The following is a 144,179-nucleotide window of genomic DNA, read 5'->3' on the forward strand; positions in this document are numbered from 1 at the left end:
TCCAGTTTCTGGCTACAGCTTGCCTGCCATGGGGGATTTTATCCTAAGTTCTAATGAAATTGTACGCAAACCTCAAGAGCAATCAGTACTATACGATACATGGATTTTAGAAATTTCTATCCACATGTCACTAGCCTCCACAGAATAGAAGCTACAATCTAGAAATACACTCTGCAGACTTTTCAGCAAACTTAAGCAGATCTTGTTCACTGGACTTGGGATCTGAGGACCTAAAAGAATAGGACAGACTGTGACCTACTGCTGTAGACGACATCGTTACTTCAATTTCAGTGTGCTTTTATACATGAATGTAGCAAAGAAAGCAGTGACCTTAGAAAGGTTGAGTTCAGAAAAACACAATCAGAAAAAAAAAACAAGTAAATAAATGTCAGTAAGCACATACTAAAGATTAACAGAGCAGCCCTTGCCCAGAACTTTCTCAGAACAGATCAATTTAAACACAATTGCCTGGCATGTACTATCGATTATATCTGGGAAAACACAAAAGCAAGGCATAAGGCCATATCTAGATTCAAGGTACACTGACGAGATTGGGTTCTATAGCTATGTTCTGATGTCCAACCAGAACAAACGTATCTTGTAAAGTAAATGTAAATGTGCGTCACAGGAGGCATTAAATCACGTCCAAGAACAATCCAGGAAACACATGCACCTGAGGAGAAAGGTCCTCTTCCTTGTTTCCTGGAGCCTCTCTCACCAATCCCCAAGGCATTGCTCACCATGCACCATTCTTTTGACTGTGTTCTGGTAACACTCAGCCACAAAAGACCCCCCAATAGCCAAAGCAGATCTGAAGAAGGAAAACCAAGTTGGAGACATCGCACTTCCTAATGTAATATTATATTGCAAAGCTGGAGTCATCATTGATTTTGTACCAGTTTAAAACACAGATACAGAGATTAATATGAGACAGAGAGCCAAGCAAGAAAGCCAAACATGTACAGTCAACCTAAACAGACCTGTAACAAGCAAGGAGATTGAAACAGCAGTAAAAAAAAAAAAAACCTGATGATCTAAGTTTAATTCCCCAGAAAGCCAACTTCTCAAAATTGCCTCCAGACCTCCACATATGTACAGTGGTATATACAGACAGACAGACATATACACATGTAAATTAAATAGTACATATTTTAATGTAAAAAAATGTGAAGAATATGTTCTGTTTCTTAAAAAAAAAAAGTTTCCACCTGGAAACTAAGAATAGTCTACAAGAAAAAAAGAATGCTATTAGGACATTTAAAATAATTAAATACAAATTTCCAAACACTATGTAGAGCCATTTTTAAAAGCACACAGATCTTGTATCTGATTCTACTTCCACACCTTGTGCAGGTTTGCATTACACAAACAAACTGTCTATCTTCTTGTGTCTCACACTTCCCTATCAATAATATGATAGAGACATGCTTATTTAGCAACACTTTGTAAAGATTAAATGAAAACTTCACACAACACCATCATTGAAACACATAATTATTTGATAAATACATTAGCACAATTAAATAGACTAGAGATATGAAATGTTCTATCCAATTAGGAAGGGATGCTCTTCAACAACATTGCTACTAAACCAGAGGGAAAGAAATTAGCAAACCATTCTGAAAGCTAAACATTTTATGGGTCACTTATCAATACTAACTACATGTCTCCTTGAAGTTGTAGGAAGGTTGTTCAACTCTGCAAACAAGAGGCATAATGGCAGTACTTAAAGAGCCTTGAGTGAGGAGTGCAATCAGTGGGAATTTTCGTTTGTTATATCCTACTTCCATTTCATGGCGTTGGTCCATCATCACATCACTTCCTTCTCAACACTGTGTACAATTCCCATCGTTACGCCAGCCTGTGTGTGCAAGTGTACCTCATTCTAAAGTGCATCAACCTTTCTCTGTCTGGTGCGTAAATATTTGACCACCCATTTCTTTGTTGTTGTTGTTATTGTTGTTGTTGTTGGCTGTTGAGATTACTGCATCATTTCCCCTTCCCTTTCTTTCCTCCAATCCTCCCCAAACATGTCCCACACCACTCTCTTTCAAATTCTCTTTCTTTAATTATTGTTACAAATATATATATATGTGTGTGTGTGTGTGTGTGTGTGTGTGTGTGTGAGTTATATATACATATGCAACATATGCATACGTGGTTCCTAAATACATAAATAGAACCTGCACGGCCCATATAATGTCATTTGTATATATGCCTTCAGGGCTAAACTTATGCTTCCATATCATGGTCCATCATTACTATTGAATAATCGATCGGTATTTGATATTGAATAATCAATTGTTGTGTTCTTTACCAGAAAAAGAAAAACAAAACTATTTTATTTCTCCCACTCTCAGTTTTACTTGGTTGCCTCTAGCTTTTTGTCTAGTATTGAGGCTCCAGAGCTTCCCCGCTTCCAGGTTAGCATGTCTATTGGTGTGATCTTTGTGTCTTGTTTAGGCAGTCATGTTGGTGAAATTTTATGAGTGTAGTTTCTGACATTACTAGGAGACACAATCTCATAGCAAACTCCTGTCCCTCTGACCCTTACAATCTTTCTGTCCCCTGTTCCCCCAATAATCTCAAGGTACAGGAGTTATGCTGTAGATGTATCAGTGAATAGTGGACTCCACAGCTGACTCTGTCAGTCATAATTTTTGTAATGGTCTCTGTTGCAAAGAGCAGTTTCTTTGATAAGGGATATGCTGTCTGGTTTTATGTCAAGTTGACACCAGCATTTTGGAAGGAGTAACCACAATTAAAAAATTGTCCCCTCTAGCTTAGTCTGTCGGCAAGCTTGTGGTATAGTTTCTTGGTTAATGGTTGATATGGGAGGGTCCAGTTTACTGTGGAGATGCCACCCCTTAGCTGGTGATCCTGGGTGCTATAAGAAAATCAGACTGCGTAAATGATGAGGAGAAAGCTAGTAAGCACACTCCTCCATGGTCTCCACATCAACTCCGGCCTCCACGTTCTTGCCTTGCTTGCATTCCTATCCTGATTTTCTTTAACGATGAACTTCAATGATGTGGAAACATAATTCAAATAAACCCATTCTTCCCCAAGTGGTTTATGGCCATGGTGTTTTATCACAGTAATAGAAACTCTAACTAAAACAAGAAATGATAACAAAAATTGTCTACGGGTATGAGGACAAATGTTTAAGATGTAGTTATGGCTTATGTTGGTTTATTAATGTGGCAGTTGTAGACTCTTCTCCAACATTCATGACTTCACTAGCCCTAGGTAGTTGACTGAGTTCCAGTACCAGGCATGATTTCCTTCTGTTTAAGCAAGTATTAAGTTCAATTAGAGAGCCGTTGGTTGTCACCGAGGTATTCATGCTGCATGGTTGGGGCCATTGTGCCACTATAGCTGTTACAGTTCATTGGTGTCCCAGCTGGGTGAGACTGTTGGTTGCTTACCTCCTTCAGAAGTTTGCATGGCACCTTCTGATTCCATAAAAGCTAGTCCACAGGGAGGAGGCTTTCAAGTCAGATCTATCTCAGGGCCTGTGGAACTTATGTCCAAAGTTCACGGTGTCTTCAACAATAGGACTTATTTTTCAACTATGGGAGTATCCAAAGGTAGTATCTATAGCCTTTGTGGAATCTCTTGGACAACCCTGACCAACTACTCGAAAGAGGGTTTCTCATGCCTAGTGTTGGGCTTTTGTTAAATGGAGGACCTATATGGGAAATTTCATTTAAACAATGCATACATGCTAATATGCTGATTTATATCTATTATAGGTATTTTAGGTAGATAGTTAATAAGATGATTCTTTATGACTTGTTCAGACATCCTTACTGCTATTTTAGCCTCTTCTTTTTTGTGTGTTTACCTCCCTTCACTCTCCCTAATTAATCCACAAACACAGTTTCCCATTTCCCTCTTCAGATCATTTGTGCTCATAAATTACAATAGCAGTAAGAAAATGTCTGTATTATTCCACGGTTGATTACCAAATTAAAATATCCCAATATACAAATGATTTTCCCATAACTGAGAATAAAACTTTAAACACTTTTTGGTATCTTAATGTCATTCATAGAACTTTAATACTGTTCATAATGAAGGATCAGAGAACTTGCTGTAGAAAAGATTCACATTCCAAATTTTATTTTAGCTGCTACATAAAACACCAAATGATATGCCACATAAACGACCAAATAATATGACACCTATGACATGATGTCTCAGTGTTCAAGTCAGGTTAACATACCTAACTGTGCATAAGTTATCATTTGTAGGGGACAAACATGCATAATTCAGAATCCTTTCCTCCAGTTTATTTTTAAATATATGGTACCTAATTTCTATCTATAATTACCCAACACCAGAGCTTCTTACTTCAAACTATAACTTATGCTCTCTAATCAACCTCTCCTAACCCTACCTCCCTCTTACTACCTCCTGCCTTCTACAAACCACTATTCTCTCAACATCTGTAACATCAATGTTTTTAGTACTTGGTTCTGGTTCTATGCCTGGCTTGTTTTATTTAACATAATGATTTCCAATTTCATCCGTATAGTCACAAATAAAAGAATTTCATCCTTTTCACGGTGGACTAGTATTCTATTGAATATATGTATATACATTTTCTTTATCCATTTATCAGTGGACAGACACCTAAATTGTTTTCTTTTCTTTTTAATTTGTACTGAAATAAACACAGAAATGCAGATGTTTTGCTGACATGTTGATTTTATTTCCTTTGACTGTGAATAACCTGGGGTGGTATTTCTGGATCATATAAGTAGTTCTGTTTTTAAATTTTTGAGAAACTGCTTTGCACAATGGCTGTACTAATTTGCATTCCCACCAACAGTATATGCAAGGCTTCCATTTTCATGCATTAAATGCTCCTTTTTAACATGTTACCTTAGTCACTGATCTATTGCTGTGAAGAGACACCACAACCAAGGCAACTCTTAGAAGAGAAAGCCTTTAATTTTGATGGGTTGTACATTTTCACCATGGTGGGGAGCATGTTGACAGAAAAACTGTTGCTAAAGCAGTAGCTGAGAGACTATATCCTAATCCACAGGCATGGGCTTTTGAAATCTCAAAGCCCACCCCTAGTGACGCACTTCCTCCAACACGGCCACACCTCCTAATCCTTCTAACCCTATTAGAGTTTTACTTGGTGACTAACCGGCTAAATGTATGAGCCTATTGGGGTCATTCTTATTCAAACCACTACAGATGTGATCATTCTGATAGTTTAGCTTTTATCAATTACAGTGTAAACTTGTCATTCATGGAGCAAGCTAACAGTGTGGACAAACGTTCATTGACATTCTCAGGTGAGACCGTGTGAGCCCAAATTAACAGCACAAATAAGAGCCAATGTAGTATGAAGTTCGTACATGTGCAAATAATGCCAACTAAACTGTACTAATCGATGTAGGCCAAATAACAGCGTTATAAAGAAAATATTGTCACTCTCTCCACTGTGTAACATAGAAACTGAGACGGAAAGGTTCGAGTCTCCCTGGAGCTTGAATCACTCAGCTGTGATTAATTACAAGAATTAGGATAAAAACTCTACGTTGTAGAAACTTCTCTCCTAATTTTGTGGGGCTGCTAGACAAATAATTTATCACTGACCTACACACTCATCCCAGAATTTTTTTCTCTTAACAATGATTCTCTATCCTAGTCATATTTAGGGATCTATATCATAATTACTATATAAGCTTTTCATTTATTTATAAAATAGTAAAGCTACAAGTCCCCATCTGTGAAAGTCCTATCTCAACATCTAAAAGTGCATCTGTGAATACTTGCAGTTTAGAGCCTGGTATACCCAGTGGTTTTTTATTTATTTTTTTAAAAAGAAAACAATCTTTTTTCATTTCACATATCATTCCCAGTTCCCACTGCCTCTCCTCCTCCCATTCCTCCACCTTTCCCCCAACCCCACCCCCCATCCACTTCTCAGAGAGAGTAAAACACATTGCTTTGGGGAAGGTCCAAGTCACTCCCTACTGTATCTAGGCTGAACAAGATGTACATCCAAAGAGAATGAGTTGCCAAAAAGTCAATACAAGTAGTAGGGATAAATCCTGGGGCCACTGTCAGTGGCCCCTCAGTCTGCCCCAGTCATACAAATGTCACCCACATTCAGAGGGTCTGCCTTGGTCCTATGCTTGTTCCTTCCCTGTCCACCTAGAGTTGGTGGCCTCCCATTAGCTCAGGTAAGCTATTTCAGTGGGTGTCCCCATCACGGTCTTGACCTCTTTGCTTATATTCTCACTCCTCCCACTCTTCAGTTGGACTTTGGGAGCTCAGCCCAGTGCTCCACTGCCTCTGTTTCCATCAGTTAATGGATGAGTTTCTATGGTAACATTTAAGAAATTCATCAATCTGACTACAGGGCAAAGCCAGTTTGGGAACCCTCTTCTCTTTTGCTTAGGGTCTTAGCTGGGGTCATCCTTGTGGCTTACCCAGTGTTTGATAAATACTTAATTTAATTGATATATCCCTCATCTTGCACACACACACACATACGTACACACACAAATACTCAAAATGAGACAAAGACTTCAGTTAAGACCTGAAAGAAAATTGTAAAGGAAAATACAGAAGGAATACTTTAAAATATAGCATAGGAAAGGATTTTCTGAATTTAGCTTTAATAGCACAATAAATAATAGCAAGAATTGACAATTGGGATAATATGAAGTTAAGAATTATTTCCCCAACAAAGGAAACAATCATCAGAGTTGTGGTGGTTTGAATAAAAATGGTCTATGTAGGCTCATATATTTGAATACTTAGGGAGTGACACTATTTGAAAGGATTAGGAGGTATAGCCACATTGGATTACGTGTAGCCTTGCTAGAAGAAGTGTGTCACTAGGAGTAGGCTTTGAGGTTCCAAAGGCCCAACCCAGGCCCAGTGGCTCTCTCTTTCTGCTGCTTGTGGATCTGAATGTAGAACTCTCAGCTACCAATGGGACTAAATCTCTGAACTTTAAGCAAGTCCCAATTAAATGATTTCCTTATAAAGGTTGGTGTGGTCGTGGTGTCTCTTCACAACAATAGAGCACTGACAAAGACAAGAGTTAATCAGGGCGGTGGTGGCACACGCCTTTAATCCCAGCACTCTGGAGGCAGAAGCAGGTGGATCTCTGTGATTTCAAAGCCAGCCTGGTTTACAGAGCAAGTTCAAGGACAGTCAAGGTTAGACAAAGAAATGCTGTCTCAAAAAGCCAAAAAATAAAAAGACAAGCATGAGGAGACAACCTACAGATTGAAGAAAATGTTTTACTAGCTGTATATAGATAAGTGATTGATATCCAGGATATTAAAAAAACTTTGATAATCAAGCATTAAAATTCCAAATCATTCAATGATCAAGTGGGCAAATTAGCTAAAATAATAGTTCTCAAAAGGAAAATGGGAGCTGTAGAGATGGCTCAGTTGTTACTGGCACTCACTGCTCTTATAGAAGAGCTGGGTTTTGTTTTCAAAACCTACATTATGGTGCACAACCATCTGTAACTGCAGTTTTAAAGGATTCAAAACCCACTTCTGGTTTCTGCAGGTGCCAGGCATACACATGGTATATATGCAGGCAAACATACACACACATAAAATAAAAATAAATGTTTTTATAAAATAAGAAATTAAAACTTGAGAATGTTTCAATATCTTTAGCCATCAGGGACATGTAAATTGCTTTGAGATACCATCCCACCCCAGTTAAAATAGTTATCATCAAGTAAAAAATAATAACAAATGCCAACAAGGTGAATGAGGACCCCTTAGTAACTGTGATGGAATACAAACTTGTGTAGCCACTACGGAAATCACTACAGTGGATCATCAAAAAACTGAAATTAGAACTACCGCATGTTCCAGCTACACAATTCTTAGGTATATACACAAAGGACTCTAGGTCAACACACTACAGAGATAATTGTATTTCCATGTTTATAGTAGTACTAGTCATAACAGCCAGAAAAATGCACCAGCCTGGATATCAATGAGCAGGTGAATGAATAAATAAAATACAAAACTGGCTTTGTCAACAGTTAGCCATGGATCTGTGTGGGACCTAAAGAACCCCAATCATTACTGCTGAAGTGACGTACTCTAGGAGAGAGGGAGTCATTACCTTCAAATGTGTACCCACAGGGAGTCCACCAAGTTCCAATGGACAGTTCCAAATCCGTGGGCATACAAATAGTCATGGTTAAACTCAGTTGGTCAAGGCAAAAGACATGTATGTGAAAAAGAGCTTTGTAGAGCAGGAGAGTTAACAGGAGTTTAGGGTGGGGGACAACGGGGGATGGTGAAGACAGCAATCCAAATACCTTATACACACACACAAAATTTTCAAAGAATAATGTCTGTGTCTTACAAAAAATATATGGCATATATACACAATGGAATTTTATGCAACTGCAATAAAAAAAAATAAATCATAGCATCTGTAGGAAGATGGAGGCAACTGGAACTCATTATGTTAAGTGAAATAAGCCAGACTCAGAAAAATAAATACCTCACGTTCTCTCCCGTTCTGGAACCTTAATTACATATAGGTGCATGTGTATTTGTGCATCGGTGTGCTTGAATGTGTGGGTTTGTTTATATAGGTGTGTGTTTGGAATTTACAAAATTAGAAAAGGAATTATGAGAAGAGAGGGAAAGATCCTAAGGGAAATGGGAAAGAAAGAGGGAAACGGAAAACATGTAATACGATAATATTAGGAGGAAGGACTAATTAGAGAAAGGAAGAGCATACAGTGGAAGTGGAGAGGGCACAAGAAGAGCAATGGATGATGGGAAAAGATGAGCATATACTGACACATATGCTTGAAGGTGCCGTTTGCTCCTCTTCCCGTGGATTCCTAGTGAAACTCTAATTCTATATAAATGCAGCTTCCCACATATCCTGTACAGAGCCTAGGTAGTTCATTTTGGATAGAGAAAAGTAAGGCACCTTGCAACAAATCTCATTTCACACTTATTTTTAATAATCTTTTCTTTAAAACCTCTTTATACCATATAGTAAGTCTTATTTTAGCTACTCCATTCACTAAACAATGCTTTTAGAACAATTCTCGCTTTGGAAACACTTCCTTGGGTGAGGTAAGGGGAATGCTCCTCCATTGCTGGTGGAAGTGCAAACTTGTACAGTCATTTTGGAAATCAGTATGATGATTTCTCAGAAAATTAGAAAAAAATCTACCTCAAGACCCAGCAATATCACTGTTGGGTTTATACCCAAAGGATGCTCAATCATACCACAAGGACATGTGTTTAACTATGTTCATAGCAGCATTATTTGTAATAGCCAGAACCTGAAACAACTTAGATGCCCCTCAACTGAAGAATGGATAAAGAAAATGTGGTACATTTACACAATGGAGTACTACACAGCGGTAAAAAAATAAATAAACAAAAAATGACATATTGAGATTTGCATGCAAATAAATAGATCTAGAAAAAGCATATTGAGTAAGGCAACCCAGACTCAGAAACACAAATATCATATGTACTCACTCATAAGTGACTTTTAGCATAAAGCAAAGTAAAAACCAGCAGCCTACAATTCACAATCCCAAAGAACCTAGACAACAAAGAGAACCCTAAGAGAGACATACATGGATCTATATAGGAAAAAAAGGACAAGAGCTCTGAGTAAATTAGAGGTGTGAGGGTCATGGGAAAGGGCAGAAAGGGATGGGGAGAGAGCAAGGGGAGAAAAGAAAAATGTATAGCTCAGTAAAAACAATAATAAAAACCTCCTCTGCCCCCTTCCTCTCACCAAGAACAGAATCTATCACAACAGTAATGTCTATATGTTCCCCACACCACTTCTACCACTCTGTATTCTGCCTTTTTGCCTACTATAAATGATGACATAACCATGGTCCTATGCACGGTCAACTCCTCCACATGGCTGGTATGTACTGTCATGTGATCAAGACCATGACCTCTACAGTTGTTACTACTATTTTCTATACTGCCAACTTCCCTCTCTTCTGAGTCAACAGTATTTTTTCACTTGAGATGCTTTCTTCCCTTTTCTTAAGAAGTGCTCTTCTTTCTTGGTTCTCTTTCTATACTGGGAGATTGTTTTATTCCACCTCCCTCACTGTTTTTTCTTTATTCTCCACCACTTTAAATGGAAGCGCAAAGAGACCCTGCTGCTCTATCTATACTCTCCCTGAGTGAGCTCAAGGCTCTTGAGTTCCGTTTATAGTTTCGCGATCTCCAGTCCCAATTTTTCTTCTGGGTTATGTCTCTTGTACCAAACATTGGAAGTTAAAGATTTATGGAGGAGGATGAGGTAAAAGAGCATCCACAGAGAAAGACAACCCAAGATAAGAATCACAGTCCAAGCATAGATAAAAGGAGATCTAATGTGAGAGAGAATTCAACATGAGGAGTGAAAACCAAGACATGCCAATGAAGGATATCTATTCAGTGAATGGTCTGTGCAAGGTAAGTAAAGCATTGTGTGAGTGTGTGTATGTGTGTGCGTGTATGTGGTAAATGGATCATGAAACATAAGAAGTCAGAAAGGTAGAAGATTCCTCAAAAGAGTATAGCCAAGCACACAGATCACAGCCTAGCACAACTGAAGTAAAAACATGTCTGTATTTCCATTACTACCTAGACACTACAGTCTATCCATTCAGCAAGAGGCCAAGTGCAGAGATGAGAACCAAGCGCAAAAGTAACACAAACTAGTATATAAAGGATTCCAAGACACCTTCCATCCAGTGAATCTTCGCTGTGCAATCTGTGCATGTTAAAGTGCTGGAATGAGACCAGGTAGGCATGTAAGCATGACCACATCTAGGTCATAAATGGTGGAATACTGCTGTTCAGATGATAAAGATCATTAACTCGTGTCCCATATACAGAAAAGGGGAGCAAAGAGGGAAGGAATTTGTTACACAAACACAATTTAGGGAACGAAAATACTTAAATGAGTCTAACAGGATACTTTCAAGAGAAGAACATCATGAGACAGAAATTTAGGACAAACATTTGTAGTCGTGGTGAACTTGACTTACAGTATGACATCCAATTCTGTGGTTAGATTTTCACTATTCTATCTGGTTCAGAAATCTCTATTCACACTGCTCTGAGCAAACACTTACTATTGTAAGCCTCCATTTCACCATCCCTAAAAGAAGAAGTAGGTGATCTGATATATTTCAAAAGTCATTATGAGAATTAAATTAGATCACATTATTTGATCAATGGTTTATAATCAAAGGTAATTGCATCCTTCAAGGAGATTTAATAATGTTGGGAAATATTTCTCATTGTCTTGACTATAGAGACAGGAAGGTCACTGTTGATTTGGTAGGTAAAAATTAGGGGAGGTTTCATATACTATTATGCTCAGGACAACTTTCTAAACCAAAAAATTATATGGACCAAAATATGAAGAGTCTTGAGGCTGTGAAGCCCTAACTTAATCTCTGTTCTAGAGCATGAAGTTGAAAATTTCTGTCTGAGAAGAAGGTGGGGGGAGGAAAGAAGAAGAAAAAAGTGAGAGAAGTAGAAAGAGAAGAAAGATGCTACACATACAGAAGTCATGAGCTTCCCTTAGCTGCTTTTGCTCCTGTGGATGCTGAGATGCCACACCAGGCAGTACCCTCACTTGCAGACACTTCTTGTCCTTCGACATACAAATGAGTTGCTAAGTGACTAGAAAATAATTACAAACTAGGAGACTCCAGATGGGAAGTTGAACACCCGACCAAACTGAAGTCTTATAAAGACAGGAGGGGTGAGTCACCAAACTGTCTTGTAACCGCAGTGCGTGTCCACTCTGTCCTATTCCACAACTATCTTAGATGTGGTGGTAATAACACATGGAGAAATACAATATCTATGCATGAAGACTGGGAGTTCATATATCTTGGGTTTAATGAACCAGGTATGTGTTATAAATGGGCCATCATTTTTTAAAAGGGGGGGGGAGTTGGAGAGATGGTTCCTAAATTAAGAGCACTAACTGCTCTCCCAGAGGTCCTGAGTTCAATTTCCAGCAACCACATGGTGGCTCACAACCATCTGTAATGTGTTCCAGGGACCTCTTCTGGCATGCCGTGCAGGCATACATGTAGGCAGAACATTGTGTACAGAATGAATGAAGAGAGAGAGAGAGAAAGAGAGAGAGACAGAGAGAGAGAGAGAGAGAGAGAGAGAGAGAGAGAGATGATAGATAGATAGATAGATAGATAGATAGATAGATAGATAGATAGATAGATAGATAGATAGATCTTTTTTAAAGAGGGGAGCATCATATACCTGTAATCTCAGCAATTAGGAAGCTGGGATTTCACAAGTCAAAAGCAGTCTGAGCAATATAGAAAGAAGACCTTGTTTCAAAAGGGAGAAAAGGAGGAGGTTGGAGGGAGAAAGGAAAGGGAGAGAGTGGGGAGGGGAAATAAAAAAAGGGAGGAAGGACGGAAGACCAGAGGGAGAGAAGAAAGAAGGGAGGAAAGGGGAAGTGAAGATAAAAGAAAGGATGGAGGAAGGGATGAAAGAAGTGAAGGGAGAGAAGAAGAAAGGATGCAGGGAAAGAGGAGAAAGAAAGGTAAGGGAGGAAGAAGGGAAGAAGGGAAGGCCGCAGTACACTAAGAATTTGAAAGTAGTGGGGAGAGCCCCTGAAGAGCCTGTAATCCAGAAGACAGTCTGACAAAGTCAAGAATTGTTGTGGACAAGAACCCAGGGCACCTCGGTGTGTCTATAGAATCACTGGTAGCTCAACCTTCTTCAAAGGAAGCTTCAGTCGACCACACTTTGGCAGAACAAAACACAGAAGCAGGACTCTGCCAACAGAAGTTTGCGCCACTGACCAGAGAGCAATCGGCATGCATACACAATGTGGAAAGAGCCATTTGTCAGACGTTGGTTTTTCCCAGCCACAGGCTCATATGTGGTGGTATCATCTTTAAATATGAAGGAGAGTTTGATTCTATAACTACCCAGGCATGTAGAACACCAAAAAAGGTAATAACCTATGTTGACAAGTTAATGTCTCAATAATACAAGCCAGTTATGAAATGTGTCATTTAGGATGCTACCTATATTTCCAGAATCAACTCAATTTTCATGCTCGAACTGGCATCTCAGAAAAATATATAAATGCTGGAGTGAGACAAAATTGTGATTCAACACTAGTTTTACCATGCATGGGCTCTTCAGTCTAGGAAAAGCTTTTGAATTTCTCTAAACCCCAATTTCTGTATTTTGACAATGGTGTGTTAAATGTCACTTTGTTAAGTTGTGTAAGAATTGTCATTGGTGCTCAGAAAAGAAATAATTTAGTTTATTTTCATATATCATCCTCTCTTATTTGAAAGCAAGAGACCATAGGTCCTGTCAATCATATCATATGATAACAGGAAGGTGGGGTGCAAGGGCTCATTCTAAGCAAAAACTGTGGTACACGAATTACTTGTTCATATGGGAGGTCCTTCTGTATGTGTGTTTCTTTTATTGGTTAGTGAATAAAGAAACTGCTTTGAGCCTATAGCAGGGCAAAACAGATCTAGGTGGGGAAAACTAAACTGAATGCTGGGAGGAAAAAAGATAGAGTCAGGGAGAAGCCATGTAGCCCTGACAGAGACAGACACAGGACAGAACCTTGCTGGTAGGTCACAGTCACGTAGCAATACGAAGATTAATAGAAATGGGTTAAATTAAGTTGTAAGAGCTAGCCAATAAGAAGCTAGAGCTAATAGGCCAAGCAATGATTTAATTAATACAGTTTCTGTGTGATTATTTTGGGGCTGAGCTGCCCCAAAACAAGCAGCCTTTTACAACGACTTGTGATCCTTAGAAATGGTCCTAAGAATCCTTTAGTTTGATAAATCTGTTGAAATGCTGCTTTTTTCTCACATGCTTCTTACCACCATTGTGGGAAGACTTTTCTAGCAGGAAGAATCTCACTCTGCAACCCAGGCTAGCAACAAACTAGCAGCAATCCTCCTGCCTCAGCCTCCGAGATATTTTCTTTTGAATAATTTGCCCCTTGTTCACTTCTCTTTTCTTCTCTGATAGATACTGGCCAGCCATTGACAGCAATCCATCAACAATAGCAACCCCCTGGCAGAGGTTTCTTGTCAATCAGCAGTAGTTTCATTCAATAACTACAACGTAAAAATAAACCCATTCCTTTCAACTTAGAAATTAAGTCATTCCTAAATCTACTATTAGACCATAACTGCTTTAATAAAAACAGACTTTAGTAAAAGGCAAGTAAGCTTTATATAAGTAGGGAGAGCAGTCATAGTTTCAAATCCTAAAGAGAGGGCAAATCAATGTGAGGTCAAGGGGCAGCTTGCTACTATTGATTTATGTCTTGGGCTGTGCCAGTGTCCCTTAGAAAGTGAAACAATAAGATACGTCATTACCATTAATATTTTGAGTGCTTACCATGTACGAGGCATTGTTCTAAGGCATCCGCATACATTACCTTCTAGTGATTGTGTGAGGCAGAAACCAATGACACCTTCATTTTGCAGAGAAGAAAAGGAAAACATACATAGGCCAAGTACCAACTCTTCACAGTGAGTTGACACAGAGATTCAGAAACAGGTCTGGGGTTTAAACTCAAGCGCTGTGGGTTCAGAAACTTCCTCTACTATTTGGGGACCCTGGATACAAGAGAAAACACGCTGCATATCAGACAGCGTGAAAAATCTGGACAACAACCCATTTCACGAACCATCTTAGGTAATGGGTCGCTCTCTGGTAGTAACTATTTAAACGTTTTTGGTTCCAGTGAATATTAATGCTGTATATAAGGAGAGAAAAGAGCAAAGAAATCTTTTAATTCACTGGGTTAGGCAGCCACATCCAGAATCTGACGATAGCAATTGTCTTAATGAGCAATTTCTTTCTTCCAAGAGCTTGACATTTGTACCGGGAAAGACAATAAGGTTCTGTCCAAGTAGTTGAACTTAACTATAAAGGGTTCTCTTAAATTGTCCTAATTTTCATTGCCTTGTTTTATTTAATTCACAAATTTATCATTTCCTCTTCAGTGAACTAAACTTAAATTTTTCTTGTCTTAGCCCACAACCACCATCTAGTGGCGAAACGGGTTAACTGCAGGACAGTTCGGGGCTCTGGTCTTGTGTTAACAAAGCTTAAAGCAGGACCATTTTACCATCCCTGGTAGACCAGTCTGAAGGCAAAAGTACTATATGTTTTGGATTTTCCTTGTTTTAAGGCTGTGGAACTGGTATCAGTCTGAAAATAATCATTACTGGTCTTTCTAGTCTCCATGACTACAGATGCTCAGAGACTGTACAGTGCCAACATCTCGGGATGGTTTCTGACTATCCATTTGGTTCTATTGTCGGCCCACATTCTACTCCCCGCCTTTTTCCTCGTTTATCACACTGTGATATTTTTACCAGCTCTTTTAGAATTCCATACAGTGTGCTTCGCTGGTGTTCACCCCCCTCTGCTGTCTCCTCTTAGGCCCTGTACACTCAACTCCTCATTTACTGAAGATAACATCTCCCTCGAGTCTCCTTGACGGAGACTTTGGGGAAACAGATTACATCACGTGAAATGCTAGGTTTTAGGTCGAATTCATCATTTGTGGTTGGGAGGCACAAATGGAATGGGATGCTATTTTGTAGCTTCGACAAAAGATGATGAAGACGTCTCATCCTAGAGTAGACATCTTCTTAGCTAACTCTCTGCTATCCACCTTGTCACATTCACTGATGATGTCCACTGTATCTGTAAAATACATTGATTTGTGCCGACTGCCTACTGAGTGCGCAGGGCCAGTGGGCTGATCTGAATACCCAAGAATCACCGTCCCTACTTCCTGACATAAACACCTAACAAGAGACTGCTGAGGAGTGGGGATAGAGGTATCTGCTTCCATGGTAAAGCACATTCATAGTATGTGTACGGCTCTGTGTCCAACCATCAGCATTGCAAAGGCCAAAATAAGAGAGAGGAGTCGTTTGGATTTTCTTTCTAAATATAATCATGCCATATCTATATTTGTATAATATTAATTGCACAATAGAAGTAACTAAGACATCAACCAAAAATGTGTAAGGATTGATGTTAAGTCGAGCAGAAATTAAACAACTGTAAAAAAAAAAAAAAGAAAGGAAAATATCAAAGATAATTCTCCATTCAAACTAAGTTAAGGAACCTTTTAGGTTTTGCTATAATTTACAAATTTGCCTGAAAACTTTGCTAATACTTACAAATATATTTTATGCAAAAGAGACTACAACATTTCTAAGACCTCAAACTTTAAAGCAACATGATATTTTTAAAGTGATATGGAGCCATATAAACTGTATTTTTTAAGCAAAAATATAAAATGAGCTCAACATAATGGAAAAATAAAAACAATAAACTTGGTTCTTTAATTTGTATTTAGAAAAAAATGAGAGTGTGTGAGATATACATCTTTGGAGACAAGGCCATAAAAATAAGAATAAAGTAGAAAAGTGTTCCCAAATTCCATAGTCCTTTGTTTATTTAAAATATCATTTTAAAAGCTACTCTAAAATAGAAGACTTTGGATGGAAAAAAATAAAACATGGGATTTTGCAAAAGACCTGCTCACCTCCAAAATGTGCTCAGGACATTCTGAGTCTGTAATCAGTCGCTGCTGGGGCACCAGGAAGAACAAGGGGATTGCCACAGCAATGGAGGTGGGAAAACACATTCCTCACCAAAAATACCGAAGAAGAGATGCACAATGCTGGTCATGCTCAGCTCCATTTCTGAGCAGATTATTAAAAGCTCAGACTATGAAATATGAAAGGGAGAAGCCTGCTTAGTGTGGATCACATTTGGTTCATAAAAAAAAAAGAGACTACCAGAACTAAGTCACTTAGGTTTGGTATGGCTATAGTGTGAGTTATTTGTCTATATCTGTATACTTAGAAGATGTTCGGCGGGATTCTAAAGGTATCTACCTGGAGACTAGTTGGGGAGAGGAGGACCAGTGGGTAAGGGTCTTGAATATGATCAAAATGCACACATATATGTGTGTAAAAGGTCATAATGCAATCCATTTTTATTTACAGTCAATACGTACTAATTTTTGAAAGTGTCTTTTTAAAAATGTATCTACTTGGAAAAAGTAAAGAAATGAGAGTTCAGTATACTCCATTTATTGCTGTTTCTACTGCATTGTCTCAACACATCGAAGTCATGTTAGGAAACAGCTTCTGTAGATGCTGTTCACTTTTGCTCCAATCGCTACACAATGATGTTGTCTTTTTGGCCTCAGCGAATGCAACAAGATGACTGACCTTACACCTGTTGTGGACATAAAACTAAAAGGAACCATCAACTCAGTGGATGTCAAACTCAAGGACCTGATCTCAAAAAAATAAGAAATTGGCCCAAACATTCAAAATTTTGAAAATGACAGAACTATAAATAAAAGCAAAATAGATTGCCAGCAACACCCGTGGAAAGTGGTTTATGGTTTAACTTCAAAATGAGAAAAAAATATCAAAAGAGTTAACAAGCCTACAGACCATATCTATAAAGAAGAATTCCTAATTAGGAGCTGGTTTCCACAGTGTTTGGTCACTGGTAGTTCTTACAGGAATGTCCAAGAAGAAATCATTCTTACATTCACATTTAAGAAAAAGGGGGTCATGATGGCCTTTAATAGAGATTTCCTTTAAATGATTAAGGTGAAAGTCAACAGTGAAAGTGTTCGAAGGCTTAAGATAACATATGAAAAAGCAAATCAACCCTTCGTAGTTTTGATTCATAAACAAAATAGGGAGCCGAAAAGATGGTTCAGCAGTTATGAGCACTTGTTGACCTTCATTCTGATCCCGCCATTCAGGCTGGGTAATGCACAGCCACCTGTAACTCTAGTTCCAGGGGATCCGAGGTCCTCTTCTGGCTTCCTCCACAGGTGCGCGCACACACACACACACACACACACACACACACACACACAACCAGGTGCATGCACATAAATTAAAAATCACTCTTTTAAAAAGTAAAATAATTTTAAAAATTACTTTAAAATGTGCTGAATGTGAACTAGAATTAGATTGATGTTATAGTCTCCTGGTGTAAGAACTGAGAATACCATCATTTATAGGAAAATCTATAATTAAACTCAAGCACTGTATGCCTACTACCCCCAGATTATCATCCAGGTTCCACTCTGCTTCTAACAGTCAATAATATTTGGAACTTTTTCAGGTTTTACACGTATGTTACGTAAAAAACCCATGAGACAATGTTTTGCGGAAAATCTTTACCATTTCTGCATTAAAGAGACATCCTGTGTAGGGAGCATGGAACAGCGTGAAGCAGAGAAGATCAAAGAACAATGAAATATATAGAGACTAAAAGAGGAAGAGCTGGGCAGAGAAGAAAGAGTTCGTAGCCAAGCCAGGTAATATTATAGGCTCTTCGATTTCCTAGTAAGCTCAGAAGTTAACTCAAAAACTACAAAGTGCTTGTAGCTGAAGCATTTGTGACTCGTTGCAGCACTGTACATACTAATTATATAATAAGGTGAAGAGTTAGCATAAAAGGAAAGGGAGAGAAGGATCAAAGAGGCAAGAGAGACTCAAGAACCCAAGGGCCACCTGCATTTCAAAATGAGTAGCTCAGATAGATCCCAGAAATGAAGCGTGCGGACCTTCTGACAAGGATAGACTGTATTTCTCTGAGTTATGAAGAATCTTTGGGGATGTCGGTTCAGCCACGGGCATGCTTGAAGTTAAGCAAGCGTCAAATGGTCTGTCCTTTGTTTCTTTGTTTAGTATCCTAGAGACTTCACACATTACAAGTAGCTGCCATCTTCGCAAGAAACTGTTTCCATAGAGAACCCGTTCTGACACCATAGGGCTGTGGTTTCAAAGGCAGCCAGATGGCCCGGGTTCAAATCCTGATTCCATCATCCGCTTAATTTACTGGACTCATATCTGAAAATGGGACACCCACAGAAGGATGTGTGATGCTGTGGTTAATGAGCTGTAACGTGGAAACTCTCCCAAACCATGGCCAGTGCTTAAGTGAATGCCCCAAAATTGTTCGCTGCTGTGCTCATCGGCATCCGGGCTGGAAGGCAGAAGGTGAGTGAGATCATAGGTGTGAACAGAAATAGCACATCCCTGGGGATCAGATCACACACACACACACACACACACACACACACACACACACACACACACACACACACACCTCTATGTGAATAAGAGGAAACTCCTCTAAGTTACTTCAAAACCATTTGAACGCCAAAGGACTCTCTAAACCAAATCAAAATAGTAAAAAAGGAAAAAGAAGAAAGAAACGACATGATTAACTTCAAAGTCCCATGATGAGATGAGAACAGGAAACTCAGGTCAACATGTATTTTCTTCTTGGTGACTCACAGTCTGATCATCAACCAAGTGACTGTAAAAAAAAAAAAAAGCAGACCACTTAAATCCAACATTTTCAAAACTTAAGTTACTCATAGAGGCTGTTCTTTTCTCTTACCTGTCATTAATATCACATTGTGTGTGGGGGGGGGGGGTTCTTCTTTAGATTAGTCACTTCCCAGATGTTCTGAACTGAAGAACAAACAGAAACCATCCCTAGGCAAGTAAAAGCAGAGGGTTTTGATTCACACTGCTCAGGAAATTATAGAAATATTCACAATTTGAATATTGGTTAAGCCACGGTTGTCATTCGTTCTTACTCAATCCATTCAAAGTCAGAATAGCGAAGTTAAAATAAAATCTAAAGCTCCATCGCTTCCTTTTTCCAGCTTATATTAGTAAACCCACTATAAATAATTTTGCATTTAAGCAAATTAGTACTGACTTTAATGAAGATTAATTTGAGAGCTGCAGAATGTATTAAAGCACTTTAGCTCTTCCCTAACAAAGCTGAAATTATTTAATTGTAAAAGAAAGGGAAGCTTTTAACTATTATTGCATGGAAAATGGGGGTAATATTTATGGTATCCCAGTGATGTTTTTACAATGCATGCCAGTACAATGCAGGCTAACTCTTGTTACTTCTGCTTCTGGGAAGAACTGCTCATGGGCTAGAATCTCAGCAGAAGAGACATTGTAGGAATGCCCTCATGATTCCAACAAGCCTTCATGTTGGTACTTTTAGCTGCTTTTAGCTGCAATTTCACTTCTTAAACATCATAGGACTTTAGAATAGCAAGTTTTCTTACCCCCAGTGAAACAGCAGGTTCAATGTGAGAATTTCTGAAATGTTTGTGTTTATGTATGAAATTGGGGGAAAAAACAAAATTTACTAATATAAAATGATTTCTAAACTAGGAAGGCAAAGGGCGGATTTAGTTGTTCATAACTTTTGCTCAAGCCTTCACTTACTCCTTTTACTAATTCTGAACAAGCCCATGGTCAGTGTACCCAACCTAAAGGAGTAGCCCCCCACGCTTAGCACTTCATTCTCCATGGTTTCAGTTACACAGAGCTAGGCACAGTCCGAAGTTATTAGTATATGTCCTAATGTGTCTACTTCTTCTGTTGTTATTAATTAGGGATTGTTTGGTTTCATGTGGGACGGTGTCCTATAACCTAAATTTGTCTCAAACTTGCTAAGAAGCCTATGGTAGCCTTGAATTTTTCATCTTCTCACCCATGCTACCCAGGGGATGCAGAAACAGGTGTACACTACCAAATCAGGCTTGTCTTGACTCTGTCAGTAGAGGGATCATGAACACATAACTTTTAATACAACATATCATTTTAATTATTGCATTTTATTATTAGCTTTTGTTAATATCTTACCATACCTAATATATAAATTTAATTTTATCATACATATATGTGTATATATATTTATATATGTGTATATATATATATATGGTAAAGGACAAGGAAAATGTGTGTGTTTGTGTGTGTGTGTGTGTGTATGTGTGTGGTTTGGTTTCAGACATTTGCTGGGGTCTTGGAATGTATTCTCTACAGATAGAGGTGATTTACAAAGCGCAGTGAACTAAGCATGCAAGAGCTCAGTCCCCTTGGATCATACATAAACACATACAAAGATGGCCGATCTAGAGTTCTGAAGGTGAGATATTTTGTATTATGAGTATCTATAATGTAAAATTGACTCAGACATCATGAAGGTCAGGGACCATTTCTCTAAGGAAATGTTAATGGGTCGATGGGTCAAAAAAGCCAAACATGGTAATGCACATGTGTAGTTCTAGCTACTTGGGAAGCTGAAGAAGGAGCATTTGAGTGCAGAAGTTCAACATCAGCCTAGGCAAGCAATATACCAATCCTGCCCTCCCTCAGTTTCTATCTCTCTGTGTATGTATGTGTGTGTGTGTGTTTGTGTCTATCTGTCTGTCTCCCTTACACACTGTTACTAAAATTACATATGGACTATTGCTCAGCTGTTAAAAAAATAACTTCATGAAATTTGAGGCAAATGGATGAAACTAGAAAAAAAAACATCTTAGGCAAGGTAATCCAGACCCAGAAAGACAAACACAGCATGTACTCACTTGTAAGTGGATATTAGATGTAAAGCAAAGGATAACCAGGCTACAATCCATAGACCCAGAGAGACTAGAGAATAAGAAGGGTTCAAAGGAGGATTTATGAATCTCCCTGGGAAGGGGAAATAGAATAGATATCACAGGTAGAGGGATGGGTAGTATGGGACAGTTATGCATTCTGTCAATTATGTTTTAAATAAATGCTGATTGGCCAGTAGCCAGGTAAGAAGTATAGGCGAGACAAGCAGATAGGAAGTAGAGGTGAGGCAATGAGAACAGGAGTATTCTGGGAAGAAGGAAGCCCATTCCTCCTCAGTCCTGTCCAGACAACCAACAAGGAAGATGTGACCTGCCCTGCTGAAAAAGGTACTGAGCCATGTGGCTAACATATACTAGTATAATGGGCTAATATATTATATGCTATAAGAGTTAACAAGAAGCCTGAGCTAATGGGCCAATCAGTTTATAACTTATGGAGACCTCTGTGTGATTTTCTTGGGAGTATACTGGCTGTGGAAACTGGGCAGGACAGAAACACCAACAAGCAGGCCTTCATGTTACAGATGGAAGGATAGGATCAAAAGCAATAGGTGGGGTAAGAATGGAGGGAGAGAGTACTGAGAGAGACAATTGGAGTTGAGAGGCATCTCAAGAATGAAATAGAAACCTAGGGCAGTAGAAATTCCCAGGAATCTACAAGGGTGACCCTTGCTAAGACTACCAGCATTGTGGGATATGGAACCTGAACTGGCCATCTACTGTGACCAAGCAAGACTCCCAGTGGAGGAGTTGGCACACCAACCCAGTCACATAATTAGACCTACAATTTGTCCTGCCTATAAGATGTACTGGGGTAAATGTGGCATACAAATTATGGGAGTGGCCAACCAAGTGGTCCAGCTTGCGATCTACATACCATGAGAGGGAGCTCACCCCTGACCCTGCCTGGAGGGCCAGGACCCAAAGGCTGGATGGCCCAGAGACCTAGGAGAGAACAAAACATGACTAGAAAAAAAGAACAAAAAGTCAATGAAGTTATTTCTAATAATATTCCGCTATACTCATAGATTGGTGCCTTGTTCAGTTGTCATCAGAGAGGCTTCATCCAGCAACTGATGGAAACAGATGTAGACCCACAGTCAAACATTAGGTTGGCCTCAGGGAATCCTGTGGAAGAGGGGAAGAAAGGATTGTAGGAGCCAGAGCGGTCAAGGACACTAAAATAAAATCCATAGATTCAACTAAGTATGGCTCCTAAGGATTCACAGAAACTGAACTGACAACCAGGGAGTCTACATGATACATGCCACATGCCACTTTTGGGATCATTTCCTCCTTCTGAGTTGCTTCATCCAGTCTTAACAGGTGAGAAGGTGTCTATTCTCACTGCAGCTTGATATAAATGGTTGACAGATATACATGGAAGGTCTGCCCTTTCTGAAGAGAAACGGGAGAAGGAATTGATGGAGGGAGTGGTCAGAAGGGAGGTGGGGTGAGGGACTAGGAGGAAAAAAAGGAGGGAAAACTGCAGTTGGGATGTAAAAAAAAATAATAATATGAATTTTTAAAAATTAGTATTTAAAAAAAATGAAAGAAAAGCTAAAAGTAACTGTATAAAAACAAAACAAAAGAAAGAAGAGCCCGGCAGTGAGAAGTCAATAAACAGACAACACACTTCATGTCAATGGGGTCCTGGGTAGGTGGCTACTCTCAGTCGTTTTCTGGGAAAATAGAGTGACTAATTGTGACTCAAAAATGCCTGACAAAGAGTGGTGTTCTGCATTTCCTTACAGCCATTTGAGATTCATCTGTTGAGAGTTCTCTGTTTAAGTCTGTACCCTATTTTTTATTTGATTATTTGTTCTTTTAATGTCATGTTTCTTGAATTCTTTGCATATTTTGGACATCGGTTCTCTGTCTGATGTGGGGTTGGTAAAGATCTTTTCCCATTCTGTAGGCTTCCATTTTGTCTTGTTGACCGTGTCCTTTGCTTTATAGATGCTTCTCAGTTTCAGGAGATCCCATTTATTAATTGTTGCTCTCCGTGTCTGTGCTACTAGGGTTATATTTAGGAAGTGGTCTAGCCATCAGAGAAATGCAAATCAAGATAATTCTGAGATTCCATCCTACACCTTTAAGAATGGCCAAGACCAAAAACACTTGACATAATGACAACTTATGCTGGAGAGGTTGTAGGGTAAAAAGAACACTTCTGTATTGCTGGTGGGAGTGCAAACTGGTACAGCCTCTTTGGATATCAGTATGGCGATTTCTCAGAAAATTAGGAAACAATCGCTGCTCCCAAGAAGGGACTTTCCTAAAATCCTAGTCTCAATACACAAACACTAATCAAATTTCTTTTTTTTTTTTGTCAATACTTCATAGGCCAACATAAGCCATACAGACAAGTCCAGAATCAGAAATGAGGGATCATCATTTGTAGAAACAAGTGTTCTTAAAATATATACACTGTCACCAAAGTGATGTTAAAAACATGCATTCTTCTTTTCTCATATCTATAAACACACACTCCTGTGCTCTGCCAAAGAGAGAGCGAGAAGGTGCTATAAGTGTTGAAGTGCCCCTTGGTGTTGAATTGTTCTTTGAGAAGATCCAATTACTTCATTAGAAGTGGTTAAGATTAGTAAATGTGGTATTTTGATTATCTGTAATGTCAATGAATGACCTGTGCCATCTCAATGGCTTATCATATGAATAACTATAAATTAGCTGGATTCCCACTCTTAATCTGTTCTAATCAAAATAAGGCCTGAGCCAAGAATTGTAAGTAATGGGAATGAAGATATTTACTAAGAATGAGAATGAACACAGTTGTGAGTATTGGTATAAGTATCTCTGAAGAGTTCTCAGCTGTTCCTGGTGGTGGCTCTGAAGTGTCTGCCGTAGGGCAAGACCGTCAGATGGACATTAATTAAGAGAAGCAAGGACAAACTGGAACTCTTGTCTGTCTCTCTGCCTTCCTGGGACAGACACAGGGAACCCTCAGAGGCTGCTTGCCTTCCATGGGCAGCTGTCAATAGCCTTTGTCATAGAAAAGAGAGCTAAACAAAGCTATACATCAGGGACTTGGGAAACTATGGCCCCAGGGGCTACAGCAGGCAAGCCCATAAGCCTTGAGATGAGTCACCCTGTCCAGAGCTCTAGGCATGCCCAGATAGAACTTGAGAAAACCTTCGCGACAAATTGGGAACTGCTTTACCTCACGCTCAGATCGCAAACAATTTCTGTTGGAATTCAGCTAAAATAGAACAAGGAAGGAAAATTCTGACCAACCCAACCCCAAACTGCATAACGAGGCCCACTGGCAATCAGAAATGAGGCTGCTTGTTGCCCAAAAGTCTGATCTTCTGAGCTCAAAGCAAGCAGGCAAACAAGACCCCAGAAGACACACAAGCTGGTACCACTGAATTACTGATGCCTGGTTTCAATTGACTCAGTGTTTTCTTGGTAAATCGAACAGTCTGGAAGGCAAGGAACATGATGTTCTTCCTTCACTCATGCCCTGACAAAGGTTGAGTAAAGAAGAGATTTCGAGAAATCCTGGGATTTTTTTTAAAAAATTTTGCCTGAAAACAGAGTTTTAAAACAGGAGGTCAGTCAGTGTCAAAACAACAAACAGAGGCATGTAAGACACCTGAGCAGGTAAAGGCACTTGGCCAACGAGCCTGACAACCTGAGATTTATACCTGGAACCTCTGGGTGAAAGGAAAGAACCAGCTCCCATGGGTTGTTCTTCTGTCCTCCACACAAGCACTCCAGCATACACGAGGTTGCATACACACTCACACATGCATGCATGCACACACACTCACACATGCATGCACACACACTAAAAAAATAGCCAAACAAGTAAGTAAAAAAAATGAAAAGATTTTAATAAGCCTTAAGGGCATCTACTAGTTTAAGAACTAATTTTTAAAATATAAAATACTGGGTACTGGAACAAAAGTTCAGCAGTTATAAGTGAAAACAGATCTTGTTCTTGAAAAAGACCCAAAGTTGGTACCCAGCACCTGTCTCAAGTGACTCACAGCCACCTGTAACTACAGTTCCTGGATTTCCAATGTTCTATTTTGGACTCCAAGAGTCCTACACTCCCACATAAACATACACACACATAGAGTTTGATCATGGTACCTTGCATGGGTGGGCAATATTACTCCCAGAGGACATTATTTAAAGAAAACCTAATTGCCAGACACAGAATGCCTCCCTTTAAGTTATTGCTCAAGGAGGTCCCAAAACAACACAGCTATTGCCATTTCTCTTGGTTGGTCCCTGTAACTAAATGGTAAGACCCTATTACCGAACACACCACACACTTTGTTTGCAGGACACCAAAAATCAATCACAAACTGATCCAAGAATCTCTTGCTCTGCTGGGAGGTACTATGCAGCCTGTTGGGGAGAAAAGACACCAGTGGTCTTACTTAGCACTGTATGCATCCATGCTAGGTAATCATTCTATTAACCAACCCATATCCCCAGCCCCAGCTTCTAGTTTGAATAGCGGCCTGCTACATCTCTTCCAAAAATGACACCCCCTTTGACATCCTCCATCCCCATCTTTAATTCAGAAGAACTATGATGGTTTATGTTCTACTCCATCTCACAAATGTTCCCTTAGTTTATCCTCTTATTTTCCTCCCTAACTCATCATGTAGAAAAGGTCCTTTATGTTTATCAATGGCCACTTCACTCTCCCAACCGAGGTTCAAGAATAAGGTCTCCTCACATGCAGAATACCTAACCACGTTACTTCCCTGTATCCTTCCCTGTATCTTCCTGTCTTCTAAGGCCATGCTCACATGGTATAAAAAGATTAAATCATGTCAACTGTAAATATGTCTGTCTTTGTTTTATTTTACTCAACTCCCTCATTTCTGGTGAGAGGGCTGGTATTATGCCAGGGGATCAAAAGGCTTGTGCATAATATTGGAACCTTGACATTTACAGAAATGACCAGTCACTTACAATTGAAGGGAAGGATGTGAGTTCTGCTTTTCTATCTGCCACAGAGTAATTACAGGATGTTTGTGGCATGTTTTGCTCCCCAAAATTTTCTCTTGTGAAAACTGTAACTAGTAACATACAGAGAAATAGCTTTTCTAAAACTATCTCATGAGTAATACATCAGTACAGAAAAGTTGGATGGCCTAGAAATGCTAACTTGTGTTCTTAAAACAAGAATAATTACCAGTAGAGCTGCATTTTGACCTTCCTGTCTTTGTTTCATGTGTGCTCCAACTACAAATTAATGATTCTTCTCAAATTTTGGCTGTAGATGCAATACCAAAGCATTGCTGATAAATGACTTGAAATTAGATGATGAGGCACTTTTTAATCCTCAGAGGACGAAGGAAAAACCCTTCCCAAACCAGTTCAACATCTCACTACAGTTCCTAAAATATGAACTTCTGAAGCAATTCTGTTCATCTCAGCCGATGAATTAAATGGGTCTTCATTAAAATCCCTTTGCTTAAAACAACTGGATGAATTTCAGGCCAAATTATTTAAAAAGCGCCTAGTATTTTCCTCGTGGGAATAGCGCTGGTAACAGTCTCATATGAAAGCCATTAAATGTTTTGCCCTAAATATAAACTGAATATGAAAAAAATCAGAATATTTTGAATTTACCATGCCCTCTGCCTTGTGTAGTCTCTCTACCCCAACCCAAACTTATTTCAGTATCATATAATTTCTTTATTTAAATCCAAGACAAATAGAGGGAAGAGGTCATAACAGGAGAAATGACGGAATACATCTCAAGCTGGACAGATGAAGACCTCTCCCACTCCACCTGAACAGTGGCAATATGTCACTGGCTTTTCCATCCTACTGTGCCTCTAATGTGCACCCAGAAGACGTGCGACACGGACAAGGAAAGACCCTCGCTTAAAGTCAATTTCTATCTCTATGGAAAATTCGCGACTCAAAAGAGGAATTAAGTTCAGGTGTAGGAGAATAAAAGCATATTTTGTTGCATCTGAGTTTATGGACTGTGAGGGTCAAACATCTTCAGCAAACATCTGGGCTGGAATAGTTGATCCAGAAAACTACCCAGGTCAAGTCAAGCCAGAAGGTGTCATGGGTGACAGAGGTGGGGGGTCATGTGACAGGAAACCCGGAGAGGATGAGGTTCTGCTCTTAAAGATGAAGTGTTCTCAGGGTTCAGGCTTTGGAGTATGAGGCAAAATGGTAGCAACTGGGGAGGTGTGACGGATCAGTGAGTGAAGGCACATGTCACGAACCCTGACATCTTGAGTTTCCCTGGCACCTCCAGAAAGTTGTCCTATGACCTGTATACACATTTGCATGTGTGAGCATGCACGCACACACACACACACACACACACACACACACAGACACACACACTCAATTAATTAATTTCATTTAAAAAGAAGAAAAAACTCTATATTTTGTCTTTGGCTTTTTTGGTTTTGGTTTTGGCTTCGTTTTTCAAGACAGGATCACTCTATAGAGCTCCAGCTTTCCTGGAATTCAGTCTGTAGACCAGGCTGGTCTGGAACTCACAGAGATCAGTCTGCCTCTGCCTCACAAGTTCTGGGATTAAAAGTGTGCACCACTATGCCTTTAAAAGGGTTTTCTTAAGTTTTGAAGTAATAGTAGTATATTCTTGGAAGAATGGATGAAAGCACAAACAATGACTTTATTACCAATAACCTTCCTCACGTGACAGAAAAGAGCAGGAACTCTGGAAAGCAACATTTTCTAATCACTTTGAGGGCAAATGACGTCTTTCGCCGAAAACATGACTTGGGTTTAAAATATATTTTTTAAATAGTTTTGTGCGCATGATTCTTCCCTTTCACAAACATCATCCTGTATTTTGGTTTCACAGAAGTCAACAGAAGGGCTAAATAGACTTTACTGCGAGCCAGCTCTGGCATCCTGTGACCATGTTCAGTGATCGATGCTCTGAAACCCAGAGGAGAAAGGAACCCAAACGATGCTGGCCAGCACTGAGTAATTATTCATTAGCCAGCAGCAGCTATCCTTCCTTGATGAGAAGATGAACAGAGTCTTTCTATCCAGAATCAAAAAGAGCAATAAGACGAGCCTTCAGCTCGTGGGCGCTCGACGGAAGTGAATGGGAAACAGGAGTCCCTGTATCATCCTTCTGCTTTGGCTTCCTTCCTGATGCTGAGAGTAAGACACTAACCTAAAGCAACTTAGGGGAAGAAAGGGTCTCTTTGGCTTATACATCTAGGTCATCATCCATTACTGAGGAAAGTTGGGCAAGAAGTAAGGTAGGAATCTGGAGACAGTAGCCGTGAAGGAGCTTGCTGACTGACTCTGGCTTACTCACAGGTTCTTGTTCAGCTAGTGTTCTTTTTTTTTTTTTTGTAAATTTTATTAAATTATAAAAGTTTCCATTTCCGCCCCCCCTCCCAACACCCTCCCACTCCCCCCACTCCCCCCCTCCTTCCCCTCCGTCCCCCAGGGCAGTCAGGGTTTCCTGCCCTGTGGGAAGCTCCAGCTCCCTCCCCCTCCCTCCAGGTCCAGGAAGGCGAGCGTCCAAACAGACTGGATCCCCAAAATCCAGCATATGCAGAGGAAACAGGTCCCAGTGTCATAGTCAATGGCTTTTCAGAAAGACCCCGGGCCAGCCACAGTCAGAGAATCCGGCCAAATTCCGGGAATCTGGCTAGATCACGTCCTCGTTCAGTCCCAGTCCGACTGTTCTTATACAGCCCTGTGCCACCTGCCGATGGATGGTACTGCCTAGAGTGGGCTAGCCCTGATTCTTAATTAAGAACCAAGACAATCCCCCGGAGCCATGCTCACAGGCCAATTGGATCTAGACAGCTCCTCAAGTGAGGTGTTCCTCTCAGAGGACATTAGGCTGCATCAGGTTACAACTAAAACTAAGATAGCTTTTTTCTTCCTTATGTGGTTTTAGATACACACGTGCTGATATTTATATAAACTTAGATATAAATGCTCTCGTGCTGACTTCATCAAGAGGCTGACAGTCTAGAAATGCAAACATGGCCTGAAGTGGTTCATTACGTAGAAAATATGCAACTCTGCCACTGCCCCATTGCTTCAGAACCCAGCTTCCTCGGTCTTTCATTTGGGCTGAAGGCCTGTGGCTTTTTAGGAAATTCTCGAGGCTTTCAGCACTGGGCTGGAACCACTGAGTCACCCAGACTGAGCAACTACAGAGTTCTCAGCCTCTCCAACGTGCAGACAGCCATTTTGTACTCCCCAGTCCGACTGACATAAGCTAAACCCCTTTCAAATAGATATTCACTCTGACAGCTCTGTTCTTCTAAGCAACCTTACTACTCCATGCTTATTTTCCTACCTCTACCATAATCATTTTATTCGATACCTATCCTATCTATTTTCTTCAACCATCTTATATTTGAAAACTTCAAATATTAGTTATTTCAATTACTGTCTCACACATCACTATGTTGCCAGTATAAATAGCTAAGCTGGTTTAGTGAAGAGAGACATGATTTCCTAAAGAGCAAGTTAAAGAACAAAAATTTTGAGGGCCTTGAAAGTCACTTGAGACCGTTCTTGCTGCCTAGTTGATCTAGTATTTTGAAAAGCTTTGCCTTGGAAAGTTTTTGTTTTCTCCTTGCCAATTAGCTGATTCCTCTTTTGAGAATCCAATGAGCAGCTGGGTTGTGCAAGCTGCTACCACCGGAGTGAAGGACTTTGGTTTGGGATTATTGTATGTGGAGGAGGCACATGTGTTTCTTACCATTTCTTATATTCTGACACAATATTTGCTGGCAAACACTCAAGAATTGGCAAGAGCTCTAAACTAGGCACTTGAATACTCTCCCTAAAAAACTATGCTAAAAAACTACCCAGCTTTCCAACATTAAATGCTTTAATTCATACAGCTTATGCCTTGGGGAACGACAAAATTTGCCTCTCACTTAGATGAATATATGAGTTATGAATTACTAATTACAAGATAAAGCTATGAGATCAGAGAAACTGAACAAACCCTAAAGCCGACTGATACATAATATATTCCACATTTGTGCTGGCTGGGAGAATACACTGAGATATGAAACGCAGGGTCGTGACTTGGGTGGAATCAGAACACTGAAGACTCCTTTTCTAGTCAGTATCAAATGCTTGCTGATATCCCCTGGCTGTGTGATGCTCTGACACCTGCGACATAGAGGACTTAGTGTGACTTGTCCTCTCTATTCTAATGCCCAGAAGAGAAGTCTATGGAATGGTAAAGAGTGTCTACATGTAGAAACTGTCTACATGTACAAAGACATAAACACGTACATATGTAAAGGCTTATACAACTTTTACCTAGAAAAATAATTTTAAAACAAATGCCCAAATAAAAACAGATGAGAAAAAAACAATGACCAATAAGACAAACAAATCAATCGTAGTATTTCAGTTATTTGGAGAGTAGAACAGATGGTTGGATACAATGGGCAATACATTATTACACACACACACACACACACACACACACACACACACACCACACACACACAATTGGTTAGTGTGACTTGGGATGTGATTTATCTTCCAAAGGCTCAGTCTCAAGGTACACTAAGTCCTTTTAGGATAGATACCTAGCGAAGGTGATTAATTAAGTCCACTCTAAAAACTGAATTTTTGCTGTCCTAGGGAGTGTATCAAGTCTTCTAAGATTAGATCATTTACTCAAGAACAGGGTCTTATAAAACTGTAAGCCTGACTTTTCCCCAGTCCCTAGCTTCCTACCTCCCATTTGGGCTCCGGCCTAAGGTCAGTCATTGTGCTTCTTGGCTATTGAATGCCAGTCAAATTGTTTCAACTTTCTGGCCACCAGTATCATGAGCCAAATAACCTTTGTTCTTTATAAAGCATTCATTCATAGGTATCTTGCTAATGCTCACAAAATAGATCTCAGAGAGTTGAATAAAAGTTATGCAAAAGTATAATACAAACTGAGTCATAACTATCAGATGTATGACTTATCAGGAATGGAGAAATGAAGCAAGGTTTTATAAAAGGTCACTTTTGTGGCTTTTAGATTTCGCCACAAATCATAATCCAAGACCATCAACTTTTTGGAGGTATTTTTGTTATTTGGGAGTTGTTTTAGTTTAGTTTTTGAGATAGAGTCTTACATAGTATGGGCTCATTTCAAACTTGCTAGACAACTGAGCCTGACCTTCAACTCCTGATCCTCTTGCCTCTCCCCGCCACCCCCAGCACTCAAGTTGCAGGCATGACTTAAGGAGTTAAATATTTGAAAGTCTTTCAAATGAATCTTTGAAATATCTTGTGCAATAAAGTTAAGTAAAACCAACTGGATCATGAACTAGATGGGCAGGCGTGTGTGTGTGTGTGTGTGTGTGTGTGTGTGGTGTGTGTGTGTGTTTACTATAAATAACAAAAGTAAATAAATCTTAGTGTGTTTGTTTATTTGGTGTTTTTTCACGCTTTGAGACTGGTGACTAGGTATCTCAGGATGCCCTAGAGCTTGCAGTCCTACTGCGCAGTCTCCTGATTGCTGCTATTACGGGCACGAGCAAACACGCAGCCTGCTACTGTTTTGCTGTCACTTGTTTTCCTCCTTGGAAGGGTTCCTAGGAGCCGCTGCAGCAACCAAGTGTAGTCTCAGGGCCCAGTGCTTGGCTTTAGGATGAATGCCAGATGCTGCCTTCAGGGTTAGCTCCTTTGACTATGCCTCCCTTTCCCCGCTCTACAACTAAAGGGGCTTTGCCCAAAGGAAACCAGGCCTAGCATCCCCTTCGCTCCGGTGATTCACCCCTCCCTCCCGAACATCAAGAGCCAGCAATAGTAACTCAGGAGTCTATACCATGAGTCAGTTTCGCTTTCCTGACTCATGGGTCTCGGAAGGATTCTGCGTTATCTACAGTAGCAAAGCCCTGTCCTGTGTCTCAAATAGTCCCTCAGGGGACCTCTGTTTTCCCTGAAGAGGTCCACTAACCAATGACTGATTCAGGTGAAAATCAAGGGATCACTCCTCATTTGCCCCAGCTTCCGAAAAACAAAAGTCTCAGCCTTAAATTAGGCAAATATTCCCCCTTTTTTCTCATATAAATACTATTTGCCATAAACTAAAACTGCCATGCTTCAGGTATTGGAAGTGGTACTTAAAGCACCAAGAAAGACAACAGAGCAGAGCAAACCTGGGTTTCTCAATCCTGGCACTATTGACATTTGGGGAGCAAACACACCGTGTAGTACCCAGTGCGGAAGGGGTCCTGTGCATTTAGGGTGGTCATTCTGCAGCATCCCTGGCCTTTTCCCCGTTGAATGACAGTAGGATCTACCAGTACTGATAACCAAAAATGTCTCTGGATAGATACCATCAAGAGGCACCGGGGGAAAGAAGACCCTCCCCCCTCAATCATTTTTAAATTTAAATTGGATCTGGGAACTGCTTTTCACAAACTAACTTGCTACTTTCTAGAAACACCTACAGCTACTTTAAAAGAAGGAAGGAGGCATGAATAAAGATACTGTTTAATTTCGTCTGGTAGAACTTTTATGATAGACCCCAACCCTGAAGTTACTAGTGATCTCAGATCCATCAGTAAATTGAATTTATTTCTTAGACATTTAAAAGGAATCGTTGCTGTTCTAAGATCGTCCCCCTCCCTTCCTCCCCTACTCATCCTTTATCTCAGGCCCAGCAAAACAACTTGCTCAACAGATCGTGTGCTTGATTAACTTGATAAAGATGAGAAAAGTTTGCACCTGTAATCTTCAGATTTAGAGATGGTTTGTATGAGTCAATAATATTTTTTTGCTTGTTTTGTTTTTCCAATCCTAGGAATGTGCTGAGGACCTCAGACACGCAAGGCAAGCACTCAACCAACTAATTCATATCCCTGGGCCTTGTATGGGTTAATGATTGCTTTGAGAGACTTGGTACCAAATGGAGTGCACAGAGAGACAGAATCCCAATAATGTTCCACATTTGTCTCTACTTAAGAACTTTTGAAATAAAGATAAATTCACAAAGAAAAGCCACAAAGACTTCTATAAAAGACATGATTTTTACAGGTTCTTCAAGATAATGCCTAAAGATACTGCTGCCACTTTTGAGTACAACCACATGCTATATGAGCTCAAAAGTCACTATGGTTTTGAGAACCATTCAGTCTTCCAAACAATGAAGAGAGATTAATTCTACCTATTAGGCCTTCCTTCCGTGTTTATCACGAGTAGAACCATCCACTTTCTGCTCTTTGTCCCCAGAGAGAAGTCTACAACACTTGGAAAACATGATGTATTTATTAGTCAAATGGCTGCATTCCATTCAAGAGCACTCAATACAGCATCACACATTATAAACTGATTGAACTGGGAGCATTATAAACTGGGAGCAATCTCCAGTTGACAATTCGGTTTTGTAAAAATACAACTAATTTTAAGTTATCTTTTACTGAACACATCAAGCGGATTGTTTCCAGCATCTCTGAAAAGCTATATAGTCCTTTTACATATTAAAATAGAAGTGAGAAAATAGATCTTTGGAGTCTAGAATCTAAAGTACAGCCTGATAGCCTGAAGTAGATTTGGTGTGACTGTTTAGACTGTGGATAAAACGCAAAAGGACAGGCCAGGAGTTGATTTAAAAAAAAAAAAAAAAAAGTTTCAAATTAGTCACATTTGGTGAAAGAAAAAAAAACTAAACACAGGTGGCTGCGACGTTCACACTGTCTAATATTTTTCAGACCAAAATACATCCTGAAATCCTCAACATCCAACTTCTGAACTCATTTCCAGCGACTGAAAGGGAATTTTAAAACCCAAAGAGGTTGCAGTAAACGAGGTTGTTCTTTCACTCCTTACAAAGTACTTTTGCCTTTTAGCAATGGAAACTAGAAAAAGATAGAGGTTGAGGATTCTCAATGCTTTTTGAGGATCAGGGTTGCTGATCTTGAAAACCTGTTGGTTTGCGGGGCTTCTTTGGGGCCTTGAGCACTTTGCCATCCATGTGTGCTTTATTTATCTGTTCCTGCAACAAAAGACAGCAGCGTGGTCGTTAACATTCACTTCTGATAGGATTCTCGGACTTTGGCCTGCAGAGCATCGCATGTCTTCTTGGCATCACCCAGAAGCATAGCTGTGTTGGGTTTGTAGAAGATCGGATTGTCTACTGCAGCATAGCCAACACCCAGGGACCTCTTCATGACAATGACCTACGAACCAAAGAGAGAAGAGAGTCTATTCAACAGGACATGATTGGTACAAAGTATTGCCTTTCCCTGGTTTTGTTGTTGTACTTAAGTGTACGTTACTTTTTTACTTTTATTTATTTATGTGCATAAATGCATAGTTATAGGGTCCAGGAGGTAGCTCAATGCATGTGGGTGTTACTCAATACTTAAGTCAGGTAAAACATGTCTACCTCCTCTGACGTCTGTCATGTATTTATTTATGGTGGGAACAGTCAAAGTACTCCATTCCAGCTGTGAAATATACATTCCTCATAGAAACCCAGTTGTGCAATAGCACACAAGATTTCTTTCCCAGGTGTAAAAAAGACCTGTCCCACTATTAATTGTTCAGTACTGATTATTTTTAAACGGATGTTTATGTTACATTAATGCTCATTTTTAATCACACTCTTCTGCCCATTAGAAGAAAGTTCTTATTTAAAGTTTATAAGTGATAAGATTACAGTGATTAGTCATCCTTGTGCTTTTCTCTACAAAGTCTACGAATAACATTTTCTAATCAGAAAAATAACACAGTGAGGTCATTCATTTTTCTATGGATCAGCTAAGAAAACAGGCTTAGTGCATAGGCTTCCACATGAGAATTCTAACACAAATATAACTGAGTGGGGGAAATGGCATGATCTGTGTCTTTCACTTTAGACTAAATCAGAAAGTTCTTGGACAAAGGCTTGTCAAAGTCATTTCTCTCGAGGATGGAGCTAACAGAACAGAGTACATCAACCAAGCACCATGATGGAGCTTGGTTGACCAAGAAACACTGACATAGCATAGATCTACACACTGACATTTACTACAGATTTTGATATCTTGCAAATGTCAAATTGGTTCTTAATAAATTAAAAGCCTCTGAATGGTCTTCTGGAACATACAATCTACTCAAAACTGGAAGCAGTGAAAATGTGCTCACACATTATATGACATTAGTACAATAATGCAATTTTGAAGTCTTTCAAATATTGACTACTATGCAATATTATATAGAGAGATATATATGCCATACATACATAAGCAAGGACATCTTGAATCTACTCACTCATCTCAAACAGTACATTTTCAACTCATGTATTTGGAACAAAAGAAACAAAATTAATGGGTAATATACATTGTTACTATAGTTTCTTTTTAAGTTATATTTTATTTTATTTTAATTATATGTATGTGGTGGAGTGCGCAAATGCAAACTTTAGGGTCTGGAAGGTGCTGGACCCCTAGTCACAGGTGGTGGTGAGCCTCCCAGTGTGGGTACTGGGAGCTGAACTCTGGTCCTCTACAAGAGCAGTAAACACTCTTAACTGCCAAGCACCCCTCTGGCCCCAGCCTTGCTATAATTCTTACAATATAAGCATGGTTTCAGAACAGTAAAGCAATGTCCCTCTTCTGGGTCAGAAGAGCATTTAAAAGCCTTTGAATTCTCTACAATCTAGCAGTGAGCTTTGCGCAGGAGCCGTGTGCATGAGCGAAGCGTCCTTTCTTGTGCCCTGTTATGGTTGGGATTTTTAAATCACCTCCCTGTTAGACAGTCCATAACAACATACAAATACCCTATAAAAAATAAATTGGAAAAAAAAAATGTGCTCGCCTTGGTATAGGAAGGCGATGATACTGAATCACTGTCCCAGAGGGAAGCCATCTGCTTCACTGGACTCAATCTGGAATTTGGCCAGACACATTCCAATCGCTTACAGCCCTTTTTCTTCAGCTGTGGTAACAGATTTTTGCTAATCCAGCCACATAATCTCATCTGGTTCTACTCACGATGCAGCATTCACTTGGGTTCTATGGTGGCTGGAGAGCAGAAGGAAGCTGGACATGGAGAGCTGACCCTCCCCTATGCTTGCAACCCTGAGACTCCTAAAAGGCATCACCAATTCTCATTAAGATTCGCATGTATATATTTCAAGTGACGTTTGAGCGTGAGAATGAGCGTAAGTCTAAAGATGTACCTGTTTAGACTTCCAGACCTCAAGAACTGGCATGCCTGCAATAATAGAGTTGGGATCCTCTTGAGCTGCTGAATTCACAGTGTCATTAGCTCCAATGACAAGAACCAAATCAGTGTCTATATGTGAAGACAGAGAGGAGAGACAGAAAATATAAAACACAGTAGGGCATTGCACTTCTTTACAGGCAAATTATAGTGATTTATTAACAAAAACAAAACCAAATACTTAGAAAAGGCTCATTTGTGCTACACACAGCTTTACCAGAAAATGGCACCAAGCTAGAAGCCAGCAGTAGGACATGCATGGAGCTTTCGCATCCTGACCAAAATCTGCTCTATGATGCTTACCTTCCCATCAGACCTACCTAATCTGACATTATAATTCGTTTATTGTCCCCAAATTATCTTGCTATTCACATGATTTTATAAGATCTGAATCCATTTTCAACTCTTAAAATGACCAATTAAGATGCAATCTAATGTCAAAAAAAAAAAACAATGTCTGAAAGTCTGTGCTGTATTAAAGCTGTGTCCATAATTCCAGGAACTGGTTGGTTTTACACATAATTTAACAACAGTTAAATTTAAAAAGGAGCGTAAAATTAAAATGACCTAAATTCTCTCTTTAAGGACTATAATTTAAATTACCTAAGGATGCTGCCATAATGCCATGTGCATCTCGACATCCACACAATTTCGGGGTTTTTTTCCCTCTAATAAACAGTGTGTGTGTGTGTGTGTGTGTGTGTGTGTGTGTGTGTGTGTGTGTAGTTTACAGTGGATTCTTGCCAGAGGGAACTGGTCTAATTTTAACAAACATGATCTTGGGCCAAACATCATTACCATTCCACATCAACACAATGACAGCTATAAAGTACAGTGTCTTATCTTATGAAGTCCCAGTACTTATAAATGAAGAGGGGAGGAGATGAAAGGAGAGGAGAGAAAGAACACATGAGCTACTTCACTGATCAAGACTAGCATTTCAGACACCAAGCACTCATCCACAGAAGCACTTCTGTAAATGAGGAGTCTTTGGTGAGTGTGTAGTTCAAGGCTACCAGAGTAGGGACCTGGATACAAAAGCCAGGTCTATCCAGGTTCCAGATTCACCTGCGCACTATGCCCCAGGACTTTCAGCATCCTTCGGTTCGGTTCTCGTGAAAGAATACATTCAATCGTGTGTTTGATAAATTCATTGCAACTCATTGAATAAAAGCCTTCGCTCACCTAACTGTGGCCTCGTGTCTATTGTATCCATATCACTCTATAATTTCTCGGTCTTCACCAATCCCACAATCATATTCTAAATGTAGTACCACTTCATGCATAATATCAAAGGGTGTTTAAAGCGTGCCATCATCCCCACTGCTTACCTGGGAAATCGTTGTTGATCTCATCCATTTCTAGCACAATATCATAGGGCACTCCCGCCTCAGCAAGAAGCACGTTAAGCTGACCAGGCATTCGGCCCGCAACTGGGTGAATTCCAAACCTGGATATGAAACAAATGAACAGCTGGCCTAACTTGATAGGCCAAGTGTGCAGAGGTTCCAGCATCCCCTCCGAATCTGCACGCCTTGTTCTTGGCACCTCTGCTTTCTCCTAGCCCTATCTGATTTCTGCAAGCAGAAGGGGAATTTGGTGAGAAATAGGGTCATTCTACAAATGCTGAAGTTGGAAATTCAGTGTCTTCGGACGTATAAACTATAGCTTCATAAAACAACACAGTAACTTTGAAACCTTATTCTTCCACGTATGTCTTAGGTGCCACGATCTTTCAACAGTATTAATAAATAATATCCCTTCATGTTTAAGGGCTTCAAATTCTCCCATGGTACTTTCTGGTAGATCCTAATCTCTTAAAACAGCAAATCAGTCTGGAATTGTTTCCAATTTAAAAGTCAACATTAGTCTATCAAATATTGCCGCCATGTTCAATTTGAGCCCCTATGATAAAAGGCGGAGAAAAAATACTATACTCATAGTGTTGAAGGTTCTGTTTTTCAGAGACTGATACTAAACATCACAAAAGAAATGAGATAATGGCACACTGAAGGACAGAGTACATAACACATGGAGTTCTGTAGTTAAAGCAAAGAGGTTGAAGCATCAAGTGGTTTCTTCCAACCAGACACACTGTACTTTGTATATAAATCCTATGTCTTGGCCACCATATTTATGTTTCAACACCTGGCACATAGGAAAAGTTCACAAAAAGTGAATGAATTAATTTAGAGAAGAAATGTCATTTGTAGAATCTCTTGGTAGATATCCATCAAACCACAGCTTTAACACAGTTGAGAAAGGATAGAGAGAAGGGAGAGTGGACATGAGAAGGGAAATCAACCCCCAATCCAAAGTTTAGTTGGAGCTCCTCATCAGCCCAGAGGCAGGAATTCCAGCACACCTCACATTTGCTGTAAAGGTTACCTAGAGACAATATTCCTTTTGCATGCTAATGTTTCTAATAAGAATGTTAAAGTAGCAATGAGTTATTGCTAATATTTAGCAATGTATCATTGCTATATATTAAGACGTAAGCATAAAGATCAACCCTCATCAAAGAAGCTTCTTCTTGCAGCAGTGGTTAATACAGAGACCCACAACTCAACAACACGTAGGGAATGAGAGACTTTGAAGTACTCAGCTCTAAGTGGGCTATCTACATCACACTCCTCTCCTCAAGGCTCAGGGATGTATGTGGATGAGGGGGAAGAAAGATTTTAAGAGTCGGAGGCAGAGAATGACTTTAAGGAAACAGCGTTTTCCAGGCACAAGAAGTTATTTGCAATTGAGAGCTCTTAGAGAGGAAATGTCAGTTTTCTCTAAAGGACTGATGTTTAGTCTATCAGTCACATTTCTTAGTAGGCCTCATGCTCAGAAATAGTTGGCCAACTCAAACTAAACTCCACACGGTTATTTAGTAGTTGTTGTTGTTATTGTTTTATTTTGTCTTTCTTTGCCTAGGAGAAAGAAAAAAAGACTATGAAGTTGGGTCAGTAGGAAGGTGGGCAAGGATGCTGGAGAAGGGGAAGAATATAATCTATACATTGTATGAAATACTCAGTGAATAGACAATAACACCAGCATGGAGAAATGTACACATATACAGCCTTACTCTTTACTTAGACACAAACCTATAACTTTTTTAGAAATGTCACAGGAACCCCTATTCTAATAAAGGATGTTTAATATCACCCCCTTATGCACCTACATGTGTATCTTACCAGATTAAAATCCTATCCAAATGATTACCAGAGCCACCCTATAATCCCACTCAGTGAAGCAGAAAGAGTCGAGAGAGATGGCTCTGCAGTCAAGAGCACTTGCTGCTCTTCCCAAGGACTGGAGGCACAGCTCCCAGGATCTAAGATTGCTAACAACCACCTATATATAGTTCCAGCTCCAGGAGTTCTGTTGCCCTCTTCTGGCCTCCATACATATTGCACTCATGTGCTCATTCCCACAGGACCTTAATGCTTACCTTGAACCAACACAAATAACCTAGGATAATTATAAGATAGCACCTAAGACTTTTAGGATTAGGATATGAATGTACAGAGGGAATGTATTATTTAGTCAACCACAAGCAATATTAAAAGTCCATGAACTAGGGTTCTATTTTAGCTGACAACCCAATATACACTCTGTGTTTTTCTTTTAGAACTCAATGCTTGGAAACTCTTTGGTTCCAATTTTTTATTTAATTTTAATTTAGTTTTGTTTTATTTTTAATACTGCCTTTGTTGTCTTTAAATTTCTCTGTCTACCATTTTTATGCTTTAATAGTGATGTCTTGGACCAAGTTAAAAAATCAAGACTCCTGAAATATATTAGCTCTTGTTCTAACATCTTGATTAGCCACAGACTGCATAGAGACAATATTTCTGTTTGGCTGGCTGTGGAGGGTAAATAAGCACAAAGCTAGCCATCATGCTACAACGACTATCCCAAAGGGGGATCACTTTATAGATCTGTTTGCATAATAATTTATTACACTGAGCTTTAGGGCTCTATGTTTGGAGCAAACTTCATGTAAGATTATTAAAAGAGAATGCCAATGTTTTGAGAGAAATAACAGATCCCATTCAAATTTGTAGAAATATATATGCATGCTGATGAGTCAACATGAATTTGTAACAATTCTGGCCCATGGAGCTGGCTAATCTCCAAAGCACGTATTAAAATTAATTGTATTAGACACTGGTTGGCCATAACCAGCAATTTCCATGAACGGACCGGCCAAAGCTCATCAATGCTCCATCATCACATAACGAATATCCAGATCCAGAATTCTAACATAGAAAGACTACCAGCCTTTTAGTTCTTCTCTTTGGGCCATTGAAATGATCCTTTATTGTGTACATACTTTAAACACTAAGTCAGCTCTCCCTGACCACAACAGGATTCTGCAAAGGAAAACCACTGCTAACATGGAATCACAGAGTGGTCACCCAGGCACCCATAACTTTCTTCATCTCCCCCATCCCCTCCTGCACCATCATTACAAGAGAGTATCACTGTGCCCTTCCCACCAGGGGCTCCTTGAGCACAGAACCATGTCTTACTAAGTAGTCCCCAAGGTCCCTGGAACTCTATTTCAGGCCCTCCATGAAAAGAAGAGGGTTTCAGACAGCATATCCCAAGAATATACACTGGCTGAAAAAATTTTAAATCTCTTTCTAATGAAAGAATTTGGGGTTCGGGCAGCAGTCAGAAGTTTTCATTTGCACAAGCATTTGGACAATTGACTTCTACACCCCTTAGTTTCCTCATAAGGATGATGGAATCGAAAGGAAAGCTTCTACAGGGGATTGTGGGTTTAAATAAGACAGCTCACAAAGAGCTTTACCTACAGAGTGCTTTTCACCAGCACCAAACAGCTGAAGGACTTCATAACTGTGGTGGTTTGAGTAAGAATGGCCCCCAAGCCAGGCAGAGCCTTTAATCCCAGCACTCAGGAGGCAGAGGAAGGTAGAGCTCTGTGAGTCTGGGACCAGTCTTGTCTACAGAGTGAATTCCAGGACAGTCAGAACTACGCACTAAGAAACCATGTCTTACCAAAACAGCCCCTAGCTCCTATAAACTCATATATTTGAGTGCTTAGTCATTAGGGAGTGGCACTACTTGAGAGGGATTAGGAGGTGTGGCCTTATTAGAGGAAATGTTACTGAGAGTGGACTTTGAGGTTTCAAAAGTCGAAACCAGGCCCAGTCTCTCTTTCTCTTTTCCTGCTGCCTGTGGATTTGTGGATTCAGATGTAGAACTCTCAACTACTTCGTCAGCACCATGTCTGCTTGTATGCTACCATGCTCCCCACCATAGACTAAACATCTGAAATTGTAAGCAAACCCCAATCAACTGCTCTCTTTTATACAAGTTTCTGTGCTCATGATGTCTCTTCACAGCAATAAAATACTGGCTGTGACAATACCCCACACAGCAATGGCACTAGTCTGCTCAAATACACGTAGAAATAGAAATGCTCGTTGTACTCAACAATTAAGTATAATTTTCTTTGCTCACATATTCCAAACCAACACGCATTTTTACCTTCAACAAATGTTAGGGCTTTTTTTTTTTTTAGTAACATTCTAGGTTGCTTTTCCAATTTTTACCTTGAAATGCTAATGTAGTATATAGTAAATACTGATATGGTCTCCCAAAAAGCCAGAAGTTCTTTGTACTTGCAACAAAAAAAAAAAAACAAACAGAGAAATGATACAATCAATATAAGTTAAAATCAATAATAATGAACACTAGACTCACTGAGAACTTTGTAATAACTAATATTCAGAGGCATGTCAAATTTCAGAAGTTCACAGTTAACCATTCAATAGATACCAGTAGGCAGAAAAGTATTGCTTTATTTGACAGACACAGCAAACAACATCACCAAAGTCAGAATAATCTCTGAAAGTATCTTCCACACTTTTTGTCATTTTTGTCTTTCAACTATGAGAATTATAGTCTTTGGTGGAAACTTATATAACAAAGAAGCTTAGTACTCAGTTAGCAATTAAAAATAGGTTCAAGTCCTTTGAGGGGAAAATGGGGCAATCTACTCTAATGAAACAACCCAATCTTTTGGGTTTTAATTAGTCAAGAAAGAATAAAAACAAGTATGAATGTACACAGAACTATTCATGGGCATCTAGTAACTGGATAAAATCTGGGAAGGGAACAATTCAAAAGTATCATTTTTTTATAGTTTCTTTTGTAGTCGACAATGATATAAACCCCGTTCTTACAGCTTTTTGCAACTCTACATTAGATTTCAAATACTGCACGTTGTAAAGGAGACAAAACTCCATCTTCACACAACAACATGAATTCCCATGATCACAGGCTTTGAAGACGATATGTCCTAACCAGGGTTCACTGTAGCAGTTGGTCTTGGACATGTGGAGCTATTAAAGATTAAAAAACATTCCCCCACATGGGTCCTACCACAACTGTTCAAATAAATCCTATTTTCCTTTTGACATTATGGAAATGTCTGTCTAGGTCAGCTATGAAACACGAAGAATGGCTTATTGAATTGAGCATTCTAATTCAACAACTAGACAAAGAAACTAAGTCCAGTGGGGCCCCTTGCTAGTGCTTCTAGAATTTTCTCCAGCTTGTAGACTCAAAATTTCAAATACTGAAAGGCTCCGTGGGCGGTTTTGTTTGCTTTGTTCTTTGCTTTTTTTTTTTAAGATGTACTTTATAACCTTCAACCACTCAATTTTAACTCTTTATATTCACTGTGCAAAATAATTTCTATATTTAGCGTCATTGAAGGGTTAACCTCCTTTACGTTATGGAATTTTCATCTTAAAAACAAATTGCAAAATGAGGGCAATGCAAATGACAATATTTCTGAATTCTGCTTCCCAAAGCCACTGCCTCACAATTTTCTAAGTATTTTGGGGACTGGTAGATTAGTAACAAGACAGAAAGAAAAGTAAAAAGAGAATTCATTTGCTGAAAATCTACTTCTATTTTAAAACCATAGATATCTCTAAATCATTAAGATTGTTGTCATGGTTCCTAACAGTGGGAGTGGGGACCATCTCTGACTCTTTTGCTTGCTTTTGGGACCCTTTTCCTCCTACCTGGTTTCTTCTTTCGGCCTTGATATGAGGATATGTGCCTAGTCTTTTTGTAACTTGTTAAGCCAAGTTTAGCTAACATCCCTGGCAGGCTTGTTCTTTTCTGAAGGGAGAGAGAAAAGGAACAGATGGGGTAGAGGGGAGGAGGGGACCAGAAGAAGTGGAGAGAGAGAAATCTGCAGTCAGAATGTAATATATGAGAGAAGAATGAATGAACAAATGAATGAATGAACGAACTGTTGTCATAAATACTTATAGTTTTATGTTGCCTCCATATCCATTTGGAAGACAGGGCTGTTACATTCAAGAAACACGGTGTGGTTGTTTGAATGTAATTGGCCCCATAATCTCATACAGAGTGGCACTATCAGGAAGTGTGGCTTTGTTGCAACAGGTATGATCTTGTTGGAGAAAGTGTGTCACTGTGGGGGTGGCCTTTGAAATCTCCTATGCTCAAGCAAAGCTCAGTGTTACAGTTCACTTCCTGTTGCCTGCAGATCAAGATGTGTAACTCTCACTTCCCTCTCCACCACCACGCCTGCCTGCATGCTACGGTGTTGGCCATAATTAAATGGAGACAGAAACTGTAAGCCAGCTTCCACTAAATGTTACCCTTTAGAAGAGTTACCTGTGGTCTCGGTGTCTCTTCACAGTACTGGAAACCCTAAGACACAGCTTAGTCATCCCTGACATTCTCCAACTTTCTGTTTACTCCTCCCTGAGGCTGATCCAGGTTCGGCTCTTCGGCTCTGTACATCTGAAGCTATACTGCAGTCTCGCTGCAACCCATAGATTCCTGTCCACTTCCGCTAAACTCATGAAGAGAAACTGTTCGGATACTGCCTTGGACCCAGCAAAGACCTGGGCTTCATGGCCTCGTTTGTGCTCTCTCTCTCTCTCTCCCTCCCTCCCTCCCTCTCCCTCCCCCTCCCTCTCTCTCTCCACTCCCTCCCTCTCTCTACCCCCACCTTGGCTGCTGACTGAACATGTTAGTTTCCCTCTAATCTTCCCAGGTGACCTTAATCTATGGCCTTCTTCTCTCCGGAATTTATATGTAATATACTATTTCTGTGATGTCGCATAATTCATGAAACTTCCTTCTCTCTTCCTCCTCTATGTGACCCGGCCAACACGCCCTCTTCACGGTAGGCCTCTCCTAGGGACTGCTCACCATCATCGGCATTCACTGGGCATGTATCAATCAAGAGACACGAGGGCAAGCAACCTGTTATGAATTAAGGTCACAGACTGGCCACTCGGGCATCAGATCATCCATCAGGAAACAATGGCATATGAAAGGCACACTACAAACAACCGTTGTGTCGTCTACCCAGGGGCCCTGCCAGGACAGGGCTAGATTTAAAAGCACCTTTCTAGCAGAGACGCTAAAGCCAAATTAGAGGAGCATCACACCTTAATAGCGAAATTAGACCTTAAAGATCCTCCTAGGACCTTCAAGCCATTCTAGGAAACAGTTACTGGGAGTTACATCGTCATATAGACATAGTGATTGGTCACACAATGTGTAAGAAACCCCACCGTAAATGCAAGAGACAGCCATTCAAGGACCTCCGTATTCTATATTTGCATGTGACAATAACCTGTTCTGAGGAAGATCCCTGGAAGTAATAAAAGGATATGTTACTAGAGTCAATAGTTTTAAATTTTACTTATACATTTCTCCTGGGGCCAATATGGCAGGTGAACGAAAAAGGAAAGGTCTTGTGGTCTATCAACTACTTGTCAGAATTTTCAACTGACAGTCATAAGTCCCTTAAAAACACAAAGAGGAGATTTTTAGGAATAATTTTAGTAAATTGGTTTGAAACAAAACCCTTCTAAAATATGAGGTCAGCATAGTAAATGATACTCAAATCATCTTCGGTCACCACCAACTGTGTGGGGCTAGTCCTTTCATCTCAAGGGAATCATGGTAATGAGATTAAAAAAGTCTTCGTGACAAGGCAGCTGCTGTCCATAAAAATCAATCGCTGTAAAAGACCACGCAGTCATTCTCTCTGGCGAGCCCTCTCAGACTAAGCGCAGATACTGCGCTTTTTAAAATGCTGAGCATTATTAGAAGTTCAGACAAAGTCACTCATACAATTCCAAATGAAAAGAAATACTTCATTTAATTTCCTGTGGCTTGCCAGTGTGGGGATAATGCTTTGTACCTTCCTTTCTTCATTTGAGGGCAATCAAGAGCTAAACTGCTACTCTGGTTCGGAAATCTGGTATTCATCCATATTCTTTCCTTCCTCGGGGAGGAAAATATGTTATGCAAGTCAAAGAGCTTACGAAAGTGTCTCAGGGGCACAATTTTTCTAACATAGAATAATGGGCCCTGTTCTGCGAATGTGAGTGAAGGGAGGCTTGACAGTCTGCAGACAAGCTTTCCTCCTCTCCGTGTCGCACACAGCATCCGGTTACTCAAAGAGATAGCGAGTCCTCCGAGTGGACCAGGTCCGAGAATCCCATTTGAATGGTAACACCATCCTCTGTCTTTCTCACACCAAGATACAGCCTGGACTTTCTATAACTGAGCTGAACCCAGTTATCTAGCTCGGAGTGACAACCTTGAGACTGCCGACCCTACTTCTGTTCCCAAAAATAATTAACAAGACCGTGAGTGATAATATCAGAGAGAAAATTAAGCTTCCCTTTCTGAACCAGTGTTCTAGACCATTACATTCTGGCATACTGTAGTGGTTTAGTTAAAAAAATATATACACAGTTTCATCCATTTGCCTGGATAATAATCCTGTTGAATGCTCTTGGAATGCAATAGCTAACGAGCACCGTGAAATGACAATTAGAAGCGAGATTCAGAAGAATCTGGAGATGGAATAAGAATAGGACTTTTATTTACACGGCTCTGTCCACACAAATCTCATTGAAGAATTAGAATGAACTGAGTTTATTATAACTAATCTTGAACTAGAAGTCAAAAATCACTCCATAGTCAGAAACACTGACTTCATCCGATGAAAGTGCTTTCTTGAACTGCTAGCATGCCTGCAGGAGGAGTGGGGTGGGGTGGGGGGTCGGAGGAATGAGTCTTGGAGAAGACATTACAAAGTGCCTGAAATTCTAATTGTTACCACAGACAGTCTTCACTACACCGATCCGGAGAGGGCGGAGGACAGGAAACCACCAAATGATCTAGAGAAAGGGCTGGGACTTCTAAAACTCTTCGCTGGCATCCCTAATCTGGGGGATGGTTGACGATCCTATGCAAACGGCTTAGATCTACATGAATGCATGTGCTTGCTTTGCTTCTCCTTCCTCTCTGATGCCAAAAGTTTACCGATCGGCACAACTGCACAGATAGCCTCCCTCCCACTCTCTTCCTACTGTGTTTTTCAAGCAGGCAAGCCAAATGCAAAGTAGCAGAAGTACTAGTTAATTTATCACTACCAGCTGTAACTAGAACTGACCCGGTGGGCTATAACACATTTCTTCCTCTTTTCAGTTAGCATTTGAATTTGCAAGTTATAAATGTCCCCCACTTCAGGATTGAATTCTGCAATCTATGTCCTAGCCTCTCGGTGAATGCAAAGTCCTGTAGCACTGTGGTAGTTTCAACAACAATGGCCCCCATAGGGCTTATATATTTGAATGCTTGGTCCTCAGTGGAACTGTTTGGGAAGTATTAGGGGGTGTAGCTTTCTTGAGGAGGTGTGCAGCTGGGGATGCTTTCAAAAACGCATGCCAGGCCCTCTCTCTCTCTCTCTCTCTCTCTCTTTCTCTCTCTCTCTGCCTGCTGCCTGTAGAACAGAATTTAGGGCTCTTAGCTACTGTTTCAGCATCATGCCTATCTACCCCCTGCCATATGGTCATGAACTAACCTTCAAAAACTGTAAGAATCCCCCAACCAAATGTTTACTTTTATAAGAGTTGCCTTGGCTGTGATGATTCTTCACAGACAAGCACTACGAAATTAGATGTTTTATTCATTGATCTCACCCCAGACCCAGAATAGGAGCCTGGAGCACAGTACTACAAGGTTGTTTGTGATTGGTCATAAATATGAATAGCCATGCCTTTAAGAAAAGAACGCAGCAGAACTATCATGAGACTGCCAGATAACATTGCTCTAATAGGTCATTTGTCTGGCCTGCTTCCTTTCCCTTCAGAAGCATGTGCCTTTATAACACCGCAAATCTACATGTGGCAGCTCTTCCTGGACCCTAACCATGACACAGCATAGGAAGCTGGACTCTGCCTGTTTGAATCTAGGTCAGAGATCCAAACTAGTCCACCTTTAAGTGTGTTGAGGAATCAATTTCTTAGAAAAAGAACATACATTTAAACCTATAGCCACACTACATAAAATTATAAAACACTAATAAACTACAAGTACCATAAGCAACTTGATGTATTAGATGAAGTAGTATACACACATGCACACACACATGTACACACACACACACACACACACACACACATTTATTTTAAACCTAAAAACGAAAACAGTCTATGTTATTAGTACAGATAGTTGAAAATGTCCCCTGAGCAGCATCCTGCTTTCTACACCTGGATCTATTCGTTTTCGCACTACATACTAAAGGAAATTTACTCAGTTATTTATATTTTCTTTTTCTTCCTAGCTATGAGACTGGGAACCAAGCTTTATAGTTTGATATTCCCAATACCTAGGAAATAAAATGTTATTGATACGCTGTTGATAGATACTGCTTAATATTAACATAAATGATTTTTAAAAAAAAGCTGGAGAGATGGCCCAGCAGTTAAGAGCAGCTGCTGCTCTTCCAGAGGACCAGGGTTTGATTCCCAGGACCCACAACCATCTGCACTCCATTTCGGAGATATCTGATGTCTTCTTCTGACCTCCACAGGCATCAGGCATGCAGATAGTGCTTAAATATACATGCAGGCAAAACACTCATTCAAATGAAATAGAATTAAATTAAATTTAAAAGTAACATATAACATCAATTAGTCAATCAAAGAAATCGAAAAGTATTTCTACAAATTCAAAAGGGTTTCTACAATAATGCAAGTGATAACACTTTAGGGAAAGAAACTCAAGTATTTATTAATTACAAATAAAAAGAATATAACTTTCTAATATTTACTCATTAGAAATGTGATTCCTGTCATATAATCAATCCAAAGTTTGGGAAGTAAAGAGAAAAGGAATACCTGTGTTCTTGTACTTTAAGGTTTTTATCTTTTAAAAATCAGCATGAGTTTTCTACGCTGACTGGACAACTGAGGATCACATGATACCTTAAGCACTAAATTTCCATGACACTGGTAACCAAACATGAGTTCTCGTCCTGAAATGTCATATGCTTCATTATAATCTCAAGCCTTTGTGGACATGTTATGACTGTGGCCAAAGTAAAGGAAACCAGCAGTGTCTCTGAACCAATCATGGGCCTTGAAGCCAGACAGACCGTATGACAGATGCAGTTTCTCTTGGCACCACTTGGGTGTAACTAATTAATGACAATCGTATGTCTATACAGGCACGTCTCCACAGGGGATGCGTGTGAATATATCGCCGCATCTGGATACTCGGCATGTTGGGGTCCTGAGGCACAGAGACAAGTCAGAGGCCCACAGCTGCACTTGATGAACACTGTGGGAGCTACAGAGTGATGAAAGGGTTAAATTACCACAAACTGTAAATACAGATTTATTTCATTAAAATGCAAGGTAACTGCTGCAGCCACCTCCCACTTGGACACACATGTGCCTCTCTATAAAAAAAAAATTACAGCGTGTGTGTGTGTGTGTGTGTATACACCTTGTCAATAAAACTTCCATTTCTCCTACAAAAAGATTCTAACACACAATAAAGCAAAATCGAAGTTTACCTGATTTCCTTTAATTAAAGAAAATCCACACAGAAATTAAACTGGAAAAGTCTGACAGACCACTGTCACCATGTTTGTAAGAACAATTCCCTTCCATTTCCTTCAAAATACAAAATTCAAGGGCTCGAGAGATGGCTCAGCGGTTAAGAGCACTGATTGCTCCTCCAGAGGTCCTGAGTTCAATTCCCAGCAAACACATGGTGGCTCACAGCCATCTATAATGAGATCTGGTGCCCTCTTCTGGCATGCAAGCATACATGGAACGAATGTTGTATACATAATAAATAAATAAAATCTTTAAAAAAAATACAAAATTCAAAATGTCCTATCCAAGGCCTATGCTAAAAATTCAATAATAGTAAAAAGTACAATATGTCATATGTAATTCCATTTTCAAAATGAAAGGCAGATGAACATAGACCAGTATTTTTTTTTAGAACTCACAACAAGAGAAATCAGACTGAGCAATAATTTTATTCTGATCCTACATTATGAGTTATCAACAAATTTGATTATTTTTAACAAGGGTTTTCAAAAATTATGCAAGACTATAGGGTGTTTTTATGAAAAGGTTTCTGTTATATCCACAGGACCACTTCAGTAAAAGAAAATTTATAGCTGAAAATCCCCTTATGGATGTATAACTAGATCGCTCATAAACCTTAAATCATTACTCTTCCTACACAGAAACCATTCTGTATAGCAGTAGTTCATATATGCCATCATGAATAAAATTCTCATTTTAACCAAATCAAAACCTAAACGGTCATGTGCCTGATACCTTTTCAGACTTGCTCATCTCTCTCATCTATTTTCCTAACTTCTTTCAAGGCACTCAACAATCACGAGGATTTTTCTCGGGGTGGGGGGGATGTGCATGTGCACGTGTGTGTTCACATGCATGTGGTAGTATGTGTGCACACAGGTCAAAAGTCAAACTCAAGCATCGGAAACATACCTCACAGGAGCAGCGATTCCCGACTCGGCTAAACTGACTGGCAGGTGAGCACTATGGACCCAGCAGTCTCTACCTCCTCAATGCTAGGCTCACAAGCACACGCCACCGTGTCCACCTTTTTACACAGGTGCTGAAAATCAAACTCAGGTCCTTTGCAGCAGGCACTTTGCCCACTAAGCTACGTCCTCGATCCTTCAGATTATAATTTTCGACTCTGGGGACTGGAGAGATGTGCAGAGGTTAAGAGCACTGATTGCTCTTCCTGAGGTCCTGAGTTCAATTCCCAGTAACCACATGGTGGCTCACAACCATCTGTAGTGAGATCTGGTGCCCTCTTCTGGCGAGTAGACATACATGCAGATAGAACACTGTATACATAACAAATAAAAATCTTTAAAAATAATAATAATAATTTTTGACTCTGCTCCCACTGCTCTCCTGGTTTGCCAAGCTGTCTTGTTCACCTGGGCTGATCAGTGAGCAGCCAGAGAGGAATGCCAAATTAAGGACTCCCCTGGCTGGGCTGAGGAGAGCCAAAACATGAAAGCCATCTTCCATGAGCTCTTTTATTATGATTGTCACTCACCCCCTAAACGTTCACGTGGTGATGGGAGGCATTACTAATATATTAGACTTTTTCACATGTGGGCTGAATAAAGAAAGTAGTTTCTTCTTTAGGAGAATCACACACGGCTCTTTAACACATCCTTTTCTCTTGCAGGCTTGCAAGTGCATTTAAATGGCAAGACTACAGCTAAAAAGAAGGTTCAGCTTAATAACCGATGTGAAAATGAGAACGAGTGACTAAAAATGAGCTCTTTCTTTATACTTCGATGAAAAACTAACGTCAATGACTTTTCTCGTCTTCAATTACTTTACATCCACGTCAAATATGAAAATTCTCCACGTCACAACAATGCTGGTCCCCCCCATCATAAAATAGTACTTTGACTCTTTCTATATTTAAAAAACACAACTATAGATTTTAGGAAGGGATGGGGCAGGAGTGATAGAGAAAAGGGTGGAGACAAAAGGAAAGGAAGAAGTAAAGTTCCGCTGACATTTAGACCAAGCAACCTCTGATCTTATGGTCTGTGCATCTTTTATAATCATAAATGGACAGGGCATTCAAAGAGCAAGATGGAGTCTCCATCCAGTTTGGACACATACTCTGACAAGTTCTAGGTTACTCTAGGCCCCCTGTTGGGTTTATTTTCTTATCGTCTGCCTAAAGACAAAAGCAAAAGGCTGACATCTAAAAGGAATTATCAGACATTATCAGTCTGGTCAACAAACATTAACATCCTAATGAACTAACTCCAGGCAATGAATTATCGTGTGTCTCTGATTTATGGTACCCAGTCAATGCAACTGCTAGTGAGCCCACAAAATGAACAGCGGTGTTCCCATGAGGGAAGACCCCCAAGAGCTCACACTGTCTTTACTGGATGGGAATAATGTCCCTTAATGGGCACTCCGAGAGGAAAAGAACATAAGCACAGCATTGCAACAGCCATCGAGTTCTTCATACAAAAGCCTGATTTTGTGCTCCTTGAGACCACCGGGGATGGATCTAGGCATGCCAGTCCTGCACTCCTCTGCTTAGCAAGCTCCCATGAGCATCCGACGCTCACAAGGCAATTGAGTACAGTTTTCAAAAAGTCCACGGCTTCAGCAGAGCATTCCAACAGTCCTTCCCACCCAAGCAAGAGCTTCAAAGCTAGGTCAGCAATAAGCAACCTACAGGCTTCTTCAAACAAACAAACAAACCAAAACCCTCCTTTGGAGGCCTGACATGAAAAAAACACAACCTAGTGCAACTCACACTCTTAACACAACCTTGCCCCCAATCAAACCACAAAGAAACACTATTTCTGGCTATTTTCATCCATAAATATCCTAGAATTTGGAAAAATAACGTTTCTCCTTCTAAAATGAGTCTGTCAGATGGAAGCAGCAGCAGAGAGGTTTGGTGGCGCTCTGACGACTTCATCACCTAGGGCTACTTGTCTTAAAAGTCACCTTGAGAAGCAGTTACCTTTTTTATTGATTACTATTGAGCTCTACATTTTTCTCTGCTCCCCTCCCTGCCTCTCTCCTCCCCTTCAACCCTCTCCCAAGGTTCCCATGCTCCCAATTTACTCAGGAGATCTTGTCTTTTTCTACTACCCATGAAGATTAGATCCATGTCTGTCTCTCTTAGGGTTCGCATTGTTGTCTAGGTTCTCTGGGATTGTTCATAGCAGCATTGTTTGTCATAGCCAGAACCTGGAAACAACCTATATGCCCTCGACCAAAGAACAGATAAGGAAAATGTGGTACATTTACACAATGGAGCACTACACAGCAGAAAAAAAATAACATCTTGAATTTTGCAGGCAAATGGGTGGAGCTAGAAAACATCATTTTAAGTGATGTAACCCAGACCCAGAAAGATAATTATCACATGTACTCACTCATAGGTAGTTTTTAAACATAAAGAAAAGCAGTCATCTTTCTAAAGAGCTGTCGACTCCCTTTTCTTCACACTCAAATACTTACACACAAGGCTCTCACCTGACTTTCTTGCCTTGCTCAGTAAGCATCTTCACCAAATCAGCAATGGGGTACTGGGCTTTGGCTGCACAGAGGCCATAACCTGTGAGGCAACATTAAGAACAAAAAAGAATGTGATTTATTTTTGAAATGTTACAGATTAATACCTCTCTCTTGATCAAGATGTATTCTATGCCAGTATAGGAAGTAAATCGGACTAAATGAAAACATCTTTATTATAAATAAATCTTTACAAAATAAAAAACTTTTAAAATTTTCATTATTGTATACTCTATGCTTATATTTTATATGTTATTTTTATCCCTTATATGCCTTTTTTTGTCAAATGAGAGACAGAAACCCGGTGGATCCAGATGGGAGGGGAGGCGTAGAACAACTGGGACAAGTAGGGAAAGGGAAAACTAATCAAGATATGGGGTATGAAAAAATCTTCTTAATAAAAGAAAACAAATGTAGGACAGAAAAGAAAAATCATGGTCTTATAATATCTAGGGAATCTGTTCAAGAAAATACAGTCATTCATTGCACCTTTCCATAGATTTTCAACAATTGTTTAAAGTTATTTCTTAGAGTTTAAATAAAGCTTATTTATTCAGAAGAAAAACACATAATACTGAATTTGAAACTAATAACCACCTCCTCAATCTCCTAATAAGTTTCATGCTACAGAATGACCCTGCTGCAATCCATGCACACACTTGTCTATGTCCCTGCTGCAATCCATGCACATACTAGTCTATGTCCCCCTGCTGCAATTCATGCACATACTAGTCTGTGTCCCCCTGCTGCAATCCATGCACATACTAGTCTGCGCCCCCCTGCTGCAATCCATGCACATACTAGTCTGCGTCCCCCTGCTGCAATCCATGCACATACTAGTCTGCGTCTCCCTGCTGCAATCCATGCACACACTAGTCTGTGTCCCTGTTGCAATCCATGTATACACTAGTCTATGGCCCTGCTACAATCCATGCACACACTAGTCTATGCCCCCCGCTGCAATCCATGCACATACTAGTCTGCGTCCCCCTGCTGCAATCCATGCACATACTAGTCTATGTCCTTCCTGTTGCAATCCATGCACACACTAGTCTATGTCCCCCTGCTGCAATTCACGCACACACTAGTCTACTCTCATGTGATTTTAAACTCTGAATGTGTCTTTAATGACATTGTAGTCCTGTGGATTCTTCCTGGCTTTGTTACTATTCTTCCAATATCTTGAATAGTTTTTCCCCTGTTATCCTTCTTAAATATCCAAATCTTACCATGAAGCTTTTAATTTGTCCCTCACCTCATCTTAAATCCTAACTCACCCAAGGACTTCAGCCATTGTGCTGAGGCCTGTTGGCTCAACCTGCCAGTGGAGCTCTAGCAGCATCACTGGACAAATTTAATGTCGAAGGAGGAGAAGAACTGAAAACCCTTCTCCTCCAACTCTACTCTCAGATTCAAATAAATTTTAAAAAAAAGTCCTTCCTTCCTGAGGTGTATGTAAGTATAACCAAGAATGTCAGTCAGTCTTCTGTATTTACCTTTAACTCTAAGATTATGTCCATACCACCTGTAGAGTAACCCATTTCTCTTCCTCCTTTTCTAGCCCATGTTTCCAGTTGCCATCCCTTCACTCTAGCTACCCACAACACCATCTATCCTCTAAGGCTCAAAACAACTCCTAACTTCCCTTCAACCCTTCTTAGGTTCCTCATGAGAAAAAAGAATTCCACACGGTTCAGTTTCGCCACGATCCTAATATGCTTGGCTTTATTTATCTCCCCATCTGACTTGTGCACTGGGATAGCCAGTGCCCAGAGGGAAGAGACTATGCCCTCCATGTCTTCATGCCTCTGCACACAAGCACAGCTTCTTCATAGGGCACACCAATGCCTTTCAGTTAGGACAATCCACTATGCAGGTACTATGTCCCATACATTGCAGTGCATTTCCACACACTAACTCAGCTCTGTCACAACCAAAATCCACTACTCAGAAGTCTTGAAGAGTAATACATTGCATTGACATTGAAATCTCAAATTTGCCTGACATTTGCTATTTTTATCACAGTATGTTCTCAACCAGTAAATTGCCCCTACATCAAGTCAGTCGTCTTTCCTCATGAAAACCTCCTATAATGGCATGATAGAGTTAAAATCTCAATCTGACAAGCATGAAAAGCTAAGCTAACTAAGGCTTACAGGTTAAAAACTGAAACCAAGAGAGAGTAAATGGCTTGGTCTGCGCCGTGCAGACTGTTAGAGGCAAAGGTAAGTGCAAAGGTGACACAGTGGGACTCCCATGGCAAGTTCTTTCCAGCCTATCACTTTCAACACTCATCCAGACGACAGCTCAAGATGAGCTCCTTCTCCTCAGTCACACTGTCCCATCTGATCAGAAAACAATTATTCTACGGTTCAGTTTAGCCATTGCCGTAACATTTGGCATTATTTATTGCCCAGTGTAATCCCTAGCAATGATCTAAACATTTGTCCTCATGCCTACATATGACTGCAGTCCTCACCACTCATCACGGAAACTTCACTTTGCAATGGAAGGAGGCCATTGCAGAAAACCACAAAGAATGGTGATGTACTTTCAAACAAATCACTTCTGAAAAGAGACTAAGACTCAACCGAGTCTAATGAATGAGCCTGACACTTTCACATGCTCTACCTAAAGTAACCTTATAGACCCTAAAATTAACCATAAACAAGACTCAACAATAACTTCACATGTGCACAGAGTTCAAAAAGATGGCTACATGTTACATCAATTGATAGAATATTTATGGTATTTCTAAATATTAGCCCAAACTGAGAGTTCTCTGTATTCTCACTCAGTGACCATTAAGTTGCTACAGTTTCCATTATGTTTTCTAAAAGAAGAAGGTTCCTATGGCTAGACAGGCCACAGGCTCTAGAAGAAAATCTACTGCTATCATGCTGCTAACTGGACATAGAATTAAATTGACTCCTGAAGATCTATCTTTGTTCCCGTAGATCAATGCATCCCTCAGCCCTCAGCTGTGAAGCCTCTTGCACCGTGAAAAACACAGTGACTCACAGATGGTCAAGGTGCAGGGCGTAAGACTGCAGAATGCTCAGTTAAGTGGGACTTATTTCCTGTAGCCACTCTTCCCAAGACTCCTGGGGATCATGGCAGAAGGGACAGAAAGCCTCAGTCAGAGTCGGCAGTGGTGGATGGCTACAAAGAAACATTCTCTTCTGGGCACAGCCAGGCAAGCTGCACACACAAATTCACAGTGGTTGTCAGAGCACGAGCAAAGCCTATGCGAATCCAATCCAGACCACATCCCGATATGAAGATGGGAGCTGAGCGTGAAACCCCACTCGTAGCAATGGACTTATTGGCAGCTGTTAGTTGCGAAAGACAGGGTTCCTGGGGAGTTAGCCATGCTCCAGAGGAAGACCACACATCCACTGATACTTGGGTAACACAGATGGCTCTTAATGACGTAAGAGAAAAACAAAACAAAGCAAAACACAAAGTTGGGTGAGTAGAGGAGGAAGATGGATCTGGGAAGAGATGGGGATGGATGTGCTCAAACCTGTGGGAAAGTCTCGAAGAACTAATACAATTGTTAATGAGGTTTCAATTTCTCTTTTCCGTATTACTCAATGTAATCAACTGCAACACCCATGCAGTGTAAATTTTATTTCTTTACCTGGAGTAATAACAATGCTATTAGCTTCCCGGATCATCTCAACTGCATTGTCTAGGTTGATTTCGGTATGTGTGCCAGAAATTTCCATCGGTTTTCCACCAGCTGTTGAAGATGTACCATAGCCTCCAAGAATCACATTAGCCAGGGAGCGATTCATTGCCTAAAGGGCAAAACATCAATCACCTATGAGAGTTTGGCTATTCTTTGAGAATAGCATGAAGTTTATGTACATGAAATTCAATATCATTTTAAAGGAAATTTTTAAACTATTTAAAAAATTTTAGCCAGACTGGCTTCTAAAATTAGTTCAAAACGTAAATAACAGAGACATCTGAGAACCATATCAATTTTCAAACCAGGTCAATTGCACGCTAATAAGTTTTCAAAAGATGTTAAACAAGTATTTTTAATGCAAATTAAGTGAAAATATAAAAATTAATGAAATTTTAGATGAGTTATTATCATCTAGACACTGAATAAGCAACTTCTCTTTCCATATTTAAATGTACTTCACCGGAGTAAAAGAGCACCAAAGATATTTATTTGTAAGAAAAAAAATGTCCACAAAATGACCTCATCTGTCTCTTCTGTAGATTCTGCTACTGCATACAAGCTGTCAAAATACAACAAGAAGGAATTCCAATGATAATCACACATTTCATTAAAACTCCACAGTCATTTGCATTCAAGGGGGTGGGGACGTGGGCGTGGACACTCTCACTTTCCAAACCTATTACAGCTCCATGGAATCCTGTACCTGGTTATCACGGAAGCAGATGGACTCGCCATTCTAAATGCTCCTAAAGGCTCCGCCTACAAAGTGGTGGGTGAGCAGGTGATTTGCTCCTTCAGTTTGGGCCCACCCTTTTCACTAGTAAAATAATCTCAGGAGGACGTACAGAGAACAGCATCTCTTATTCCTGGTGAGCTCACTTATAACCATCCAAGAGCAACCCTTACAAACGCCCCAACTGAACCATAAGATAATAACAGGTCTAGTTTTGTGGAGAACAGCTGGAGGGCGGGCGGTAAAAGGAGAGAAACTAAATGTTTTAGGGAAGAAAACACATTTGAAGAATTCAAACGACCTCCTGTTTTAGCTCGGGTTCTGTTGCTGTCATAAAACACCCATGACTAAAAGCAACTTGGGGAGGAAAGGGTTTATTTTGCTTACACGTCCACATCACAGGCCATCTCTGAGGGAGTTCAGGAAAGGAACTCAGGCCAGGACTGCTTTCTTATTGCACCCAGGACCACCAGCCCTGGGGTGGCACAACCCATAGTGAGCTGGGTCTTCCCACACCAATTATCGATCAAGAACAATGCACCACAGGTTTGCCCACTGAGTAATCTGGCAGAGGCATTCTCTCAGTTGAGATTTCCTCTTTCAAAATGACTCTTGCTTATATCAAGTTAACACAAAACTAGCCAGCACACCCACTATTCATGAATCTAAGTGTTTTACAAGGGGAGAGAAAACTCAAAAACCATTTAAAACCTATTTCAGTGGTTATAGTCCACCCACTATATTACTTAAAAACTTAGTTATTAATCTATTACTTTGCTTCAATGGCAATACTCTATTTAAGTTTAAAAAAAAGTATTTTGAAATCTTCAATAATACCACATCAGAAAAAAATAGGCCATCCATACAACAATAACTAGGCCAGGGACAACCTTACAGAGACAGTTATACAGCCGGGGAGGTCTAGCAATAGGAAAGAGTGGAGAAGGAATGTGGAAAAGAGCCACACCTTAATAAATAACGTAAATTTCGAAGATGATGGATAAGGGGATAAGAGAAAGTTTGATGTTTTGAATTAACATCCTAATCCCAGCCTGGCAGGAAGTTTATAAACTTCTGAATTAAAGCTGAAACAGTCATAACTGGGACTCCCCAAACATTCAATTTTTGCTGTCTATAAATCTCTTCCAGTTTTGATTATAAGATTCAGAGATTCAATTATCAAAAACTATGTTACTAAATTCTTGCCATTAAAAAATTAATTTTTAAAATCTATTTTGGGGGCCGTAGAGATGGCTCTGTGGTTAAGAGTGGTTGCTGAGCAAGCATGAAGACAGGAGTTTAGATCCTAGTTACCACACTCACTCCCTACCCCAAAAGCTGGGCATAGTCCCACATACAACAGCAACCTTAGCACTGAGAAGCAGCCCTGAGGTGGGTTGCTAGCCTAAGCAAAACCGTGAGCTCCAGCCTCAGTGTGAAACCCTACCTCAAAGGATCAAGGCAGATAATGAGAAAGGAAGACCCTCAGTACCCCCTGTTCTCCATACATACAGGCCTATGTGACCCAACACACACATGTGCATATACACACATACATACACCTCATTCATGCACACACAAAACAGAACTATTTAGACGTCGAGGTTCCTGTTAGAGAGAACTTTTCTCCAATGGACAAGGAGTCTTCATCAATTTACAACAGCACTAACAGATCACAGAAGCACATGGCGTGGAGAGAGATGTGTGAGGACAGGAGCCCACCATTTCGCCTTGGCCTAAGAAGCAGCATTGTTTCTCCTATGGAACAGACCGAGAAAGGGGGAAAGAATCTCTGAGGACATTTAATGAAAGTGCGCTGACTTGGAATGGAACATAGGGAGAAAAAAATAGCGGCTGAACAACCAAGGTCTACTCGTTAAACGCATAAGCAAAATTATATCACCATTATGTGAATTCCATGTGGTCTCTTAAAAATTATATTACTTTTCATCTCTTAATTCACCATTGCAACATCGTGTTCACAACAAATGTTTAGGGCTTACAGCTTTGTGTCGCTCTTTTTCCCTCCTTATTTTATTTGCTTCCTTAAGTGATTCATGAGACCATCCTGTGGCCATTATTCACAGATTGAGGGGTTCTCAGATTCCAAGAGCAAGAAAGAAAAAAAAAATGCCACACTGTCCAAGCCTGTTCCTTTTAAGCTAATTAGTCCTATAATGAAAGCTGTGTTCTACATTAAAGAGATCATTAACTCACATAATTCCAGCTACACTGAAAGAAATTAATCTGAAGACAAAAGAAAGGTCATAAAACAGCCAAAACTGAAAGAATAGCATATATACCATTCAGTACTGTCTCTTGTCTCAATGTTCTGTAGATACCGATTAGTCAATCACAAAGAAAAAATAAAATAAAATTCCGTTTGGCTTGACTTTTAACTTCCTTCATTCTGTTCTATTCCCATTTGAAAAGAGAGTTTTTTGTTTGGTTGGTTGGTTTTTCTCTGGAAAAAAAATCTGCTTTTCCAGTTTGCTAAGAGCTCCATTTCCCAGGTGATATCATAAGCAGAGGGACTACGGAATCATAAAGGGGTTGATTATTACAGCACGACATAAAGCAAATCATGGCTATGTGTTTGCTCTTTGGACAATGTCAATGTCTTTTCAGTTTTTATTATATGGTTTGTTGTGTAACCACAGCACTGGGTTCAGAGGCTACCCAGAGGAATTCATTGTCAGAAGGAAAATGTGATTTTCGAGATTGTCGGTTAGTCACTTGGGGAGCATTCCTTTTCTTCCCACATAATAAAACCACCCTGTTCTGGTTTGGACTGACAGGCTTGCTTCAGTAAACACTACAGAAGGTCAATGTACTGGTACCATATGGACTCTAATAGCATCTGCTAGGATACCCAATAGATGGCTCCAAAATAATACATAAACTAACAGAATAGCCCTTTTATGCCCTTTAACAACTCCTATCCACTAGAAGGAAAATGACAGCTACAAGAGAAATTTGGGGAGAATAAAAAGCATCTACTCTTCATGCCTTAAGATATGGCAGACTTGGTTTCAATTTGTCATTGCGTGTGGGAGTGCAGGGAGAAGTCGAAGTGCGCAATGCCCATCACCAGTAAGAGCTGGGGCTGTGGAGATTCTCGGGATCCTCTCAGCAGCAGCAGAAGCCAACAAAAAGGCCCCTCAGGTCATTTCCCTGTACTGATGCATAGAGGAACGCTGCAACCATAGCAAAGTTCAAGACATTTCGCACTAAGAGTTTGGATATAATGATAGAGCCATATTTATATACTAATGTGTAGGCGTTTAAACTATATTAGTTAGGGCTGGAGAGATGGTCGGAGGTTAAGAGCATTGCCTGCTCTTCCAAAAGTCCTGAGTTCAATTCCCAGCAAACCACATGGTGGTTCACAACCATCTATAATGGGGTCTGGTGCCCTCTTCTGGCCTGCAGGCATATACACAGTCAGAATATTGTATGCATAATAAATAAATATTTTTTAAAAATAAAATAAAATGCATTAGTTATAAAATTAAATATTAGAATAACAAAATATGTTAAAAAGAAAGAGGATGAGTATGAACACAATGATCTGGAATTAGAATATCAAATGTTAACAGTTAAATGATGAATAGGAATTATGTCATTTTATTTTCCCTTAACCTTTTCTACCCAACCAAATTCCCTATATTTTGTACTTCTATAACCTTCTCTCTGAAACAGGATCTTCACAGGTACAAGCTGTCTCTATGGAGTCCCAGCTGCCTTCAGAACTCAATGATCTTCCTGCTTCAGCTTCCCAAATGTGTGCGGCTATGCTTCTCTTATAGGAGGATTTTGGGGTTTTGTTGGTTTGTTTTTAAACTGTGCAGCCTTGGCTGGCTTAGTACTCACTCTGTAGACCACATTAGCCAAAACTCACAGAAACCTACCTGCCTCCGCCCGCCGTGTGCTGGGATCAAAGGCGTGCACTACCACATCTGGCCTTGGAGTGGTCATTTTAATTAAGACTTTAGCTGTCCTTAAATTCAAACACACACACACACACACACACACACACACACACACACACACACATACACAATTATTATTATTAATAGTATTAATCTGATCTCATATATTTATGATACCAGAAAACCATAAGGACATATTGGTATAAGATCTCAAAACAACAAACTTTCTCTTATCCCCTTATCCATCATCTTTGAAATTTACGTTATTTATTAAGGTGTGGCTCTTTCCCACATTCCTTCTCCACTCTTTCCTATTGCTAGACCTCCCCGGCTGTATAACTGTCTCTGGAAGGTTGTCCCTGGCCTAGTTACTGTTGTATTTTTGAATGGACAACGCTGGCCTTTTTTTTTTTTTTCTGATGTGGTTTCATTGAAGATTTTAAATACTTTTATTAACTTTTTAAATAGGGCACTGTCTTTCAAAAAAAGTAATAGATTAATAACTGTAAGCTTTTAAGTGCTGTAATGGATTGACTACAACCATTAGAATAGATTTTAAATGGTTTTTGAGTTTTTTCTCCCCATGAAGTATTCATCATGCAAAACGCTTTGATTCATAGGGTGTGTGCGGACTAGTTTTGTGTTAACTTGATTTAAGCAAGAGTCATTTTGAAAGAGGGAATCTCAATTGAGAGAATGCCCCCCACCAGACTGGTCAGTGGTGCATTTTTTTTTTGATGATGACAATTGGTGTGGGAGGGCCCAGCTCACTGTGGGTGATGCTAGCCCAGGACTGGTGGTCCTGGGTGCCACAACAAAGCAGACTGAGCAAGCCAGTAAGTAGTTTCCCTCCATGGCCTCTGCATGAGCTCCTGCCTTGAGTTCCTGTCCTGCTCGCCCTAAGTGATGGCCTGTGATGTGGACGTGTAAGCAAAATAAACCCTTTCCTCCCCAAGTCGCTTTTAGTCATGGGTGTTTTATGACAGCAACAGAACCTTAACTAAAACAGGAGGTCATTTGAATTCTTAAAATGTGTTTTCTTCCCTAAAATATTTAGTTTCTTTCCTTTTTCTGCCCGCCCTCCAGCTGTTCTTCACAAAACTAGAACATTTATTGTCTTAGGGTCCAATTGAGGCAGTGAAAACAGAAAAGGTACAAGGACTAGAAAAACACCTAAAAAAGGGAGAAAGAGGAGATCGTTTTACACGAGCACCCAGAAGAATGTGTGTGTAACCAGCACCTTTCCCTGGGTTACCATAGTCACTACATCCAAGTTACCAGGGAACTCACTGTGCAACTGTGACCATGAAAGCCAAGAGGCTGGACAGGGAGGAGGAGGCAAGAAGTAAGAGACACAGTTTAGAAACTTGGGACATAAACTGCTAAAATAATGATAACAACAATAACAAAAATAATCTAAAGAAAACCATGAGAGAAACACGGGCGAAAATGGGAAGGGTACTCGGGATGCCCTCTCAAGAACTACATTTAGGTCCTTCCCCCATCCTCCTGTACTGAAAGACCACTAGCACTGACAGAATTCAAGTCTTTTCCAGGCGTGGTGGCACATGCCTATAATCCCAGCACTCAGGAGACGGATGCAGGTGGATCCTTAATTGGAGGCAGTCTTAGCTATGTGGTGATATTCTGTCTAAAACAATCAGGCAAAAAAAAAGGGATAAAATAACTCAAATCTTGCAATTTGATTTTAAAGCTCATTTTTCTGACAAATGGCCTTTAATTGTGAAGATCTGCTGCCCCCTGCTGGTCACTCAAATTTCCAACTGAAACACAGTAAGAAGGTTTAGAAGTCCACTTTTGAAGGACACTCTATTTCTAAAGAACTAAATGCAACTTTCCCTTAAAGGTACTTGTAACTAAAACATCACAGAGCCTGGAAGTTAAGTTCTTAACAGGATATAAAATCTCCGCATCCCAAACCTTCCGACTACTTGGGAGCTGCTACTAGCATAATAGACTGTCTTAAACCTGGGCTGCAGGGCTCTGTGTTTTACAAGATGAGCAAAAACACAAAAAATACACTTATTACGAAAAGGTAACTTCAGTGTTTTAATTAACCCGATATTCTCAAGGCAAGTAAGATGCTGAAATGTTAAAAATGAAGGTATTCTGTAACCCGATGTAACCAAAGAAGCAAGGTAAGTGTAGCTCTCACCTCGCACCCCGAAAGCTCTTTTGTGCAGCTCATGGAGACGATTACAGAGATCCATAAGTGGCCGAGACACAGAGACTAAGTGACCGAGGGGTGCCCAACCCCCAATGATGCATTTGCACACCTAAGACTCAGGGAAAACAGAGGAGGAGGAGACGGAAACATTGTAACAGCCAGAGGATGTTGCTTGAGAATGACATTGGAAGAGGATGGGCCTGCTGCTGGACAGTCCCCTAGCCGTGACAAGGGGAAGCCGCCCGTGAGAGCTCAGAGATATGGTCACCTGAGGTCGCCTGAACAAGACCGGCATAGTGACATCACGAGTTGAGCGCCACCGTGGCTGGGGGAAGTGCCACAAACTCCCGCCCTCGATGGAGAGCTGCAGGGGGTCAATGGCTACCAAGAAAGAGCGAATCCAGTTCCTCCTCCAAGGAATCCTCAGTGGTCAGTCCTGGACACATGGACATATAAGCAACACTAAGGAGACTCGGCATGCTATCTATACATACGTATACCTACGCTACGGAAGAAAAGATCTGAAGTTGGGGGGAGGGCTGGGAGAAGCTGGAGAGAGGTCGGAACTGTGAGAGTGACACAGATATAGTGCTCATGTCTAAAATTCTCAAAAATAGTACATTTTTTTAAAACCTAGAGGGCTTAGCAGTTAAGAGCACTGGTTGCTCTTCTGGAGGGACCCAGATTTGAGTCCAAGCCCATGGTTTACAACGCATGTCACTTCAATTCCAGCCCTCTTCTGGCCTCTGCAGGTGCCAGACATGACAGTGGCACACTGACAAACATGCAGACAAAACACCCATAGCATGTAAATAATCCTTTTTATTAAAATGTAATTAAGCCAGAGGTATAAAATTATCCTAAATATATTATTAAGGTGATACACATTAAGGTTATCTGTAAGCCTAAGATGTCTTTGTAAGACTTGGGGTAGGTTTTTTAAATGATCTTTCTTTTAATGATGTATTTACTTTTATTTTATGTGCATTGATATGTTGCCTTCCACGTATGTCTGTGTGAGAGTGTCAGATCCCCCGGATATGGAGTTACAGTCTATTGTAAGCTGCCATGTGGGTGCTGGGAATTGAACCCAAGAAGGGACCTTTTTTAATTTAAATGTTCAGAGTTATACCTTACATCGTCTTGATAAAGATATAGACATTGAAAAAAATACAAGCTTGGTGTTTTTCAAAGCTTGTTTATTATAAAGCAATGCAAATGGGCTTCAACAGTAATCCAAAACTATTCTGTAGAGAATAATAACGATAATTTAAGCAACTCACTTCTTGTCAAATTTACAGTTAACTATAAAAAGATACCTTTTGCCATCAAGGAGAGAATTAATTAGGAACAAAAAGGAAGGTGGGAAGTATTTATGTTGCTACTTTTCTGTTCTGCTTTCTTCTTTAAAAAGAAATCACATTGACCATAAACTTTCATGATAAGCATTCTAATAGATAAGCAGGAGGAGCGTGATCAGAGCGAGACGTCTAGAAACACGTGAAACGTTAAAAAAAAAAGTCTCTAACAGTGAGTACATTCTTTCTAAGAACTGTGTCTTAGGAGTGAGAATGAATGGATGCGCGAGTCATGAAGTCCCACCCCTAGCTGAAGAACTCAGGGCCTCAGGGAGGGAGATGTGGTCCCAGAGAGTCTACCCACGCTCTGGCATATTATCCTACACCATGCACATTAAGTGGACTTCGTGACAAGAGGGGAAAAAAGCACATGAAGTTTGGAAGGAACAGTGGTTGGGAGTGAGGGGGACATGAAGGGGAGGTGGATTATTGTTTCTTTTGGAGACAAGGTCTCACTGTGTAACCCTAGCCAGACTGGTCTCAATGCCTCCTCCCAAGAAGTTGGATTAAAGGCATGTGGCTACCATACCTAACAGGGGGGTTGGATTTGACCAAAACACAGAGAGATAGACAGAGAGATAGAAGAGAGAGAGAGACAGACAGACAGACAGACAGACAGATGAAATTTTCAAACAATAAAACACACGAAAGAAGTCAAAGATGTACTACATAAATAAAAATCAAATAACCTAAGTTGTGAAGTACTGAAGAAAATTAAATAAACTTTGTATAATCATAAGATAGATTACTATAAAGCCCCTTAAATACTATTTTAAAGGCATCTTTCATGATTAAAAAGGCAAGACTATGTAACATATAATATTTTGAAACTTAAGTGAAAGCTAGGCACAGAGTGTTATCACAAATTCCTGTAATTCTAGCACTTGGGAGACTGAGGCAGGAGGATCTCAAATTCAAGGCCAGCCAGAACTATGTACCAGGAACCTGTCTACAGAGGGGGAAAAAAAAGAATTGAATTGAAAAATACAATAAGGTCAGACAAGTAAATACACAATACTATACAAACAAAAAGAATGATAAAAATAACCTAAAGTAAATATTATGTGTTTCCCTCTAGGCAGAGAAAGGTATTCAAAGGGTTTTACTTTAAGTTTTCCTAAGTCTTTTTAGATGCATATCTTTAAATCAGTCTCAGAAATTTGCTCTGAAAATTCTCATATTTCTGCTGAAAATAAATTAAAACCGATAGATTTATTTTTAGTGTAAACAAAATAAAGATCAAGCACATCCATGCCTCCGGGAGACCATTTCCACTCCCTTTCACATGCGTCTCTTACCACACACATGATGTATGACAGGATGGCACCAGAGGAGCCGATTAGCGCCCCCACGATGGTCAGCAGGTTGTTGTTGAGCAGGAAGCCCTCGGCACACAAGGCCCAGCCTGAGTAGCTGTTCAGCACGGTGATAACAACAGGCATGTCAGCGCCCCCGATAGCAGCTGTCAGCGTCACGCCCTAGGGAGAAAACCAAAGCGAAGTCCCGAGTGAACAGACACAAGCAATTCTCTAACATTCAACATCTTGGTTCGTAATCACTCCGACTGTCTAACGTATTTCTGAAGAAGTGCTACTTCTGGTGATGACCAAGTCTGTCATAGACATGGCAATCATGAATATCCGTCACCACCACCCCCAAAAGTCCCCACACCGAAGTAGCGATAAAAATTGGCAGAAACTGGAAAGGAGTCTTCACTAGGGAAAATTAAATGATACGAAGTTCATGTCCCAGCTCTTGATGGCTTTAGACTGAAGTCAGGCCCCTGATGGTACCAAGGGGAAGAGATAAAACTAAGGTCAGCAGTCCACAGTCTTACTGGTTGACGATCCAGAGGACTTGGCTTTGGTGTCAAAGACAGCTGGAAAGTGAAAAAGAAAATCCTACAAAGGAGCAGGCTCGAAGGATTTGAAGGAGGCCCAAGTACTGTGTATAAACACTCCCCACATCTCTAGCTGTACTCAAAACTCTGGGTCAGACTCCAGGCAATTCTGCTAAGGACAAAAATAACAACAGGTTTCAGGTATCGTCTCAAAAGAGTCAGAATTTGAAACTTCAGTCTAACCAAATTAGTTGCCCCAAAACAAAAGCAATACAAAAAGTGTAAATTAAATTGTGAATGGTTATTGATAACTCTACATGAATACAACAGAATCCAATGTGTCTAAAAAAATTAACAATGTCCATGATGCAATTCAAAGTTATTAAATACAAGAAAGCAAAAGGCCTAGAGGGAGCAGACTTTTTACTATTCATTCCATATACCCCTCCATTTTTGTGTTTTGTTTCTATGAGGGTATATAAGCCAAAGGCATTTAAAAATATCCTTTGTGTAATGGGGACATTTTCATACTGGCAATAAGTTCCTCTGAAATATATTCATCATTTCTCAAAAATAGCAATTCTTTAACATTTTAATTTCTATATTATAGGTTTGATGACAGGAACTTTTAAAAACTTCTGCTTGATTAGATTAAAAATATAAGAATTATTTGATTTTATTTAAAATAAAACAAAAAAGTCACCACCAGATAAGACAGAAGAAAACTGGATTTTAAAAGGCACAAAGATAGAATTTCAAGTCCCTTTTGGTGTTCTAAAGTGTCTGTGCTGATCCATGCCCTAACTCTATGATCACTCGTGAATAAGGTCCCATTTGCCAGTCCAGAGGAACGTAACAGAACTCCATGTAATAGCGTCCTCTACTAATAAAATGCCAAACTGTAACAAAGACAGAATCTCTGTTTATCTCAATATATTAGATGCAAAAATCACACAGGAGAGGGAGAGAAAACCCATGGATGGATGAGCTCTACCAGTGAATACACCGGATTTATTAACTGTAACTCACTATTCATAATTATTGGATTCCACATCACATCTTCCAGGGAACGTGAGAGCAACTTACAAACTGTGGCTGCCTTACACATATTATACAAACTTGGAAGCACTGTTTGTAGAACTTGTGATATAGTAGGTGTTAAAACAGAGTTTAAGTCCTTGAATTTTAAAATTCCCATTCACCAGCACGTCGGCACCACGAAAATTTCAGAGCACTAAAGGTGTCATGTGACAACTTTAAATCGCCAGTTAAGAGATTCTAAAATGACAGGCATGGAACTGTTAGAGACAGAAACGTGATCAGATTGTAGTCTAACAATATATCCCTGACTCTCCTCCAAGCATTTGCTTCTCCATCTCCAGCAACTTACCATGAGAGTAGAAAGGGCAGACACGGAGCCCAGACAGGTAATGCCAGTGGTAAAGCTGGGATTGGTCATAAATGGGATGAGTCCACCTGCACTAGCAGCCAGCAAGCCTGCATTGAGTGCGTGCCTTCCAGGGAGCAGCAGGGGAGCTGACTTCAGAATACCTGGACCGAAGCAGATGTTACTCAGAACCCAGAGTGTGCCGTGGGAAACCCCATATGTCACTTAATCCAAAGTTACCAAAACTTAATATCAGAATAATAATGTGGTACTTCAGACATCACTTTACAGCACCAGATATGAAACATAAGACATGCTAAAAGTTCTACATGTAACACACATTAGCAGAGCCAAGAAAATATGGTTCAACTTAACTGTTCTTTTCCCTACTTTCTGATCACATAATTTCTTTACTCTGTCATGGAATCTTAAAAATTGATTTTTTTTCCTGTATGACCAACACAGAAGTTATTAAGTGTGGTTTTGTTTACTTACAACTTCAATATGAAGTTCTGGGACATTAGCATTTCCAGTGCTATCAACTGGGCCCAAGGGAGAAGAACCCCTGTCAGCTATTTCTAAAGAAAAAGCCTGAGACAAGAATGGGCGAGACTTGCAGTTCATTTGTGATGTTTTTTTAAGTTTCATGGAAGTTTCCCCATTTAATGACTTTATTATTCAGAGGCAGAAACCGTATTTTTACATCACAAACGACTTTCTCCAGGGACTTGTTTAGGTCGGTGCTGCACAGAGGCTCTCTGGACTTTGCCTTCTGCTTCCATTTCCGTGATTCAACATCGCAATAGTAAAATTTGCCTTGGCAGAGTGCTAAAACATGTTGTTTTTCAGAATGAGTTCCACTAACCAAACTTACTGGATAATAAGAATCTCTCTATTCTAGGAAACCCAAGTTCATTGCTACAGACAATATATAGACATCCCTAAGCAAAGGCCAGAGAGGTGCTATTTTGGTCATATGTATTAACAAATATCCCTTAGTGTCTACAAATTTCTGTGTACTGATTTCTACTATTAGCTGTCTGCAGAAGAAATGGCTCTAAGAAAGCTTAGAGTCCCTAAGAATTAAAATGAATTATCCTTTTGAGGGAAAATCTTTTACATGTGTCTGAGCGCTGTACAAACCCCTTCTCCTGACAGTTTGTTCTATGAAGGGGTTTTCTAGATTTGAAACAAACCCACAGTTACCCTGAATAATGAATATTTACCTAAATGTTACGTCAAAGCACTTACCCTGTAATTTTCCATAGGCAACAAGAGACCCACTGAAGGTTACTCCACCGATGTAAGTGCCAAGGTAGGCCACAATCTTGGTGAAATTTGATGTCGCGTCCATTGCAAAATGCGGATACTCTACAATGTACTCGGCCATGCAGGTAAGCACTGCCGCCAAGCCCACTAAACTGTGGAAAGCCGCGACCAGCTGAGGCAAGTCAGAAATCTGGATGCGCTTCGCAATCGCCAAACCTGTCGGAACACCAAGGTCAGGGAGGAACTTAAATGTGACAGACCTCTGGAGAATGGCAACCGGAAGGACGGGGTTTGCGTCGCTGTCGCAGATGCGTTGCCTGGTTCCCAGCATGGACTAAGTGTAGAGGAAAACCACTGGCTGTATGCACATCGTGTCAAAATATCTCCTTATTTCACCTCATCTAACCAATATCAAATAACAGTGTCTACTCTACTCCTCACAAACTCAAAAGACTGCCCTGGACGAAAACTTGTGAGATTACATAAAGCTCCAGTGAAGTCAACTTCCGGTCTCCCACCGAGCGAATATTCCAGGCTGTCTTCTCTACAGGTGATGCCTACGCCTGCGCAGATAATTAACAGATGGAATTTTGAAGAAAGAAAATTAAGCTTGGGTGTTCAAGTAAGTGGAACTAAGGCCAGCATATGCAGCCTTCTTTATTCCAAGTTCTAAAAAGTTATTGACTTTCATAGAATGACTGCGTCGATTCTGCCAAGCTCTTATACCTGTAGCAAACCTAGAATTTTCAACTCATAAGCACACTTCCCACATACATATCAGTAAACATTTTCTTTACATTTAAGAGAGTAATTCAAGAAAAACTTCTGTTCGTGGTATGAAGCGTAAGATGCAAGAGAAAACTTTGCTCCTGTAACAAACATGTGGGAGTCTTCTTCACTAAGGATGGTAACAGTTATCAAACACAGGAAGAATATTTGCTTATTTTGTGCTAATCACAATGTAAATGCCATAGTCACATTTTAAACTTAAGTGATATTAAATTTTTCTATCACTTTGTTGGATCTAGACAAGAAACAATGGATTTGTATTTTGTCAATACTTTCGTGAAGAATAATTTTAACCTGTCAGTGCTATGTCATCAAACAGGAAATGGGGAAGAAATTATAATAGCCTGCTGTTACATAGTATCTCTACTGTAAGCCAACACAAATAACCTCAAGAGCATCATTAAAAAAGTCTAGTACATTAATTACAAAGGGGTATACTGTATTAGTGGTACCTTTGTTTCTGAAGTATTTTAAGTTTATTTTATTCAATTTTTTACTTATTTTTTTCTTTATGTACATGAGTGTTTTGCCTGCATGTATGTCTATGCACTGTGTGAGTGCTTAGTACCTTTGGAGGACAGACGAGGTAGTTGGTCCCCTGAAACTGTTGTTACAGATGGCTGTGAGCCACAATGTGGATGCTGGGAACTGAACCCAGTTCTCTGGGAGAACAGCCAGTGCTCTTAACCACTGAGCGGTCTCTCCAGCCCCTATTTAGTTTTTAATAACGGCTTTATTTTAAAACCAGCTCACAAAATTCTGAAACTCTGACAAGAGTTCTAGCATACTACTAGAGAAAATTAAGACAGTGGTTGTTCTACCCAGTCACGTGTGATTTGAGTGTTCAACATTTAGGAAGAGAGTCTACTGCTGTCTATAATCAGCAGAACAAAAGATGAGCCTACATATAAGTATCCCAGTCCCCCATCCTGTAAGCAGTAAGTAGACATAGTCAGGAAAGGAAAATAAGAACTTCATACCGCATGGGATAGTCTTTAATCCCACTCTTTAGCTCAGTTGGCACACTTTCCCATGTTTTAAAACATCAGTATTTGAATAAGAATTTGTATGTGGTATTTACCCAAGGAGCAATGTTCCTAACTATGCAGTCCTCAAACCATATTCCCAATATTAAAAAGTTTTTTTTTTAATTTTAAATCTCTGAACCTAACTTTCTTCAGATATACCAAGGACATGAATGCATCTGAAGGCAGATGTCCCCCAGCGCTTACCTATGGTACCACCCATGGCCATCGCGCCAGACATCTGAGCTAACAGTTGTGGATCTGGCTTCAGACCTCCAAGTGTGGCTGCCAAGCCTCCTGCAACCCCAATCATGCCCAAGGCGTTGCCAAGTCGAGCTGTCCCCTGAGTGGAGAGGCCGCCCAGGGCGCCAACACAGCACAAGCCTGAGCCCAGGTACATGATCTGATCAGAGGAAAGAGAAGAGGTTATTAAAAACTTCAGTCTGTCGGCACAGCGAAGACCTCTCTTGTGGATGGCGATTCTCTAAAATGTAAATTCAGACAGTCAATAGTAGATATGAAATCTTCTGATAGCACTTCAAAATATTTTTCCTATTCACTAGGAATGTAAATACACTACATACTTTAAATTACAGTTATGCCATATATACAAGTTGGATTTGACAGTATTACACAAATATACAAAGTACCTGAACTTAAATGGGGTTGTTAGATTTTAAAACACTAAATGTGTTCAAACGCTACAAAATAGCCAATCCATGTCATTGGTATTATGAGCTGTGCCTTAATTATATATACAGTAACATTCTCATGGCAGCCATGGGAGAAAAGAACCATTATCCTCACTTTATAAAGAAGGAAGAAAAGCTTCTGGGGGTTACATGATTTATCCATGGGAAGAACAGTGAGCAGCAAGTTTAGACTTCAGACTTGAGTCTTTCAACTCCCTGCTTCAACTCTGCTCATAAAAAAAAAACAAAAAAACAAAAAATCTTATCATTCCAGCAACACTGTGTATTGGGAGCACTGAAGAAACCAAAAAAGGAGACGTGATTTTTCTGCTGTCAGAAAAGTTACAATCCAGTGGTGTTCACTGGAAAGAAACATAAAATATGTAAACTCACAGAAAAGCCTCGGTTTGTTTTATATTACACCTGGGAACTTTTTGAGAACACATCTCATTATTCTTTTCTTACTATACAGCATAAAACTGTGTGTGTGTGTGTGTGTGTGTGTGTGTGTGTGTGTGTGTGTGTGCATGCGTAGGTCAGAGGACAACCTCATGTGTCCTTTCTCAGGTGCCTTTCCACCTTGTTCTTTGAAACAGAGCTTCTCACTTTCCTGGAGTTCACTGGGGAATCTATTCCTCCCAGGATCTTCCTGTCTTCCCTTCCGCAGTGCTAAGATTACAAGCATGCGCAGTACCACACCCAGCTTTGTTTTCTACCCAGATTTTGGGGATCAAACTCATGTCTTCGTACTTGTACAACAGGCACTCATCAGCCATGCTACCACCCCAGCCCCAACAACAGTGGTTCTCAGTGTGCTGGTTGCAATGCCCTGGGGTTGAATGGCCCTTTCACGGGGGTGCCCTAACACCATTGAGACACACAATTCATAGCTAGCAAAAATACAGTTATGAAGTAGCAATGAAAGTCGTCTGAAGTTTGGGGGTCACCATAACATGAGGAACTGTACGAAAGGGTCACAGCATTAGGAAGGTTAAGCACCATGACCTTACAACATAAAAAAAAAAAAAAATTAAAGTCTAGGGGTCTGGAGTGAGGACTCAGTGATTAAGAGCACTGGCGGCCCTTACAGAGGACCTGGGATCGATTCCTAGCACCCACCCAGTGGCTTTAAAGCAGTCTGTAACTCTAATAAAAGTGGCTCCAACCCCTTCTTCTGACCTCTTGGGGCACCAGGAATGCATGTGCAGAAACATGTATGCAAGGAAAATACCCATACACACAAAATAATAATTAAAGGACAAAAATGCATCTTTAAAAAAATGTTTAATGACTATATTTTCTTAAATGCATTGTATAATGTCTTTTGTTATAAACATTTTTCGTTATAAAAACCGTGATGTATTTGTGGAGGAGAGACGCGCAAACGTTTCCAGATTGACCACTGGTCACTTCACTGGACCCTTACAACAGTCCCCAGGCTCACGAGGAAAGTACAGCTGCCTTCTCAGCAGTTTCTACACGTGAAACCTTAAAACAAGGAAGTCAGCCCACACCAACTCCTGGTCCTCGGGAGATCAAAATGGCCTGCTGGAGCAGGGCATGTCCCGGTTACAGCCATATTTGCTGACAGAGCTGAATGTTCTCGATAGTTTAAATTCTGTAAGCGAAATAGTCATAGACGGGGGAACGATATAGTGGTAAAAACGAAAGCACTCAAAGGTCCCTTACCTCTTCAATGTTATAACCACTGTAGAGGGCAGCTAAATATCCACCCACAAAAGTGCCACCAGGGAGGAGATACAAGTAATTGTACTCTGGAGGATCCGTGGGTCGCTTGAACATGTCCAGCATTCTCTGAGTCACCAGAAAGCCACCTTATTGAATTAAGAGAAACACAAGACAACAAGAGGTATCACATAGGACCTTTTTCATACGCTAGAATATCTTTATTAAATATATCTGTATTGCCAGCTATCACAGAGTGACCACTATTATTCCAAGTCATATTTTTGACCCTCAAAAACAAAAGTCATTCTATTATTAAAACCAGTTCCCTTAAGGTGGATAAAGAATGGGGAACCCTCAATCCAGTTAAGAAGAAAACTCGCTATCAGAACGCAGGGCCAACTGTTTCTGCATGACTAGAAGCAAATGGCCATTTAAAGGCTTGAAAATACAAAGGATCAAAAGTCAGAGTTTTGCGCTGATAGGCTACTCTGCTTGTCAAACCCTGTAGCAAAGGATAAAAAGGAAAATACCACATCAAAAGACACCAGGTTTCTTGGACAGAATAAGGAATTCTTAGCTATAGAGCAGCATCAGATGAGTGTCATACATGAGTGGTGTGCTAGCCTTTCAGTTTTCGGGAACAAACAAAGTCACGATAAGGCAAAAGACTAAAATCCTATCTGCAGTTGTACTTATTCAGAGATGTCACGGTGATAGCAGAAGTCAACATAACGCAAAGCTATGCATTCCATAGTTTTCCCGTTAGCTTCTAGCACAACATCCTTACATGGTTGAAGGTATGGAAGGTATGGACGGATTGGTTCTTTATCAGTGCGGTTTCTAACCATTACAGAAAGGCCAAATATTTTACCTTCCTTCCAAAGGAACATTTGTGGCCTGAGAGAAGCCATCTTTAAAGGTAAAGTCAAATGCTTCAATTCAGAAAGTCTATTTTACATGGCTTGGTATTTGCTTCCTATGTCACCCCAAAACATCCAGCCTGGGCTCTTTTTTCTTCCTCCTACCTGCGATGTTGACTGACGATATGAATGTAGCAAGAGCAGCCAGACTCTGGGACGTCGTGGAAGGATAAAAATGCCCTCCCATCAATGCCAACCCACCAACCGCAGTCAAACCTAGAAAGAAAACATGAACATGGTGAATAAGTACAGGAACCTCTCCACACTCAATGTGATAACCGAAATGCTTGTCATATCAGAATCCTATCAAAAGACAAGACAGTGCAATCTTCCTGATCAAAACTGTTGACAACATGCCTGTGCATGTTTCTCACTTGAAGCACTATTGTGGGTAAAAGGTTAACAAGCCTCGCATCCATTGGATTAAGGATATGACCTTCGACTTTCTACCAGTGTTCTCATCAAGGCAAGCCAGCAATGCCACTAGAGCCCGGCTTATAGGGAAATGTGACAACCAAATTACAAAGAACTAATCATGATCTATAGGCATTGATCAGGTTGCCACCAATTTGAGCTTTTCTGTACGCAGCACTTTTTAAAACTGGATGTGCTCCCTACAGAAATCCTAGGAGCTATGCCTAGGACCTTCCAAGAGATAATCATGTGCCCCACCATGCTGGCTACTCAGATGGGTCTCATTCCCTCCCATCTAAGCCAATGTTGGAGGTCAAAGAGGACAGCCCCTTGCAGCCACGTGCACTGCTATGAAAGCTCGCACCAGACAAAAATGTTTGGTGCCATTCCCTAGCAAGCTGGCTCCTGCTGTGGGATAATGCTCTTGTGCACTGTAAAGATTTGTCACTTGTAGTGGTTTAAAAAGACACTGATTGGCCAGTAACCAGGCAGGAAGTATAGGCAGGGCGACCAGACTAAGAGAATTCTGGAAAGAGGAAAGGCAGAGATGTAATCACCAGCCAGACACAGAAGAAGCAAGATGAGAATGCCTTACTGAGAAAAGGTACCAAGCCACATGGCTAAACATAGATAAGAATTATGGGTTAATTTAAGTTGTAAGAGGTAGTTATTAATTAGCCTGAGCAACTAGCCAATTAGTTTATAATTAACATACGCCTCTGTGTGCTTATTTGGGACTTTATGGCTATGGGACTGGGCAGGACAGAAACTTCTGTCTACAGGTTACTTATGTGTAACCAATATGGCCAACCAAAGTCATACACAGCCTACATAAACTTGGTAGAATGCTTAGGTGATTCTAAGAAAAGACCCTTAAAGGTGTGGCGACTGATTCTATGAAACACCCTCTGGTTTTTAAATTTCATCAGTGGAATCCTTTCCTTAAAGTACATGATAACTGGAAAAAAATATTAATGGATCCACACTGCTGGAAATGGGGACACAGGAAGGGCTACACATTCTATGGCATCCAGTTTGACAAGCCCACATATCCTTGGGAACACCCAAGTCACTATAAAGCTGCCCTAGACACCAGGAGTCATGATCTAAAAATGGACTTTATAGACTTCACCGAAACCTCCCATGACAGACTAAGAGCAAAGAACAAAAGAACAAACCTGAGATGGCATTAGTCACAGACATCAGTGGTGAGTGGAGAGCAGGGGTTACTCCCCAGACAGTGTGGTAACCAATAATGCCAGCCAGGCCAAAAGTGGTCACCATCTGAGAAAAGGCGAGGTTGGGGGCCACCATGCCCAAACCCAGCATCCCAGTGAGACCTAGAGGAAGAGAGAGAAAGTGAGATGGCCTGCAATGACCTCAGTAAACTTAAAAGTACATGCCCATGCACACATGCGTGCACGCACACACACACACACACACACACACACACACACACACACACACACACACTATAGAATAGTCAACGTCTTTCATTCTGTTCCCCTGCCAATAACCAGCAGATTATTAAGACATTTGACCATTAAGATGTAAGGGAGATTATGGACGAAATCTACCTTAACTGGCCACTCCCCCCAAATGAAATGCAAAGATCTAGTAATATTTATGAGCCACCTTCAGAACAACTTACACATTATCCTGTGCCTAACTTTGTCCCCTTCTGTTTTAACGTTTACTGACAGTGTCCCATGTGTTTGTACAAGCCTAGAGAAGAGGGGCAAAGCACTCCACTCAGGCAGGACATAACCTTTACAAGACAGGACTTTTATGAGGCCAATTTTATGTCACACTCAGTTGCGGCTGAGCAACAGAGGTTTCCAAGATCAGGAAGGATTTCATTCACTCCAGCACCTCCCCGAAACATATGGCTTCCACCCGCCCAGGACAGAAATTTTGCAATTGCTCCTGAGTCTGGACTGGACTGCTGGCCAGGGCAGTCAGCTCCAGCCTCAACACCAAGTCAGCAAACAGAGTTTTATAAAGAAAAGAAAAAAAATAACTACAAATTAAATTAAGAATGTGCAGAAACAAACAGCCAGCTCTGAACATACATCTTTAATTATCGCCTTCCTTAATAACAACCATGTGGATAGCTGTTCTGCAACAGAAGGGAAGGGTTACCTAGTGGTCAGTAAAAACAGAGGCACTGGGCTATGGGGGAGCTGGATGCACCCTTTCCTGAATAAGGGTCCTTGAGAGCAGCGGGAGCTGGTGCTTTGTCAGTGGCGCAGCTGAAGGAATAGCTGTGGGCATTACTTGCACTTGAAGTTGACTATTCTTAATGAAGATTTTCCTACTGCATTCGGTATTTCAAAAGTTCTAACACACGGCTTGCCAAATCTCTGGGAGAGAGTCAGAGAAACGTTTTGGCTTTCCAGTTACTGATAAGACACTATATAAGGTTATGATTAGTCATGTTGTCTTAAGCCGGACTGTCAAATTCAAATCTTCATCCTGCTGCTTGCTAGTGACTGATCTTAGACATGTAATGTACCTCTGTGCGTGTTTCAATGTCCTCATTCACAATATTACTAACCCTCATGTCTTTATCGTTAAAAGGAATATGATAATATCCCCACATCACTGAGTTGTTATAAGGCATAGATGAGCTAATATATATGAAGGACAGAGCACAGTGCCTGGTGTTTATTAAATACTCGCCTCTGTTCCAATCATATTAGTCGGAAAGGACTAACTCAGCAAAATCTACAGTGCCTCCCAACGGACAAAGACACAAATGATATCACATATAGGAAGGTTCTCTTATCAACACCCCAGTTATCTAGCAGAAATGCCTTGCCTCGATAAACATGACAGAAATCTCAAAAACTAAATTATCCCATATGCCCTGCTCCGTTTTCTTCTACACCTCAAAGAGAGATGGAAATTTACAGTCCTGCTTAGGAAACACCCCAGGAGCAATGCAATCATCTTAAATCATCTTATTTCCTTTTTTTTTTTTTCCTTTAGCAAGCGAGTGCAAGCAGGGACACTGCCCCATCTCCTCACAGCGCGCACCAGCGGAAGCCTCTCGGTCGCCTTGCTGAGCCTTGCTCTTTATTCAAGGAGAGTTACACACTTAGCTGTAAAACATCTGGCCTCACATGGGAATTCGGGGAATGCTGAGCCTACAAGAATCCTGCCTGCCTGCTGCTGCTCTCTTAATTCATTGTAGTTTGCTTTGGTTTTGTTTGTGCTTTGACACTAAGCAGATCTAAACTTGTTTCATTCCTTCAATGAGGAAGAAAGCAATTTCCAATCAAATGCCCACATTTCGGCTTCTCACGATACAGAGCCAGAAAGAATATGTCTCGCTATTTTACAGTCATTCTTTAGTGATTTCAAAAAGAGGAGTCTGAAACAAAACAAAACAAAAAAAAAAAAAAGAACTTGTGATCCGTCATAAAGAAAAAAATCAAAATTAAAATATTAAAGTTTCTTAGTAGGTAACTTAGAATGCTAGTCTAATATTCAAGGCTATCCCTTACCTCTAACTGTTTATAATTCAAACAAGTTTTTGGTTGCTCGGTCTTACCCAGTTACAAAGGTCGTCAAAAACTCGGGTTTTACAAAACACGAAAAGATCTTGGTTTACACACATTCAACGTCAGCACACTCTGACACTGTTACTCAACAGCTTTGATACAGGCAACTTCGATGACCATATTGAAGATGTTTTCTGTAAAATGTATTAGTCCCTTATATGTGATTTCACATGCCTTCACTCCAGTACTTAACAAAGTGACTGGTTTGGGGTGATCAATACAATCTCCAAGCCCAGAGAGCAGGACAGGCAACATATGGTAAAATCAGACCCATCAGGTCCAGTATAATGGAATCCAAAGACTAACAACAGTAGGCCATTTATTAGTCATGACGATGAGCATAGTACATACAAAACCCAATCAGTGCTAAGTCTTAATGAATGTTATCCTCACCGGCCGCATACACGGAGGCTGTGGTCAGTGTCTTCGTGTACATTGAAACAGTGCCTGCTTTCTCCGCTTCCAGTTCAGCCACCGTCTTCTGTTTTACGGGGGTTTCTTGGGGGATATTTTTTGGTGTCGGGGCTGGAAAAATCACATTGCCATCCTAACAAATATTAGAAAATGGTATTTTTAAAGTCAAGTTGGAAGTTCAAAATGACTTACAGAAGACAGTTCATGTTGAAAAACTTTGGTGTAAATATAATTGTAATGTATATTAAAGTATGTGTATACATTTAATTTTAATGTAAATTCATATAACTTATAAAATGAGTGTGTAAGTGTATAGCGTTAGTGTTATACATATATAATTTTTATATGTCTGGGGCATACATCTAATAATACAAATTGAACCCTGAGAAGTAAATACATGAGAGAATAATTCATTTTTCCTTATTAAATTTCTACTTCTGGTTCTCAAAAGGGTTGTATATTTTCATTGCTCATACTTGAGTATATGATATACTTTCTTTAAATCATTCTCTATTTTTAAACAATTTCCATTGCATGTCAATGCTTTATTACAATATATCTTTATTCCAAAAGGGGGCTCTTCTGTGACCCTACATCCAAGATACCCTAGGAGCACAGGAGAGGAGCACCTACCTTCATCACCACAGTTCCCCGGATGACGTGACTCATGGTACCAAAGTCAAAATCATCCTTCACTTCAAAATAAAAGTTATCCTTGTCAGGGCTGATGGCCTTCAGGAGTTTGGTGATGTTGTTGGAGTACAGTGTGCTGGCCTGCGTGGCCATGCGGCTGGGGAGGTCCGTGTAGCCGATATGAGTAATTCCCTAAAGGAAAAAGCACATTGTCAAGCCCCTACCCCTGCATTATGAGCTTTCTGTCCATTTTCTAAATCTTTTTTTAAGCTTCCATGGATTTTTTTTTTAACTTTCCAACTTTAGTTTCTACAAATCCTTCAAAGGAGTAAACAGCTCTTACAGAGGACTTGGGCTGCCGCTTGCCTAGCATGCTTTGCATGCATTAGGCCCTGGGTTTGATCCTCAGCACTATAAAGAAATTTAAAAGGGGGGAAGTAACCCCTCAGTTGGGGGCTAGGGATAGGACCCAGTAAACAGTGGGGAGAAGGGGCCAATTCAATCGACTGTATGTACATATTAAGTTCTCAAAGAATTAGTAAAATTATTTTTTTAAACCACACAAGTCACTGGACATCAGAATATAGAGACAGAAGATGCTTTCTTGGTATACCTTATGAACGTAAAGTTCTCCTGGCTTAGTGGTTTCAAAGTTTCCGCCAGCCTCAGCAGCTAAATCCACAACAACCGAACCTTCCTTCATTGATTCAATCATTTCCTTACTAAATAAAACGGGAGCTTTTTTACCTGATAAAATCAAAACACACAACAAATTAGAATATTCTTCTAATTGGTACCGTGGGCTGTCTGCATTCAAGGCTTCATGATGTGAAAAGTCAATTCTTTATAAGATATTCCGAAGACAAGGGCATAAACGAGACCAGCCACTCACTTCTGGCAAAGATGTGTCTGGGCTGCAAAGTGGGCACCATCCAGCTGGCAAGCGAGCCTCACCGTATGGTTGGCCTGAGCGATCTCGGCCTTGCTCTTTCCAGCTGGCTTACATCTAAGACCATTTACTGAGAGATTTTATTTGTTTAAAAAGAATACATAAAATAAGCCATCATGGAAACTATGCTCACCCAAACTGAACAATTCACAAAGGTCACACATGTCAAGAGTACATGCAGCACTAATTTATGAATTACGAAATAGAATAGTTCCATTCCTTTTAGCAAATGTCACCAGAGTTTCCAATTCATTACCCACCTTAATCAAACAGAGGATAACAACTCGAAGAGACCAGAAAGTGCCATGAAAGAAACACTGCAGCATTGCACAGCTCCAAAGGGTCGGGAAGCACTCATGTGCCTTTGTTCCCAACTATTGGTCCTCTGCCTATGAAGTCAATCCTATCTCTACCTGGTCCTGGGAGTGCAGAAGTAGACAAACAGCAGTGTTCCCCATTCTCATGGGATACATTCTGCTCATGTGCTAATCCAGTCTAAATTCACAAGATGTTTTAGGAGGCTCACTAGTTCCTATATAGGATAAGTCCCCAACAGATACCTGAGCCAAGAGAGAAAGGAAATAGACTTGCGTGATTGATAGAAAGAAAGCTGAGCACTGATAGCCTCATTTCTATCCCTTTTTTAATTTTTAATTTTATATTTACAGGCTTTTAGTAAAAACACTTTTATATACTGACATCAATTAAACATTATATATGTGTTAAAATCATCTCATTATCAAATCACTTGACAGAGATACATACGATTCCAAAAGGGAAAATGATACAGATGTAAACTAAAATAATTTAGCTATAGTACATATGAAAACAATTATAAAATATAATTATTTTATAATCTGGGTGTTATATAATTATTTTATAATCTGGGTGTTTGGGGTTTCCTCAATCTTTTTGGTACAAACTTCATACAAGATAAAGTCCAAATCCTTATTCCTGAAGGCTTTTTCCCCCTGAGTGAGCAGTTCTTTCTAGCATCCCCACTTGCTGCTTTCCTTCTGGGCCATCCACTTCAACAACACTGGACTAGCTACCAAAAGATCCCTTAATGACACGGTTCTCTTTTCTGAGTTTCCATAAACGAACAAGAATCAAAAGGCATTTTCTCCCAGCCTGGTAGCTACAGAGGTTTTCCAAACTGTTTGGCAGTATTCCTTTCCCCTTCTTTCCACAAATAGTAAACAAAGGCACCCTGAATATTTTCCTGAACCTTGAGAATCAGAGAAAGCAACACGTATATATCCAGGACTTTTCCCGTAAGAAAGCCCATGCTTCTCAGCTCCCCAGAGACTGGTCACCAAGCCGAGGTAGCTGCATCCACACAAAGGCAAATCTAAAGTGCTGGCCTAGACTTTCCAGATGTGTCACTGTCATTGCCGTCCTACCCTTTCATACAGGGCTGCTGTTCAAAGCGGCCACCTTCTTGTTAGAGCTTTTCCTCCCACCTTATTTATGCCCTCCAGACTTGGGCTCACAGGCCTAAAATAATCATTTCAGATGCAGGATGATCCTCTCTGGTTTCTGACTTACGCAAGCTGTGGCTACTGATGCCACCAATCTTATTCGGCATCTAACTAATTTGTTTTGCTATTGTAATGCTCATCTATATCTGACAAAAAAAATTTAAGTGTATATTTGTATGGGGGTGGGGAGTATTTGAGTGTCAAGGTATACAAGTGGAGTCTGAGGACAACTGTGGAAGTCGAGTCTCTCTTTCAATTGTGTGAGTCTGAGGGATCAAACTCAGGTCACCAGATTTGGTGGCAAGTGCTCTTATCCCCTGAGACATCTCACCAATTCTGCTAGGTGCTTTTGACTTGCTTTTTTCTTGTCTTTTAATTTATTTGGTTTTTATTTGTTGGCTCATTTGTTTGTTGGTTGGTTTGGGGTACTTGAGTTGAATTCACGGCCTCAGGCATAGTAAACAAGTGATTGACCTCTGTATCTGTATCTCTAATACAAATTTCACCTTTTAAAAAATATGCCTCTGTGGCTTGTCTATAACTTGCTATATTTTGGAGGATGTGATTTGGAAAAAGGTCTCCTATAGCCCTGGCTGATCTAAAAGGCACTATGTGACTAGATCTGGCCTGAAACCTCTGGTCCTGCCACCTCTACTGCACAGTATTTGGATTACAGGCGTGTATGTGTCTTCACATAGACTTTCAAATGGTTCTAGTGATACTCTATGGTCTTTACACTAAGTAAGTATTCAGTGGGAAGTAATATACTATTGTCTCAAAAGTGATTGAATTTCAGAATAATAATAAAACCAAAAAATGTAAGTTATATCAAGACACCAATGTGCAAAGGTGTTTTTTAAAGCTGTGTCAGCTATTGCCAAATTTAACATGTAACATAAAGTTAGAGGTAACAGATTGTACCCTTCATGTTTTCTAATGAGTCCTAAAGTTTAGGCCACATGATGTCTTGCTCAGCGGTAGCTTTCAGGTTCAATCACTAATTGTATTTTGAAAGCACATAGCAGAATATGTAATCTAAACTACATATACCTACTTATATGTGCATATGTAAGTTCTCCATAGACTATATAACTTGTAATAAGTTCCTTCATAGCATTCACCAATATCAGAGTATATTTAAGTAGTTAGACTGTTATTTTCTTCTCTGTCCTTTTGCTTATCTCCCAAATGTCCTAATTTTAAAATTAAGAAATCTCAATAAGGTCTGCGGGGAGGGAGAGTTACAATGAAGGACAGAACAACGCAGCTGCCTGCAAGTACTCACATGTGGATTAACTTTTTTTTTTTATTCTGGAAACTGAAAAAAATGAAAATTGAAAACAGAAGGGGAAAAATAGAGCCAAAAGAGAAGCAGGATAGTGAGCAGCGTTCCAAATGAGCAGATCCTCAAAAGAACAGGTCAAGAGGGGGAAAGACTAGGACCGTGATTGCAACAGAGTATCTTAGTGTGACCGACCAATAGGATGGAAATGTAACTGCATGACAAGCGCGGTATCCAAAATAAAGGAAAGAAGGGACAATAAGAGGTCTAGTCAGGTTTGGGGGGGGGAAGTTTTCTATTCAAACTTAACATATTTTTAACTAAGATCCACGTAGATTATATATAATTGTAAGAGAACTGGCCCAGACAGAAAAAGAGGGAGGCAAAACACTTTAGAATCTTTCTCTAGTTTGTGGACTTAAAAAAAAAAGATTTCCTAAATTTAGATAATAAGAAAAATTACAAAATAAACACAAGCCGACTTAAATAATTCCAACTCCAGGAGATCAAACTCCCTCTCTGGCTTCTGTGAGCATCTGGATGCCTGTACACACACACACACACACACACACACACACACACACATACACACACACACACACACACACATACACACACACTTACACAATTTTAAAGCCCAGACTGGTCTATACAGAGAATTCCAGGTGAGCAAGGCATATACAGTGAGATCTGAGATCCTGTCTCAGAGAAATAAATCCTAGTAGAAAACAAAAAAAGGAAATAAAAAAATAATTTAATTCACAGAAATTAAAATTTGGTGCAGGAGAATTGTCTGTATTCTGTCAATCATGTTTTAAATAAACACTGATTGGCCAGGCAAGAGGTGTAGGTGGGAAAACCAGAAAGGAAGTGGAAATGATGTAAGGAGAGCAGGAGAATTCTGGGGAGGAGGAAGTTGATTCCTCCCACTCCTGCCCAGAACACCGAAGCAGCAGGATGTGAGCTGCCCCACTGAAAAAGGGTACTGAGCCACATGGCTAAAATAGATCAGAAAAATGGGTTAATCAAGATGTGAGAGTTTATCAGTAAAAAGCCTGACCTAATGGGCCAATCAGCTTTATAACTTACGGAGTTCTCTGTGTGGGTGATTTTCTCTGGGACTAAACAGCTGGGGAGTCGGGCAGGACAGAACCACAAACAAACAGGCCCCCTCATGTTACAAAAATTGAAAAAGCAAAATATTAAGATCTTACTAGAGGTTTGAAGAGATGGCTCAGTGCTTAAGAGCACATACTATTCTTGCAGAGAACCTGAGACTGATTCCTAGCACCCACATCAGGTAGCTCACAACTGCCTGTTACTTTAGTTCCAAAGATCCAATGACCTCCTCCTATGCAGATACACACACACACGCACACACACACACACACACACACATCACAACTGAAAAAAAAATTTTCAAGAAAATGGTTTTGAATCATTTTTAAAAATATCTTAATAGTTAACTGACAATGTAAACAAATGATCAAATTTTTAAAAGGTTAACAAATTTTTAAAGCAAATTGTTTACTTCCAGGAGAATTACAAAAATATTAAGTATAAAAAGTTGGAGCCACCGACAGAAGCACTGAAACTTTGCTGGTAGGCCACAACCTCGTGGTGATGCACAGATTAATGGAGATGGGTTAAATTAAGATGTAAAAGTTATTCGAAGTTCATCTGTTGTGAATTCTCTGTTCAGTTCAGTACCCCATTTTTTAATTGGGTTAATTAGAGTTCTAGTGTCTAGTTTCTTGAGTTCTTTGTATATTTTGAAGATCAGACCTTTGTCTGATGAGGGGTTGGTGAAGATCTTCTCCCAGTCCGAAGGTAGCCTTTTTGTCTTACTGACAGTGTCCTTTGCTTTACAGAAGCTTCTCAGTTTCAGCAGGTCCCATTTATTCTCTTATTGTCTGTGCTACTGGGGTTCTACTTAGGAAGTGGCCTCCTGTGCCTATGGCCAGAAGACACTTGGCATTCTACCAACAACCTGTGTTCTGCTGTAAGCATGTGTGGTTGTAACTCATGTAAATTGTGTTTGCGTCACCGTCTTGTGGCGCTCAGGTTGGACTCAAACTTATTGTGCAGTCAACGATGACTTTGAACTGGCAATCCTCCTGCCTCTGTTCTCCGAGTGTTGGGTTTTGCAGACATGAGATTATGAGATTATGCTCATCTTAGATTTACTCTGGAATATTAGTGAGCTTACAGAATATTTTCATAATCATGATTTCCTCAATAAATTTATACCGGCATGTAGTTTAAAAGCATTGGAATTAGAAGCTACTAGAAAAGTTGTTCATTTCTGAAAACAGCTTCAACAGCTTACTGACATATAGCAAAAGAATACATTTTTGGCTCCTCTGTAGTAGGAGGAGTGGTTTCAGTTAAAATAAATAACTAAATAAATAACTAAAAATAAATAACAAAGACTATTTACAGGGAAAAAATTTGTAATGTACCTCTCTCAATAAATCAAGACTAACATGGTCATCTGAAATCAATAAATTCTCAGAGTCTGTAATGGGGAAAAGAATCCAATCCTCACAGGCAACTCTGATCAAGGAAGAAGCAGGAGGGAAGAAAGGTGGGGAAGGGGAGAGGATAATATAGAGGAAGGGAGGAGAAAGGAGGAAAGGGGACAGGAGGGGAGGGAAAGAGAGGAGAGAAGAGGGAAGGGAAGAGGAGGGGAGGGAAGGGAAGAGGAGAGAAGAAAGAAGGGGAGAGGAGAGGAGAGGAGAGGAGAGGAGAGGAGAGGAGAGGAGAGGAGAGGAGAAGAGAGGACGGAAGGGAGGGGAGGGGAATTAAAAAGAAGCCACTAAAACTATTAAGAAGAAAAGGACACCAAGATGAAATGGATTAACCACAAGTTTTTATAATGATTCCAAAAAGCAGAGAGAATTATTTACTGGAATTACTCAATGACATGTAATCATGGGGAAATTCCTAACTTCCTGGTCTGTAAAGCATCAAATTAGAGGCTCAAGAAAAACTTTCTGCCTTCACACAGCGTGATAAATTTAATTCCATACTCACAGATGCATAATTTAAATCATAGAACCCGTTTACCTAAAACTCAAACAGATTTCTCACCAACAAGTACTACAAAGGACAGTCTTAAATATAATGTGATACTGAATGTATAACTGAAAAGCAGTAAAGAAAATAATTCAAACATCAATCAGTGTTTTACATATTAACAATTTCATTATTAACTGGGATTAAATGCCTGTAATCTTAGCACTTGGGAGAGCAAGGCAGGAGGATCAGGAATTCAACCTAGTCACCTGCTAGGGAGTAAGGTCAAAGGCAGCCTGCAGTATATGAGACCCCATCAGCAGAGGAGGAGGAACCCAGTATAACAAGAATTTTGCATCGTTATGGTTTGAATATGAACGATCCCCCATAGTCTTGCATGGTTGGGTTTGATTGCTAATGAGATTTGGGGAAATGACTGGATCCTGAAGGCACTGATTCAATAAATAGATCAATCTCTTGGGAGATTCACGCTGTGATGACATTTTTGGAATTTTGGAGTGAATAAGAGATGGGTGGACTTCTTGGAGAAAAGAGATCACTAAGGACAAGCCTGCAGAGAGAGCATCCTCCATCTGCGGAGATTGCATCCTCCGTCTGCAGAGATGATAGCATCCTCTGTCTGCAGAGATGATAGCATCCTCCATCTGCAGAGATAGCATCCTCCTTCTGCAGAGATGATAGCATCCTCTGTCTGCAGAGATGATAGCATCCTCCATCTGCAGAGATAGCATCCTCCGTCTGCAGAGATGATAGCATCCTCCATCTGCAGAGATATCATCCTCCATCTACAGAGATAGCATCCTCCATCTGCAGAGAGAGCATCCTCCATCTGCAGAGAGAGCATCCTCCATCTGCAGAGAGAGCATCCTCCATCTGCAGAGAGAGCATCCTCCATCTCCAGAGAGAGCATCCTCCATCTGCAGAGAGAGCATCCTCCATCTGCAGAGAGAGCATCCTCCATCTGCAGACATAGCATCCTCCATCTGCAGAGATGATAACATTCTCCATCTCACTTCCCTCACTTCTGTCCTCCCCATCACCTTCCTGCCCATTATGACCTAAGATGCCACAGTTGTTGAGGGATGCATTAGTATCTTCTTTTAGAAATTCTTCAACAATTTCTATTTTGATTCCTAAGCCCCAGCAGTACCTATGAAACTGGTTGAATTTGGAGATGGGGCTGTTAAAGATATAATTGAATTAACTATGGGCCTGAGCCTAACTTTATTGGTATCCTTAAGGGGAAGAAATTAAATGTCAAAAGTGATACCAGGGAAGCACACACACAGAGAACAGAGGCCTGAGAAAGGTGGCCATCTTCAACCAAGGAAAGCAGTCTCGGAGAGACTAATCCTGCCAACCACTTGATCACAAATTTATAGACCCCCAAAGGGTGAGAAGATAAGTTTCTGTTGTTTATGCTCCACAGTCAGTGGTACTTTGCAATGGAAGCCTTAACAAACTAATATAATGTGACCTTATTCCTGGGCACACGGCTAGGCATGAACTCTTAGCTTCCTGCATAGATGGCTCTGACCACGTGACTGATCTTAGAAAAAAAATGGAAATAAGAGTGATATGTGACCCTTGCAGTGACACAGCATACACCTGATGTGTGACAACCCCCTGTGCACACTCCTCAAAATAGAGACAGTGCCCAGAGTGACCTTCAGAGCTTCATTGTGATGTAAATGACACCTAGTCCGAATCTCCATGAGGTAGCATCAGAGCTACCACCTGTCAATGTTAAGTAGGCAGAAAGTAGATTTCTACGATAACCAGTTTTACACGCTTGGACTAATTAATGTGTTACAGCAATGATTGAGGATTGAGGGCCAGACCCCTAACAAGAATGAATGGGGCAGATAGAAGCGACTGGGGATTCAGAACTGCTGGTCATAGGATGTTAATAGTCGCTCTACCCTAGAGGCAGCCTCACCTCCCAAGCCTCAGCTCAGGGACAGGCAGGGAGACGAAAGGAAGACTTCTCCATCTTGCAATACACTTTTAGAGAAACAACAGACCCAACCAGAATATAACTTTGTGGCATAGATTTTCCTAACAGAACATTTGTCGAATATGGTTCAGCAATTCACGAAGTGTGTCAGACATACCCTAGGAAATCAAGACTGACAAACAGCAACAGAAAACTCCAGAATTCTGGCGGCCTCCATTTGATGACAAGTGACCCTATCTGTGTTGAAAGCTACGAAGAGGTATGTAGACAGCCTGTGGTTACTAAGCCCTGATGTTGTAACATAAAAGTATTCCTCTCTGTCTTTCAAATTTCCAAAAGCGAGTGTTAGCATGGAAGCAATATTTTAAAATTCCATAGAGTCCTAAAATACATGGAAGGGAGGGGAGCATGAAATATGAATCAGACAGTCAGGAAGAGGTAATATGTTCTCTAAAACATTGAGAGTCACTGACCTACATGGTGTGGTTTTGACTCCTAAAATCATAGTGTGCATTGAGAAGAAGACACGCTGAATGATAAACTCTTCTAACTTTTGAAAACGATGTAGTTGTCAAAATAAAAATTATCTCAGTGGAATTCCATGGGCAAGTGTCAGTTATTGTTGTAATATTCCCCTGACTAAAATCCCATGTCCGAAAGCCATCTCATTGGACTATTCGATCTATGAATGATGCTTTTATATGTGTGTGTGTGTTTCCAGTCTTAAATAATTAATATATATTAAAGCATCATTCATAGACTCGAATATATATATATATACATATATATATGTGTATATATATATATATATATATATATATATGCAGCATCAGATGCATGTGGACTTTCCAAAAGGCTTCTGTATCTTAGGTTGAGTCCCATCAACAACTCCTTCCCAACTCTTCTCCAGCTGTGAAGGATGTATGTGTCCTGTGACAAGGGCATTTTATAGATCCTACCCAGGGTAAACACACAAAAAAATACTACTACCTAATTGGGATTAAGTCTAAGAACAAATCCAAGCATACATGGCCTAAGACATTACAATCTATAATCAGTGTGATAGGGGAGTTCAGCCAATCACATTCTGTTTTGGGGGCGTGCCGCCCTCAGGCTAAAGCCTGCCTATAAACCTAGCAAGAGCGCTCCGCTAGTTCTCTCTTTTTCGCCTGGCTCCTGCGTCCGGATTCTGCATTTGGATTCTGGTGTAAGCTGTTGTAAGTCTTACTTCTGTTTATTAAAGCTGTATATTTTGTATCAAGATAGTCTGGGGACTTTTCATTGCCAATTGCTCTGCAGCTTCATCAGTGAATATCTTCCTTCCTGACAAGACACTTGACAATCCTGAATGCACCCTCCACTACTTCCTGGTTCCAGTGCCTGAAAGGTCTAGTTAGCCACTTCAAATTGCAGACTGGGCATGTGTGTTAGTTTTGAATAATTTTAAAAAGCTAAGTTTCCAGTCTCAAGTTAACTTCCACAATGTTCCTACAAAACAAAAAAGTGAGCCAACAGTGTTCTGTCCAGGCTTCTTCAGATAGCCTTGAAAAGTGACCATGCCAGTCAAGACCTAACAAAGATATTCAGGATTATGAGTTGAGCAATATTTGATGAGCCACGATTGTGTATGAAGCACTGGGCCAAGCGCTGGCCATGACAGAGACAAAGGGGACACTTGTCCTGTGCTCACAGGAAAACAGGACAATGAAGGGCAGATGGGACTAAACACAGCCATGACGTGAAGTTCTGGCAAGGTGCTATGAGTGCAGAAAAATTAGTGTCTACTCCTCGGTAAGTTGTGGTGGCCACTACGGGGGAGGCGGCAGCTGAATGAGGTAGGGCTTCGGAAGGCAAGAAAGAACAGGGATGGTGCGTCCAAATGACAAAGCAGTGCGTGAGAAGTCATGAAAGTATCTTAGATTATTAGAGGCGATAACCGCCCAATGTGACTGACAGCAGATACGAGTTAGACATAAGTCTAGCATGAAACCCAAAAGCTAAATTTGGACCCCTCCCAAAAAAAAGCAAATGAAAGGCAATATGCATGTCACCAAGGATATAAACTTTCGAACATGGGTAACTGGGAGCAGGGAGCTGTGATCTAACCTTGACCAGTATAGATGCCTAACGGGGTGGGGAGCTTGAGCAGACCAAGACACGGTCTCCATTATTAAATAAAATCTTAAAACTTTAGGCCATTAAATTGAAAAAAGCAAGACCTAATACAGGGTCTTGGAGAGCAGGAAAGCTATATAATCACAGTCTTCATGAATTTTTATTATTTTGTGTGTGTGTGTGTGTGTGGTATTTGCATGTTCATGTACATATGTGTTGTATACAAGCATGTGTGAATGTGTGCCTGTGGGTGTGTGCACCCAGGCATGGGAGGAGGCCATACATGGAGACCAAGGGTCAACATCAGACATCTTTCTCTACTGCTCTCTGCCTTACTTGAATTTTTTGAGACAGGGTCTCTCACTGAACCTGGAACTGCCATTTAGCTGGACTGATTTGCCAGCAACCCTCCAGGATACACCTCTGTCTGACCTTCCGCTTCAGTGCTGAAGATCCATGAACATGTCACCACGCCTGGCCTGTATGCCAGTGTCCGGAATCCAGACTCAGGTCCTCACGCCTGCATGGCAGACATTTCTCCTTCTAAGCAATCTCCACAGCTCCAGTCAAACTTTTAATTGGGTTATCATCAGGAACGATTTTCAATGTAAAAGAAGTGGTTTCTGCTGCCGTAAACCTGGCAAGGGCAAGACGAGGAGCTTGGCTACTTTCTCCTCTGTACTCAGCACCACTGACACTAATAAGTAGCCTATCCCAAAGCTATTAGCATCAAGTAAAATTCTCACCTTTATCCCATCACCTACCCCAGTAGAGGCAGCATAACAATTACCTCATTCCACAACTATTTCAATCTATAGACAATATGTACTAATTAAGTGCGCTCTCTCTCTCTCTCTCTCTCTCTCTCTCTCTCTCTCTCTCTCTCTCCCTCCCTCCCTGCCTCCCTCCCTCTCTAATTTGCAGGATTTAAAACAGCCAGCTCTTTGAGGGTAAGTTCTGGGACAATGTACTGACCACAAATGCAATAGGAAATGCAATGAGCCGGGCAGTGGTGGTGCATGCCTTTAATCCCAGCACTTGGGTGGCAGAGGCAGGAGGATCTCTGTGAGTTTGAGGCCAGCCTGGTCTACAAGAGCTAGTTCCAGGACAGGTTCCCAAAGCTACAGAGAAACCCTGTCTCCAAAAAAAAAAAAAAAAGAAAGAAAGAAAGAAAGAAAGAAAGAAAAGAAAAGAAAAGCAATGAAACAGAGTAGCAACAGTTCCTTAGTTAGTATTCAAGATTATCACACAATTGACCTCCTACTCAGATACACCGTAGAAGTCACTGGTAAATAAACAATGGCCATCCATAACTTGTTGTTCCAGCACTTAGGAGGTTGCTGAAGCAGGAGGATCACAAATTCAAGGCCCATCTGGCCTATACAGGAAGACCCTGTCTCAAAACAAGCTGGGCAGGTAAGCCTAAAGATCAGTATGCTTACCTAAGAGGTCCTGAGTTGTATCACTCAGAGTTGTATAATTAATAACAAAGCTATATGCTATGTCAAAATTACTGTCGTTTCTTTATGAGGAGTTTGAGTTGATTAATGCTAGCTAAATGCTGTCTAAATCATTCACTCAATGAGTAAATGTTTCAGCGCCCTCTACTGGCTACTTGCTACATACTCGTCAGTTCCTAACACTGCCTTCTTTCTCCAGGGTGCAGTGGCTCCTAAAACAGATAATGGCCACAGCACAGGTCCCCTAATTTCTTCTTAGGAGTCACAAAGAGAGGATCCTGAGGTGCTCTCCTGACACTGCTTGAGTGTGACTCCCATCCTAGATGACAGATTCCGCACACACTATCCTGGATGGCTTCTCATCTGCATCCATGATACACACTCAAACATCAGCCTCATTTCTACACTCAGAGATGTGAACATGGGCTGAGTCCACATCACACTCCTGCCTATCTGCTTCACATAACAGCACTCTGATATGATGGTAGTATCTGGAGAAACCACCTCACCTTTCATTTGTATAAACAGAAGTCATTAAAAAATAAAAATATAAATGAATTTTGGCTTGGGACAAGAACAGAACTTCCAGCAGTTTCCGAATGACCCTAAACAAACTTTTGCCATTTTCCACTGTGCACTATGCATGCAAAGCCATAGTCTCAGAACTGACGATCACGAAATGAAAATATCAATCAACTATGAAAAACTACTGAAAATGCTCTAGGTTTTGTAGTGTGGAATATTCAGCCTAAATAGCAATCGTTATGTAAAATGAACGAGCATATCCAGCTCATTAGTATGTAAACTTGCCTTCATCTTAACGCTAAAATTACGTAGACACAAAAATTGATTAAAAATAAATTTCTTTTTGCTCTATTACCAGTAAATATTTGATAGTTATATACCTAGGTTCGTTAGGAGAAAAATTTAAGTGTTGATATAAATAAGAGAGGTCCCTGAGTAGAATCAAAGACTCGCAACTTTGTACTCTTTAAGTTCTCTTTGTCTGGTACATTTTCTTTTAGGAAGCAGAAAAAAAAATTAAAGGCAACATGGTATTTATTGTTCAAGAGCAGAAAGAAAGGATGGGGAAAGAGGCAGGAAAACTCAAGATGAAAAAGAGCTTCACTCTCTAATCTACCCATACCAAACTACTATTTACTGATCGATAAGTGCTCATTGATTTGACATTATGAATTCAGCACAGACGGGTCAGTGCAGCTTATATAGGATCTCCTTGACTAATGGCCACACCTTAACTCTCAGCTACAAGTCCACCAGAAACCACTCCCCTGCCATCAGGCACGCCTGAGGGTCTCGTGCTCAGAGCAGCTGCAAAACAAGTTGTTTGCTCAGAGCAGCTGCAAGCATAGGAAAACAAGTTGTTTACTTTGGCAGGCAGGGGGTCACAAAAAATTCGGGGTCTGGGGGTCCACAGTCCCCAACATGTATACACATAAACACCTTCTCATATGGAAACATTATCATCAAAATATTAGTCATGATGATCTCTGATGGAATTTCTGACTTGTTTTTAATTCTTTCGATTTTTTGAGTGCTTTTCGACAACAAAAACACAATGTCTTAAAGAGAACAGAAACAAATTAATACTTTATCAAAAGCTTAGTAAAGACACGACTTAAAGATAGAATGCTGTACATAGAAAATAACCTATGATATGAACACAATTATATGAAATTACCCTGGAAGAAATCATGTGATGTTATTAATGACTTCTGTACCTAAGGGCTACCGTGAGTTTTGTATGTGCTTTTTCATTTTTCTAGTACTTTTATTACACACAAAAAGAAAGAAAGAAAGGAAAGAAGGAAGAAATAAGGAAAGAAAGAAAGAAAGAAAGAAAGAAAGAAAGAAAGAAAGAAAGAAAGAAAAGGAAAGAAAAGAAAATCTTCACTTAAAGCCAAACGCATGCAATGGTGTGTGACTTTCTCCACTGAAATCACTGTGGACAGTGAAACTGAGCTCTTTACCCCTGAGTCACAGCTTCTGTAACTGCTTCTTAGTGGCTGTTGTATGTTCCAGGGGCCAATACAGTTACCACCTTAGCGGAGAACAAGAAGGCTCAGTTGGTGGCGATTGACCACAACATAGACCCTATTGAGTTGGTACCCTGTGTTGCAAGATGTTGGCCCCTACTGCATCATCAAAGGCAAAGCAGAGCTGTGGAGGCTGGTCCACAAGAAGACATGGACATGCACCACTGTTTCTTCACTTGGGTTGACTTGGAAGACAAGAGTTCTCTGGCTAAGCTGGTAGAAGCTATTAGGTCCAATTACAACAACAGATGGGATGAGATCCACTGCTGCTGGGGAGGAAACATCCGGGGTCCTTGTGTACTGTGAAGATGTGTCATTGTGATTGGGTTAGTAAAAAGCCAATGGCCAAAACCTAGGCTGGAAAGACTAGGCGGGACTTCCAGGCAGAGAGGACTCTGAGAAGAAGAAAGACAAGATGCCGGGAAGATTTCCTTGAACAAGTTGGGCAATGGTACAGAGCAGAGGTAACCATGCCATATGGCAGAATGTAGATTAATAGAGACAGGTTAATAAAAAGTTATAAGAGCTAGCCTGGGAAAAGCCTAAGCTAAGGTCAAGCTTTCATAATTAATAATAAGTCTCTGAGTCAATATTTGCAGGCTGGTGGTACTAATTCTGTGACTCTCATTACCAAGCTGGAAGAGGCAAAGGCCAAAGACCTCACCACTAAACTAGGTTAAATTTTCACTGCTGAGTTTTCTATCCATGACCATAATTACAAAGTTATCTTCCATCTAAAAAAAAAAATTTTAAAAAGAAAAGAAAAAAATTCAAATGCTAAACACTTATTCATCCTTGAACTGGTTGGTTTTTATTTGTGTGCATGTGTATATGGGAGTGGTGTATTTTATCAACTTGATACCAGCTGAAGTTATCTGAGAAGAGGGAACACAATTGAGAAAATGCCTCCTTGAGATGGTGGCCCATGCCTTTAATCCCAGAGGCAGAGGCAGGCAGATCTCTGTGAGTTCAAGGTCAACCTGGTCTACATAGTGAGTTCCAGGACAACTAAACGCTGAGAAGCCCTGTCTCAGAAAAAAAAAAAAAAAGTGATTTTTGTGAGAGGGCCCAGCTAATTATGTGTGGTGCCACCCCTGAGAATGTGGTCCTATGTTTCATACAAAAGCAGGCTAGCAGTCTTGAGGAACAAGCCAGTAAGCAGAACTCCTCAGCGGCCTCTGCTTCAGTGCCTGCCTGTGGGTTCCTACCCTGACTTTAATCTGTGAATATCGCCTTAAACCCTTTCCTCCCCAAGTTGCTTTTGGTCATGGCATTTCATCGCAGCAATAGAAACCTAACAGCCCTCATTTTAATTTTCAAAATAGCATCTGTAAAAGCACCTTAAAGACAACCATTTTCCCAGCAGCGTACCTGGGATCAGCGCTGTGCTGATAAGGATGTCCACTTCTTTGCATTGCTGAGCAAAGAGCTTCATTTCGGCTTCAATGAACTCTTTGGACATCTCTTTCGCATAGCCCCCTTGGCCCTCACCAGATTCCTTCAAGTCCACCTCCAAGGGTTCAGCACCAAGAGACTTGAACTGTTCCAAAGCTGCAGCTCTGGAGTGTTGAAGGGGAAACAGCAATTAATTAGACCCTGATATAAATATATCAAAATCCTCATTTACATAGACACTTTAAGTCAGTGGTTCTCAACCTTCCTAATGCTGTAGTCCTCTAATACAGTTCCTCATGTGGTGACCCACAACCATAAAATTATTTCATCGCTACATCATGACTTTAATTTTGCTACTGTTATAAATCATAGTGTAAATATTTTTGGAAATAGAGTTTTGCCAAGGGGGTCATGACCCACAAGTTGAAAACCAGTGCTTTAAATAAACCCTACATAGCCAAAAGTTTATTTTGCTATCTCTGGCTTGACTGTTTCAATGACTTTTTATACATAGGCAATTCTTACATACTTTTTCTTAGGGGGAAAAAGAAGAATCCCAACTTCTATTTAAACTAAAAGAAAAATGTCACTATTGTTATATGTTATAGTCCTGTTTGTCCCAATATTAACAATGATATGATATTTGATATATATTGAGTTTTGACATTACTCATATCATACAAGTTGAGGTTTTTCATTTACAAATGTCCTGAGTTTGTTCTCACTGTGAGATTGTCCCACATAAATGATTTTTATTATAAATACTTTTTAATGTGATTTTGTGGGTCTCAGTCCTCATAAATTCATAAACTTATTTTTTAAAAGCAAACAGATGTAGAGGTGCATGCCTATAATTTCAGAATTAGAAGGAGGAAGCAGGAGGAGGATTAGGGCCTCAAAGAAAGTCTAAACCATAGGTTGAGACGGTGTCTCAAAAGGAAATTATTAATGGTAAAATGTGAAGAGCCAGCATATTTAAATTTTGCAAAATATATTCAAATTAAAATAAATAAATGCCATGCTATCACTACATTCTGCTTGGAAAATGAAAGTGAAGATTTCAGTGGTGGAAATCAACCACAACAAATCTCACATCTCTCTCATAGCAGCAATCACCAGAGGTGTTTACTATAACTACAAATACAATCATTAAAATATTTTATATAAAGAAATCTATTAATCAGTTGTGGTGGTTTGAAGGAAAACGTCCCCCCCATAATGCTCAGTTTCCTGTGCCGACCACCATGCCAGCACACTGTCCTAAAGGACTCTCATCCCTATGGAACCATCAGCCCAATTAAACTCTTTCTTTCCTAAGTTGCTTTGGCCATGGTGTTTTAGCACAGCAATAATACCAAAGACACTAGAACTGGTGGTACACACACATGACATGCTGATGCACAATGAACTCAGAGACTGTGGCAGCATGTCCTGGGCCTGCTGCAGTTCCAAACCAGACAGGGTCCTAGCACTGAGATGGAGAAGAGTAGATAAGAGCTCTCGTCCCCCACTAAGAAGCTCTCTCTAAGGAACTCTCACAGTGAAGCCTTAGTTGGTATACAGACCACACTTAAGGGCAGGCAGTACATGCTAAAACAAAATGAACTCAAAGGTATTTTTGAGATGTTTTGGCTCATATTGTTTTGTTTGGGCATTTCCTACCTTATTAGTCTTTTGCATGTGTATTATGGCTTCTGATTTTGTGTTTTTATGGTGTGTGTGTCTGTGTGTGTGTGTCTGTGTGTGTGCATTTCTCATGCTCTTTGTTTCTTTTTTATTCTTTTCTGCTGTGTATGAGAAGTTGTTCATTTTGTTTTATTCTTGTTTGCTTGTCATTTTGATTTGCCTGTTTGTTTTCCTGAGAGGGAGAGAAAGAGAGAAGGCATGAAGCTGATAGGATGGGTAGGTGGGGAGGATCTGAAAAGAGATGAAGGAGGGAAACCACAATCTGAATATATGGTATGAAAAACATTCATTCTCAATTAAAAACTGAAATCATTAAATCTGCAGGAAAACAGACAAACTTGGGATGTATACTATTAAGTAAGGACAGCAAATCTCATGAAGAAAAAAATTAATCACCTTATGTTCTCCACCAATTCAGATCCTAGCCTATAATGTACACATGAATATGAATATACACAAACAAATGGACACATGGGTATAGATTCACACTTAGAAAGGAGAACAAAAATGGGCAATACTAGCTGATGAGGAAAGGGGGAAGCAGGCAAAGGACACACACATGAAAAAGGATGTAAAGCTAATTGTTTCTCGGCTTAACTCAGTCATGGTTTCTTTTCTATTATGCACAAAAAATGTAATTGATAATAAGATTGCACAGTTTCAGAATGGCCATTCTAAATTGCACAGAAATTCAATGAGATGAATGGAGTTTGGGCCTACGTAAGTGTTTACTTGGGTGCCAACATTAATCTAGGTGCATGATGTTTTTATTACATTACAGTATAATTCATTACATTATGGTGATTTTTATAGTAAGTAAATACATTACAAATCAAAGTAGAATCTTAGTTACTTTTCAATTGCTATGATAAGACACTATGACCAAGGCAACTCATAAAGGAAAGCATTTCATCTGGAGCTCACAGCTGCAGCGGGGTAGAGTCCATGACTACCATGGTGGGGAGCATGGCAGCAGGTGGGCAGGCATGACACTGGAGCAGTAGCTAAGAGCTGACCTCTCAGTGCACACGCATGGGGCAGAGAGAATGCTAACTAAGAACAGCGTAGGCTTTTCAAACCTCAGACCATGCCCTGAGGAACACACCTCCTCCAAAAGGCCATGCCTCCTAATCCTTCCCAAACATCTCCACCAACTGGGGACCAAGAATTCAAACATATGAGCCTAGGAGGATCATCTCATTCTAACCACCACAAGTATACTTAGACAATAGCAGTACTCTGACTGCCTACTCGGTGCACAATTTGAACAATGACATCAGTACATTAAATGCTCAGTAGCTCACCCAGCGCATTTCAAATAATTTCTCGGTCAAAATATACCTATTGATACTTGAATATCATTATGCATTATAACAAAAATATAAACAATCCACTTTCTAAAGGCTTCAAGATTTGGGGAAATTCACTCATCAGCAAACCTTAAACATGAAAGAACAAAAACAATGTCACTTTTGGTCACATCTCTCTTTAGTTGATGGCCACGCTGGAAATGCCCTATTTTCTCATTAAGACGAACCGGATTTTAAGTCTCTCACTTCCCTAAGGTCAGAAGAAAACTATTCTATGAACATACTACAAAAGTCGCAGTCTTCGCAACTTTGATTTTTTTTTTTTTATTCATGACTGGCAGCAGAAGGATATTGCTCAATTGGCAGAGCATGTGCTGAGCATGCATGAGGCCTGATCTCCGGCACTAAAAACAAATAAATAAGACTGGCAGTAGTATGACTACGCCAGTGCCCTCATTGATGATACATACCTATGTGTTTTGAACTGCCCCCCACCAAATGAAACAACAAAATGATCATTGGACCTAAGAAGCATTTAATAAATGCTGGGTATCTGGCATCTTTTGCAATGAAGAAGAATTATAATAAAACTTCCCTTTGCGAACAACCTAGGAAAAGGTTTTATGAACTGTTTACGAGAAATACAGTGTACACAGAAAAGTAGTTTCTCCTACATGTTCTATAATCTTCAGAGAAAAATAGTCAGCTCTCTCTTTACATCCAAAGCAGATGCCTTAGCCTAAATACTACAACTGCAGTTCATGTGTTGCTATTCCTAGGTAAGAAGGGATTTGGAGGCCCAGGCTATAGCTCAGTGGCAGAGCATTTACCCAGCATGTATGAGGACTGGGTACAATACCCAGTCTCACCAAATAACAAAGCATTTGGAGTTGTAACCAGTCAGTTCAAGTTACTTCCATGCAGTCAACGCCAGGCACAGTCTCCTCCCAATGTACAGATTAACTTTGTTCACGCCACCAGCTACAAGCTCACCAGAGACAACTCTGGCCCCACTGCCAACGTACACAAAGAACTGTGACCTATTAATTTTCAATTACTTTATTATTTCTGCTCTGCGGAGGCAAAGCACGTCCAATTTTTTCCAGTAAATAATAACTTTTTCATCGAGCCCACTTTTAAAAATCAAAAAGAAAATTCAATTGGAAGGAGAAAATAGAAAAGCTGCCGTGAGCTATTATTATCTCTAATGTAACAGGCCCCATTTGAAACAAGCGTTTTTAGTTAAACATTAATCACTAGCTAAGTGTTCACCTTGTATCAAATCCTCGGACAACTGCGCCCATCGCCTTCGCTGCACCTGCAGAAGCGAGCCCCGCAACGCCACCGCCAACGATCAGGATCTGAGAGAAAAAAAAAAAAAACCAAGGAATGTTTTTCATTTTGATTTTGTTTGGCTTTTGCTGCTGGTGGTGTTGTTGTCGTTGTTATTGCTGCTGCTGCTATTTGGTTGTTTTGTTTGTTTTTGTTTTTTTCTTTTTTCAAGACAGGGCTTCTCTGTGTAATCCTAGCTGTCCTGGACCTTGCTGTGTAGACCAGGCTGGCCTCAAACTCACAGAGATCCACCTGCCTCTGCCTCCTGAGTGCTGGGACTAAAGGCCTACATCACCAAGGCTTGTCATGGAAGGTTTTCAAACGTGTTACCAGATGATGGGTGAAGATCACCAGCTGACCACCCCTGGTGCCCGGTGCAGTTAGCACTCAATCAAAGGTGCGAACGGTGGTGGGGTCACCACATGGATGGAGTGGAGGGTCTATCCTTCAGCTAAACCCCTGAGGTTTCTTTAAATTGATCAAAGAAACAGCCTCTGCCAGCGGCCAACAACTTTCCCTAAAAATTTCCTGGCACTCAGAATCTCAGAGCAAGCACAATCAATACCACACATGTTGAAGACTAACAAGTTCACTCTCACTGCACAGAAGCTACCAGCAGAATGCCAGGATGGTATTCCAACTCCCTCTCCCTCTTCCTCTCCAAAGTCAAGACTTTCCTGGGTTCATAAACCACTGAAAAACATGTCAATGATGGGCACAAGTTTGACAAAACCGTCCATGCCAACTGCTATTTTGAGTTTAAATGCTTCTGAAGACTTGGTAACCAAATACAGAACTGACGACCATCTTGAATGACCCCTATCTGAAATCTGATGCAATATAAGTGAATCTCCTTAATCACAGGAGGATTAGAACTGAGAGAACCCAAGAATCCCACAGAAACAGCGGCCTCCCCAACCTGCACAGAAACACAATAAAAACTGTGTTGCTTCAAGCCTTGACTGGGCTTTCCTGAGAAAAGAAGGCTTGTGTATCCCATAAATGACTAGATGAAGGCAACTCTCTGTTCCTGTAGTAACAAAAAAATGTCACCCAGAGAAATCGGGAAGTCTGTAAACTCTCACCCACCCATCAGGCCCACGGCTCCTTCTGCTTTTTAAGAAGTCAATGCAGGCAAAACTGTGTGCTCCAGTGACCTCCTAGGCGGTTCCTCAGAAGCCATGCCAATGGATGTTGATGATGGTGGTTTGTTCAGAAGAAGAGAAAGTCCACCTCAGCAAACATACATCAGGGTCTAAACTCCAAAGCCCCATCCCTGTTCTACACAAAAGTTCCAATAATACTTGAAAGAAAATATTAGCAACAAACGAGAATTTAAAAAGTACAGGACTAGGCCAATTCTCCTGTAGAGAAATAGTTCAGATGCATGAAGTCACTCTAACCATATTCTAAAACAAGGAGGAGGGGTTGAAGGCCAGCATGAGCTACAGAGCAAAACAGTCACTCAAAAACGAAAAGAATTAAAAAGACACATGAAAAAAATCAAGAGATTTATTGTACAGCAAGATAACTAATAGTTAGGCTAGAAGACAGCTTGGTGTTTGCTGTACAAACACAAGGACCTGAGTTCAGATCAGCGGCTCCCATGTAAAGAGCCAGGCACAGGGAGGCACACCTGTCTGACCTGCAATAAGATAGCCCGTAGGGGTGGCCGGGCATCACCCAGTTAGACCTGTGCTTTCCACATCTTCTTGGATCACGCTCCACCTTGCTCATCATTGCCCTCCAAAGTCTTCTTTCCCTAGAACATGCAAAATTCTTTTCCATTTCAGTATCTTTTATAGGACGTTTCCTTTGGCCAGCATCTTAAATCCCTAGTTTCAGAAGACAAGGGGAGACCTTCCTATCCCCTAGCTCAGGAAGTTAGTATGTTCTCATTACACATCATCCCATCATCTGGTTCCTTTTTATGACTATATTTCTATCAAATGTTTATCTGGGTTTTCCCATCCTCATCATGCCCTGCACTGGAATGCAATTCATGCAGTAGGGACGGCGTTTATCTTGTCCAGGCTTGTCCCTCACACCTAAGCTGAGGACTCAGCACATCAGAGACATCAGAATGATTTTAGCTCCTTCTAGACAAGTCTAAAAAAAACTCTATGTTTAAAAATAAATTTAAAATATTCAACATGATAAGCCTCACAGGATCTAATTCTTCAATTCTAGAAAATTTCTTCTTACATCAAACCAAAGTTACTTAAGCTGAATTTATTTCTTAGTGACAGTTGATTTATTTGTGTGCAAAGGGTAGGGAAGGGGAAAGCATGCCACAGTACACGTGTGAAGGTCAGAGGACAACTCACAGTTGTTGGGTTTCTTTTCCTTCTACCAGTGGGTCACAGGAATTAAACTCAGGTCAACGGGCTTGCAGGCAGAAGCCTTTACCCCTGGGTCACTGAATTCAAACTCTAGTAGACACGGTCACCTTTCTACCTTGTAATAACTCACTGGCTCCTCTGTTAAGCCTCTTGGTTTTTGTCTCACAGTTTTAATCCCTTATTACAAGTTTCCTCTAAATTTCCACACCTTTCTACAAAGATTCTAATCAAAACTAAGTTGCTGGCATGCACATCGATGCATTCATCCAGCTTAAGAACAGCATCGAGTTTCTGGCCAGCTTGAAGGCCAGACATTTCCTCATGATCTTACGCAATAAGATAAAGTTTCGTAGTACAGATATAGAAAGCCTAGTGTCTCGTGTACCACACATCTATGGCGTTCACATATACATTCTTGCTAAACACCCTGGCCTTCACCTCATGGACTTGCTTTTCTTTCCATGGTCTATTTTCTCAAGGGTGCTTGGTGTTTTGTTTTTTGGTTTTTTTTTTCTTCATAGATTTATTAGTAGAACAATTCTGAGTTTGTAAAACAAGTTTTAAGAACAGAAAGCAGCCAGATGGATTACAACATTTCCAAGCCCTGTTTCTTATGCCTCAACTCAGGGTTTTAATTTAGTGGACTCTATAAAAGGATCACAACATAATCTCCTATGCTTGTGGCCTCCATCCTGCTTGCCATTAGCCACTCTCTTTCTCTCTTGCTGCTGGTCTGGATTCAGGGAGAAGCAGTCTTCCGTGGTGCTTTGATTGTTATATCATCTCCCATTATTTCCTCTTGACGCCCTCCCCACGAACGGCAAGAGTAAAGACATCAAAGTGTTTTCTACAAACTGTGTTGCAGTGATCAAGAATCATAGATTTACTGACTAAAACCTTGAAACGTTTTAAAAGGTTGTAGGAAATTGGCCCACAGAGCAACCTAGCCAAAATCCATTTACGAAGTGAAATAAGCAAAAACTGGAAAAAAACAAAAGAAAAAAGACTAGAGCTTCTAAAACCAACAAACAAGCACAAGGCCCAAAGTTCCTCTTTCAAGCAGTGTTAAATGCTCAGCACCACGGCTTTACTTTAGATTTCTAAGCACAAAAGCATCAGCGACGCTAACACACAGCGACACCTTTCAAAATAACCCTTTTATGACACCTTCCGTTCACCCCGTGAAGAGACACTGGAAGCTGGACGCACCTTCGCTGGCGGGACTTTTCCAGCAGCTGTGATCTGACCGGTGAAAAACCTTCCAAAATGATTCGCTGCTAAAACAACAGCCTTATAGCTGAAAAAGTAAACAGAGAGCTCCATAAGCTAAAAGGCGAGGGGCCATGCATGATTATAGCCTGACAGTTACATAGCTGCACAAACATCGTGTTTGTATGTTACGCTATACCAAGATCATTTCTAAGCAATGTGTATATACTTACCCCTCCAGCCTTCATCAGTCTCTGAACACATACAATTACTACATCTACTTCATAAACACAGACACAAAGGTGGAAACACTTGCCTGTGCCCCCCCGCCAGCTAGTGGGCAGAACGAGAAGTCTGAGCTGAGCAACGTGGCTGTGGAGGCAGACCCTCATCCAAGGAGCCAGCCAGGCCCTTCCTAACAAGTACTGCAGACTTGACAAGATAGAAACAAGTAAAGACGCAAGAAGCCTGAGAAAGCTTTTCTTCCCATGTACGGGCTCCACATCTTCAAACCATGCTTTTAACTTTCGTATGTTGTTCAAATTTTCTTTAACGGCTACGAGTACTTATATAACACTAAGGGGAGGTTTAGATTATCTGTGACGCATGATGGGAAAAGAACACTACTTTGCTCTACAGTGGAAAAAAGCTTTTTTTTTACAGACCAATTGATCAGATTTAAGACCTTGAGCAAAGTCAGTCCTTATTTTCCTATATATACAATATGTTGTATATACAATATTTATACAATATGCATACACTATGTATTCAAAATAAATATAAATAAACAAAATCTATTTAGGCAAACTATATATGCAATGTGTTTCCCATATAAACAATGTATCTATATAATAGAGTCAAGATGAGCATCAATTTCTTGAGAGTCATTGTGAGGACTAAATAGGTTAATGCGTGTGAAATACTAAGTGTGATTCCTGTCACATGACAACGCTCAGTAAATATAATTCAGCTATAGAAGCAAGTTATCCAATGAAACCTAACAGTGAGCCTCAGCTTTTCTTAATAGGATGTTTGGGACACACTATTCTAATCTCATTTCCATGCTATCTTTACTTAATTAAATGCAACTATTTAATACTAAGACTCACACGCTGACTTGCAGCAAGACCTCTCCCTCATAGTTTAATATTATTTAATAAAACAATTAATACAAAAGCATGTTGTCATCACTGCTATTATTGTAACTTACTGGGACTGGAAGAATATTTTCAAGATAGAGACCAGGTGTTTCTGAACACTCTGCCCCATCTAAATGTAACCTATAGTCCTCAGCACTAATTTAGACCTATTTACATTGTCTCATAATACTTCGTTTGCTCCAAAGATTCTTCAGCTAAACACACTGTTCCAGAGCTGATTTTGATACTCTCCCACCAACGTGCGCCTTACGTGACAGAATCTTTAAAACTCTGCATGGGGCATTTAAAGCCCCACATTATGTAACAATCGCTCTCCCAACCACTCAATATGGCAGCAATTCCTTCTGGCCCCAGGCAGCCTTTATTCCACAAACAATTTTTTCAATAAATCATCTGCTACCTTATATTAAGGACAGCAAAAATGCATTTCTATTTATTTATTATTTGTGTGGGTGCTGGCGTATGTATTCTTGTTAGTGGCACACATGTTGGGGGACAAAACTTGGGGCAATCAGAAGCCAATCTCAAGTGTTGCTCCTTGGGAGTCTTGAAGCTTTTTTTCTTTCTAAGACAGGGTCTCACTGGGCATGCCTTTAATCCCAACACTGCTTTCTAAGTCAGCCTGGCTACACAGAGAAACCCTATCTTGACAAACCGAAGAGGGGGGGGAGACCATCTCTCATTGGGACCTTGAGTTTGGTAATTAGACGAGGCTGGCTGGTGAGATCCATCTGGCCAACACTGGCAGGACGAACTAGTGCCACCTCACCTACATTTTTACATGGGTTACCAGGGATTGAACTCCGGTTCTCCAAGCTTGTGCACCAAGCACTATATTGATTGGGCCGCAGCCCCCAAATTTTGCTGACTTGTTTTAACTTTAATATATGGCAAACCATATGAACGGGGTGAACGGCTGAAACACAAAGTAGATTCTGCGGCGTATTTGATCCAGGGCACAGCTTAAATGTCGCATCTAAAACCTAAAACTCAGTGAGATGACGCAGAAGATAAAAGCGCTTGCCATGCGAGCCTGACAGACTGAGCTGGATCCCGGGAGCCCACGTGTTCAAAGCTGAATGGGGCAAAGATCTGTAATCCTAGCACGACTCTAGCATGATGGGAGGGGAAGACGGGAGAATCACCTGGAAGATGATGCGGGCCCGCGGGCCTGGAGCGCACGGCTCAGTACAAACAAGAGATCCTTCTAACACTGCAGAAAAGCTTCTTAGTCCTGAAAGCTGTCCTCTGACCACCATGTATGCAAGCCCATACTTACCGTCCACACAGAGAGAGAATGAGAGACTTAAAACAATAAAAACTTAAGAACCTTCCTGGTCATGCAAGATTCTGTGAAAGGCTTTATTCCTATTGGGATTTTTTACATGCGCTGTTTTCCCTTCTAATACTTTTACTGGTGCCTCGTTCACATTAGTTTAAAATTTAATTTAATTAGTTTCTTTGAGAAGCTGTTTTCTTAAGCATTACCCTGGCTCCAGATTGTTCCTATCCTTACAGGAAGTGGGTGCTCATTCCTGCCTCGTGACACGGCCGGCTTAATTATGGACGTTACTCCTTGAAGCTTTTCTGTGTGACATGCCGCAGAAGACACTTGGAATCGTTCCCATTCTGCAGGCTGCCTCTTCCTTTGATTAACAGCTTCCTTTCCAGTACAGAAGCTTTCTCGTTTCATGGAGTTCCACTTGTTGATTGCGAGCCCTATTTCCTGAGTGACTGAGATCCTATTTGTAAAGTCCTTCCTAAGCGTAGACCCTGCTTGTACTTCCTCTTAACTCTTAGAGATTCGTATCTAACAGTGAGGTCTTTGGTCCACTTGGATCTGATTTGAGCTCAGGGTAAGAGGTAAGGATCAAGTTTCTTCTCCCAGTAGATATCCAGCTTTGTTGCTGTTGCTGTTGTTTTATTCTGTTTTATAAAAGATGCTCTCATTTCTCATTTTTGTGAAAAACCAGTTGACTGTAGGTATATGGATTCCGGGCTCTTGACTCTATTCTATTGATCAATAAGACTATTTTTGTTCCAGCACCATGTAGTTCTACCATGGATCTGAAGTATAATTTGAAATCAAGAATGGTGATGCCTCCAACAATGTTTTAATTGCTAAAGATGTTTGGGAAAGCCATATGGAAATCTACTACTTTGAGGGGGAGGGGGGTAGTTCGAGACCGTGTTTCTATGTGAAACAGTCCTGGCTGTCCTGGAACTTGCTCTGTAGACCAGGTTGGCCTCGAACTCACAGAGATCCACCTGCCTCTGCTTCCCAAGTGCTGGGATTCAAGGCGTGCACCACCACTGCCCAAAAACAATCTTAAACATAGACTGAGGCTATCCCAAAAACTGACTGGGTGGTGGTGGTGCATGCCTTTAATCCCAACACTCTGGAAGCAGAGGCAGGCAGATCTCTGTGAATTCCAGGCCAGCCTGGTCTATAAGAGCTAGTTCCAGGACAGGCTCCACAGCTACAGAGAAATAATGTCTCAAAAATCAAAAAAAAAAAAAAAAAACAAAAATAAAATCTGAAAAAACCCTTCTGAAATGCACCATTTTATGTACAAAAATTCCAAAACATATTTACAGACTACCTGTATGTATAAAATGCATGTGAAATATAAATAAATTCCATGTGCACAGTTGGATCATATACACAAGACAATTCATTATATAAATATCCCAAATCTGCAAAAAGCCTGAAATCTGATAAGCTTCTGGTCCTAAATTCTCAGGGATTTTCAATCTGTATTACCTTAAAACATGTAAAAGTGCTAGTATTCAACTATGTGTGACCTATAAAAACAACCATTTCAATCTAATGTGTGTATATACAACATATAAATACAGCTTCCTCGTGCAAACACTGGCAGCTATTTCCTTTCGTATAAATATTTGCTTTTAACTACAAAGATAAGACGGGTAACATATATTACTGTGATTATTGTGAAAAATAAAATGAATCATAAAAGCTAACATACATATAAAAAGCTCAACCCTCAGCAGCTCTGACAAGGTAAAACTCTAGGAGACCTGCAACATGAAGGCCCATGCCCCCTCCCTGTGGTTTTTGCTCTACTGAAAGGAGAAAGAATATACCTACCCAGAAATGTTGGCCATGGAGCTGAGAGCGTCATACCCCTGAGCAATTGTGACTCTTGGAACCTGGTCCATTGCCAGAACTGTGGTCTTTCTTTCGGAAAGTTTATTTAACAAGTCTGGATTCTGGGCGGGGTAAATGAAGCTAATGAGAGTTCCTGATGGCTTTAAGAAGTCCGCTTCATGAGCGCCTAACGCTGGGTTAACCATGGGTGCTCTCACCTGAAACCAAAGTCAAGCAAACCACAGATTAAAACCGTCAGCACCTTCATTGTGTCTTTTCAATAAACAGGACAATTTTTGTGAAGCACTATTGTTTAAATAATATTTCTGAGGTATATCTTCCATCAATAAATGTCTGCCTGTACTTATCCACACGGAGATGTGTCCTACCTACCTGTGACTAGCGGCCTGTGTGAACCGTTCTGAGTAAAAAGCACAGACTCTGGGCAGAGCCACCAGATCAGGCATGACAACTGCAGAACACTGAAATATTAGCCTGGTGGCGGTGGCAGTGCACACTGTTAATCCCAGCACTCAGAAGGCAGAGGTGGGCAACTCTGTGAGCCAGTCTACTAGTCTACAGAGCTAGTTCCAGGACAGATAGAGCTGTTATGCAAAAAAAACTCTATCTCAAAAGATTTTTACAATGAACCTGGTCTCCTCAAACTTACTACTCTGTTAAATATTAAGAGATGTTAGGGGAAAAGGACCAAAAAAAAATTGTTTTGTGTTCAAAGACTCAATCCTAGAACTGGGTGGTAGTGGGCATACTTAATCCCAGCACTGCAGAGGCAGAGACTGGGAAAGCGGCCTACTCTACAAATCCAGAAGCCAGCAAGGGCTACATAGTGGAACACTGTCTAAAAAAAAAAAAAAGAAAAAAAGACTCAATTCTCAATCCTTACTAATTTTGGCAAATATAAATATATGAGGTAGTGAGACACTAAGAATGCTGTCAACTAAAGGCTTCATGATATAAATTTATGTCACTTTAAATTCCATTCCTATAAATGAAACAATTCCTACAATTCAAACCAGTGTCTCTACTGAATTAAGCTTACTCTAGCTTCAATATATTAGTATTTTGACAACAATACATACATTGATTGTCAATATATTATAATATATCAATATATATTGATAGAGTTTATTATCTATATCATGTACATAATATCATATGTATGCATGATATTATATATACATATGTCTCACTCTATTTGTTTTGTATGAAATAAACGTATGAAACATAGCCTTATGATTTACATTTTAAATACAAACAAAAACACTGGTTCCGTCGCTTCCCATCACGGCGTTTCATCTTAGTTTACCTAAGACACCTTTGTCTATTATTCCTATGTTAGGTGTTGAGCTGGGGATTCATGTAAATCTAGGCTGAGAACTTTTAAGACTCTTTGGGCTAGAGGTGTGATTCAGGAGAGTATTTACCCGGCATGTGTGAAACCAGCAACACACACACTCACTCGCATATGCGCGCATGTGTTCATACACACAAAACCACCTATTTTACAAGGTCTGCTTTCTCTTTTTTTGTCTCTATAAAAATCTATTTCAGAGATGAAGAAAAACTAGAGGATCGCTCGGAGTTGATTCTCTTGACCCTTATCAACTGTTCAGCTGAAACTGCTGCCATCTGAGCGTGTCAACCCAAGCCACGTTTCTTGAATGTGTTCCTCAGCACGTGAACAGGCATGATTCAATAGAGGCCCTGGTTCAAATACAAGTTTTTACAGCACACATTTCTCAACACACCTTTAACTTGTTCATACACTTGTTTAAAAGCTTGTTCAATTTTAATTGAACTGCTTAGAGAAACACAGAATATTTTCAAATTCATGTAATCACTTAATATCTCTCTCCCTCCCTTCTGAGATATCTCAAAAAGGTTTGGGCCCTAAAACATATTCTGAAATGGGCTGCACTTATTTTTTTCTATTAAGTTATTGCCCTACACATCAAGTTCTATCATCGAGTATATATAAACCTAAAACTTTTTTAAAAGCGTTGGGTGAATTGCAACTTATCTTTGAACGATAAATTTTGTGAATACATTTCTACAGCAAAAACTGATTGTGGATCTTCTCAAAAATCACCTTTATCATGCTGTCAGGACTTGGGATATCCCTAAGTGGCTAGAGATCATATTTAACAAGCTTAAGGACCTGGGTTCAATCCCAGCCTTGGGGAAAATAATGCCATAATGCTATTCATTAGAGTTGTACGGAGGGAAGGAATGTAACTATTTGAATGATTCTTCTTATGAATTAATTAAGAAAATGCTTATTTTTCTATAAAGAAAGTAAATTTGCTTTAATCTAGCAACCACGCTTTTCTCATCTCTATTTCTCTCCTTGCTGAATTTGCAAGATATTTAATGGTTTGAGTTTAAGACACTAATCTAGTTATCCGCTATGCTAAACTCTTAGTACAGCCTTTTATATGATTTTTTTAGTTATAAAGCTCCTCAGCATATAAATTTCAGCTGCCTGCTATCTCAAGACCTTTCTCTTTAAATTTGTTTGTATGTGCATTGGTATTTTGCCTGTGTGTGCCCGTGTAAGGGTGTCAGGAACTATACGTTACAGACGGTTGCCATGTGGGTGCTGGGAATTGAAGCTGGGTCCTCTGGAAGAGCAATAAATAGTGCTCTTCACCTCTGAGTCATCTCTCCAGGCCAGCTCAAGACCTTTCAAAGACAGTTAGCCTACTGGTCACTCAGCCTAAAGCTACCTTGTCCAGGATGGCCATGCTGTTTCTAGCGCAGCACTATGTCGTGTAAATAACTGCCTTCAGCCATCAGATACCGCACATGGTATCCCGGGCTGGATTCAATATCTTCTTTTCATCCTAGCAGTATAAAACAACCAGCAGGGAGTCCACATACACATGGATCATACAGCAAAAATTTTCCCTAGTCAATTAAAAGAAACTTCCACCCAGAGAATATAAAAATGAAGATCTCCATTTCCCTTCCAGGGTTAAAAACAGGAACACATTCCCTGGGCCATAAAGAAATTCACAATACACAATCATTTCAATGAGAAAAAGAGCATGACTTTAAAACAGGAAACGCTGAAATGGGTAATGCTTAATACAGTGGATATGCAAACTGCTCTGATTTGGTCATTGCATATACATGTCAATATCACAGTGCATGAATTATGGACAATTATTATATACCAATTAAAAACAGAAAGAAGAGCACTAAGAAAACTGGAAAAGCCAGATGTGGTAGCTTTAATCCCAACACTGGGGGGTGGGGGCAGCTCTCTGTGTGTCCCAGGCCAGTCAGGGCTACACAATGAGACCCTGTCTCAAAAAGGAAAAGAAAATTAGAAATGAAAGAGAGAAAGGAGTAATTACTTTGACCACCAGATCAGAAGCCAGAACTTCCTTCGCCCCTTGGATTTGGGCCCCTGCTGCTCTGTAGAGATCATCTGGGAACCTGGAGGCTTCGCCTGCTCCTGACTCCACCACAACGTTAAAGCCCTGCTTGACCAAGGCCTGAACACCGGCAGGAGACAGTGCTACTCGCTTCTCATTCTGGAAAATCTCCTTGGGGACCCCAACTGTCAATTGCTTATATGGAATTCCTAGAAACAAACAAAATCAAAGTTTAGGAAAAGCTGAAAAGGAGTCATGTTTCAGAGGAGACATCAGGAAAAGGAAATGGGAAGTCTGTCCTTTAAAACACACCTTGCACAAGTTGTTACTGAAAATAACGATTCACAATCGTGATCCATTTACCTTTTCTGAAAGTGATAAATTTTTGTACAAGCCATCCTGAATGCATGAGATATTTCATTTAATTGAATGCCTCTCTCTAAGGCACATGATAAGCTTGCTCTATTCCTAAGAGAAAAATACCTGAGTTGAGAAATCACACCACATGCCAGCCTCCCTCCACCCTCTGGGGTTACAGTCTTCCTATCCTGACCTTTAGTAAAGACAGAAACAAATTGTTGAAGAATAGCTCTACAATAGATCCTTTAAAGGCTACCATATCCCAAGTCCCTTTCCTGGCAATTTGGCCAGAGGAAACTTCCCATAGATTTCCAAGCGCTGGATCTTGAGACTCTAGCAGCAACTGATTAGGCAAGAAGCCAGCAACCAGGTCAAAGATAAACATCTACATGCCAGACATGAGAGAAGCCAGCAGCCTCTGCCTATGATAAGACTTACAGAGGAATTGTGGGTTCAGGACAGTCCATGTTGGCCAGTGATTAACCTACTATGTTGGCTAGTTTTATGTCAACTTGACACAAGATAGAACATTTGGGAAGAAAAATTGAGAAAATGCCTCCAAAGATTTGCCTGTGCATAAGGCTGCAGAGCATTTCTTGATTAATGATTGATGTGGATGGGCCCAGCTCACTGGGGGCAGTACCACCCCTGAGCAGATCATCCTGCATAGCAGAGCAACCACAAGGAGCAGCCAATAAGCTTGCTTCAGCTCCTGCCTCCAGGTCCTTACCTTGAATTCCTACCCTGACTTCTCTCAGTAATGGAATGTGGCCTGAAGGTTGTAAGCCGAAATAAACCCTTTCCTCCCCAAGCTGCTCTTGGATGTGGTGTTTTATCACAGAAACCGAGAAGGAACTAAAGTTTCTACCCAATCATGCTCTCTCCTGGGAGGTTTTAAACAGAGAAGCCACAGAGAGAGACTAGGAGAGTGGACGCATGCTGGTTATTTGCCAACGCAGCCATCAAACAATCATCAAAGAGAAGCCAGGGTAACACTGGCAGACACAGTAATCGTGACTATTTAAAGAATGACAAGCCATAGCTGAGAAATCCAGAATGTGTTCTACTTCTCCAAAACGGTGAGAGATATCTTGGGCCCCCTTTTATCTGAGAATCCATAGAGTAAATCATCAACACAAAATAGAAGCTGATTGTGATTCTGTTCCGTAGAGACTAAAAGAAAGCATCTAATACAAACATCTTTGTGCAGAGTTCAGGATAGCTTTACTCTAGGCCATTAGTGTCTTCCCATGCTCTAATCAATATGAAGCCATTAACACTTTGGTAGGAAGAGGGTAAGACAGGATTTCTTTGTGTAATTCTGCCTGTCCTGGAACTCACCCTGTAAGCCAGGCTGGCTTCAAACTCACAGAAACCCTCCTGTCCCTGCCTCCTGAGTGCTAATATTAAAGGTGTGTGCCACCCTGCTTGGTCAGTGGAACTCACCCTGTAAGCCAGGCTGGCTTCAAACTCACAGAAACCCTCCTGTCCCTGTCTCCTGAATGCTAAGATTAAAGGTGTGTGCCACCACATCCGGTCAGTAACATGTTTTTTTAAAGTATGTTACTATATAGACTTTACTATAGTTCAAAAATTCCATTCTTGCCACTGAATATACAGTTAAAAACCGAATCATATTATAAATAATACTCTTATAAATAAGAATAACTTAATGAGACTTTAGACAGATTAAGGCAACCTGAAAAGAGCTGCATTTGAGCATAGTCTTATATTCCCATACTATCTATACACTAATAATTTACAGTATAGAAGAGGGAGATAAATATTTACTTTCTACCTGAAAAGGGATAAAAATAGGAGAATGGCAAATATTTAGATCCATGTGTAAAATTAAGACAAATATGCACTTCTCTGGAGTTTATTTCTCATCTGATAGCCACAAATCTAAGCCCCGCATTTGGAAAGCCAAGGCAGCTACTAAAGATAGCAGAGTTGAGCCAAAAGTATTTAGGAGAGCCAGATGTGATGGTGCGAACCTTTAATCTCAGCATTCCAGAGGCAGAAGTAGGTAGACCTCTATGAGTTCAAGACCAGCTTGATCTACATAGCAAGTTCAAAGGCAGCCAGGGCTACATAATGAGAACCTGTCTCAAAAAAAAAAAATCATAGAAGAGCCAACCTGAAATGGCTTCCATTAGCAAATGTGGTGATTTGAATATCAAAGGGAATGGGGACTGGAAAACTGCACAGGCCGCTCTCCTAGATGGTCAGGGTTCAATTCCCAACATCTACATGGTGGGTCACAACTGTCTATAACTCCAGTTCCAGGAGGTTCTCTTCTAGCCTCCCTGGGCACCAGAAATATACGTGTGTGCACGGCCATACATGTCAGCAAAAACAACCAGAAAATAAAATGAAAACTTTTTAAAGAATAATGGTGTGGTACACTTCCAAAGATATTATAATCCAAGAGTTCATGTTGATTATCAAAAAAGAACTTAGAATTTTAAATGGTATTGCTCAACTTAGAATATACACTGGATGGGCAGAATAACAGCTCCCCAAGGATATCCACAACCTGATCCCTATCACCTCTGAATACATTATACATGACACAAGAAAATTATGATGACAAATGAACTTAAGATTGCTAATCACTTGGCCTACAGCAGAGAGAATATTCTGGAGCGCTATGATGTAATCACAGAGTCCTTACATGTGGAGGAGGGAAGCCAAAGAGTCCTAGTCAAGGAACGATGAGAAGATGCCACACTAAGGCTATCAGATGAGACAGGGCCACAGCCTGATCAACTCAGAAGCTCCTCAGAAGCTGGAGAAGTATAGGAGAAGTTCTCCCCAACGGTTCCCAGGACACGGGCAGAATCGCAAACATTTGGACAGAGGCCCAGTGACAACTCCTTTGGACTTTGTTTCCCAGAGGCTAAAAAACCAGTAGGCTCATGATCATTTGTTACAGCAGGAATAGGAAATCGATACACAAGGGAACCAACTGATTGTTAGCAGAACTGATAAGACATAGGAAAGAGCGTTTATTCATGGGGATGGCAAGAAACTGTGTTTCCTTTATAGAAAAATTCCAGCTGATAACTGAAGAGTGATGGAGTCTCGCCATTTCTAAAGTCCTAATAAAAGCCCAGATTTAGCTAAGGACCATCAACCAAAGCATCTGAAAGTATCTGAATGAGAAAAAGCTGATGAGAACTTCATATCAGATGGATCACAAGGACAGCACCTCCACTGACCAAGGGGTCTTCCCAGTGTAAAGCAATAATATACAACACTACCAGTGAGGTATTCCTGTCAGAAATGTACCCTTAAGTTGACAGAGCCTCTGGGTCTAGTTAAGTGTTACGAAAAAATATGAGAAAAAAAAAAAACAGTCGAACCAATCAAGGAAAGGCCGTCTGTCAAATTTGGAACACTGGGGATTCTACCAAGTAAGAACTGCATTCTTCAACAAGTAAAGGGAAGAAAAGTAGGGAAGAGGGGCTGAAGGTGTAGTCAAGTGGTCACGTACTTGGCCAACCTGTTTGAAGGCCTAGGTCTGTTCTCCAGTAATGAAAAGGTCTCTTATATTTCATAAAAGCCCTAAGAGACACACCAAGTAAATGTAGCGCATGAACTCTGGACCATTCTTTGAACAAGCTTACTGCTAAAAATAGAAGCAGGGACTTTGTTGACTCCCAAGGGAGGCCTTACCTCCTCTGAGGAGTGGGTGGGAGGTGGGATGGGTGGAGATGGAAGAGCCATGAAAAAGAGAGGGGAGGAACTGGGGCTAGTATTAAAATTCAAAATATTCTAAATAAAAAAAAATAGAAGCTAGGCACAGTGGCACACACCTTTAATCCAAGTACTAGAGAGGCAGGGCCGGAACAGCCTGGTCTACACAGAGTCCCAGGGTAGTCAGGATTACATTGAGAGATACCCTACCTCAAAAAGGGAGGGGTAAGAAAGAAAGGGAATACTGACTGGGATTACTTTTCATGTATTTCAGTGTGATAATTAAATTCATATTTTTTTGTTTTTTGAGACAGGGTTTCTCTGTATCTTTGGAGCCTGGAAATTAATATTTTATTATAGAAAAAAGAATACTATGGGGAAAATTAAAATTCAAAAGTTAAATATTGTAATGCAGAAATCTTAATGTCCATAGATTTACTTACAAGGACAGCCCTTGTGCCCTCAACACAGTCATTTGCTTCTGTCTTTTCAACTTTACCACAAGGTGATCTGGCTTTCCAGAGCAGGCTGAAGATAAACTTGGGGAAAGGCATGATGCCAACAGTGATTTGTCACCCGAGAACATGGAAAGTGGCCATGAAATCCATTCAAGGAAACAGAGCTCCTCGGTGACTAGAAATCTGCCCCACAAGTCTTAAGAGGGAGAAGAAATATTCCTGCTGGTCTTTCACCTTCGGAACTAAATGCCATTTTTAGCTAGGCAGAACGCCATCTGGAATAAAAACTAAATGTCTAAGTCTTCCTGACAAATGTCCACATGCTTAGGTCTGGCCAGTGAGTGACAGTGTGCCTGGATAGTCCTTGGGAAGGCTGCAAAAAGAGAGGTGACTCAGCTGAGAAGGTGACCCCTTGAGTCTCCTCTCCTCCTGGCTTGTACCTAGAAGTGAGATTTCGCCCATCAGAGAAGACCTGACAGGCCATGGGAAGCCTTCACTATTGTTCTGTAAGCGCTGAGGAGACAGTAGTGATTTTGAAGAAAGAACATTGCTTTTTACTAAATCAAGGAACATTATTGTAGAATCAGTTAATACTCTTCATCCCAGTACCTTGTAGGAACAAAGGAAAAACAGTTACTATGAGAAAAGGGCTCCCAAATACAACCAGCTAAACTTTTCTCTTCCCATTATTTTTATCTCCTCTATTAACAATGGCAGTCAGGAAATTCTTTAAGTGGGAAAGATGAAGGAAAAAAAAATGCTCATTTTGTTTTGTTTATGACGACCACTCACAAATACCGGGTCATGAGATTTCATGAGTTTTCTTGCACGTATCACCAAGGACTTGAAGCACACTGAGAAGTAAATGTTTACCTGGCTTTCCAGGGGACTGACACCACAGGGCCCGATGAGTATGAAGTGCTCGCAGAAGGTCTCTCTTCCCAGGTAGACCCTTCCGGGGCCCCAAGGTGCTAAGGAAGGGACATGAGCCGCCAGTCACCACCGTTTTCAGCAGATGCGCCATGCTGCTTTGTGCTCACAGCTTCCCGAGTCCCTGATTCCTTAGAGTGAATTACTAAAAAGGAAGAAAAGAAAGAGTTTATATGCCAAGAAGAAAGCTGCCTTGTCATTTGATCAGGAAAAAACCGTATAAGTTGTTCTTCTCAAGGGTCTGCAGCCGGGATACATTTGTGTGCCGCCATCTCCAAAGAATTTGGTTGTCGAGTCTTTTACTTGTAGACATTTCAAAAGTTGTTTCGAATTCAGCATTTAAAATTTGAAATCTATTTTCGACTTAAAATTGGGAATATAATCTCAGCATCAAATTTCAGGCCTGAGTCACACTTGTTTCGAATTCAGCATTTAAAATTTGAAATCTATTTTCGACTTAAAATTGGGAATATAATCTCAGCATCAAATTCCAGGCCTGAGTCACACAAGTGTGTGTGTGTGTGTGTGTGTGTGTGTGTGTGTGTGTGTAGAGTTTGTATATATGCACACCTAAAGAGCTAAGCCACATCTTTTTTTAATATTTATTTATTACGTATACAGTGCTATGTTTGTATATATGCCTTGGCACCAGATCTCATTACAGATGGTTGTGAGCCACCATGTGGTTGCTGGGAACTGAACTCAGGACCTTTGGAAGGGCAGGCAGTGCTCTTAACCACTGAGCCATATCTCCAGCCCCTATGCCACATCTTACACCAAAGTTACCTTGTAAGTCAACATATTTTTCCAAAAGTTATATATAATCAAACTTATATTTGAATTTCCCTTAAGTTACCTTTAAAAAAAAAAAAAACTTCCAGGCACTAATCACAAAACACATCGCCATCCTATCTACTGCAGTAAAATACTTAACTCTGCCAGTGGAATCTCCTGATCCATACCTAAATGAACATGATATTCATGTTTCCCACCCAAGAAAATAAATGTGCATGGATAAGACTCTAAAGGAAAAAAAAAGAAAAGAAAAATTCCATAATATCTTTACTACCTCAGACTGTACCTACAGATGTACATAGAGCTGTGAATTCTTTTGAAAGTGGTTCTCAACAGTGACCACCTTTTTGTTTCTCAAGATTCTTATAATAAAATTTAATGAACCAAAATGTGACCACTTATTATTACCAGTCCTGACAGCGCTAGCTGAAGTTTCTCTTGGTGGTTGTACCTTCAGCCACCTTTGCCCTGTTTGGCAGATCCCAGGGCTCACACAGAAGGCATTCATCACGTGCCTCTCCATTTCCCTTTGCTTCGAGAATGAGAAGAAGCAGAGGGTCTAAAGTCTATCAGTCAAACCTGGCTAACATTACCCACTATGCTGATCCGCGCAATGGACTCTCGTGGGGTGGAGCATCCGACCTAAGCCGACTCTGTGCGGCTCTATGTGCACTCTCCCACGCATCAGAGAAGTATTTAGCTTGTTTAACATTTCAGAGCTGTTACCACAACTTCCTAAATACATGTCTTTAAAACACAGAGAGGGAACACTGGTGATAGAAATTATCAGTCCAAAGGTTGTTTATTAATTCGATGCCCTTTAATTCAACAAATGTGGCCCAAGAACAGACTCTCAGAGGCCCTTTCTCCCTTTCTCTTCTCCCATCTCCCTGCAACCACTGTTCTTGGTGTGTTGGCAAAACTTCCCCAGACTTCACCAGCAAATCAATGAAACCAGCCTTAATGGAGCCCTGCATTGCCCAAGTCTGCCACTTCCTGATTCTTTAACCTGAACTAATTTGAGACTCAGTCCACGAACCAATAAAAGTGGTAGAAAACGGCAGTTTCCTAAGGTCCTTTTAAACTCTACAAAATCCTTATCTTGCCTTCTTGGAAAATAATAATTTGGTGTTGAACAGATCCCTAATGGGGAACTTTTTTTTTCTTTTCTTTTCTTTTTTCTTTTTTTCTTTTTTTGGTTTTTTCAAGACAGGGCTTCTCTCTGTAACAGCCTTAGTTGTTCTAGAACTAGCTCTAGAGGCCAGGATAGCCTCGAACTCACAGAGATCCACCTGTCTCTGCTTCCCGAGTGCTGGGATTAAAGGTGTGCACCACCACCACCTGGCACAAGGAGCCCAATCTCTAAGAGAAGGGGGGGGGGGAGAACACTTTATTCAGGCCTTAAACATTTGAAGTAATGATCAGGAGGTTGTCTATTGGCAAGAAAAGTCCACTACACTTGCCCTAATTTCAATATAGACAGTTCTGAAAGCAATTCAGAAAATATCTGAACCATCTTATCATTGGCTAGGCCACGTTTACTCCAAAAGAGTCCATTTTCCCCTTTTCTTCACTTCAAAATTCTCGATTACCTGATCTTCCATGTACGTCTCATGCCTTGACTCAATATTGGCATAATTTTGCAACTCAAAGTTTAAGATAATAAAATGCCTGCTTTACTAAGGCATACATGAAGCATCCTAACGGAGGGAAACTGCCTCCCCAGTAGATGTGGGGGGGGGAGTGTGTGTGCGTGTGTGCCTGTGTGTGTACACGCATGTGCGTGTATGGATGTGTGTGTGCTTGCTTGCTTGCGTGTGTGCATGTGTGTGTGTGCTTGCGTTCATGTGTGTGCGTGTATGTGTGTGCCTGTGTGGTGCCAAGGACAGAACCCAGGACCTCACACTCATTAGGAAGGTACTCCTTCTCCACTGAGCTACATCCTCAGCCTTCACTAAACAAATGTTAAAACCCTCCAGAGTCTAGGGCAAGCACCTGACCTAGCAGAAGAAGACAGCATCAAGAGTACAAATATGAACTCTGGGTTGGAAGCCCCTTCTGCAATTTATTAGAGGTGTGACCTTCTCGAATCACCCAGTTTCTCTCTACCTGGTTTCCTCATTTTAAGTTCAGAATAATAGCAAAAACCTACCTCATAGAGTTGTGAGGATTAAAGCAAAATGCCCTGATCATAGGGTCGTGGAGAGGACTTAAAGATCCTGACTGGCTGTTTCTCTCACTGTTATTATCTTTGGCCCAGTGCCTTGCACTAAACAGAATAAATCAACTAATATTTTTGACTGCGCACTTAAGTAACTAGGGCTGAGTATCCTGGAGCCATTTTGCAATAGATTTCTGAAACAACAGTTTCAGAACTTTTCCCTTTGAAAAAAAAAATGTTTGTGTAGACTTGTAAAATACTGATCCTATCAGCGAAGACAAACTACTTGCCGATACTAGAATAATTCTAAACTGTCCTCTCAATAAACAATAAAGAAAGAAAATGGATGGAACAAGGGTGATGGCTTGTAGCTGTAAATGCCATCACTGGGGAGCTTAAGGCAGAAGGATCAACTCAAGTTCAAAGCCAGCCTTGGGCTATACATAGAGTTTTAAGCCAATCAAACCTACAGACCGAGATCGTCCTCGTCTCAAAATTAAAAAATATAATAAGAATACTAAGCTAAGAATGGAAAAATAACTGATATTGGCCCAAACAATAAGGTGCAGTGGGCACATAAGCCCCATCCCTGTAGACAGTTTCCTAATGACTGTACACCACCGCAGGACGAATAAAGGGCACCTGCAAGCATAAACAAAGTCATGCTTTTAAAAGCTAGGCATACCAGCAAGGACACAATACCCTACCCTGGCAGGCAGCATGACCTCGCCCAAAGCCACTGGTGCCATAGCCCCTGTCACAGGTGCTGCCCCTCCCTCAGCAACTAAACTGCCACCCGCTGGCACGTGCAACTGGCCGGCTATTTATAACCTTCTGTGGAAGCTCATTGGCTCTGGCTTCACAGTAGTTATTGTGCCTCTCAAGTTTGAACCAGCTCTGCCCAGGCCTGCACCCCCACTCCACTCTCCTGCCTCGCCAGTCCAAGCCCCTCTCTCAGTCTTGGAGAAACTGGCACCCACTACCACCTTTAAGCCCTGACCTATACTCAGACCTATTCCTATATACACTCTGCGTGAACACTCTCGAGGTTCAAATACAACTTAGGGGAGTCCAGCTGCCATTCTTCTAAGTCCGCCACCCATCGAAAGTCCTCTATGACCTCTCTTCCGAACCCTCTTAGGGCCAAAACAAACGTATACAACTTTTGCAGATCTTGCCTCCACCCTCACCCCAGGTTTCAAGATCTGCACCTGCACAGCTGTCACTTCGTTTCTTGCCCTCCACCGGGACCCTGTTCCTACATTCACCCTCCCATTGCCTTTCACGCCACTCTAATCGAATACACACACATAAAAGGGCCCGCCAGGCACGGTATTCTCCGCTTGTCTCCTGCAGAAGCCTTTGCACCCCATTTGCTAGATACTGCCGACCCCGCCCCCCTTCTGCTCTCTGACAGGTCCCCCTCGCCGCAGGACCTTGGGATTAGCGCTGGTTGCCCGCCTTCTCCTGTAGCCCCCAGGAGCCGCAGGGCCGGTTGGCTCACCCGGGCTGGCAGGCGGGACAGCTGGCGACCCTGGGCTGCTAGCAAACGCCACGCCGCCGCGCTGGCAGACCCGGGCTCGGCCCGCGGCGCTGCGCCTCCAACCCGGAAGAACAGCCCCAACCCTGAGGCTTGCAGCGACGACCACGTGACATGGCACTGCCCCCACCCGGACCTGTGCCCCTCTCGGCACCCCCTCTCCACCTCCCATTGCCTCCCGCCAAGCCCGCTTCGCCCGATCGCCCTCCCCCTCCGCAAAGGAAACAGAGACTCCACCAAATGCACCCTTAGAGCGCAGCAGCCGGTAAGGGTCCTTCCTCTCCGGGTGACCGCTGACGCCCCTTTGTCTCAACCGGGGCCCCCGGCCCGCAGCTCCGCCTCCTCGCTCTTGCTCAGTCGGTCTCTGTCAATCAAACCTGGTGCCAAGCAATGCAACTCAAGTTTTTAGGAATTCATTCCTCTTCTTCCCCTGGAGACTAAGTTACAATCTGTGATTTCCTCACCCCGGTCCCAGCAGAACAAATAAGCGGATCCTATAACTCCTCTCTTGGTGCCGGACTTTCGTCTAGCTCTCTAGGAAAAAAAAAAAAAAAATCCGAACTTCTGTAACTGGAGAGGACTTAAGAGGGAGGTAGCGGAGGGCGGGAATGGGGGCGTTGTTTTTCCATTCTGGACGGGAGGTGGGGTTAAATTCCTCACAAACGAAGTCAAGGCCCGAAAATGAACACACATGTTCGTATTTGGCTTGCAGCAGTGAAGGAAACCAAAAGGAAATTGTGTTACTTGTTAACATAGGCAGCGTCTGGAATGTGCCGGTAGTTGACTCTCTCCGCGTTCCTGATTAAGAAAAATCAAAATATAATGACCTAGTCAGTAGTTAGTGATTAGGTTCTGTTACTTGTTCTGCAGGTGCATTCCTATTAAACTTATTCAACGCTGAATCGATAGGAAATGTCAGTCTGTGCGGTATTTTTGTTTTGTTTTGTTTTTTAATTTAACAAAAATATTTAACAGGCAGAAGAAACAGGTATTCGGTGTCTTTTAAAAAAATAACCGAACCCCAGAGACTATCTTGTATGTATGTATGTATACAGTACAATAGGGTCATTGGGCTAATGGAGTCCCCACTGCAATCCAAAGTCAGCTTGTCCAGTGACGGAAGAACTAGAAGGCAGGAGAGGACTCAGCCCTGTGTTTTAAAATAATAATCATAAGTCATCCGGTAGGGATACTTCAGGTACAATGAGGCAAGAGCATAAAACTTTAAAACTCTTTTTTACTGGGAAACTGTAGCCGAGTGGTAGGGTGTTCATATGCAAGTCTGTGCTACAACCAGCAAGTCTGGCCTTGAAAGGCTTCTGCCTTCATGCCCCCTTTTATGTTTTTTTTTTAAAAAAAAAAAATGCTTTCTTTCTTAGTGTTTCTTTCTCCCCCATACTCCTTTCCATCATTTTGAGTAACACTCCCTTGCCCTGTTCCTTCCTCCAGCCCCCTATCCGCTCTTGGCACTGTTCCACAAGCAATATTTCCCCACCTTCATTTGACAAAACCTTCTAACATCCTTCCTCCCTTATGGAACTCCCCACTGGCCCTTTCCTACTTTCCTGGCTCCCCGAGGTTCTCCAAGTTAAATACATGGAACCAAAGACTTGAGGCTAGGACCTGCATCTGAGAGGAAAACATACATCATTTGCCTTTCTGGACCTGGGTTACCTTGCTCAGTATAATGTTTTCCGTTTCCCCTATTTAACTGCAAATTCCATAATCACATTTTCCTTAACAGCTGAATAAAATGGCATTCTGTGCATGTACCCCATTTTCATTATCTATTCATCAGTTGATGGACATGGAGGCTGATTCCACTCCCCGGCTATTGTGTATAGTGCAGCAATAAACATGGGCGTACAAGTGTCCCTGGTGTCCCTGTAGTAGGATATAGATTCCTTAGACAGGTCCTATTGCTATGAACAGACACCATGGCCTTATAAGAGAAAGCATGTAATTGGGGCTTGCTTGCAGCTTCAGAGAGTTAGTCCATGATCATCATGGCAGGGAGCATGGAAGCAGACAGGCAGAAGTAACTGAGAGTTCTACATCCAGATCGGCAGGCAGCAGCAAGAGTCAGATACTGGGCCTGGTTTGACCCTTTGAAACCCCCAAAGCTGAAAAGATGTGCTATTAAACATTGAACTCTAAGGCCAGTCTGGGATGCATGAGATCCTGTCTGGAAACAAATAATAATAATAATAATAATAATAATAATAATAATAATAATAATAATAATAATAATTTGTTTAAATAAATAAATACTGACTGAACTCCAATGATGACTTGTTATCAAGACCTGAATTCTAGTTAAAGCCAGGCCAGAAAATAGCTAGTTTAATATATTTTCATCACATTTATTATGTTTTGTCAGCAGTTTGATATTTTAAGTTTCCTTCTTAAGAATATAATGGTTAAACTGGGTAGCCATGGTTCACACCTGTACTCTCAGGCACTTGGGAGGCTGAGGCATGAGGATTGTCCAAAGTTAGCATGGGCTACAAAGTAAGTACTGAGTCTGCCAGCAAGACTTGTCAAAAAAAAAAAAAAGTAATGATTATTATTCTTGGCGAATTGAAAGGCTCCATGAGATAAGATTCTTAGTTGGTGATATCTAACAATCACACACTTGACAGTTTCAAAAAGAACCATCATCGGGGCTGGGAATGTTGTTCAAAGGTAAAGCACTTGCCAAAAGAGACAATATGTTGAGATTAACTCAATTTTAGGAAACCAATCAAGAGTGATCACTCTCTGGAAATAAATATATTAATGAGTTAAGTGAATCGATGCTAAAATCAATATTAATTGGAAAGAAATTGACACCAAACAGCCAACACAGTGCCAACTGACAATTTGATCTATTTAAGTAAAAGCACTTGCATTGGGAATCCCTGTGAGCATCCACAAACCTAACTTTTGCTGGTTAATGTGGCATCAGCTCCTGGGGAGTCTGAGACAAGGAAATACTGAGAGCCTAAGAGTTGGAGACCAGCCAGAGCAACATATCATGGTTGGGCCTCTTAAAATAAAAAAAACTAGTTTAGTTTAGCATACTTGTGAGGTAAATGCTAATTATAAAAATCTTTGCCAGGTAGTGATGGCACACATCTTTAATCCCAGCACTCGGAAGGCAGAGGTAGGTGGATCTCTGTGAGTTCGAGGCCAGCCTGGTCTACAAGAGCGCGTTTCAGCAAGAGCTATCATAGAAACCCTGTCTTGAAAAATAACAACAACAACAACCACAACAAAGATGAATGGTATCTTTAGGAACCTGGGAAAACAAGTAACAAATTACCTTGAGGAAGTTCAAGCTAGGTAGGCCACCCTAAGATACTCCGTTAACATCTAAAGATGACTCTTCAGAGAGACTATAGACAGAGGAGTAACTAAAAGGCTACTCCTCCTGGGGTAGCTTAAGTCTAGTCGGAGTAGATGGCAGATGCATACAGGGCTTCCCCGAGCACCATATACCAACCAAAGACCTTTGCACAAGAGGAAGAAACTGGGGATCTGACACTAGCTCAGACAGGGACTGACAAATGTGGCCTTCTGAAGACAGACAACAAGTTACCTTGGAGACTTTACCCCCTGATAACACGGTCTTTAGTTAGGTGCATTTTCTGCCTTAGCTCAAAATGCTACTTAAGCTTGCGTCTCCTACCTTCCTTTGAGTTCCATTCAAACTCATAGTGTATGCCTTCAAAACCATAACAACGCCTTTCAAAAGCAAAGATTCCCAGGCTGGGCATGGTGACCTCACACCTGAAATCCAAGCACTCAGGAGGCTGCAGCACAAAGAGTTCCATGAGTTCAAAGCAAGCTTGGGGCTAAATACTGAGTTCCAGGCCTGTCTAAGTAACAGCATAAAACCCTGTCTTAAAATATATACATAATTTCAAAGGTATGGTTTGAATAGGAAGGGCTCCATAGACTCATGTTTGAATGCTTGGCCCCTAGGGAGTAGCACTCTTAGAAGGTGCGGCATTGTTGGAGTAGGTTGTTGGAGTACACTTGTTGGAAGAAGTGTACCACTGTGGGGGTGAGCTCTGAGATATTATATGCTCAAGCCAGGCCTAGTATGGCAGCCTTCTTCTGTTGCCTGCGGATCAAGATGTAGAACTCTCATCTCCTTCTCCAGCACCACAACTGCCCACATGCCACCATGTTTCCCACCATAACAGTAATAGACAAAACCTCTGAAACTGAAAGCCACCCAATAAATGGTTTCCTTTATAAGAGCTGCCATGGTCACGGTGTCTCTTCACTGAAGTAGAAACCCTAAGACAGAAGTGTAGGTGAGAGACTAAGCAATATAGTTCCACACAGCCTACCAGTTATTATACTTCTGTGTTTCATGGAGAGCGGGCCCTTGTTCCATTCCAGCTGCCCGGCTAGCTTACACCCGAAATAACCACACAGAAACTATATTCATTAAATTACTGCTTGGCCCATTAGCTCTAGTTTCTTATTGGCTAGTTCTTTTTTTAAAAAATATTTATTGATTTATTATGTATACAATATTCTGTCTGTGTGTATGTCTGCAGGCCAGAAGAGGGCACCAGACCTCATTCCAGATGGTTGTGAGCCACCATGTGGTTGCTGGGAATTGAACTCAGGACCTCTGGAAGAGCAGGCAATGCTCTTAACCACTGAGCCATCTCTCCAGCCCCTTGGCTAATTCTTACATCTTAATATAATCCATTTCTATTAATCTGTGTATTGCAACGTGACTGTGGCTTACCGGCAAGATTCTAACCAGCCTCCATCCAGCCTCCGTCTCAGGCAGGAGATCCATGGCATCTGCCACTCTGCCCTTCTTCCCAGCATTCAGTTCTGTCTACTCCACCTACCTAAGTTCTGCCCTATCAGGCCCAAAGCAGTTTCTTTATTCATTTAACCAACGAAAGCAGCACACGAACAGAAGAACCTCCTACACCACTTCTGAGCATTTATTCCAAAGAAATAAGAATTTATTCTCTCACCAAAACATAAACATGAAAGTTGGTAGTAATTCAATCTAGATATTCCTGGTGAATAGTGAATGGCTAAATAGACTATTACCTGGGAGACCATTGTACGTGAATAATACCGTGATATATTACAAAAAAAAAAAAAGTACACAACTTGGATCAATTTCAAATATGCTAAAAGAAAGAAAGCCAATCTCAAAGATTATATAACATGGGATGCCATTTATACAACATCCTTGCAAATACAAAATCATGGAAGTTCAGACCAGATCCATGATTACCAGGGCTTAAAGAAGGGATGGGTATGGGAGAAGCAGCTGTGACATAATGCCAAATTATTTAAAGTACTTTGAAGTACCTCTTTACCTGGGGCATAATTGTTGAGTAGCTTCTTATCGGTGGGGTTTTTCTGAAGTAGAGGAAGCCAACATTGCTGGTTCGGGAAGCCATTCTAAACTTGGAGACAAGGATTTTATAATTCTCTGCCTTCTGCCCCATTTTTTTTCTTTTTTAGATTTTTCAAGGCAGGTTTCTGTGTAACAGCCCTGGCTGTCCTGGAACTCACTTCATTGATCAGGCTGGCTTCAAACTCATAGAGATCCACCTGCCTCTGCCTCTTAAGTGCTGGGATTAAAGGTGTGTGCCACCACCACCCAGCATCCACCCCATTTTTATTCAGTGGTTCCAAAGTATTTGTCCTAGTGATGATTGAATTCCTCTCCCTGCTGGTCTTTTCCTCTTGAATGGCCAAGGTTTATTCTCTAAGGATTGCATGGCTCAGATATCTACTATTAGATGATACAATTAGCCGCTACATTGTCCCCGTGATGACTTCTGAGGAGACGACCAATTAAAGTGACTTATAGCACTAACTCAGCCATTCAAATAGTTTGAGAGAATAACTACTTTACAGGTTTAAGCCTCAGAAACCTGAAAAATTATGTATAGATACATACTGATTGAGAAGAATGCTGTTTCCTAATTTCCATAAGGTATAAGAATAAAAAGCACATGCCCTTGTTGTGATTTGAAGATGAAGCATCACTCCTTAAAAGGCTTATGCGTGTTGCAGGCCTGCTCCTCAGACAGGTGCCATATTGAAAGGCATGGGTCATTACTGAATGAGTTGCTAAGAGGCGGGGCCTGATGGGAGGAGGTGACTCATTTGGAGGCATGTCCTTGAAGGCTACATCTTGTCCCTGGGCCCTTTGTGTCTTTCTCTTTGCTTTGCAAGGACCATGAGATAAGAAGCTTTGCTCTTGAAGATCCTTTCTGCCACATCATGATACAGAAACAGCAGAGTCAAGCGCCCACAGCCTGAGACCTCTAGAACTATAATCCAAAATAAATCTGTCCTCCTTTGATGTATTCATATATCTTTGACGGTAATAAAAATCTGGTCAACTTAGTCATGCCATAGGACAGAAAAACAACAGCTATATGATGCTTAAAAGTTTACAAAACAATGCAAAATGTATTACCATTTTAGTGACTTTTCTTTTGCTAGGAAGAGACACCAGGACCAAGGTAACTTATAGAAGAGTTTATTTTGTGACTTACTGTTCTAGAGGGCGAGTCCATGACCATCATGGCTAGGAGCAGGGCAGCAGGCAGACAGGAAGGCAGGTGCCAGAGCAATAGCTGAGAACTTAAAACCTTATCCTCAAGTAGGAGGCAGAGGGAGCGCACTGGGAATGGTCAGTCCTTTGAAACATCAAAGCCCATTCCCAGTGACGCACCTCCTCCAACAAGACCACACCTCCTAATCCTTCCCAAGCAGTCCCACCAACTAGGAAGCATTCAAAATATATGAGCCTATGGGGGGGGGCATTCTCATTCAACCCACCACAATTACCTCATTTGATTATTTCAGTGACTATAAAATGGGTACTGCTATTTCTATTTTAAGACAAAGAAATGTTGAGCTGAAGCATCTAAAACTAGATGAAACTTGAATGGAGGTCTTTAGTTCTGAGTTTGATGATTTCTGGTGGGCAAGTCTATCTGCAGGAGGGTTTGAATGAAAAATGGTTCTCATAAGCTAATGTATTTGAGCACTCTGATTCCCAGATGGGGCTGTTTGGGGAGGTTCTAGGATCTTTAGGAGACACAGGCTTGCTGGAAGAGGTACTCCACTGGAGGAGGGTAGCTCTCACCCCCACTTCCAGCTCTCACTGTTTTATATATGCAAACAAACTGTGATCCACCAGCTTGCAGCTTCTTCTGCCTTGTCAACCCCACTATTGTGGACTCCGAGCTGGAAGCCAAATAAACTCCTCTGTTACTTCTGGTCCTGGTATTTTATCACAGCAACAGAAAAATAACTAACATGGAGAGCGTGGTGGCGCTAAGATGACTGCCCTATGTGAATGGCAGTGCTAAGGGACACATGGAGAACGGACGTGCCTTCAGAGAAAGAGAAACAGATGCAGACCAAGAATGGCCCCGGTAATGGCCCATGAAGAGATGCTCTCGGGGGTCTCTTTCTCATTCATTTGCCTGGACTGTAAGTATCAACCCATCATTTTATATGAAATAAGACTTTCTCACAGGAGACTTTATAAGCCGCTCAAGGTTCAGGTGGGTGTCTTCCCCTGGAGTCCAAATTTTGCTATTATTTTCATGTTTCTAACTCTTTATCTTACTTCAATCCGACTGCTAAAGCAAAATAACAGCTGGGCGGTTGATAAGCAACGGAAATTAATGTCTCACAGTTGTGCAGGCTGAGAGGTCCAAGGTCAAGGCACAGGTAGATTTGTTTGGTGCCTGATGAGGGACGTGTGTTTCCTCATAGAGAGCTGTAATCTCACAAGGCAGGCGCAAAAGGTCTCTTTTTGTCTCTTTTATAAGGGCATCAATCCTATTCATGAGCCCTTCTGACTTAATTACCTTCCCTAAGCACCGTTCCTTAACACTATCCCCCTGAGGGTTAATATTTCAATACAGGTAGGTAGCATCTGTATAAAGCCTTGGCATCTAATCTCAGCTTGGCCTCGGCAACAGCCAGGTCTCCTATAAGCACTTCCTTTCCTAATCAGCTTCCTTTCTCAGAGCAGCTTCTCCGACCTCAGTCCCCACTGCGAACATTACGGGCTTCATTTATCATCGCTCCATTCATGTTCATCCATGCATCCCTTTGTACCTGGCCTCTATGACTTCCGCTGTCCTGTACCTTGCCTCTGTGGCGCGTTTCAACTCTGCAGCTAAACCCAACCCTGAGATCCCACAGCCTCTGCTGCTCAGTACCCCCAGCAGCTCTCCAGGTGGGTTTGTTAACATCTAAACATTGCAGAGACTCTCTGAATCCCTCTCAGCTCTCTGCCTCCTCCAGTAAGGCCACTGACTTCCTCCAACCATGCTGTGGCCAACGGCCAGCCATTGAGGGAAATCAAGAATGTTTTGCAAATTGCAGTCAACAAAAGCAATGTAGCATGCAGATTTATTGTTATTTAATAAATGTTACTGTGGTAAGATATAAACATGTCTGTCGTTGTTTCTGACATAGCACAGGAGGGGCCTAAACATTCACTCTGCTCTGCATTATTATTACCTATGTGTTTGATTTCTGCACTTCCCCATAAGTTCCTCAAGGGCTTGCATTTTGTCTTAGTCATTGGCAGGCTGTGCACACCTAAAAGAATGTCTGGCTTCCTTATGCAGTCAGCAAATGCTTCTTAAAACTAAGAAAATGTGTGAGCATATTATAGTAGTTAAAATAGAAGGAAGAGGGGCTAGATTTATGTCTCAGCAGTTAAGAGAACTGGCTGCTCTTTCGGAGGACCAGAGCTCAATTCCCAGCAACCACATAGAGACTCCCAGTCTGTTACTCCCTCCAGTTCCTGAAATCCCAACCCAGCTTAGGGCTTCTGCCAGCACTGGCATGCAAGTGGTACACAGACATCAATGCAAGCTAAATACCCATACACTTTTTTAAAAAAAAATTAAATAGAATACACTGACGACATGTCAATGAAAAGGTAAGTGAGTAGACTGGGCTAGAGATAGGCAAAGAGAATACACCAGGAGCAAAGGACCTCATGTTGATATTTATGTATTAAACATTAATACTCCACTTCCTTTGATGCAAAGCTTGGACGCTGTTCATCATCTGATTGATGAGTAGTCCCAGCAATTACATTACTTCCTGCTGGCCAGCAAGCACTCAGTTCAATTAGTTGACCTGCATAATTAGAATATTGAATATTGTAATTATTCATTCAGAATGTCCTCTAAAATTTTCTGCTCTTATAATTCAGGCTCTTAACGGGGAAAGCCTTGTTAACCAATACTTTAAGAGATGGGTCAAGGCAGGGCTTCGCTGGGACACAGGTAAAAGGTATGCATGCACCTGTGTGTGCATACTCTCTGCACTATTTCTCCGTGGGACATTGCTGTGTTTGGACCTCTCATTTTCTGTTTTGTGAGTTTTTTTATAAAAAAAAATATAATTTTTTTTATCGTTAGCTAGACTGGTTATTTCAACACTTGGTGCCCAACAATTAGATATAGAATTCCTGGCCCTAAGTGCAGATCCGGCTCAGCATGTATCCTCCCTCAGCCTGCCTCAGCCACGGTCTGTGCACAGAGCCAGCAGTTCAGTTGGATATATAACTACTGCACAACGGTCTTTCTTGCTACAGATTGGCCGCGGTTCTTTATATTTTCACATTGCACGGCTCAGAGCAGCTTCAAGTTCCAGTGCGCTCTCCCTGGTGCCTGTGCCCCACCGCCTGTAACCACCAAAACTCAGCTAGGACACGGACTTTTCCAGGTGCCTCTGTTATCTTGCTATTCCTGTGCTTGTGTGGCTGCTGACCAATCAGGGCCCACCGCGGAGCACACAGTGTGTGATTTATATCAAATAACTGTTTTTAATCTGAGCATATCTTTTAGCATTTAACTCTAAAATCAGATTCAGTCCAGCCACATGGCTCCAACTGCACTGCGACACCTACTGGCAGGTAACAGTTATTGCACCTACTTCAGCTAACTGAACCACAGCTAAGAAGATTTCATACAATTTAAAAGGGCAAGATTATGGACAATTTAACCTTTCAAGGTTTCAATAGCCTCTTTACTTACACCATTTATGAGATTTTTCAAGACTTATATGATTTCCCTCCTACATCACTATTTTTTAATTCTGGGGATTAATCTTGTCCTCAATATTTTTTCCTTAAAAATATGGTTTGATAATAAGGCCAAAAATGAGACACCTTTAAAAATGGTACAGTTTTTAGAGACTGAGACAGATCATCTAAAAGGAGAGGTCGGAACTCTAAAGAAGGATACGAACAATTTAATGAACAAAACTCAGTCAACTGAGGTACTTTTAGAAATGATACTGTCTTTACAGACTGATACCAATCTTCTAAAAGGACAATTTGAAAATCTAAAAAAGGATACAAACAATTTAACTAACAAAACTCAGTCAAATGAGGAACTTTTAGAAATGGTACAGACTGATAGTAATTTACTAAAAGGAAAATGCACCCCTGTGGAGAAGGATACAGCCAATTTGACACATAAAACCCAGTTGATGACAGAGGGTGTTGACAAATTATCTGAGAGAATTCGCACTGTTGAGTGTATTAATTGGACTCTGTTGAAGGGGTATAACAGATTGACTGTTAGAATGTCACTCCAGGAAGGTAATAGGCATGCTATAAAGACTATGTCCAAGGATGAGACATTATCTCTATTGGACAGACTTCACACCTTGGAATCCTCAATGAGGGCATTAGAGCAGAACACTGGACAGGAGATCCAGCCTTTACAAAAGGCAGTGGTAAACACATTTTAAACGATTGAGGAACTTATAGAATTTGATAACCAGGGACAGAGGGTACAAAGACAATTTAGCCTCATCAGTACATAAAAATCTCCAGGATAGCTTCCCTAGAGTTCTGCCTGCCTTTCCAGTGATAACATCAGAAAGAGTGTCTGGCGCCAAATACCCGAAGGCAGTCAAAGAATATACATGAGAGCCCATACATATGACTGACTTAAAGAAAATTAAGCAAGCAATTGTAGCTTACAGACTACATTCGTCTTTTGTTAGGGAAATGGTCAAAATGTGGGCTTCCAGTAACAAAGCAAGTCCATAAGACTGGGCTCAATCTCAGCAGTCCTAGCAAGTGGACAGCAATTGCTTTGGAGGTGCTATTTTTAAAACGAAGCAAAATTTTAGAGTATCATAGAAAAGCAAAAGGACTTGAGATTTCCCTCAATCAAATTCCGGACAAGGGACTTTACTATGATCCTCAGGATCAGGCTCTTTACAATGAACACACCTTGTCCCTATGGAGCACAGCAGCTTTAAATGCTTGGAACAGGGTTCAGAAACTAGGAAAGAGAGTTTAATCATATCTTAGGGTTAAACAGGGTCAGAGAGACCCTTTTAAGTGACTTTTTACAAAGATTAACTAAGGCTGTACAAATGGGGGTAACTGACCCAGAAACTAGACATCTAATAATTAAATCTTTGGCTTATGAAAATGCCAACTTAGAATGTAAAAGGATCCTTGGGCCTTTAAAGATCAGATCAGCACCCATGGATGAATGGGTCTTGCATACAATGAATGTCGAGACATTTGACTATGGTACTGAAGCTTGGGTAGGAGAAGCAATTTCCAATGGTAAGAGGAGACAGCAAAATACCAAAGGTTTTAATTGTGTTGAAATGGGACATCTGAAAAGGGATTGTAGACAAGAAATTCCTAGGAATAATTTCTCCTCTGGGAATGGCAAGAACAGGAGGGCTCAGCCTTCAGGTATATGCAGGAGGTGTGGCAAAGGCCAACATTGGACCAATGAATGTAGGTCAACAAAAGATCGAGAAGGCAACTTGATACCATTGGGAAACACTGTGGGGGGCCTCTTGCAGGCCCCCATGATGAACACGGCTCAGTCATTCCCAGTTACTGTGGAGAATGTGTCTCATCAGGAAAATGTAAAAATCCAATTCTTACTGTAAAAAATAATACTGGTCTGGATGATGGAATAGATGTGGAGGATGAGTCAAAAACTCCAGTAGGACATAGGAAATGTATATTCTGACAGACTTCTATAAATGATCAAAGACCAAAGCTAAGAATGTGTATAAATGGCATTTTTACTGAAGGCTTGCAGATGTAAGTATCATTACTCCAAAACTTTGGCATGCGAATTGGCCTCTTCAAGGTATTCATTTCTTAAGAATTAAAACCCTACCTCAGATAAAACAATACACAAGATGGGTTGAATGCCTAGGGCCAAAAGGACAAAAAGAAAGACTGAGGCCATATGTGGTTAATATTGCAGTGAATTTATGGGGTTGTGACCTATTGCAGCAATGGAATACCCAGATTAACATTCATGCAGCCCCAAAAACTTATGTTTCTGGGGAAGATGTTAGAAGATATATAGACGAAGGTCATCAGCCATTCAGGCTGCACAAGAACACAGCAATTGAAAAAACTTCAGAGGTACTAACAGACCTGCCTTTAAAGTGGTTATCTGAGAAACCAATATGGGTTAAACAGTGGCCTCTAGCTAAACAAAAGCTGCAAGCTTAAAACGGTTGGTGCAAGAGCAGCTGGATTCTCAACATACTAAAGAATATACCAGCCTTTAAAATTCTCCTGTATTTGTTGTCAAAAAGAAATATGGAAAAATGGAGAATGGTGACAGATCTTAGAGCTATCAACAAGGTTATTCAAACTATGGACCCTCTACAACCTGGAATTTCTCTGCCTTCTCTATTACCAAAAGGATATACATAATACACTTACAACCCCATACAGGTCTGCCAGGTCCTCTAGCACAAGGTAATGCAGAAATTGATCAATTATTGATTGGAAGTGTGTTGCAGGCCTCTAAATTTCATTTTAAAACATCAAATCAATAGCAAAGGTTTAAAGAAAGAGTTTCCTACTGGATGGCAACAAGCTAAGTAGATTATAAAGAGATGTCCTACTTGTTCTTTCTGTAATCAAACACCGTTGCCTGCAGGGAGTAACCCAAAGGGTACTCAAAGAAATGAAATCTGGCAGATAGATGTGTTCTATTTTGCAGAATTTGGTAAATTAAAATATGTACACCACATAGACACGTACTCAGGTTTTCAATGGGCAACTGCCTTGAGCTCAGAAAAGGCTGATTCAGTAATCACACATTTATTAGAAGTTATGGCCATCATGGGCATCCCTGCACAAATAAAGACAGACAAAGGGTCCGGTATATGTATCTTAAAAAATGAAATGGTTTTTGGCTTATTATAATATAAAGCACATTATAGGTAACCCAGACACAGGAAGACAATTATCACATGTACTCCCTCATAGGTGGTTTTTAAACATAAAGCAAAGAAAACCAGCCTACAAACCACAATCCCAGAGAACTTAGACAACAATGAGGACACTAAGAGAGACTTACATATATCTAATCTACATGAGAAGTAGAAAGTAGAAAAAGACAAGATCTCCTGAGTAAATTGGGAGCATGGGAACCTTGTGGGAGGGTTGAAGCGGGGAGGGGAAAAGCAGGGAGGGGAGCAAAGAAAAATGTAGAACTCAATAAATATCAATTAACAAAAAAAGAAAAAAGATTTAGCCATTGGCATGCAAATTACATATTAGAGATCCTCAATGAGCTAATTAATTAACAAGTTTTCATATGTTTAGCTAAAGTCAGGTGATTTGTATAATGGAATACCCATACCCTGGTAAACTGAAGGTAGGGGGGATTTTTGCATATGAATATTTTCCTTGTATCAAACAGAGCTTAATCATGGGATGTTTGTGATATATTGTTGTGAAGGTCAGGTATTTTCTTTTGCTTCCTAAAATGCCAAATATTTTATTCTAGTCTTACATTTTAGCAATTGAAAATCATACCTATCTGCCTCTATTTCGAATTTAATTGTCTTCAAATTCTTGTCTCAAAAATTTATTTAAAAAGTTACCACTAAGTAACCTACAGTTAAATCAATTGCATAAAATTTTTATCAGAATGTTAAAAGTTTAAAAAAAAAGAGAGAGAGAAAATTGACAGCTCGTCCACAATGGTAACAATCATATAGGAGGTAAGGAAAACGTAGGGTTGGGCAGGGTTCTGCTCTTATCTTTACAGAAAAATACATATCTTCAAGACATTCAGAACACCCTGTATGTTTGAATGCTGGCAGAAGGAAAAATAACTATCCACTAAGATCACCAAGAAAAAGGAATAGGAACTCAAGTAATGAACACACATACAATTAAATATAAATATATTCAGCTGGTTTGGGGGTTGGACAATGCCTCTGTACTTCTCTAAATCCAAGCTTGTGTTAAAAAGAACATTTAGAGTTTCTAAATGTCAGAAGTCATCTGGTATGGGACAGAAGAAAGATTTTAGAAAAAAATTTAATTTCTCCATGTCCATTTTGTCTATATCATATTCTTTATTGAATGTATGTCTCTATGAATAATGTTTAAGTTTTCCACAATGAGCAATATATTTTCCTACATATCCTTTTTCTGCAGTAATCTTTGAAGTTTCCAGGAAAAAGATGGGGCCCCACAGCAACAACTCCACCTGGCTCACATGACATTGCAATGCTGATAGCGCTGCTATAAGACTGGTTTTTGGGTACCAGCTGCTAAAATGGTGCACCGTCTCATGACATTCTGGCCAGAACTCCAAATAAGAATTTTGGGGAAAAAAAAAACCTATCAACTGCTCAGAAATCATTTGCAACTATACTAGAAAGTACTTTTAAAACTTAACCATCACTTTACTTTTGCAGAATCCCATAAAGAAAATATCACCCCCATAACAGTGGAAAGCAATTCTAGAGGACAATGGCCCCTCTCCCAAAAAAGTTTGTCCTCAGGGTTGGGAACACCATTTAGGGGTTGTTGATTGTTACTTGCATCTGGTAGAGGGTTGGGGTGGAAACTATATTTGTTAAAAACAAAACCAAAACCAAAAATTAAAACTAAAACAAAAAGGATAATAATAGTGGGTAATGGAGTGAATATTTGTGAGCTATTATTGGATAATTTACATTGGTATAGTTTTTATATATTAATCAAGTTCAAATTATATTTGTTATTTCTGTTTATAATATTTGTGCATCTATACAAAGTTATTCTGTCAGATTGTATACATGCATGTTTCTATTTCTGTTTAGGACATTTTGTATATTGATATAACCTTTAGGATATATTTTCGTATATATTATTCTTACCTCTAACCTTTAAACAAGACACTTATACATTGTTTACATTTTGAGGTCATTGTCCTCATTTGCTGCACATGTTTACAGATTATTTAATATTCTGACATGAAGTCTTAGTTTTTAAGTGGTACAAGTATTATGTCAATAGTTGTTCATGTTTGTTATATATACATTCAGATTAATTAGGTTCTTTAGATACATAGAGATTGTATTTTGTCTACATAGGTAATCTTCAACCACCTGAAGGATCTGTAGAACATGGTATTTAAAGAACTTAGGGTTCTATTGACATGAGACATGATTGCTCCTGACAGCACCAATCATTTCCCAAGAGAATGTTGCGCACCAAAGACACTCCACTTGGAGCTTACTTTCTTCTTGGCACATTTGGCCTTTGGGCAAGGAACTGCCCATGCCTCAACTACTGACAAAGTACATGATATCTGGAAATGGATAGGTAGGACACAAGGAAAAAGACTGTCAAATCTTGCCAAGACAGAGTAAGATGGTTCTAAAAAATTTCCTGCCTCTGAAAATGTTCTGTCAGTTATGCTAGGCTTTAGCCAAAGTTGGTTGTTTCAACGTTGCAGATGAGACTTCAGGTTTTTGTTCAGGTAGCTAATTGTCTCCGTCATATATTTCTTGCTTTGGAAGCTGCTTGATTGCACTTCCTGCCTGCTCAAGTAATATTACTTCCCTCTCAGGCCTTCGACGGGATTGAAGATTAGATAATCATAGCTACATTACTCTTATTATTTAGCCAAACTTATTTCTGATATAAGATTTAGACTCTTTGGAATAGAACATTTATTAACACATTTGTCATGTGTTCCTTGCTTAATATTTTTCATGTTGTTTGTAATTTTAAACTTAATATCTGTTCCTATTGCATATAGTTTGTATTGGGTTTGGGGGAGATGATGGGGAAAGCCTTGTTAACCAGTAAGTCTTAGTTAAGGCCTGGCTTTACTGGGACCAAGGTAAAAGGTGGGCACCTCCATGTGCGCACTCTCTCTATGGGACATTACTGTGCTTGGATCTCTCATTTCCTGTTTTGTGAGTTTTTCCCCTTATAATAAATAAAATATAATTGTTTTATCCTTAGCTAACCTGGTTATTCCAACAGGCTCTGTCTACTTCTTTATTTCCAGGTTCCTTATTTCTGACTTTAGATCCCCACTTTTTCTTCTATCACCTGCCTTTGTTTCTTAACCCTTCTCAGTCTAGCCTCAACCATGATCAGTTCGCAGCCTAGTGCAGCTGCGTCCTAGTCCCACTAATGGGCTTTTCGGTTCATCAGGTGGTCAGGGGAGGACTTGGAGGATTCTCCCCTTAACTCCGTAGCACCCAGTCTTGGCTTGGTGTCAGCAGCAGCGGGCAGGTCTCCTATGGGCATGTCCCTTCCCAGGCAGCCTCCTCTCCCAGAGAAGTTGTTACAGCCATTGCCACTTTCCAGAGCCCTGTTTACTATGCTCAATCTCAGCAGATATTTCCTCCTTTTTACTGAGGATAAGGAGGCCATTCCCACACTACGCATGCCTGATTCTTAGTGTTCACTTCTCATCCCTTCTGATTATGCTTGTTGCCTGGTCTTTGGAGACCTGTCACCTTCTTCTAATCTTTCACTTCTTCGGTGCTGACCCTTTTCCCTGTGGGTTCCTTTGCTTCATTTATCTTTAGCTGGCATACTCATGTCTGTGCTTCGTTTTTTAATTCTATCCTTTCCTCTGATTTAATTAAGATTTTAAATACCTGTCTACATTCTCTGTATTTCCTAATACTAAAAATATACTTGCCACCAAATTACTCACAAATCTATATTATTCTGACTGCTATTAGATTATCATTGAATTGTCTCCTTTATAGGGATTTATAGGAATAAATAGGTCTCAATGAGACTAAGATGCTTGTGTCACTGTGGTCCATTTAAACTTGGAACTTCTACCTAGAACAGGAACGATCACTAAGTATGGATCTTGAGCAGTGTTTATTCAATTTTCTCATCACCGTGACCAAATACCTGGCAGAAGCAATTTAGAGGAGGAAGAATCATATCTTGCATGTAATTAGCATATGGTTAGCTCCTTGATTGGAGAAAGCACCATGGTAGAGAAAGGATAGCAGTGTTCAGGGCAGTGGGAGCAGCTCAACAATCAGGTAAGATCATCAGGATATAACACTCAAAGTCCAAACCTAGTCTCCAAGGTCCACCACTAGGCACCAGCTCATGACCAACGCTGATTACACAAGCCTACGGGGGCGGGGGCAAGAACATTTCACATTCAAAGCTTTACGTTCTACATTTTTATATATAGAATGGAATATAGTACCTATCTTATAGGGTTGTTTTGAAGACGAAATGAGATCTAATCCATGCGAAGTATTTACTTGAAACATAAGCACTCTATAAGCATATAAATATTAACCATAATTATTGCTCTTAAGTTAATCATAGTAAAATTGCATGCGCGCCAGATTCTCAAAGGCAGTTGCTTATTCCATTGCTTAATGATGTCAGGTAAGAGACCTCCAGTGTAGGTATTGGAGTGCTCGATCACAGGCAAGGAGCATGGCATGGACTCGGTCACCCTATTAGTCACCGTCTCCGCAACAACTGGCATTCTTTCACCTTCTGGTTTATGTTAGCGTCTCTCAACTCCAGTTCCATGTAAATAAAGAAAACAAAATTTCCTCCTTCTAGAAGCTGTCAAATTTGACGTCTCCTTTCTTTTCCTCCTTTGCACACTCATCATGCAATCTCATTTGTTCTTGTGACTCTAACCATCAGTTCCTTCACCCACACAACCGTCCTCGGGGCTCTAACACGTAACTGCCCATTGAACAATTCTGTTTGGGCACTTTAGGTGTCAAAGAGAAACGTCCAAATGGAATAAAAGTTCCCGTGTCCCTGAACCTGCACCCTGATGGTATTCCAGCTTTGTCTGGGGCACCAATCCAGAATGCTGGGAGTTATGCTCATCTATGACCTCTCACTAGTGAGCAATACATGATCTGGCAATTCCTCATTAAGAATCCATCAAATTTGACCTTTTCTCCCCCAAATAGGTCTTCTAGCTTCAGTCTCATAGGTTTTATACCTGCCAATCTCATACTCTTACGTATAATTAGAGTATGATTAGCTCCTGGAACTGTGTCTAGTGCAAAGCAGCCATGCAACAATATTTGTTGAGTGAATGAACAAGTGAATAAACAAAATTTTAATCTCATGGAATTTACCATACAGATAAGAAATCAACATTAAACAAGTATCAGCAGATTCGGGAGAGATCTTGGACAGCGTTCTTGGCCCACGGAGTCTCTTCCCAGATCCAGAAGTCTCTAGAGTTAACTGACTGAAGTTACATTTCACAGAGGGCCCAAGAGACCTGGAGAGGCAGATAATTTACACAGATGAGACCCATGAGAACAGACAGATCAACTAATTCTTCTTCTCTTCCTTAATGATGTCTCCATTCATTGATAATGGCATTTAAGTCATTGTGGTGGTTTGTGTAGAGAAGAGAGAATTGAATTAGCTAAAAATAATGGATTTAGATAAAGCAAGGTTTATTGTGTTAGTAAAACTTTCTACCACAGTAACAAATTACCCGAGAAACAATTTAAATGAGGAAAGATTTTGGCTCAGTTTCTGAATTATCAGAGTTCATGACTGGTTGGTTTCATTGCTTTAAGACCAACAGCAAGTAGGAAATATGGGAGAAAGATGGCAGAGAAAAGCTGGTTCATTTGTGGCAATCTGCTATAGAATAATGTTCTTGTACACTGTAAAGACTTGTCATTGTAAAGACTTGGTTTAATAAAACGCTGGTTGGCCAGTAGCCGGGTAGGAGGTATATGTATGGTAGCCAGACTAGGAGAGTTCTGGGAAGAGAAAAGGTGGAGAGGCAGTCGTCAGCCAGAAGCAGAGGAAGCAAGATGAGAACGCCTCACTGAGAAAAGGTACCAAGTCATGTGGCTAAACACAGACAAGAATTATGGGTTAATCTAAGTTGTAAGAGCTAGTTAATAATAAACCTGAGCTAATAAACCAAACAGTTTATAATTAATACAAGCCTCTGTGTGTTTCTTTGAGACTGAACAGTTGCAGGACTCGGTGGAACAGAAACTTTTGTCTACAGCAACCAGGAAGCAAAAGGGGGGTAAAAGAAGAGGAAGGGCAAGATGAGAGCCCCCAGAAACCTATCCCTAAATGACCCAATTCCTCTGACTAAGCCTAGTCTTCTAAGAATTCCACTATCTCCCAAAATAGTTCCCTCCAGCTGGGGACCAAGGCTTCATAATGGTGTGTTTGTGTGTGGGGTGGGGAGTAATATTATATGTTAAAATCATCAGATTGCATTCCTGTTCCCACCCAAGAAGCTTATTTCCATATCAATGCAAAATGCTTTAAATTCATTTCCAAGAATCCCCAAAGTCTCATCAGTTTCAACATTGTTCAAAAACCCAAATGTAAAGTCTCCTCTGAGACTCAAAATGAATTCTTAGCTGAATCTCCTTGTGAAATAAAGATCACATTAATCCAGTATAACATGGCACAGAGTAAATACTCCCATTCAAGAAAGAATAGAGCTGGAGAATAGAAAACGGAACCACGATAAAGACAAAACTCCGAAGGGTAAATATTAAGTCTCATAGTTCCATATCTGGGACCTGGGGCACACGGTGGCATGTTCTGAGCTCTAAAGTGCTTGGGCAGTCTTGCCCTTAAAGACTTTATGGTTGTAGCCCATGTTGTCTTTTGTATATGGGAGAAAACAGGTGTACAAAGTGATGTATGTGTGTACATGACATGTGCATGTGTGTACATACAGAGGCCAGTTAAGGCAGACTCTCTCCCTGAACTTAGAACTCACAATTTTTGTTCAACAGCTAGCAAACACCAGCAACCCTTCCGTCTCCACACCCATCAGTGTTGAGGTTAAAGGCATGCTTGGGACCGGACTTGCGACATAAATGTTAGGATCCAAATTCCAATCCTCCCATTCTCATACATGCATGTGCACCAAGCATCCTTAACCACTTAGCCATCTCTCCAGCCCTACGTTATTATTTCTAGTGGGGGGTGGGAAGTAACTGCCTGTGCTTCTTCTCTGCTGTTTTCTTAGACATTCTACATTTCTGGCATCTCCAACTTCCTGGGCATCTCCATGACATTGGCTTCACACTCACAGCTTCTGACATCACCCTCTCAAGTTCTACTTGCAGGAATATTGACCCTGCCACACACTGCCTGATTTCCCCAACCTTCCTCTGAAATATGGGTAAAACCTATGGCGTGGGTTCCTTCTGGGTTTTGCTTTTGCCTTTGTGGTAAGTGGGTAATGAAATGTCACTAGCTTTAATTTCTGGTAACTAGAGGCTAATTATGTTGAACATTTTTCATGAACTTAAATTCTCTCTGTATATTCTCATTAGCAAACTGTCTACTCATATAGGATTTTTTTTTAAATTTTGTTCTATGAATGTAACATGTCCATTCTCTAACTGGATTGTCTTGTTTTTATTGTTGGGTTTTGACAGTTCTTCATATTTTCTAGATACATGTATTTTGTTGGACATGTGCCCTGCAAATATTTCCTTCTTCATATTTATGAAATATTTCTCATCAGCTGGACTTGAAAGGTGCTCTATTTCCGTGAAGTCCAATGATGAACCTGAAATCAGTTTTGAAAATCAGTCTTCACCCTAAGCAATAGAGAAGAGGGTATCTGAACTAGACTTGCCATGTAGTCAGACTGATGAATATTTTAAATGTTACCATAGAACCTTCACCCAGCAACTGATGGAAACAGAGGCAGAGACCACATCAGAGCACTGGGTTGAGCTTCCAAAGTCCAGTGGAAGGAGTGAGAATATGAGCAAAGAGGTCAAAACCATGATGGGTTCACCCACTGAAGCAGTCTACCCGAGCTAATGGGAGCTCACCAACTCCAGCCAGACAGGGAAGGAACCAGAATAGGTCCAAACTAGTACCTCTGAATGTGGGTGACAGTGTATGGCTGGGGCAGACTGTGGGGCCACTGGCACCAGGATTTATCCCTCCTGCTTTTACTGGCTTTTTGAGAACCCATTCTCTTTGGGTGGATACCTTGCTCAGCCTAGATATAGTAGGAAGGGCCTTGGACCTTCCCCAAAGCAATGTGCCTTACCCTCTCTGAGGAGTGTAGGTGGAAGAGGGGGATGGAGGGTAGGTAGAAGAAATGGGAGGAGGAGAGGGAGTGGGAACTGGGATTGGTATGTAAAATGAAAAAAGATTGTTTTCTTTGTTTCAGTCTTCCTTACTGTCCCTATAATGGTGACTCAAGGAGAGGCAGTCTATTGTAATCAATACCATTACACCTTGAAGATTATGCAAAACACATAATGGGCTAGAACCTAGAACAGTGGTTCTCTACCTTCCTAATGCAGTTCCTTTAATGCAGCTCCTCATGCTGGGAGGCGGTGGCATACATCTTTACTACCAGCACTCTGGAGGCCGAGGCAGAAAGATAGCTTGAGTCTGAGTCCACCCTGGTCTATAAAGTGAGTTCTAGGACAGGTAGGGTTGCACAGAGAAACTGTGTCTTGAAAAACTAACAACGACAAAAATAGAGTTCCTCGTGTTGTGGTGACCCCAACCACAAAAGTATTTCTTCACTACTTCATAACTGCAATTTTGCTGCTGTTATGAATCATAAGGTAAATATCTGATATGTGAGCCCTGTGGAAGGGTTATATGAGCCTGGGGGTCGCAACCTACAGATTGAGAACCACTGACCTGGACGGACAATAAGGGATAGTTCAGTAAAGAAATAATTTTTTTTAACAAACAAAAATTCTAGCAACCTGACATGCAAGGCTCCAGGACAGCGCCCTCTCAGAGCACAACCATCTCAAGGGAGGGTCTAGCAGCTTCACGAAGTCTTCCTGGAACACACCGTCTAAGCGCAGGCAGAGGAAAGGTATCACCCTCTGACAGTGTGCACCACTCTTGCCATCCTCTTGGAATGGAGTCTTTCTCTATTCCCACAATCAATAAGCCTCGTATAAATGAAGGGGAGCCTTTCTAGCGATCTTCAGTGAGTCCCACATGGTACTGTTATTTTTTCATGTGACCTCTTATTCTCATGCAGTATGTAGTTTCTGGAAGTTAGCTATACAACAGTCCCCAGATGGATCTGGGTCTCAGTCATATCCTGGAATATTTTCCGTAAAATGAGCACATTAGAGTGTCGACTACAAAGAATATGAGGACGATATAAGAAGATAGACTCTTAAATCAGTAGCAGACACGTGACAAAAAATCCTTGATAAACGCTGGTTTGCACATCACAAATTAAATTCACTCATGTTGCCCCTAAGCCCATCTCTAATATTTCCAAAGCACAGGACTAAAACTACATAACAGGAAGTGGGGAGATGGCCAAGGGTGGCTCTAAGTTAACTTCCCTGGTACAAGGAGCTTATAAAGATTCCCTGCTAGCAGCCCATTAGCAGCCATGGATGCTAACTAACCATATACTCACCTAGTAAAAGCTGTTAGAAAAGGTGATTACCCACAGGAGGAGCTGGTGGTGGAGCTCGATAGTAAAGCACAAGCTTAGCATCCACAAGGCCTTGTGTTCCACTTTAGTACCCACCAAAATAAACTGTTAACGGGAAACCAAGGTGCAGTACTCAAAAGCCAGGCACAGGGGCGTGACAACTGCTTTAGTAAGACTTTTAGATTTTGAGTAGTCTTCTCTATATACTAAAGAAGGTCAAGCAAGAAGACACTAATGAAGCAGGTATGGTGCACATGCTTGTAATCACAACACTTGGGAGGTGGAGGCAGGTGGAACCAGCATTCAAAGTGGGCCTCAGCTACATTGATGCCAGCCTGAACTGCAGGGGACTTTAGTCTCAAAAACTGCCAAAGGAACAAACATTAAGTGATTGAGAAACGACCACTACCCACAGTCACACACATTTTTAAATGCCAAGAGCATTGTCTCCACCCAATTTTCAAACTGAAATCTTGGACAACATTAATCAAGA

At 40.6% G+C, this 144,179-nt stretch overlaps 1 protein-coding gene and 1 non-coding gene across 5 annotated transcripts; one reads left to right on the top strand and one right to left on the bottom strand.

Annotated features, from left to right (window-relative positions):
* Positions 1-33,767: 33,767 nt before the first annotated feature.
* Nnt (nicotinamide nucleotide transhydrogenase) lies at positions 33,768-121,559 on the bottom strand. Of its 4 annotated transcripts, none has more exons than XM_048443066.3 (22): positions 121,424-121,559; positions 116,407-116,608; positions 110,993-111,222; positions 107,613-107,830; positions 103,341-103,428; positions 99,730-99,818; positions 95,438-95,625; positions 80,340-80,473; positions 79,727-79,918; positions 79,073-79,226; positions 76,292-76,453; positions 74,805-74,915; positions 73,780-73,925; positions 71,606-71,801; positions 69,567-69,800; positions 68,319-68,479; positions 66,387-66,566; positions 56,824-56,983; positions 53,142-53,223; positions 38,058-38,176; positions 36,683-36,798; positions 33,768-34,697 (listed from the first exon to the last, which is right to left on the bottom strand). In XM_048443066.3, the coding sequence occupies exons 2-22, from the start codon at positions 116,555-116,557 to the stop codon at positions 34,548-34,550; spliced, it is 3,261 nt and encodes a 1,086-aa protein (XP_048299023.3). In that variant the 5' UTR covers positions 116,558-116,608; positions 121,424-121,559; the 3' UTR covers positions 33,768-34,547. The 4 variants fall into 4 exon arrangements, with proteins under 4 accessions (XP_048299023.3, XP_048299021.3, XP_048299022.3 ...); XM_048443064.3 differs by lacking the exon at positions 121,424-121,559 and adding an exon at positions 121,206-121,414; XM_048443065.3 differs by lacking the exon at positions 121,424-121,559 and adding an exon at positions 120,924-121,050.
* On the top strand, positions 93,939-94,012 carry LOC146891583 (small nucleolar RNA SNORD36). The gene has a single exon (XR_014997225.1). It is a non-coding gene; the product is annotated as a small nucleolar RNA SNORD36 (small nucleolar RNA).
* Positions 121,560-144,179: the final 22,620 nt, after the last annotated feature.

Source organism: Myodes glareolus, chromosome 15 (assembly GCF_982192425.1).
Source record: "Myodes glareolus chromosome 15, mMyoGla1.1, whole genome shotgun sequence".
Classification (NCBI taxonomy): Eukaryota; Metazoa; Chordata; class Mammalia; order Rodentia; family Cricetidae; genus Myodes; species Myodes glareolus.

Excerpts from the sequence above, each read along its gene's own strand:
- Nnt (XM_048443066.3), bottom strand. The coding sequence starts at position 116,557 with ATGGCGCATCTGCTGAAAACGGTGGTGACTGGCGGCTCATGTCCCTTC. Across the intron at positions 95,626-99,729 it reads GTCCGAGGATTTGATACAAG|AGCTGCAGCTTTGGAACAGT; the intron begins GTGAACACTTAG and ends TCAACACTCCAG. Across the intron at positions 34,698-36,682 it reads AGGTCTGGAAGTCTAAACAG|GTCATTGTCATGAAGAGGTC; the intron begins GTACATCTTTAG and ends TTTGGTTCGTAG.